This window comes from Hevea brasiliensis, chromosome 5, assembly GCF_030052815.1.
Source record: "Hevea brasiliensis isolate MT/VB/25A 57/8 chromosome 5, ASM3005281v1, whole genome shotgun sequence".
In the NCBI taxonomy this organism is placed as follows: domain Eukaryota; kingdom Viridiplantae; phylum Streptophyta; class Magnoliopsida; order Malpighiales; family Euphorbiaceae; genus Hevea; species Hevea brasiliensis.
Window position 1 is genome coordinate 111,147,628 of NC_079497.1, and position 144,179 is coordinate 111,291,806.

The 144,179-nt window shown below is 34.4% G+C and overlaps 8 protein-coding genes and 1 non-coding gene across 13 annotated transcripts; 5 read left to right on the plus strand and 4 right to left on the minus strand.

Moving 5' to 3' along the window:
- The first annotated feature begins 19,484 nt into the window (after nt 1-19,484).
- Nucleotides 19,485-22,576, plus strand: LOC110634375 (iron-sulfur assembly protein IscA-like 2, mitochondrial). The gene is made up of 4 exons (XM_021783346.2): nt 19,485-19,818; nt 20,535-20,665; nt 20,799-20,907; nt 22,310-22,576. The coding sequence occupies exons 1-4, from the start codon at nt 19,657-19,659 to the stop codon at nt 22,373-22,375; spliced, it is 468 nt and encodes a 155-aa protein (XP_021639038.2). The 5' UTR covers nt 19,485-19,656; the 3' UTR covers nt 22,376-22,576.
- A 15,494-nt stretch (nt 22,577-38,070) lies between these two features.
- Nucleotides 38,071-40,955, minus strand: LOC110634358 (cytochrome b-c1 complex subunit 9, mitochondrial). Of its 2 annotated transcripts, XM_058147423.1 has the most exons (4): nt 40,626-40,955; nt 39,982-40,029; nt 38,442-38,531; nt 38,071-38,372 (listed from the first exon to the last, which is right to left on the minus strand). In XM_058147423.1, the coding sequence occupies exons 1-3, from the start codon at nt 40,743-40,745 to the stop codon at nt 38,454-38,456; spliced, it is 246 nt and encodes an 81-aa protein (XP_058003406.1). In that variant the 5' UTR covers nt 40,746-40,955; the 3' UTR covers nt 38,071-38,372; nt 38,442-38,453. The 2 variants fall into 2 exon arrangements, with proteins under 2 accessions (XP_058003406.1, XP_058003407.1); XM_058147424.1 differs by lacking the exon at nt 38,442-38,531 and having other exon boundaries at nt 40,626-40,938.
- A 627-nt stretch (nt 40,956-41,582) lies between these two features.
- Nucleotides 41,583-48,047, plus strand: LOC110634350 (protein CIA1). Its single transcript, XM_058147426.1, has 10 exons — nt 41,583-41,991; nt 42,856-43,002; nt 43,259-43,477; nt 43,575-43,636; nt 43,926-43,991; nt 44,116-44,187; nt 45,275-45,337; nt 46,051-46,120; nt 46,647-46,724; nt 47,702-48,047. The coding sequence occupies exons 1-10, from the start codon at nt 41,797-41,799 to the stop codon at nt 47,771-47,773; spliced, it is 1,044 nt and encodes a 347-aa protein (XP_058003409.1). The 5' UTR covers nt 41,583-41,796; the 3' UTR covers nt 47,774-48,047.
- A 757-nt stretch (nt 48,048-48,804) lies between these two features.
- On the minus strand, nt 48,805-49,610 carry LOC110634351 (uncharacterized). The gene has a single exon (XM_021783310.2). It carries the CDS (start codon nt 49,462-49,464, stop codon nt 48,937-48,939), a length of 528 nt encoding a protein of 175 aa, XP_021639002.2. The 5' UTR covers nt 49,465-49,610; the 3' UTR covers nt 48,805-48,936.
- A 4,443-nt stretch (nt 49,611-54,053) lies between these two features.
- LOC110634339 (cell division protein FtsZ homolog 2-2, chloroplastic) lies at nt 54,054-60,128 on the minus strand. Of its 2 annotated transcripts, XM_021783292.2 has the most exons (8): nt 59,969-60,127; nt 58,792-59,531; nt 57,353-57,652; nt 56,796-56,886; nt 55,513-55,637; nt 54,983-55,075; nt 54,515-54,580; nt 54,054-54,421 (listed from the first exon to the last, which is right to left on the minus strand). In XM_021783292.2, exons 2-8 carry the CDS (start codon nt 59,437-59,439, stop codon nt 54,293-54,295), a joined length of 1,452 nt encoding a protein of 483 aa, XP_021638984.2. In that variant the 5' UTR covers nt 59,440-59,531; nt 59,969-60,127; the 3' UTR covers nt 54,054-54,292. The 2 variants fall into 2 exon arrangements, with proteins under 2 accessions (XP_021638984.2, XP_021638985.2); XM_021783293.2 differs by lacking the exon at nt 54,054-54,421 and having other exon boundaries at nt 54,511-54,769; nt 59,969-60,128.
- Nucleotides 60,129-61,255: 1,127 nt separating this feature from the next.
- On the plus strand, nt 61,256-64,159 carry LOC110634313 (iron-sulfur assembly protein IscA-like 1, mitochondrial). Of its 3 annotated transcripts, XR_009148985.1 has the most exons (4): nt 61,273-61,616; nt 62,817-62,934; nt 63,488-63,703; nt 64,041-64,159. XR_009148985.1 is itself a non-coding variant. In XM_021783252.2 (3 exons), exons 1-3 carry the CDS (start codon nt 61,427-61,429, stop codon nt 63,188-63,190), a joined length of 330 nt encoding a protein of 109 aa, XP_021638944.1. In that variant the 5' UTR covers nt 61,256-61,426; the 3' UTR covers nt 63,191-63,456. The 3 variants fall into 3 exon arrangements, 2 of the variants coding, with proteins under 2 accessions (XP_021638944.1, XP_021638942.1); XM_021783252.2 differs by lacking the exons at nt 63,488-63,703; nt 64,041-64,159 and adding an exon at nt 63,169-63,456 and having other exon boundaries at nt 61,256-61,616; XM_021783250.2 differs by lacking the exon at nt 64,041-64,159 and having other exon boundaries at nt 63,488-63,705.
- On the plus strand, nt 62,172-62,285 carry LOC131180520 (small nucleolar RNA U19). Its single transcript, XR_009149287.1, has one exon. It is a non-coding gene; the product is annotated as a small nucleolar RNA U19 (small nucleolar RNA).
- Nucleotides 64,160-66,913: 2,754 nt separating the features above from the next.
- LOC110634322 (protein ABSCISIC ACID-INSENSITIVE 5) lies at nt 66,914-107,704 on the minus strand. The gene is made up of 6 exons (XM_058147427.1): nt 107,460-107,704; nt 68,193-69,352; nt 67,945-68,016; nt 67,792-67,821; nt 67,574-67,684; nt 66,914-67,220 (listed from the first exon to the last, which is right to left on the minus strand). Exons 2-5 carry the CDS (start codon nt 69,276-69,278, stop codon nt 67,589-67,591), a joined length of 1,284 nt encoding a protein of 427 aa, XP_058003410.1. The 5' UTR covers nt 69,279-69,352; nt 107,460-107,704; the 3' UTR covers nt 66,914-67,220; nt 67,574-67,588.
- LOC131180162 (uncharacterized) lies at nt 78,974-79,708 on the plus strand. The gene has a single exon (XM_058147787.1). It carries the CDS (start codon nt 78,974-78,976, stop codon nt 79,706-79,708), a length of 735 nt encoding a protein of 244 aa, XP_058003770.1.
- Nucleotides 107,705-144,179: the final 36,475 nt, after the last annotated feature.

The window sequence follows — 144,179 nt, forward strand, 5'->3', positions numbered from 1 at the left end:
GATCCCTTAGATTGACTTTTATTCAACTTACTACTTACTAACTTCTTTTTCTCTGCCTAATTAGATAGTCCGCAATACCATCGCACACCTTCTAGCTTTTGCTCATTATTATTGTATTTCTCGTCTAATCTTCTTGATACTGTTAACAAGTTAAAAGAATCTTGCCCTATTGCTATCCACTTCACTTTAGGAATAAGGAATAGATAGAGTATGATCCAATCATGCAACTCCAAGCACTATATTTTAGCCCTTGGCACTACCTCAACTACATCATGCTATGAGTATCACATTACTAGATTCCATACCTCCATCACTATTCTCACTAATGTGGTCCCATTTTGGGTTCTCCATCCTTGTCATTTACCTTGCCAAGAATAACACTTAGCCTACCCTATATCTTAACTTTGTTCCTTTTATTATGCGCCCTTCAGGTTGTCCTTTCATTTATTTCCTTTGTCTTACCCAAAATAGAACTTGACTATTCTATCCCTGGTTCCATTTTCTTCCTAACATGACAGCTATACTTGCTAACTATATCTTTCAGAGTCTCTACCGTGTTATCACATATCTGTGCTACTCAGATTTGGTACTTTGACCATTCTAGCTAGTACTTCCACTGGCATTTAGATTATATTGCATCTGCAATCAATTGTCCAAACTTTCATTCTGCACTTTCTCTATCCATTGGCCTTCTGTGATTTATCTTCGTTAATTTATTACTCTTAATACTATTATGATTAGATTATACTATTGTTTTGAACAATATGAAGTTAGAAAGGAACTCAGGAAATTACAGTCACACTTTTATTGTATGATCTTTATTCTTATCCTTTAGCTTACATAATACCCTTGTTACCTCGAGAACTGATTCTGCAGTAATTTTATTTATTATTATTAATTTTTTTTCCATGTTTACTCAATTAGCCAAAACTTAAGATACCAGGCACCCAAACCCGTCATCCAATTCAAAGGATTTACATCCATCATTGTCGCAAGGGATTTTGCGGTCGCCTGGACGATCACTCACCGAAGTGGGAAAGAGTGAGGAGTCGCCACCTTAGTTTTGAGGGTAACTAAAGAAAACCATTTGTGAAGATAAATTGAAATAAAACCACTTCAAAACAGAGATTCTAGGTTCGGGGTCCGTAAACGGGTGGGGAAGGTGTTAGGCACCCCACCTCGTCCCTTAATAAGGGTAAGTAGATTTAACTTTGCATTAGTTAGAAAGGCTTGAATGGACATGTTGATCCTTTTGACTAAAGGAACACTTGATTTTTCACTAAATTTGGATCACCCAGATACATAAGTAAATGAGACAACCTTAGTGACTTGACGTCGTGAATCATTTTTGGTTTTGGGATTATCTTGCGTACAGGTTAAGATTTGGTGTGAGAATCGGATAAGAACTCTCCTCCGATCTCTTTTAAGTATAAAAATTTTAGCTTAGGGATCGGATAAGAATTTTCCTTCGATCTCTATTTAATGTTTTATTAAAATTTTGAGTTGAGACCGGATAAGAACTCTCCTCCGATCTTTATTTAATGTTTATTAAAATTTTGATTTGAGACTGGATAAGAACTCTCCTCCGATCTCTATTTAATGGTTATTAAAATTTTGATTTGAGACCGGATAAGAACTCTCCTCCGATCTCTATTAAGTATTTATTTAAAATTTTGATTTGAGACCGGATAAGAACTCTCCTCCGATCTCTATTAAGTATTTGTTTAAAATTTTGATTAGAGACCGGATAAGAACTCTCCTCCGATCTCTATTTAATTAACAGGAACCTTAATGGGATCTTTTCGATCTCCCAAATTTTAATTTCAGCTACATGTCATAAGGTCCTAAAGCTAAAGATTCTGACGTTCTAAGGTGTTTGGGGGAGGGTAAGGCTTCTAATTGATATTTTGTGACTAAATAAGAAAAGCTGGAATAAATTTTGCTGACCTCCCCTAAGGTCACTTTACCAGTACCTATGAATGTCCGATCTATTATGTTTCTTTTACTTTGGTTTCATCCCACTTTATGGCATCTTGCCGAATTACCGTTTACGTCAGCCTAATATTGTGGCTATTTTCCTGAAGTGTTATTCAGGCTCTCTCTCTTAAAAAGAGACCCGTAAGTTGCAATTATCTACATTTTACCCTACCACTTACACGCTACTAGGAACTAGAAAATTTGCATTCAGAAACGACGAAGGTTAATAAAACGATAGACTGATCACTAAAGAAATAAACTCGAGAGTAACATTCTTTAAGGTTCTTTGGCACTAAATGAACTTGGAGAAAATCACATGCATAAAAAGGCAAAGAAAATGCGAAAAATAAACGTAAACACTTAACAAAATGGCAATATGAGCTCTTACCTGTAAGGAGCTAAATCTATTGAAATGACTACGGGGTGACAAATAGTAATAAGACAGCAGACTGATTAGCTTGAGGGCTGATGTTCGTTGTGAACTGAGGGGTGCTTAGCTAAAATGCAATCAGATTAAGATAAAAATCGAGTGAAATGAAATTGAGCTTGGATAACGGGGATGAAGACAGAGATGATAAAGGGCTGAAAGTGAGAGTGTGACCAGATAATGAACAAACTGAAAATGTGGAGTTCCAGTATTCAGAATCCTTTTCAAGAAAACACTTCAGAAAACTAGTTTCAAAAGTCTTTCTAATCGAAACTTCAAAGTAGCAGAGTAACAAACTGAATCAAGGTTTCAGAGTTCTTCGGCTATAATAACTACCTTTCTTTTTGCCCGTCCCTTGAACAGTTTTTCATGCAGGTATTTATAGGAATCGGGTGCTCCCCATGAAGGGTCAGGATTTATTTTGAGGGAGATGGAGGGTCAAGATTTCGAAGGACATGATCGGATGTTCAGGAATTAAAGAGAATCAAAATGAATGGCTGAGATCACTCTTCAGAATTTTTGTCCTTTTCTTCTTTCAATCTGACGGTCCCAAATCTTCTCGTCCGGAACGATCTGAGGGCTAAGAGCGAAAGACGCTGGTATTGTCGTCTTCTCTCTTGATCCAAGGGTTCCGGGTTTGTCCTTACCAGTGAGATCAATGGTGGAGATTAGGATGTACAGGATCACATGACATACCTCGCACTGTCAAGATGCGGCGATTCTTAGGCGTGCGGTGGAGATCTCGTCTGCAACGCTTTAACTACCTCGGCTCTGATTCTGACGACGGTTATTGGGATTTGTCTTATTCTTTTTGCCTTCTGATCTTCCCTCTTTCTGATCTCTTTTACATGCTCTTTTCCGATCTTTCATGCTAGTCTCCCATCTTCCGATCTATTATTCCGATCTTTCCCTTTCTCTGGTCTGGTCTGGTCAAAGCATTAATTTACCCTCGATTCCCGAGGCGTTAACCGCTTTCGCTCAAAGAATAAATGCCCGTTTTCCCCTATATATACCCCTGACGACAGAGACATTTCCTTCATCTGATTTTTCTCTCTTCCTTCTTTCTCTTCCAGTTCCAGCTGCTCCGGCGGTTGTTCCGACCATGATTGTGGTTTTTGATCCCTCTCCGATGGACTTCCTTATTCCTAGACTGAAAATTTACAACCCCGGTGATCGCATAACCTTGTCTGATGCTCCGCTGACCCTTGGCGGTTGCTTCCTCAAGTTCATTCGGCTTCTCTCCACATTGAGTGTTCCGACAGCGGTTTCCTCCCACATTGGGTGTTCCGACAGCGGATTAAGCTCCGATCGGCGACACCCTTGGGATCAGTTATAAACCTGGGACTCTTTAGATAGGATGTCCCACCGGTCTCTAGAGATCGCCCAAATGACGTAATCCTTCAATGTAATCAGATCTCTAGAGATCGCCCAAATGATGTAGTTAGACCTTTATTGTAATCCGATCCCTAGAGATCGCCCAAATGATGTAATCCGATCTTTTGGAAATAAAAATCTTGTTTCTTCAATTATTATCTTATTGATTATTTTCCGATCTCTGATATATTTGTCCGATCTGGTTCCTAACAAAACGACTCTTAACTAATCCTTCATTCAAGATATTCAACTTATTATGCCGATCTCCATTTACCCGATCTCCTTGGAATGTTCGAATATTTGAGAGAAGTGTCAGAACAGCTGGCGAGTCCCACCAATCGATGCGTTGCCTAGAGCCTCGTGAGCATTAAATGCTCGGACTAGTATAAATAGGGGTGGGGGGGTTAGCCAGTTGTTCTCTCATTCCATTTTCAGTCCCCTGCTCACAACTTCGAAGTTCTCTCGTTTTCTCAAGTCCTTCCGACGCCGATCAGACTCCGGTAAGGGCTTTGATCTTCTTTTAGTTTAAGTTCTTTATTTCTTTTGAAAATGAGCAGTGCCGAAGATCAAAGAGCGGCGAGTCCTCTTTCCATTCAGTTCTCGTGGTCGTCTGACGAAGAAGAGGTGGTCGGGCTAAACGCGCAAACAGAACCTCCTAGGGCCTCTGTTCCAGCTCGGGGGCGGATCGGGCCATCAAGGCACGTACCTTCTTCAGGGAGGGAGAATCTCCCTATGGATGAGCTGCCATCGATCTTACAAGAGTCCGATCTACAATCGTTTAGCCAGGAGTACAATATTCACCCTGATTCGTACGAACTTATCCGGTGCCACGGCGATCACCGAGCCGATCACTTCTTTGAAGAGAATGACCTGGTTATGGTATACGAGGAACAGTTAAAGGCCGGTCTTCGGTTCCCTCTGGATGACTTCTTCAAGGAGGTCCTAAAACTCCACCGGGTGTGCATTGCTCAAGTTCATCCTAACTCGTGGCGGATCTTAGTAGCCTTCTGAGGTCTGTGCCGAGCTAAGAGAATCAGACCTACGGCTAAGGTGTTCGCCGAACTGCACAGGCTAACTCACCGAAAGGACGACGAGCACTGGTTCTTTCAGGCGAAGCCTCATTGTGGGCTCTTCACCGATCTGCCCTCTTCCCTTAAAAATTGGAAGAACCGCTTCTTCATTCTGAGGAGCAAAAATCCGACCTGCTTTGAGGACTTCCCCCGTAGCTGGTGGCACCAGGGGCCCCTGCTTCCGAAGCGCATTAACCTGAACCAGGAGGAAAGCTTAATAGTGATGGATCTGAAGAATCAGGCTGCCACTCAAAAGTATTCCTGTTTAGATGCGGTGACCGCCGAGCTGCACCATTGGAACATACACCGCCACCGCCAAGATCGCGAACTTCCGCTCGACCTAAGATCAGTATTTTCTACATCTCAGATCTCAGGACCTTAGCGATCTCACTGACCTCTTCTTTGTGCAGGTATGGCGGGTGATGAGGGTTCTAGGAAGCGGAAGAAAGAAAAAGAGATCTCCCGGAAAGTAAAGGAGATGAAGCGTTCGGAAAAGCTTCGAACTCCCGGCCGTGAACCAGGGGAGACGCAAGGAGGCCCGTCCCGACCTTCGGGTCCGCCGATCACTGAAGCTGTCCGATCTCCTCCTCAACAGGAAGAGCCGGCTCCACCCCCTCCAGTTGCTCCAAGCACAGAAAGGGGTCCTTCTCAATCTTCTGTGAAATCCTCTTCTCGTGGCGCTCAAACGTTGATGGAGTCCCTGAAGAATAACCGGACTGTTCGGGAGAACCCCGGTTTTGCCAAAGTCTTGGGGTCTTCCATCTGCCTTCGGGAGGATCGGGAAAGGCTATCCCCGGACAGCCTTGACGATATCTTGACTCGCTCCATGAGCCTGAACGTGGAGTGCCTGGTGAACCAGACCATAGTTCGGGAAAAGGCTCATCGCCTGGGCAAGGAGATCGAGAAGAAGAATCAGGAAATGGCTTCCCTCCGATCCCAACTCGCATCCGCTCAGGATTACATATCTCAAGTTGAGGGGCGAGCGGTTCTATGAAGACAGTGGCCGAACGTAATCATGTTCGCCGAAAGGGATCGTGCTCTCGTGGAAGTCGAGGCGCCCGCCAACGGCTTCTCAGTCGCCCAACTTATCGAGGAGCTTAAGGCGAAAGACGAAGAAATGGTGACAGGGATAGCTGGTGCCTATGTGAATGCTCACAAGGACCTCTTGGCCGAACTCCAGAAGCGTTACCCAGAAGAGGACTTCTCTTGGATGGCCGACCTGGCTCCCGGGGGCGAGGGTGAGGATAGTGAAGAGGAAGGAGAGGATGAGCAAAATGTAGATCAGGCTGGGGGTGATCCCCCAGCCGAATAACTTGTACAAATTTTACAATGAAATGAAATAGAATGCCTTTTGTTTGGTGAATGGTTGTGATCGGAAAATTTCTAAACACTTGATTGTCTGAGTATATTGAAACAACTGAAAACTATTATTATCCTAAGTGTGAGAGATCGGAAAATACAACATGCATGAGATTGCTAAACGGAACTTAATTGAAAATTTTGGCTTGAACATCTAAGATCGGGATCTTCATTAAACCGGATTAGAACCTTGGCTTGGTTATTTCTAAACTTTTAAAAGAGAGGTCGATTATAAATATTGGCAGCAAGTTTCTGGTGTTAATCCAATCTTGTCTGACAAGAGAGATCGGGGATACAGTTAACTGGTCAGGATATTCGACAATTGGCTTGAGAGATCGGTGAATGATTTGAGAGACCGGCAAGGCTTTAACGGATATGAGAGCTCAGCATTGACTCAACTCTCTGTGAAGAGAGATCAGAATTGTGATTAGATGGCAAGAAGAGATTTAGTGCTAGGGATCGGTTTCGAAGTTTATTGATTCTGGGGATCGGCCAAAATATGGTGTCGACAATCATGATCTGATTATATATGATTCCTATAATGGAACTTGTATCCTCTCCAGGATACCCCAGCCAACTACCCTCTACCACACTCTACAGTTCCATCTGGGGCACTATTTTGTTGGTCACCATTATTAGTAATAAACCCCTATCCCTCTTGAAGGAATAAGACCACTTTACATCATAATTAACTGCGAAAAAGGTACTATATCTTCCACCTTGCCACAACCATGTCAGGCTATCTACTCTCTTATCATACTGCAAACCCCTTAAAGCGTTTTTTTCACTGGCTATGAACATCATCCATAGCATCCTGTCTCCCTTAGGGGAGAAAAATCATACCCTGCGCCCCACTGCTACACAAGAAAGATACTGTATTTCACTAAACTTTAGGCAAAAGGCCCATTATAATGCCAAAACCCTCTAAGACCCCATATCAAAGACCAAATGGCCTCACCCTAAAGGTGTTACCTTTAATTTATGACTATACTGAAACTGCTAGTCTTTCAGCAATTCCTAATGTAATTGTAGCTCATGTTAGGGTAACTGAGTCACTGACTCTGGCTACCTTGCAACTGTGACCCTTTAATATTCTAACTATAGGGTTTTAAATCTCTACCTAGGATTTCCAAACTCTTTTGCAGTAATAGAACCCTATTCTGGCATAACTTTACCAAAACAGAGACTGCCTGCAAACATCCTCATCATAAGCACTACAGGGAAGTACGCAGCTCTACAAAATAATCCCATGTCTGTACTGTAATTTGCAGCTTACAGAGCAGACATTGAGAACATTGTATAGTTACTACGATACGTCCTGACAGACTAAGTCTCCTAATCTCTTATCTCTCTTAAATATACTATTATCATAAACTTACTCTGACTGGGTCATCCATTGACGACTGTGAGCAGTGGTATTCTCATCCTTATCTAGGGCAACTGTACTTTCAAGACTCACCTTTATGTACTCGTACCTTGCACGAAATGGGCACATCATTTAAACCCATACTGACAAAAATATAGTATTTATTGGAGTACGTGTCCTCATGATAGACCTCAACATGTTTGCTAATTCTATTTCACATTTCTATGTACTCCACGAAAATCAAGACACTAACTGAGGCACTTTTATATTTCCCGATGTATAACGCAGAATCTAGAAACAAAGAATTACAGAAAAAGACAAAACAGAATCCTATACTCCGCATGTAACATCCTAGCAAGTCTCCTTTTACACTCCTAAGTATATTCTTTCCCATGAATCTGGAGCTTAAGCTCTGATACCAACTTTGTCATGACCCAACCTATGGGCTGGATTAACATTAGGACTTGGGCTGGCATAAAGCCCCCAAGGCCCGTAGTAAGCCTTACTATTCTCAAACCCATGACGAGGCCCACAATTTAGGCCCAATATGCATATAAAATAATTGAAGTTAAACTGTTATAATTTTATTTTGGGTCAACTTAGCCCAGTAATTATCAGAAACTAAAATTAGGGGAGCCCAGGTCAATCCTATTACATCATTTATAAACTATTTAAAACTCATAAAAATTTTGCATTTATTAATACAAAAACTTAAATTCATGTAGTCCCTGACAGGATTAATGCTACTACTAGTACATGTTGAGTTCTAAATTACAAATTTAGATAATAATAATACAGTTAAGAAAATTTTTATTTTCGTAATCTGCAAGGAAAGGAACAAGTTATTCTGAAAAAGGTCTTCTTCTGTAGCCTGGAAAAATATGGTGAACAGGAGTGAGCGTTCGACTCAGAGAGTAAAATATTAATTTTAACTATAATCTCCATAACTATCTAAAGCTAATGCACCCTGTAGAATGAAATGCAACATCGTCAATATTTTCACATCATAACAGCAAAAAGGTAATCTGGAGTACTCACACACCCGATAAGGTCAAACAATACATATATGGGAGCTAATCCCCTATACAGCCCTCTTAATCCAACCCATGCCAGCGAAGAACTCAAGCCGGACTTTTGCTTAATAAACCAAATCGAGGTCCTAGTGAAGAACTCAAGCCGTGTCTACCCAGAAGGACCGAGTCCCAGCGAAGATCTCAAGCCGTGTCTACCCGTCCTGTCCATAGCCAACACCATACCACACGCACGCCAACTCACGCACACTACTCCAAATTACCACAACAACATCTATGGCACTTTAACAATTATGAATGCAATATAAAATGTGCCTAGTGTTTAACTATATAAATACATATTTATAAGTGATGTATGGGCATGCTTGAACATATAATAATATTGAAATTATAATTAAAATTAATATTTTACTCACAGTACACCGATGACTATTGTGGCTGCTAGATGGAGGAGAATAGCTCACATCGATCACCTAAATAATTATATTATAAATTTATTAATACTAAATCAAAATAAAACTCTAAGAGACAACAGACAACCTAATTCATGCCGAAAATTCGGCAGAGTTTCTCCTATACCTAAGACCTACCCAATCTGTAAAAAGGCTCGAATAACACTTCTAAATTCAACTCATATCTCATCATCATTATATGGCCCCTCCTGAGCCCTCCAAATCAAGTAATACTCAAAACCTTAAAAATTACGTTTTAGTCCCTATAATTGACATTTTGTAAAAATCCACTCAAACAAGCTCTAAAAATTCTAAAATTTTGCCCCAATGTCCTTAATAATATTATAAAGCTATTGCAAAAGGAATTGAAATTTTCTAACCACCCATGAATATTTTATTCAAGAATATTACTCAATTTTATAAGTTTTCAACAGTTAACATATTCTTAATTCAACCCAATTCAATATTCACATATTTAAACCTCCATCCTCAAGCTTCAACCAATCATATAAAATTTAAATATCTTAATTTTAAATGATCTTATATGTCCATATGCTAAATAATCTAACTAAAATCCACCTATATTTTTCAAAAATATTATATAATCACTAAAAAATTTAACAAACACCATAGAATATCTCCAAATAATTTTACTTTCATCATATATTTTTCTTAGAATTTTTCCTAAATTTTTTCTGTTTAAGGGACACTGCATTTATGCTTCACAAACAGAGAAATAATGAAAATAATCTTACCCAAAGCTTATCTGTGTCTCAAAAATTTCAAAAATTTATGAGGAAGCATCTGGAAGTTGAATCATCGCCAAATCTCACCAGAGCCACCTCCAGAACCATTGCGCACGGTGGCTGGCCATCGGTCGCCGACGATATCTGCGGGAACTGGTTACACCAAAATATTCCTCTCCTCCTCCTGAGTCCATAGGTGGTCTTAGATCGTCATTCCATCGGTCGGATTGTCGGAAATCTCGTCGGAAAATTAAAAAAAAAGTTAATTTTCTCTCTCCTCACCGGCGCCGGAAACGGCCACCAAATCCGGCAAGGCTGGTCTCATCTGAAAGGGCTCGCTCTTAGGAGTCCATAACCGCTGGAATCACTCTAATCGGACGTCGGGATTGCCGGATATGAGCATTCAAAGTTTGTGACCTTTTTTTTTTTCTCTCTCTCTCTCTCTCTCTCTCTCTCCACTGTTGGCCGGATTCCTGCCGCCACGCTTGGGAGGTCGCCACGGTGGGGAGTCGCTAGAGGTCGCTACTGGTCACCGGAGAAGGAAAGAAGAAGAAGAGAGGGGAGGAGAGGAGAGAAATTGGGAGGGGGGGCCTCCTCCCGATTTTTGTTTTGAAAAAAATTATTATTATTATTATTTTTTTACTGGCAGTGACAGTGGAATCCACTGTCACACGCCAAGTCCAATCCCCCTTTCCCCCTTTTTTTTTTAGGTTGTTACAATAATAGCTATATATGTATAATTATAAGTGAATGCATGAGCATACTTTATATGCATAATAATATTGAAATTATAAATAAAATCAATATCTACTTACAGATTTATCGGAGATCATTGAGACGATTGGGCAGAGGAGAATAGTTAACTCGAATCATCTAAATAATTATATCTACGAATTTATTAATATTAAAACAAAACAAGAAAGTTAAAGAGTCAAAGACATCATAAATTTATATCGAAAAATCGGCAGAATTTTTCCTCTACTTAGGATAGCCAACTTACAAGGCAACTCAAATAACATTTCTATATCCAATAGCCTTAGGCCCACATTACAACAACATCATATTACCTCTCCTAGGCCCGCCAAACTAGTTAAAAATCATATAATTAAGCATAAAATAATTATTTAAAAATTTAAGGTGTTACATTCTTCCCCCCTTATAAAAAATTCATTCTCGAATTTTATACAAGGCAGAACAATGACACAGAGTTATATATCAAATAAATATGGGTGCTTGCTATGCATATCCCGCTCTGACTCTCAAGTGCATTCCTCTACAAATTGACTCATCCATAGGACTTTAACCATAGGGATTTGTCTTGACTGATGCTGTCTCATTTGATAGTCTACTATGACTACTAGTTGCTCCTCAAAGGTCAAATTCTCATTTAACTCCACTGTGTCTGGTTGCAGCACATGAGAATGATCGGGAATATATTTCCTAAGTATAAAAATGTGGAACACTAGGTGGACATGAGAAATATTTAGTGGCAACTCCTATTAACAGACAATTGCTCCAACTGATAAATAATTGCTCCCACTCTGTCCGTGATCTCAAAAGATCCTATGTAACTGGGTGCCAACTTGCTTTTCTTTCAAAATCTCATAACCCCTTTCATAGAAGAAACCTTTAAGAATACATAATCACCCATTACAAATTTTACATTTTTTCGCCTTAGATCTGTATAATTTTTTTGCCTATTGAAAGCTATCTTTAAACGTTCCCTGATCAAAAGAACCATCTCTAAAGTGTACTAGACCAGATCTAAATCATGTACTCTCGCCTCTCCAACTTTTGTCCAACACAGAGGAGATCTACACTTCCTGCCATATAATATCTCATGAAGCGTCCTTTTGAAATAACTACCTTTGCATACACCTCATCGGAAATCATTGCTGATCCTATTTAGCCATTGAAGTGTTACCAAGACCTTTCTCTAGGGGTGAGCATTCGGTTCAAACAGAATCAAACCGAAAGGAACCGAATTAAATTATAAAAATCAAATTACATATTTTAGAAATCGAACCAAACCGAAAATGGATGAAAAATCACATTGAACCGAACCGCTCTATTTCGATTCAGTTCTGTTCAAATCGATTGATTTTGATTTTTGATTTTTTTCAATTTAGACTTGATTTTTAAGTTATTTGATCTAATTTTGATTTTGGTTTAAACCTAATAACCATTAATCAATGAAATTAAACAATTTATATATATATAATTAAATATAATTCATAAATTTCACAAAAAAAAAAATCAATTCAAAAATCGATTCGATTCGATTTGAATATATAAAATTACTATTAAGTTTGGTTCGATTTAATCGATTTTTTTATCTTCAAAATCGAACCGAACCCAAATAATTAAAATTTTTATAATATAAAATCGAACCAAACTGATTTTTAAAATCGAACTGATTGAACTGAATTGATTCAGTTCAATTTAGTTTTTCAGTTTGAACGAAATCTGCTCACCCCTACCTTTCTCTATGATAAAAGCACCTGTACTTCTTAGTTTCATGATATTATGAGCTTCTAGTATACTTTTTGCCATGATATCATTGTACCAACTCTTGCCTGTCTTTAGGGAAGAACAGATTTTGGTTTAAACAGAACAGAACTGAGTTAATTCGGTTCAATTGATTCGGTTTTAAAATTCAATCAATTCGGTTCGGTTTATAAATTTTGATAATTTCGGTTAATCTGTTCGGTTCTATTATTTTCATAAAAAATAAAAAAAATCGAACCGAACTGAAATTACTAATATATATATATATAAAGGAAACCCTAAGATTTTTTAGTTTTGATTTCTAAGTTTTTTTTTTATGTTTTTGTTATTGAGATTTAATATTGAAAATATGAAATTTTACAAAATTAGGTTTGATCGATTTAAAACCAAACCGAACCAATATTTATCGGTTTAGTTTGGTTCGGTTTTCTCTTAATAATCGGTTTAGTTCGGTTTTAAAATTTTTTATTTTTAATTTTTGGTTTTATCGATTCGGTTCAGTTTAGAACCGAATCGACCGTTTGCACACCCCTACCTATCTTATGTAACTAGCTGTGTAGAACTCTATGCATATCCTCTGCCTCAAATTTAAATCATTTTGTTAAAAAAATATTATTTAAGTTTTTATGATCGGTGTATATTTTGCACATTTTACTATATAGGTAATGCCTCTAAATTTTTAGTGCAATGACTATAACTGCTATTTCCATATCATGAGTAGTGTAGTTCTGCTCGTGCTTCTTTAACTGCCTTGAAGCATAAGCCACTACTTTACCATGCTGCATCAAGGCACACCCCAACCCAACTCTAGAAGCATCGCAGTATACTTATACCCTTCTCCACTCACCAGCAAAGTCAACACAAGAGCTGTAGTTAAACAGTCCTTGAGCTTCTGAAAGCTTTCCTCACATTCATCTGACCAGAAGAACGGGACATTCTTTCGAGTCAACCGTGTTAGAGGAGCTGCTATTCTGGAAAAATTCTGCACAAAACGCCTGTAGTAACCTGTCAGGCTTATGCTCTTCCTCAATTCGAGAATACACCATCTATGAATACAATGATAAAGTGATCCAAGAACGGCCTAAATACCCTATTCATTAAATCCATAAAGGCCGCTGGTGCATTAGTGAGTCCAAAAGACATTACCAGGAACTCATAATGATCATACCTAATCCCGAACACTGTCTTTGGCATATCCTCACTTCTGATCCTCAACAGGTGATAACTTGACCCCAAGTCTATTTTTGAAAAGGACATTGCTCCTTGTAGCTGATCAAACAGGTCATCAATTCGAGAAATTGGATATTTGTTCTTAATAGTCACTTTGTTCAACTGTCTATAATCAATACACAACTTCAAATTTCCATCCTTTTTCCTCACAAATAGAACAAGAGTACCCCAAGGTAAAATGCTTGGCTTGATGAAACCCTTATCCAGCAGCTCTTGTAGTTGCTCCTTTAGTTCCTTTAGCTTTGTTGGTGCCATCTTGTAAGGTGGCATAGAAATGGGATTTGTATATGGCATAATATCTATACAGAACTCTATCTCTCTATCTGGTGATAATCCTGAAAACTCATCAGAAAACACATTTACATATTCTTTGACAACAGGTACATTCTCCACATTAGTACCTTTAATAAATGTGTCCCTCACTAGTACTAAATACCCCTGATATCCATGCCTCAACATTTTTCTGGAGCTAATAACTGACACTAAGTTGTATGGAGCTACACTCCTATTACAATCAAAGCTAAACTCTTCCACTTTAGGAATATAAAAATGCACCTTTTTATTATTTTTTAATCTTAACTCTGCGACTGGTTTTCACTAGCACATCCACTCTATAGTATCATACTACACTACTAACCTACTAATTTTATGAAACACAAGCCATTCACCATAGATGATTCTTCTTGTTTCTCCTTCCTAACATGACCATCAAAACATTATTGTCCCCTACTATCCTTTGTAGGGAATTGCCCTTTATGATTAGATAGGTATCTTTGAACCTGTAAGTTCCACCTAAACTGTCGTAGCAGTGAAAAATGTGTTTTGTACCATAATCCTGGACAAGATACTTTACATATTCATTCTTCTTGATATAGCTATATCTATTGCCTACAGCTTTTTAGACTTCATCCTCGAATCTACCCATCAGCAAAAGTTTCATCCATCGAATCTCATCCACAGATAACACTCCCTCCAACTTATAGTTCAGAAGGGCTACAAGCCCTAGTAATTAACTTGATCTAATTCCTGTCATTACCCTAATCGTCTATCCATCCTTGACATTAGGTATGCACTTACCATCATTCTTATATCAGGAGATTGTGTATGAACTGGTGGCTACTAAACTTTTAAAAAATTCGGTTAACTTGACCCAGTCTCCATTCCTTACATAACCCTCTAAAGCCAAAAGCACGAGTTAAGCTTGAAGAGAAGGAGAAGTATCCTCCTACAGTCAACTACATATGATTTCATATAATAAAGTTTAACCTATGTCTCTTGGTTTTTTTTTTTTCCTTCAAATTTTATCATTTCCTTACAAAAGTTATGCTCTAACTATAAGATATCAGCCTCACTAACCCTCTATTATACCACTGTCCAATCGTGATATACTATCTTTATCTTATCCCTTACCATCTGCTGTATTTTGAAAGACACTTCTTATTAACAGATTCTTCCAGAGCTAACTTTAATCATACCTATTGTCATTCGTATTGTGCCCCTAACTTTTTATTGTATTCTGAAAGACATCTCTCACTAATAGATTCTTCCAGTATTAACTCCATGCTTACCTATAACCATTATTTTGATCCTTAAACTTCCTAGTGACTTATGACTATCTATACCCGTCGTTTCTTGTTCTACCCCTACTGTTGTTCTGCCACTATTTGTTTACTGCAAAGTGACTCTATTGATCACACTAAAGACATTCACCTAACATTCATAACAAATCTTTAACTACCTTTTCATTAACTCAATAGTCTAACCTAAAGCTTATGTGTCATTATCCCTTATTCTTTTCTCATCAAGCATAATTGAATCCATTAGCTTGACTTTTGTTCAACTTACTATCTACTAACTTTGCTTCTCTGCCTAATAAGACAGTTCAAGCTACCACTACACACCCTATAACTATTACCTACTTTGGTTGCATACTTTACTTAACTTTTTTCATCCTGTCAACAATATAAAGGGTTCTTATCCCATTACCCCTTATTCTACCTTTGGAACAGAAAACAGATGAAGTCTAAGCCAAATCCTACAATTTTGAGCTCTAGGTTCAAGCTTGTAATACTACGTTAATTATGACATGCTCTGAGTTTTGCACTTCTGGGTTCCATACCTTAATAAAGGTTTTCCCTAATGTTGTCCTTTTCTAAGCTCTCTATTCTTACTTTTCTATTTACCTCGTTTACCTTTCCTAGAACTACATTTTTCCTCATTTGTATCTTAAATCTACTCTTCTTAATCTTATCATAATTTGAATATTTTAGTTTGTTTTTTAGCCAACTCCTTTTTATCTTACCCAAATCTGAACTTTGACCATTTTACTTTTTAGCTCTATTCTCCTTCTTAACCTCACTGTCACATTAGAAACTTGTATCTTTTTATTGTCTCTACCAAGTCATCTATAACTCGATGTTACTCAGAATTGGTCTTTTGACCACTCTAGCTAGTACTTCTACTGGCATTTAGGTTATCTCTCTTGCTACATTTGGACTGACTATTTTAACCTTCCTTTTTACACTTTTTCTATCTACTAATATTCTATGATTTATCTTTGCTGACCTACTGCCCTTACCCTTTTCTCTGCTTAGAGTATACTCTTATCTTGAGTAGTAAGAAGCTGAGAAGGAACTCAGGGATTAGCAGTCGCACATTCACTGCACAATCTTTGTTCCTGTCTATTAGACTACAGGCTACCCCGTACTACCTTGAAGAGAAGATCTATAAGGATACTATTTTCCCATTTCCACTCAATTTGCTAAAACTTAAGATACTGGGTACCCAAACCCATTATTAAATTCAAAGACTTTACGTCCATCATGATTTAATCATTTATGTTTCCTACAGTGAAACTTGTGCCCCTCTAGGACACTTGAGCCAACAACTCTCTATCACATATTATAGTCCCACCTGGGATGCCATTTGGTAGGTCACTAACACTGGTAGCAATCTACTGTCTCTCTTAAAGGACATTACCATACTTTATAGCACAACTGACAGTAAAAGAGGTACCATATCTACAACATTGCCACAACTACATAAGGCTATCAGCTCTCTTATCGTACTACAAACTTTTCTAAAATATCTTTTCATAGGCTATAACATTATTCGTAACCTTCGATCTACTTTAGGAAGTAGAACCACACTCTACATTTTACCGTCACACAAAGAGTGCTATCTTTATCAAACTCTAAGCCAAAAGTACACTGTAATGACAAAACTAAGATCCCATACCTGAGACCAAATGGTCCCACTCTCTTAATGCTATTTTTACTTTATGACTATATTGAAAGCTCTAATCTTATGGAAATTCTTGATATAACTCTAGCTCATGCTAGGGTAACCGAGTCACTGACTCTAGTTACCACCCAATTGTGATCATCGATATTCTAGCTCAAGAGTTTTAAACCCTTAACTAGGAGTTCCAAAATCTGCTACAGAAATAAAACTCTGTTCTGGCATAACTGTACCAAAACAGAGGCCGTCTACGAACTCCCTCATCATGGAATACCACGGGGAAGCACGCAACTCTACATAATAATTCCATGTCGGTACTATAATCTATAGCTTATAGCATAAACATCGAGAACATTACATAGTTACTACAGTACATCCCAACAAACCATGTTTTCCTATATTTTATCTCTCTCAAACCCACTAATACCATAACTTTCTCTGATTAGGCTATCCACTGACAACTGTCAGCAGTGATACCTTCACCCCTAGCTACCCTGTCATAAATCACTTTTATGTACTCATGCCTTGCATTAGATAGCCACACCATTTAGCCCTACGATGATAGAAATACAATATTTTTTTGAGTACGTATTCCTAAGGCAAACCTCAATACGTTTTCTAACTTTAACTCACATCACCATGTACTCCAAAAAAATTAAATCACTAAACTGAAGCATTCTTACACTACCTAAGGAATAACGCAGAATCTAGAAACAAGGAATTACAAAAAAAGACGAAACAAGATTTTATATTCCGCATGTGATAACTCTAGGTACATACTTCCCCATGAATCTAAAGCCTAAGCTCTAATACCAATTTTGTCACGATCCAAATTATGGGCCAGGCCGGCACTAGGACTTGATCAGTGTAAGGCCCCAAAAGTCCATAGTAAGCCTATCTATTCTAAGTCCAAACCTAAAGCCCATCACTATAATCTAATTTTAAGAAGACAAATGGATAGAGTTTGGTCATAAATTGGACTATTAAACAGAGAGTTTTTAGCTCGTTCGACTTGTAATCACAAAATATATCAATTTGGGGAGTTCAGCTCACCCTCACAATCCTCAACATAGCAATTTAATCAAATGGGGGCTCAGCTCCCTCATTCAAGATACATACCCATCCCATAGATCCACACATACATAAATAATAGGTTTACAATTTCAAAATAAATAAACTACTACAGTCTCAAGCTAAATAAAATGCTTCTAGCACATATGGAGCTTTAGATTTTTAATTAATACTATGAAATCCTGATATTGGTGCTAAGAGACCTGCGAGGAAGGAAACAGGTTAATCACAAGAAAGAGTGAGCATTTGACTCATACAGTAAGATATTGATTTTAAATATAATTTCTATAATTACCTAAGACTAATGCATCCCTAAGGATGAAATGCAATAAATACCAACATATTTAATCAAATTCAAATAATATTCGCACAAAGAATAATTTGGAGTACTCACACACCGTGTATCACATCACATCAATCATATATATATATATATATATATATATATATATATATATATATGTGGAAGTTGATCCCCTACACAGCTCTCTTAATTGCAACCTCTACTAGCGAGATCAATTCGAGCTAGACTTCTCTTAATAATCCAAATGCGAAAGTCAGCGAGATCAACTCAAAGTCGTACCCACCCTGACTTATCACAAAAAGGACTGAGTCTCAAGTGAGACTAGCTCAAGCCAATTTATATGTCCTATCCATATTCAGTACCACATCTCACACACACCGACATGTGCACACAGCTCCAAATTACTCTAAGACAACACCCACATCAATTTCATCAAATAATAATGCAACACAAAGCATGCCTAAAATAGCTATATAGATATAATTATAAGTGAATGCATGAGCATGCCTTATATGCATAATAATATTGAAATTATAAATAAAATCAATATCTACTCATAGATTAACTGGAGATCACTAAGGCGGCTGGGTGAAGGAGAAGAGTTAACCTGGATCACCTAAACAGTTATATTCATGAATTTATTAATATTAAAATAAAACAAGAAAGTTAAAGAGTCAAAGATATCCTAAATTTATACTGAAAAATCGATAAAATTTTTCCTCTACCTAGGACCTACCCAACCTGTAAGGTAACTTAAACAACACTTTTACATCTAATGGCCTCATGCCCACATTATAGCAACATCATATTACCTCTTATAGTCCCACCAAACCAATAAAAAATCATATAATTATACATAAAATAATTATTTAAAAATTTTAGATATTACACCCCTCAAGCATACCTAGCTTGTATAGTAGGGTAATGTTTTATTAATTGAATGAATGAATCTTAAATAAAATCTTAATTTAAAAATTTATCTAATTTTATATAGGATTCAATTCAACTTAAAGACATCCCTTATCCAGCATAATTTAAGTCACGAAAATGAATATCAATAAATACTAAATGGGCATTTAAACAAGGGGAATTTGGTCCTTGTTTTAAAAATTTGCTAATTACAGTTAAACATAAGTCAAAACTTTTTTAACAAATAATTAAAGATGAATTTAGACAAAAAAAATTATTAACTTTCTTATTGTCAAAGATATTCATAATTTGATGAATTTCAATTTTATTTTTGACAAATATTTACCTTAAAAAAAAGTCATATTTGAAAAGGGTTGCGTAACATATTCTTATTTAATTTCCCACAAACAAAGGGCAAAATGTGTCCAAGAGGGTGGGAAGCAAGTGAGGCGGATGTGGTGTACAAGCTTCCTTTCTCAGCAGTCCCAGATTCCTGGTCTAACAGAACCCAGAGACCAAGCATAGCTATTTCTACGCAAGAATGGTACTTTATTAGGAACAAGAAAAAGCTGAAATAAACCCAACAAAGGCCATGTCGAGATCATCGTTAATCCATCGCGTAACACCCTTCTTCACCTCTCGGATTAGCCAAAATCAAAGGCTGCTGAACTCCTCTTCTGCCCTTTGCGAAACTTCTCCATCCCCTTCCCCTTCGCTCGATGAAGCTATTCACTTGACTGACAATTGCGTCCGGGTAATTGTGTTTAATCATTGAATTTATGATTCCTTTTACTGTTTTGCCATTCGGGTTTTTGTGGGTATTCCTTGTTTTGACCTCTGGTGTTGATGTTTCGATTTGGTGCCATTTTGGGTCTGGACAGGAAACAGGAAAGAGAATAGGAATTTTCTTTACCTTCCTGGGTTTATTAAGAACTATTTGGCTTATTCAGTCATATACAAAACGGAAATGAATTCTAGAACTCTATGGCCGCATTAATTTCTTGCTTTTTTTCTCGATCGGTTCACTTTTTTTAATTTTTTTTTTTTATCTTATTGGAGCCATTCGACTGCTGGATTCAAATTTAGATGTAGAACAGATTTTTAATTTCTGACTCTGAACTGCCATTAAATGTTTATGTTGGTTTCATCCTGGAAAATTCATTTTGTAGCTGTAAGGGAATATTTCATGAATTTATGCTTTGATATTATTCTTTTCTATTTTTCGGTGCTCATAGGAGCTGCAATCTATGGAAACTATCCATTTATTTCTTTTATTTTTTTTTCAAGACTTGTTTTATTACCTTATTTCCTTTCTAGCATTAGCTTTAGTTGTTATTTTATTTCCTTTAATAAAATTACATAGAGGGTTTCAGGGGATTTAAATTTTATTATGTATGCAAACTTGTGAAGCTTGTATTTGTATATCATTGTATATCTAGATTTTCCATTAAGTTGAGGGATGCCTTGCAGAGGTTGAAGGAACTGCAAGCCTGTGAAGGGTTGACTGAGGAAAAAATGCTTCGCTTGGGTGTGGAAACTGGTGGATGTTCTGGTTTCCAGTATGCATTCGACTTGGACAGTAAAATCAACCCAGATGACAGGTTGGTATTTTTTTTTTTTCATTTTTTTTTTTTGTCTGTGCACTCTGCTGCTTTTCAGTTTCTGCTCTTTAAAAGGGAATATGTTGATACCTAGTTTTCATATGGTTTTATCTGGAATTTCCTATTGTTGCAGAGTGTTTGAGAGTGGAGGAGTCAAATTGGTAGTTGATAATATTTCATATGATTTTGTGAAAGGGGCAACTGTTGACTATGTTGAGGAGCTGATTCGTTCTGCTTTCGTAGTAAGTTGTTTTGTCTTATCTGCTGTGCACTTGCATGCGCACGCACTCAGACACGTATTTCTGTATGTATGATCTATAAAGGTAAATCTACACCATATAGCGAAGTTCTCTTAGTTATTTTCCATTTTCAATTTGAGGAAGATGAATTCAGTGATTTAGGGAAAAAATAGCTGGCCAAAGCTTTATTTCTTTCAATTTGCAATTCAAGAGAAAGTATCGGATGCTTTTCTATCTCATTTCAGTTGGTTTGAAACAGAAATATTCTGCTTTATCTGAAGTTGCTAGGGAAGTTCAGGGGAAATAATCATTCACGCCTATGTTTCTAGACTTGTGTTTCCTAAGAAATTTGCATGAGCTTCTAATGAAGTTGCATAAAAATGAAATGCCATCTCATAAATGAAACATTTTCGAAGGAAGCTATCATTAAATGCCCCATGGCTACCTACGTGAGGGCAGAAATCTAAATGGTGCAGAGTGCCTGTGCAACCAAGGCATGTTAGAACTGGTGTCAATGTATACCATGCAAATTTGTGTTTTGCAACAAATAATCTGTCTGGTCTCATGAGGGATAGGTAGGTGGTAGTATTTGATGAGAGCTTTTTCCTTTTGGGCTTGGACTATTAGGCACCGAAATCAGAGAGAATTTCTCAGATGAGAATATGGAGTTCTCTAGGTAGATGCAGTTAATTGTTTCTGGTGTATTTCTATTTCTACTAATACCAAGAAGCTCCATGTCATATTTTCAGTGTTTTGAATACTTGCACTTTTAGTTACTGTTTGGAATTGAGGTTGGGAGAGGCTAGAAAACTGGTTAGAAATTGCTTTTGAAAAAGTATTCTTTTAGATGTTAAAGAAAAAAGATTGAAAAAGGTAAAATATGTCAAATTAAATTAAAATCAAAATTTAATGGTTCTTAATAAAATTTTTTGAAATTGTGTTTTTTTCCACAGCAACTCAAACAAAAATGCCAAACAAACACTTTGTCAACCATATTTCCTGGCTCTCAAATGAGAATAAAGATTATATTGAAACTAAGCTGGTCATTACTTGTAGCGTTGTAACAAGCACTTTTTTTTTTTGGCTGACATGGAGTAGCTGCAGAAAGATGTGATGTTGTATTACAAACCTAGGATGATAATGCGGCTATAGTAACTTGGCAAGTGCAAGGTCCATAGCCATGACAAGTGTTTTCAACTCTCATATGTTTAAATACACAGTTAGTAGCTCAAGGCATCTTGTAGTGGTTAGCTTGGATGCCCTGTGAATATCTTTGGTAACAAATAATGCTTATTTGACACAAGCTACTTCCTTGTTGATAATTTCGAACAATTCAACGATTCTTCTAGATTTCTCTTATGTACCAACCAATGTGGCAGGAACTAAATTCTAGTTCCATGTGTAGGTGACTACAAATCCAAGTGCAGTGGGTGGATGCAGTTGTAAGAGTTCATTCATGGTAAAACAGTAGTACTAGCAAAGCTCCATACACTTTCAACACAGATCAGAATTCATCAATATTGATTTTTCATTAGTGCTTATTAAATCTATTTTTAACTTTATTTTTTCCCCCAACTATCATTTGAGTCTAATTATTTGTGCCTACTCCTTGTGTAACAATAATTTAATGAGGGTTTATTTTTATTCTATCATTGATAAACTTCTATGGACATCTGTTATTTAATTGGTTATACATTTTTTCATGATTAAAAACATAGTATAATTAATATAATTTTTGCAACGTGGAAGTTATTTTGGTGGTTTTCTTGTCCTAGCGTAGGATTGTGTTTTCAGATGATACATTTATATTAGAAGTAAATGGAGTCATCCTTTCTGGTGTTCTAGCTAGGGTTGGCAATGGGATGGGTTAAACCCTAAACAGGGTGGGCAATGAGGGCTAATAAGGGGGTGATGAGGCGGGTATGGAGGAAACATAAAAGACCTTATTCAGATTTGGGTTGGGGATGGTTTTGAGTATAAAACTTGCCTATGATTATATATGCATTAATATAGTTTTTCCTACTAGTTTCATTTTTTGCACAAATGCTATCATACATCATGTTATCCTTGTCCCTGATTTCTTTCTCAAAGAGGTTCGACTTCAGTTTACTCACCATCAAGTTTAGTTCCATACATGAAAGGTTTCTCATCCCAACGACTTTCATCTCCTATATTTCATCAGGTTCCATATTTTCCGATGGGTTTTTGTCTATCTTGCATGCTAATCTTGGGATGTTCATCAAGTTTGCTGCATTTTCCTTGGCCTGCACTGTTTTTATCATCTCTGACTCTGATGGAATTTCAGTTTGATAGGTCTCTGTTTGTATGCTATCCTGGTTGTTATAAGTTGTAGGATGTTTTCTTCTCGAGTCTACTGCAACTGCAGCTTTTGCTTTTGTTCATGCCCTTTGATTTCGCTTTTCTGAGAGTGGGTGGGTGTGCTGTTGTTCTCTAGTCATTGGGGCAGGTAACAGGTGGGAACGCCATACCCTTGATTAGGTGGTGTATTTCTCCACCCCCGCCCTCACCTTGTCTGCCCCGTTGCCGTTCCTACGACTAGGAATACGTTGTCTTTCTTGCTTTGGCCTCAGGTTAAGACAAGTATTATAAAAACAAGAGACTCCGCATAATTCTAGCTACACGTAAGGTACTGCTCTGTATCAGGTTTCGACAAACATTTGTTCTTCAGAGCATTAAGGCCCTTATGTTCAAGTAACATTTTAGAATAAACTGTGTTTATACAGTTTTGGTTACATGACTATCAACGTTGTATATAGGCTTTTAGCAGCAGAACATAGCTACAAATGTGTCAATTGGAGCTTGTGAAATGAAATACATAAGAGGAAGTGCGCCTAAGACGACAGAAATTCCAAGATTTCACAAGTTATGATATATTGTTAGTCCAATGAAGGATTCAGAAGTTCATTCCACAAAACCTGCTTTGCAACCTCTTAATGAATTTGTTTTGAAATTTCTAGCTATTTTTTTTTTCTTTTCTCTTTTTTCTTTCTAGTCTTCCAGTTCTTAAAAGCATCCTAAGTCCTAAGTTGAAAATTCAAAATTGCTTACCTAGTAACATTGCTATTACTAGTTGTTTGGCATTATCACTGTAGAGAAAATTACTTTTTAAAATATATTAATTAGAAAGTATTAAAAAATAATTTAAAATTAAATTTAATAAATTTTTAATTATGAGAATATTAAAATAATAAAATATTTTTTTAATTATTTTTTTAATAATATTTAAAATGATACTTTTATTTTAATAATACGAAATAGGCATAAATACTTTTTGGATAGCTATCACCTTATCTTGATAAATGATAGAGGTATAAAGTTCAAATTTGCTCTTAAACTTATTGAATTCCTTTGAAATAAATCATTTAAAAAAAATAATGAATTTCACATGATTATTCTTGATTTCTTTTTTTTAATATTTTTTTAAATTAAAAAAATAAATATTTTTTTATTTCAAATATGAAAATTGATAAAAAAAAAATCAATTGAATTAATTTTTTGTAAAATTTTAATTTTATAAGAAATTCAAATAAAGTAATTTTGAACTTTTTATCTTAATTAACTCACAATTTTTTTTATTATGCTTAATTAGACTTAACTTTTTGCTATAATATTTTTCTTTTAGATTTTTAATAATAAAATATTATTTTTTATATTTCTACAATAGTTAAAATTATTTCTATTTTTGGGAAAACAAAATGAATTATTTATCATTATTCTTTTATATCATTATATGTTCTTAATTATTTTATTCATATTTTTACAAAACAAAATATTATTTATATATCTTCATACAATTAATTAAAAATTAAAAAAAAAAAGAACTTAACGATGATATAAAAAATAATGATAAATAATTTATTTATTTTTCTAAAAAATATAAATCTTTTTAAGTATTTAAAATATAAAAATTAATATTTTATTATTGAAAAATCTAGGAAATATTTATTTTTCTAATAATTGGACCAATTTGAACATAATAAAAAAATTTTAGATTAATTTAAAAAAAAATTAAATAATTTATTTGAACTTTCTTAAAAAAAGTTGAAGGGCAAATTTAAAATTTGGTCATAAATAATTGCATCAGGACAGAGGGAGAGAAGAAAAAGGAAACCTCTTTCTAGTTTCTGCTACAATATTTTTTCTTCTCCATATAAAAGACCTTTTCAAGTTCGTTTGCATATTCTCTTGAAAAAAAAAAAATAATAAAATAAAAAAAATAATAAAAAAATTGTTTGTATATTTCAAGCCTACCCTATTAAAGAGGCGTTTGCGACCACATGTGACTCCAACGTAGACAGGCCTGAAAAATCAAAGATGGGCGAAGGAGAGGGAGAGGCGATTTCGGCTTTGTTTTGTTGGGCTATTAAGTTTTTAAGAAGTGTAAAAAATGGACTTATTTAATGGTTAATAAGTGTTTACTTTCATGTTTACTTTTATTTTTCTTTACTTACTAAAAAATAAGTTAGTTCTTGTCCACCGAAAAAAAAAAGTTAGTTCTTAATAATTAGAATTATCAGAAAGTAATTTATTTAAATCAAACAAAGTTTTGCTTCTTCTCATTGAGTTTTAAGAACTCCAGAAGCAGAATTTACTTTATTACACTTTTAAGAGTTTATTTGATATTACTATTAAAATTATTATTAAATTTTTTTTAAATATATTAATTAAAAAATATTAAAAAATTAAAATTAAAGTTGGTAAATTTTAGTTTTAAATTTTAACTCTGTCACAGTTTTAATCTATTATGTCACGACCCAAATTCTGAGCCGAATCAGTACTAAGACCTAGGTCAGTATAAAGCCCCTGAGGTCCGTAGTAAGCCTTATTATTCTTAAATCTATAACCAGGGCCAAAAACTAAGGCCCAAAAATAAAAAAAAATTATATTTTTATTCGAGTCAACCCAACCCGATAACTATAAAAAAACTAAAGTTAGGGGAGCTCAACTCAATCCTGTTGCCATTATTTACAAACTATTTAAATATCATAAAAAATTTTTCATTTATTAATACCAAATACTTAAATTAACACAGCCCTAATAAGATCAATACTATTACTAGCACATGCGGAGTTTTAAATTACAAATTAAGTAAATAATAATGCATATAAGTAGCCGCTGATAAACCTGCGAGAGAGGAAACAGGTTATTCTGAAAAGAAATCCTCTTGTAGCCTAAAAAAATAGGGTGAACAAGAGTGAGTGTTCGACTTATAGAATAAGATATTGATTTTAAATATAATTTTTGTAACTATCTAGGACTAATGCATCCCTAAAGATGAAATGCAACATATATCAACACATTCAACTAAATTCAAATAATATTCGCTCCAAGAATAATTTGGAGTACTCACACACACCCATATGTCACATCAATCAAATATATATATATATATGGAAGCTGATCCCCTACACAGCTCTCTTAATTTCAATATCTGCTAGCGAGATCAACTCGAGCTAGACTTTCTCTTAATAATCCAAATGCGGGGAGTCAGCGAGATTAACTCAAAATCGTACTCGCCCCAACTTATCACAAAAAGGATTGGGCCCTAAGCGAGACTAGTTCAAGCTGATTTGCTCGTCCTACCCATATCCAGTACCACACCTCATGCACGCCGACACACGCACACAGCTCCAAATTACCCTAAGGTGACACTTATATCAATTTCATCAAATAATAATACAACACAAAGCGTGCCTATGATAGCTATATATATATAATTATAAGTGAATGTATAAGTATGCCTTGTATGTATAATAATATTGAAATTCTAATTAAAATCAATATCTACTCACAGATCACCGGAGACTAATGTGGCTGCTGGGTGGAGAAAGATGGCTGACCCTAATCACCTAAACAATTATATTATGAATTTATTAGTACTAACTCAAATCAATAATTTAAAGAGGCAAAGACACTCTAATTTATGTTAGAAATCTAACAGAGTTTTTCCTGTACCTAGGACCTACCCAACTTGTAAAGTGGCTCAAATAACACTTCTAATATTACAAGCCTCAAGTCCCCACATTTTAATAACACCACATGGCCCCTCTTAAGCCCTCTAAACCAAACCAAACCAAACTCAAGCATTCAGATAATTCAGCTACAATCCTTAAAACCAACATTCTGTAAAAATCATCCAAATTAGCTCTTAAAATTCTAAAATTATATTCCGCAGTTTTTAACAATATTATAAGGGTATTACAAAAGAATCACAATTTTCTTTCTATCCACAAATATTTTATGAATTTTATTTTAAACCCGGTATTAAACAAAATAAACAACTTGAAGTTAGGGTTTACCTACGCCAAATCTAACACTTGAAATGCTTCCGGAATGTTTGAAAACTCTAGGATCAAATGTAATATTGACTATGTTCCAGGACAGGCCATCGAACAGTTGGATCTGGCCGAAAATATGGTTCTGGGCTCCGGTGAGCTATCATGATTCGATCGCACCTAAATAAAGCCAAAAAATTATCAATAATTATGATAAAATTATTTTTAATTTTTCAAAATTGAAAAAGCCGGAAAATCTCATTAAGCAATCTGGACCGTCCGATGATCGCCTTTTTCAAACAGTGTCCGATCGGAGCGTGGTCATTCCCATCTTGAAGGTTTTGTCGCTCTGAGTCCATCTGTGGTCTCGGATTTCAGATTAGACTATCGGACCGCTAGAAAAGTGGCCGAAAAGCTTGAAAAAACCTATTTTCTCTCTCCTCCATTTGCGTGATTTTGGTGGCTGTCGGTAGTGAAGCTAGTTAAAAAATAAAGTTGGTTTCGTGGGAAGTCAGTTGGAGCTGGTGGGGTCACCGGGCATTGGCCGGAACGATAGGATTTTGGCCAGGAAATTCCTCTTTCTCTCTCTCTCTCTCTCTCTCTCTCTGCCGCCTACTACCATGTGCTATCACTGTCTGCTGGTCATCCTGACGTGAGGGAAACCCTTTGGTGTCTCGCCGGCGTTGATGTTGGTTGGTCGGAGAGAGAATGAGAGGGAGAAAGTGAGGGGGAGAGTGGGATCGGGGAGAGAGAAAGGGGGGGGGGGGCAGCAGCTGCGTCTTGAATCTTTTTTTTTTTTTTTACTTTTAATTACCCTATTGATCTCTAAACTTTTAGATATTTACAATTAGGTCCAAAATTCTTTTATTATATTTAAATTTAATAGAACTTTAGTAATAATAAAAATATTAATACTCTAAAGAAATTTAATTATTATTATTTTAATTTAATCTTAATTAACTTTAATTTATTTTTGATAATAACAATATTACAAATAGCGATTTAAAATAATGGTAATAATAATATATGTAACAATAGCATTCATAAAGTAAAAAATATCATTATCATGAAAATAATAATTTAATACCATGAATAAAATAGTAATAAATTAATAGTCTAATTTTTTAAATATTTTCTATATATATTTATCTTAAAAAATCAGGTTGTTACATATTACACCTCTAACTAAATTTACAAAGTAAAAATATGTAACGCCCTCACTTTAAGTAGTCAGTACATTCTACTGTTTCGACGACTAATGTCTGTTCGGACAGCTAGGATATCTGGAACTACACTTGAACTGGAGTGAGGAGGCATAAATTAACTGAATAAAGACCAAGAAAAATTAAGGAAAAATAAAAGAAATGAATTGTAAATGAGTTAAACGAGTCGGAGTCACGGCGATAGGTGACCGTACCGGGAAGCGACTGTGAAGACAGTTACTGACCCCAAACCAGCGAAGAACTCTAGAAAATAATTTTTAGGACTTAATTAAAGGTTTACTAAGGTACAAATGATATTAAAAATATCAATTAAAATGAGAGAGAATAAAATATTAAAAATAAATTTAAATCATGAATTATGGAATAGAAAAAGAAATATAAATAGAAGTTAAAGGAATTATGAGGCAAGCATGATGTGTAATGACATAATTAAAAATTGGTGACCAATTAAAATTTAAAAAAATAATTATAAAGGGATAAGAAGGAAGCAAAATGAGATAAAAATCAATTAAAAGTGGTCATCTTCTTTCTTTACCTCCCATGGCCGAACCTCTCATCCCAAAGCCTCCTCCATTTTTTCTTCTTGCAAGCTAAATTCTCCCTAAGCTTTCCACCATAAAACCCTAAATGATCTTCATTAAAAATCATCCCCATACCTTGGAGAAGCTAGTAGTAGTAGTAAGAAGGGAAGAAATTGGAGTTTGGCAACTTGAAGAAGTTGATCAAAGAGGTTAGTGCCTTTTCTCATTTTCTTCTTCTTTTAATCTTTGAATTTGACTTGAGATAAGTAGCAATTGTAAGAAATCAAAAGAAATTCATGAACATATGGGGTCACTAATTTTCGGCAGCCTTAGGAAGTGAGTGAATTTGATGGTTTTGATTTGGTTAGTGAAGTTGATTAATGAAGTTTAATGTATTAGAAATTGAATTGCATGGAAGTATACTTGACATTGAAACTTTCAGTTAGGGTTTGACCTAACTATTAGGGTTTTTGTGAAATTGCTTGTAATTGACATTATTGAGATTGATTGTGGTTTATTAGAAGTGCAATGTATGCCAAATTGTAGTTTGGGAGATTGGAGGAAATGAATTGGGAGTGTACTCTTTGTGCAGGTTGTGGGACTCTTTGAGTCCAGTGTGATTTTTGACCTATAACTGAATTTGTGTTGTTCCAATTGGTATGAAGCTAATTGAAGATGAAATTAGGGCTAAAATACTCCATTTTTCATGAAGAAATCATGTTCAAATTTCGTCCACAAATTGACCTAAATCCTGCTTGAATTCGGCTGTTCATACCCTAAACCCAGAAAAATGATCAAATGAACAGTACTCATAACTTCCTCTAGAAAGGTCAGAATGATCTGATTTTTATACCATTGGAAATCTTAGACATAGCATCACATTTTTTATAAAGATCACAGAACCCAGATGTCACACCCTACCCCTCCGTAAGGCATAACATGATCCCGTAGTACAGTTAATGAATTACCGTACTTCGCCTACCGATAACTCATTAAATATACTATAAGGGATTTTAAAATAATTTTCGTTCATTTTGAAAGTGGTGGATAAATTTTTCATAAATATTAAAAACCTTTATTTGACACTAAGTCATAAATCAAATTTTCAGGTAATTAAAATTTTTGCAATTTTTACAAAAATTTCGGCAAAGTGCCAGTTGTATTTTTGAAAAAACAGTTCTTTAAAACCTGCAAAGAAACATACTTCCAATATTTTTGCTCAACCATAAATCCATTTCAAATCATTTCTCAACACAATTCAATATAAAAAATGTATAAATCATTTGCATCAACTATCTCAATTCATTTTAAACTCAAACTCATCATAAAGGAAACCATACATAAATTCAAATTCAAGAAGAAATTAAATAGTACATTCATTAAAGTACTAAAATTAATATTATAAATAATTTTCATTTCAATGATACACTAAAATAACATTACAAAAGTTTTTGTACAACTGCTTAAATAATTTACATATATATAATTACATGCATACATCAAAATCTATAGACAAGGGTATACCTATGATATACCCGGAGCTAGTCCCAATGTGTCTTCAAGGAAGCTTACTCAATTGCTCTATGCTCTTTTCACCTGCGACAGCATACAAAGCTATCGCTGAGTGGTGAACTCAGTGGTGCACAACTATAACTTAAAACATAGTACAATATACCTTAGCAAAATTACAGCAAATAATTTGGAAATCTGGATACTCTTCAAATTTCAAAAATCAAAATATTCATTGCCAATAATATAAATCATTTGTATAAAATGACTTTGATCACGAAATTCAATTTATCAAATCACAATTAAACATTTAAGGTAAATTACAACAATTTATGGAAATAAAGATTAATTCCAATAAAATCAATTATGCAAAAATCCCATTTGAAATCGAAATTCTTTACTATTCAAAAACCATTCTTTATCTCACTAATTATGCAAGACTAATCCGCAAGGACCATCTTCAGGGTGATTCTAACTCCCTATGGTCGAGGAGGTCGAATCTGGATTCTAACTCCCTATGGTCGGAGAGGTCGAATCATCGTGCACAGTACACACCACAATAATGAAACTTCCGAAAGAGCCATGAAAAACTTAAATCTAACCTCTAATAAAAGGAGAATATAAGCCTGTGCACGTACCATGGTAATCAAAACAAAGCTAACTCCATTGTCTTCTCAACAAATGAGAGAGACGAGTAATAACCTAGTCAAGCATCTATAATGAGATATAAAACAATATCATAAATCTCTTTGTCCTTTTTGTGAGCATAAATCACAACACAATTCAATTCAATGTCAATTTCAATATCCAATAATTTTATGCTCATCACAATTCAAAACATATTTTATCACAATTTTTCCAAAACTAATTTATTTAATCCACAACAATGCTCAATAATTGTTGAAATACCATTTCACAAAGCTAAATTCATACATACTATAACAATTTCAATAATCATTGAATTAAATCCAATACTTGATAAACATAATACATAAGGAAAATAACGTCATTTAATCATATGAAATATTCACAACAAAATCAATTAAAAACTAGTTGTGCACAAACCTCTTATTTACTTCAATTCTTGTTTTTCCTTTGAAGATCCCTTTCCAGTCTCTTTTTCAAATGAAACACACAATTTACAGTGTTTCAATACCATATCTCATAATTAATCCAATGATTTATTTCATGCCTACTTAATTGTAGCATTAAATTTGCTTAAAATTGTATCATTTGAATTTTGCATTTTGGGTCACTGTATTCTACTGTGCCATTGGTCTAATTATTGTGGGAATTTTGCTAAATATTCTTCATCAAAGTTGTTCCTTATTATCTTAGCTTTAATTCCCTTTTTGAATCACTCCATTTGGAGTTGTATAACTCAAGTTATCGTCAATTAACCATAACTAGGTCAAATCTAAATTTTGACTTCCTTATTAGGCATTTTTAGTTCTGACTTTACTAATTTATTTGGGCTGTTTGTAATAACATTGAGATCTAGCATTCTTCATAAGTATTGCTGCCCTATGTCTTAGGGTCAATAAGAAATTTTACTTATAATTTGTCAAGTTTTATAGAATTATTTATAGTCAAATTGTTGATTTGGACTCAAAGGTCCTATATTGGCATGGTCCTCAATTAGGTCACTGGCTTTAACCTTAAATTCTGGCCTTATACATTTATAATTTGAGTAAGTTGCCTAAAACAAAGTTTTAGGTATCTTTCTTAACTTTCCAGATTGGTATAACTCAATACATTTGGAAACTTCTTGTGGGAGATATGCCTATTTGAATTTTCTGGACTTAATGGTCAATTGTACCAATTACAGATTTAGTGTGTCAACTTAATTAACCTAGTTCCCTTGATTTCTGGGTTCTGGTCAAAATTTCAATATTGTAGGTCTATGTCTTATTGAACTTTTGGCACTGATTTTAGGTCATTTGGAGTTGTGTAGACCAATGTATGGTCATTTTACTATGGCTGGTCAAGTTGAACTTATATTGCACAATTAGGTCATTTTTAAGTCAAAGTCAATTCGGCCAGTTTTTGTAACCCAACTTGAGCAATCAATTTGACTTGCTTAATGGCATTTCTGGGCTTGGTGGTCTTAACCAAAGTTGTAGCCCTATGTCTAAACTTTCCAATGATATAAATTTTAGTTCATTTGGATCTTTTTTGAGTGAGTTATGGCCAAAATACCGGCTACTGTTCATATAGTAAAAAATTCTGGGTTTACATGTTAAGCAATTCCGGATTTGGTCTTTCTTTTAGGTCACTTCTAGGCAGAATTTTGGCATGACCTATACATGAGAATTGGTCTATTATAAGTCCTATTTCACCTCCAATTGGCCTCATACCAATTGTGGTCACACATTTCCATTTATAACCTAAAATGCATACTGCCCTAATTAACCATACTTTGCATTGCAATTGTGCATTTCTAATGAAGACCATACACATTGCATCTTGGTCAATTATCCAACAATAGTTCAATAGAATCAATATTCAGCCACAATATATTTGATCAAGTATCCAACAATTCAATCAATGCCCAAATACAATTTAACTTAAGTAATTATCCATCAATTCAAACAAATCAATCAATTGTCCCATAACCAATTCAATTGTTCAAACCTAATCAATATCAATATTATACAATCCATTATTCTTAATTTACCATAAAAAAACAAATGAAATCAAAGTCTTCCTAAGCACATCAAGGCTGCCCAAATTGCTCATATACATCAAGCTTCCCAATTTCAATACATAATCTCACTTTACATTCATAATTCACACATATACATAGAAATCAAGCTCTTACACATTTAATCACTCTAATTAACCTCATTACCCATCAAATTCAAGTGAAAACACATCAAGTTTCTTCAACAATCATGGCTGCAAAAAATAATACCTTGTCCATACTCATCAAATCCCTCAATTTCCTTCATTTTTTTTCACCATTTAACACTTCTCAAACTCAACACAAATTTTAGTTAAACAAGGGAAGAAAATGGGCACTTACCTCAAGTTGAGCTTGTCAAAACTTCTCCAAATCTCTCTTTCAGCTGCCAATATCCTTCCCCAAGTGTGGTGATCAACTTTAATGAAGACAAGTAGAAGAAATTTGGCTTGATCATTGAGAACTTGAGCTCCTTGCATGGTGCGGCCATGGAGAATTTTGGGGAAGCTTCTTCGGCCATGGATGGTTTCTTGAAAAAATGGGATAAGTTTAGTGGATAAATCTGTCCACATGCAACCTTAAATACCTCCACTAAATTAAGTTTAATTATTATTATAATCTAAGTCTCCATAATTGCAATAATGCCCTCACATTTCTTCAAATTACATTTTATATTTAATTTCTTATTTTCATGAAATTTCAATATTTAATGCTACTCATTTTTAATGGACATTTAGGTCAAAAGTCAACTCTAGGTGTCAAATAACCAAAATGCCCCTCTTCGAGTTATATTTCCACTTTTGCGGTACTATCGATTAATTCCTTAACCCGCCGATTTCTTTAATTTTTGTTTTCGTTTGTACTGACTTACTAATTTTTCTTTGACATTTTCACTGTCAATTTTACCTTCGTAGACCTTTAATTAGGTCCCGAAAATATTTCTCAGGGTTCCTCGCTGTCCAGGGCTAGTCAACGATCCTCGCCGTAACTTCCCAGTGCGGTCACCCATCGCTACGGTTTCGATACATTTAATCTCATTGCACTTCATCTCTTTTATTTTCTCTTAATTTTTCTTGTATTTTCTTACCTTATTTTTCATCATTTTATATCTTCTCAATATCATTTAAGTGTAGTTCCAAATATTTTGACTGTTCGGACCGATATTAGTCACCGGAACAGTTGAATGTTCGGACTACGTAAAGTGAGGGCGTTACACTAGATCTGCCTCTAACCAAATCAAATTGTTAGCATAAATTAGGTCAATAAAACTGTCTAGAACCAAACTGCCCAGAAATTCTGAACTTAGGCATACCCAACCAGTTTTAGCAAAAATGCCATAACTTAGTCCACAAAATTGCAAATACAATGAAACTAGTGCCAAAATTTTTATAAGACATAGATCTACAATATTGGTGTTTTGACCAGAACCCAGAACCCAAGGGAACTAAGTCAAATTTTTAGAATAAGTTAGTACACCAAATCCTAGAATTTGCCTCAATCACCACTTTACCCCAGAACAATTTTTATACTATAACTTTGGCTAGGAAATCCCAAATGGGATGAGCCAAACTGTTCTAGAAACCTAAGAGATAGGGTTACAACTTTGATTTAAAAACTTGCCTCAAATTTAGAGTGTAAGAACCCTAAAATGGGAGTCAAAACCACTTACTTGAACCTAAAATCTTGTAGATATAAGGTACCTGAGTCCAAGCCAGTTAATTGGCTATAACTAATTCTACAAAAATTGAAAAATTGTAATTCAAATTTCTGATTTATCATAAGACATAGGGTAACAACCTCTATGAAGAACATTAGGCCTAAAAGTAGCTGTAACATGTCCAAATAATTAGGGAAAGATTGACTCTAAGATCTGCCTGGTTCTGGAACTAGAGTGAGTTAAGGAATCAGTTATGGTAATTTGACCATAACTTGAGTTCTAAAACTTCAAATGACATGAATCAAAAAGAAAACAAAGACAAGACATAGAGGAACAACTTCCATGAAGGAAGTGTGGCCAAACAGTGGCCACATCTTGACCAATTTATTAGATGAACTTAAGACATCAAATCTGGACCTTGAGAAAGGTTCATAAAATGACTTGTTGTATGATATGAAGTTAATCAAAATGAGTTGCTAAACACATAAGTCATATGAAAATACGCTTGGGACCTATGTCCCCATTATAATGACATAAAAATGATATAAAGTATAGATAGTACATGAAGTGAAATAATAACATGTAAGAACCCTTAATAGTACATAACATAAAATACTATTTTGCCCAAAGTATACCTGGACTTATTTATATAGTATTGATCGATTGATATACCAATTAGGGACTACAGATTACAGTACTGCCCACAGAAATAATCATTGATAGACAATATATGTCTAAGATGATTATTCTACTGGCTTTATGCCTGCCCGTTGGCCATTGTGTCTGATTTTATTTTTGACTTCATGCCTGCTCGCTGGCCTTGTGCCTGACATGACAAATGTATACATGTTAAACATACGGATGTTTAACTAGTATACTCCGTTGTATCCAGTCTTTATAGTTTGTTATTGATTACTTGGGCACAGATATGAGTAATAAGTCTTAAATTTAAATAATTACAAGAAGAGATTACAAATATGAACAATAAGATTAAAAATGACATAAATGAACAAAGAAGATCCTAATAATTTACTTGCTCCCAAAATTTCATAAAATATGTAAATGACTTAGAAGTTTATGAAATTATACATAGAATAATTATTTTAATTATTTAGTTATTTTTCCTTTATTTTATGCACCATTAAGCATTATGCTTAGCGCGTTGATTTTTCCATCACGTAGGTACATGAGACCACCAATAGTCATGAGAGCTTAGATGTAACTTTGATCGATCTCACATAAGATAGATTGTCACTGACGATCCATTTTGGTAGGGCTCATGTATAGTTAAATTTTGCATTTTGGTTATTATATGTAAGTAAACGATGTAAATCATTTTGTGATTGTAAATAAAATTGTAAATATTGTACTTTATTTTATATGAATAAAATGAAGTATTTTATTTACTTGAAATGATTATGAGTATTATGATGACATGACATGTTTTATGAAAAATGATATGGATATGGGATTTTAACAGGTAAATAATAGAACTCGCTATGCACTAATAAAAAAAAAACAGAGGAGACTTCGTTCAGATCTCCACAAAAATAATATGTGATAAAAAAAAAATTTCCCCATACATGGAATAATATAAGTAAATGGAATTTAAATTAATATGGTATAAGACAGGATAAAATAGGGTGCTCCGGCACCGAATGTAATACGTCTTACTTGACTATACTGTAGATCGGGTAAGGGATGTTACAAAATAGGTATCATTTATCGCCCCAATTGAATTATCAAAACTATAATTCTTAAAGGGGTAAAGTCTAAAAATACCTTAAACTTTAAGATTTTTAATAATTCTGTTCTAAATTTGTTTTTCATAAAAATATATTAAATTTTAAATTTTTTACAATTGTACCTTGTTATCTATTCTGCTATTAAGATCATGAATTTTGTTACGTTAGCATAGAAAATGTTTAAAAAATTTATAAATTTTACTTTTTTTCACAATTGTACCATAAAATTATTTTTTTAAATAAAAATATCCTGAACTTTGAATTTCACTATAATTGAGCCACTTTGTTAGTTGCCTTTACAATACTAACAAAGGTGTCAGATCAACGTTTCTAATCCCCATATTGATACTAATTAAACTTAATTTACAATAAATGAAAAATAAAATTCATTCCTAGGAAAATTGACACTACTTTTACTACTTAATCATCTCGACAAGCCATCACCTTTCTGATACACACCTCTGTTCAATCTAACTCTGTCCCTAAGAAGATTCAACCTCACTCTTCATCAATATTCTCTCTCAACAACTCAATCAGACTCACTTTTGTTTTGTCAAAATTAGACCCACCTTAACAACATCAAAATAGAATCCATTAATTCATTAATTATAATTTATTTTATTGTAAATTGAGTTAATTAGTTTTAATTTGGGGGATTAGAAGGACTAACTTAACACCTCTGTTAACATTTAATAAGACAATTAATAGTGAGATTCAACTGTAGTAAAATTTAAAGTTCAAGATATATTTATTAAAAAAATAATTTAAAATATAATTATAAAAAAGGTAAAATTTTAGGATTTTTTTAGACATTTATACCGTTATCTTTAACGGTATAATAAACTGCTAAAATTTAAAATATTTTTATTAAAAAATGTAAAATAAAATTATTAAAAATTTCAAAATTCAAATTATGTTTATTAAAAAAAATTTGAAATAGAATCATTAAAAATCTCAAAGTTCATAATTCTTTTTACCATCATCCCATTCTTAAATGCCTTGTGAGGTATCATAATTCTTAAATTTGAATGCTTTGTGAGATAATGATAATTCCTCAACACAAGAACAGAGCGGCTAATACCGAACATAAAACAAACTACATTTATTTAAAATAACAGAGCAATTTACATCAAGCATGAAGTGTACTTTCAAATTCATTTAGAAAGATGGGTATCCCTCTCTTGGTTGCTTGCTGTTTTTATTTGCTTCAAATGCCTATTTGAATTTTCCCAAGTTGGAATTCTAATGCCAGTTCCACCAACGCCCATTGAGATTTCTCAAGGGAGGTGGGAGTGTAGGGGAAGATGAAACAATATCGGAAGTTGAGGGATTTAATTTGTATCAATTTTAGGATCGTTGGTTAATTTAAAATGATGACTTAATTGTTGTTGTAATAAATTCTCTACGTGATTTTTTAAGAAACTCCAGTTGGTTCATGTTACAATAATATGATAATGGTAAGACCTCGCATTAACCAAAAGTAACCTATGAAGGCTACACATAAGGGGAGGGGGCTTGGAGGCCAAAACACAAACGAGGAAGAGATCTAATTAGAAATTCAAAATGAAGAACACAGTGTTATCAGCCAAATCATTGTTATCCATACAGAGTTTATGCTTGTTTAATAATTCCAGAAGGCACAGTTGAAGGAAACCATGGTTTAGAAACAAGCCTGGTGCATCCAAACAAATTACACTTTATTGCAAAACTTGCTACACTACATAAATGCTTGCTCCGAATCTTCAATATGAAACTTCAAAATGGCAAGAAAAAGGAGTTCAACTCACTCCTCTGATTGCCTTTGCCCTAAAACTGGAATGTCTTCATAACGTTTCTGTAACAGAGAATAAAAGGATCAAAATTCATATCAGAGGTAACAAAAGTAATGAGATGGAGCAGCAACCAGGTAATGCAGTCAAGGTTCATAAGTTGAGGGGTTCATGAGTTGAGTTTCCTTCGGCCTAATAGTTGCCTCCAGTGGTTGGAAAGTTGTCTAACGTGATTGATAATAAATTGGATAAAAACAGTGCAAGTGCATCAGTATATACACAAAACAAATCAAAGTCACGATTGCAATACAAATTGAGTACATATCATCTGTGTATGTGTGTAGATGTGAACATCACCAATTGAGTACGATATTTAAAACAAATAGATTTTGCAGTGCACAAAGCACCGTTTAGGCACTCTTGAAAATGTTGTATCCAAACTCACAATGATGAGTGGCGGAAAATAACAGATAACAGGACTTCTAGTTTGAATTTCTTAATGGCAAAAGAAGACAGTGATGACGTGTATAACTGATTTTCAAGAAAATTTTGGAATGATATTAATACAAGAGGCACCCACAAAATAAAACTACATTTTAAAGTGAAGTTTATTGGGGGAATTCAATTGGAATATAACCACTTCTCTAAATTTTAAATTTAAATTGCAACTGGAATGAAGCAGCAACATCCTATTTTTGGTTCTTCATGTAAATACACTCTACTAAGCAATGTAACCAAAATTTTAAATTTTTTAAATTAGAAAATTTGTTTCATCCGAAACAAGAAATGAGTTAGTAATGACCTACAAAATTGGACAATTTAAAGGGCCATTCAACATTTCTGAAACAACTTCATGAAGATCCTTTCCCAAAAAGGCCCTCATGCACCAAAATTCAAAAGAGCGATAAGTTAGAGATCGGGGAAATTTGTTTACTTGTTTCTACAATCAAGGCCTTAAAATTGCAACCTAGAAAGTCTGAAACCATTATGGCAGTTAAAATAAATTAGTTCCAAAACAACAGCAGGGAGGCAGGGACATTACAAATTAGTCATAACCAATGTATCCTATTATTGTGCCTTATTTTCAAAGTGATCCCCCACCGTAACGGCATGCACTCAAAAGTTATTATGAAGTTTATAAGTCAAAAGTCCTGTAAAGTTAATACACTAGGAATCAGAAGTCCTATAGTGCTACTACACTGCTCCAGCTAACAAAAACCATAGTCTAACTCTTGATGAGTGTTATGAACCAAGCGAGTGAGAATGCCCAACACTCACTGAAAACTAAAGCTGATAATGACAAGAAAGTGAGGAAGTCTCTGATATCTACTTGACAGGTAAACAAGATTAGGAAGTCTCCTGCAAAAAATTGATGGCGATGCATAACATGGTCCTACATTTGTACCGTAGAAGAAAAAAAAATTGCCCAATTAGATTGCTGTTACTAGATGAACTCCGCATTTTATCATCATTCCATCAGAGGATATTTCCTTGGCTAATGAGCAACGTATAGAAGTGTGGATAACTGTGGAAAATATTATATATCATTTATATAATTATATCAATATATTGTTAAGGTTCTTATCTGTTAAATACAAAGCTTAGATGGTTCACACATTCGCATCAAATCAGGAAAACTTAACATAAACAAGGAATATAGGAGAGCAGAAATACCCCAACATTGTTGTGTTCCCAAATCTTACGAACTCCATAATCCACAGCCTACAACCAGCAAATCAATTGCGACATAAGTTGGACATATCATAAGAAACTAAAGATGCATAATGTGACTGCCACAAATATTTAGCTAAATCAAATACTGAACAAGGCTCCCTTTATACCTTTTACAAAGAAGCACACAGTATTCAGCATCAATATCATTCAATTTCTCTTCTTGATTTTGAATCCCATATAAAATACTCAAGAAATTTAACCCCACAGCTAAGAAACAGAGAACAACTAGAAGAAAATCTCTGTAAACAGAATTTCCATACCAATCAATAAAAAAAGAAAAAAAGAAAAAAAGTCTACTATGTGATTTTGGGTACAGCGAAACAACGATAATATCCAACATTTCTGATTCCAGATTTCAAATCAACAAAACACATGGCCGAACTAAGAGACATAAAATAAATATAATGAAATCCAAGTACCATAATTAACAGAATAAACACAGCAGCGCCCAACTCCCTTTAGAAATCAAGATCAAACCAAGTCCAATTTTAAACCAAGCATTTGAGAATAATAACAACAAGGCTAGACTGGGTGATCAAATATAGCGAAACGAGTTATTCAGATTAAAAACTCCACATTCTTACCCGTTCACCGGCGAAAGCTCCGGCGATGACGAAGGTGACGTAGATGGAGTTGCGGCGCATAATCAGCCTGTATAGACCTTCAAAGAGGCCGCCTTGACTTCTTCGAGTGGTATGCTCCATGGCGATCGGCTTCGATATCGTGCGTCGGATCTGAGCTCTAGGGCTTGCAGAGGGCAACAAAAAAAATGGAGATGCTGCTTGTGAATCGTAACGATGATGGTATATTGGTATTGGATGCCGATAGATGAAACCGGGTCATTCAACGGGTCGACCCGATTACTCGGGACTACATACGATTAGTCAACAAAAGCCCTAGAGTATTGTTTGATTGGTGATAAAATTTTGTAATTAGCAATTTATAAAATTTCTAATTCCATAAAAATGTAATTAACTTAAAAGTTTTTTTTTTAAAAAAAAATATGTAACTAATTTAATGCAGATAAATAGATATTCTATAAATCATTATATTAATTAATATATTGTGTTACATTAATATCATATTATATATGCTTGCTACATATAAATTTATTTGATTAAAATAGGAGAAAAAATGTCTTTTTTTTAAGAGGAAAAAATTATATCCTAATTTAATTGAAAAAGTAATTTAAAAAAATTAAAGATTAATGATTCACATAACTCTAAATTTTACTAAGAACGTGGATTTTTATTTCTTATATTTTAATTAATTTTTATAATATTTAATGGTTATTATTATTGTTTTATTCTCGTTAAATATTCAAATAAGAAAACATATCATATTTATCCAAATAAAGTGCAAAAATATATTAGAATATATTTATTTACATTAATTTTCTTTTAAATTTTATTTAACTGCTTGTTATTATATGTTGAATATGAACAGTAATTGGTTGATTAAAAAATCAAATTTTCTTCATTTACATACAGACGACAAGCCGTCGAACCAAGTGATCCAACACAAGTTGGCCACGCTCCTTGTCCATTATTTAATTTTGGCATTCCAGGCGGCGCGCGTGTGAAACTTGACTGCAGTGATCGTTATTCTACTGTACGCGAACGAAAGAGTTGAAGCAAACTCTTCACTTCACTTTTCCCTTATCACTCTTCACCTCGCTTCATAAACTCTGCTGTTCGATCACTATCCAATTTTCTCCGATCACACTTCGCTATTTATTTCTATGCAATTGGCACCATGGATTTAGTCGACGGCAACTTTGAGCTCAGGGAGATCCAGAAACTTCATGGCCACACCGATAGGGTTTGGAGCCTCGCTTGGAATCCAGCTACCGGAACCGGTGACATTCCTCCGGTCTTCGCTTCTTGTAGCGGCGATAAGACTGTTCGAATCTGGGAGCAGAGCCCTTCCTCTCGCTCTTGGGACTGCAAGGTTTGTGTTTTCCTATTTCCTTTGTTTATGTTGTCCTGTTTGGTTGCCGAGCAAATGAAAGTGTGGAAGCGCAAATGGAAGTCGAATTCTGCTGTTTTGGATTTTGATCGAGTAAGAGTTGAACTTAATGAAGTTAAATAATTGGATTAGACTTGGTTCTGTAGATGCTTTGGTTTTCTAGTTCTTATAGAATAATATAATAATCTTTAAATCACTTTACAACGAGCATTTGGTTTATGATAAAAACGGTAGAGGACGGAATTTTGGCTTGTAGATTTTTAACATGCAGAGCATTGGAAGTATTTATGTAAAGGGGTTTATCACTATATTTCCATTTTTAAAATGTTAGGAATACTGGTTTTCTAGGATTTAAAAGCTAGAGGATATACAATGAGTATTCCTTCAATTAAAATTTTCGCCTAAATGGTGTTAATTACTTTTATATACTGGGTGATCAGAGTTGCACAATTAATATCTTTGACCAGAAAGGTAGAAACTTTATCTCTTTCCTTTGTTTGCTGTCTGTATGCATCTGTGAAACCGTAATAACTCTTCATTTCAAATATGAAATAAGTGCTGCCTAGTGCAAGTGAGTCTGTGAGCTTACTGTTCTTTAATTATTTATTCAGCTGGGCCAATGAAACAAGTGCTTACTAGTGCATGTAATTGTCTAAGCTTACCATTCACTTAGCCTATCCTTGAAGTCTTGATCTCAGTGCCTGGAATTTTATCCCACCCTGTTTTTCTTTCAACCTGCATTTCACTTTGCTTTGTGATTGATGGTATATTAAAGGAGATGCTATTTGTGATAAGAGTTTATCGATTTTATCTGGGAATTCATAATGATATCATGTGACTATGCAGGCAGTTTTGGAAGAAACACACACGAGAACTGTGCGATCTTGTGCCTGGTCAACATCTGGGAAATTATTGGCCACTGCAAGCTTTGATGCCACTACTGCCATTTGGGAAAACATTGGGGGTGATTTTGAATGTGTTTCTACTTTGGAGGTATGTCTATAATTTAATTGTGCTCTCTATTCATGCTCGTGGAATGGAATCTCTTGTTGGTTGTCACTTCTTTATCTGTTATAAATACATAAGATGTGTATAAGAATTTCTTTCACACTTGTTATGGTCACTAGAAATGATGGTAAGATATCGAATGACAACCCCACCCCACCCCCCACACCCCAAACACACAAAATTCCACCTTTTTGTAATTTTATTTCTGATATTCTTTTTACTTTTTTTGTCTGGAAAGTAGGGTCATGAAAATGAAGTCAAAAGTGTGTCTTGGAATGCTTCTGGGTCTCTGCTTGCAACATGCAGTCGAGATAAATCTGTGTGGATTTGGGAAGTAATGCCAGGGAATGAGTTTGAGTGTGCTTCAGTACTGCAAGGACATACACAAGATGTTAAAATGGTTAAGTGGCATCCAACTGTGGACATTTTATTTTCTTGTAGCTATGATAACACCATTAAGGTACTGTATTGGTTAAATTGCTTTCCTACTTCAATTTTCTCTATAATATCCTTATATAGACAATTGATTGCTGTTCCCTTCTAAATGTTATTTACAGGTCTGGGCTGAGGATGGTGATGGTGATTGGTGCTGTGTTCAAACCTTGAGTGAATCCAACAAGTACTACCCTTACCTCTTACTCGGTCTCTCATTCTCCCCTCCTTCCTTCCTTACTTTTTTTTCCCTCCTCATTTGCTTTTTAGTTCTTCATATGGACACATTCTTGTTATTCTTTTTTTTTTTTTTTAATTTTTCTTTGTCTTGCACTGTTATGTAATTGATATAACTTGGTCAATTAGGTCTTGCATGAACTTGATTTCCTTTGCATGGGCATATTGTAGGCCTAATGGCAATTTATTTTTGTGATGTGTTAATTGGCCTACTTAGATCTAGTTTGTTTTCTTTTCAGTGGTCACACTTCTACTGTTTGGGCACTTTCTTTTAATGCTGAAGGAGACAAAATGGTTACCTGTAGGTATGTGAAACCTTTTCCTTGTTTAGATAGATATTTGATTGGGATAATTTTATCTTAATACTAAGGAATTCTATCACGATAATTCCTGTAAAGGGATCTAAAAGAAACTGGATTGATTTTGCAGTGATGATCTTACTCTAAAGATATGGGAAACAGATGTTGAAAGAATGGTATCTGGTGATGACCGCACAACTTGGTGAGAAACATGCACTTACTGAATCTTCTACCTATGACAGGATGTGTAATGCTGTTTGAGATGTTCTATTTTGGAATAAACAAACGGGTCAAGAAATTTTCTATATTTTAAAGATTATACTATGACTCTAATATAAAGAAAGCAAAAGGTTCTTTCATTAATTATGTATCCTTATTGCTGAAACATTTGATGGAAAGCATTTTAATGCCAAGCAGTAGATTGCATGCTTACAAGAATCAGTTATATTGCAAATACTTTCAAATTTATCATTGAGCATTTCTGGTCGTGAATAAGGAATTGCAGATTTGGTCATGACATAATACAATCTGATTTTCTGAGCCAAGTGTTATGGTGTTTATTTGGCATTATAAATTTATATTACAAACCTAATCCCAAATTACCCATCCACCTTCATTTTCAACCAAAAGAAATTTGTCCTTGTTGATAATTATGGACCCGGGAGTGTGAATATCAAACTGGCAGGCTACAAGCTAAATTGGGCTCCCCATCACCAAAATAGTCCAAGCCATTTTGGTTTGGTTTGCCCGCATTTATATGCCCCGTAATTTTCTTGTACACTACCAATGTGGGACTTGTTCCGACAAGTGATATTCCAACAGTCCTATAGTTCTTGAATTATAATAGTTACAAAGAGGGAAACAGGGATAGTTTTGAGATTCCATAGTTACTTCCCCTGCTTCCACTGAGTGTCAATAGTTTAAATGCATTTTTCTTAAAAGGCTGGAGAACCACATAATTGCGGAAAAATTGGAATGTTGTGAGTTATGTGGAACATCACATTTTGCCTGATTTAAATATATAGTGTTCTCTCAGTAATTTTACTATTTCAAAATTCTTTTCACAGAATTAAAGTTCCTTTTTTCCTCCAAATTTATGAAAATTATGCTTATCATATGTTAGGGATGGATCATTTGTTTATTTTATGCTTTTATAAGTTATTTATTTATTTATTTTTATTATCTAATTTTGGCATGTGCATGCCTATTGCAAACTGGAAATTGTTGATAATATGTGTGTGTGTGCGTGTGTGTGTGTGTGTGTTTTTTTTTTTTCTTTTTTTTTTCAGGAGTCACGTATGCACTCTATCAGGTTATCATGATCGAACAATTTTTTCAGTTGACTGGTCAAGGTAACAAAACTTCAATTAATTGCAATAATGATTTCTGTTCATGGTTTTACAAATCTGGCCCCCAACCAAAACCCAAAAAGAAATCTCTTTCTCATGAAATTATTAGTAATAGAAAAGTAATAAATATTTGGTCATTCAGTTTTTTGAATTTTATGTTGATTACCATGTTAACCTTTGAACGGTTGTTATAATCTTCTAAGGCTTAAATGCATAATGACTTAAATGTTAGTCATCTCCTTGAACTTCTACAGAAGTGATTTTGTTCTGAATGTTATCTCAATTGCTGCAGAACATCATATATTCATCATATATTGTGTAGCTTATGAACCATGTAGGATTGAGAAACCAAAACAGCCATGGACTATGGAGTTTGAATGAAATTTTTTGCTAGACAGGCTGATTTTATTCTACATTCTTTCATTTCAAAATTAGATATGAACGATTTGGGATTTGCTGTTTAGTTGGATATTGATGCTCATCTCATTTCATTCAGCTGGAAAAGGGAAAGAAAGTAAAAAAAAGTTTATGATGACAAGCCTGTCATGTGATCAAGACTTCAGCCTGTTTATATGGGGATATCAAAAAATCTCCAAGTACATATGGAAATTTGTCTTTTTCTGAACACTTCAACCATAACTTTTATCTGCATAACTAAGATATTTCTTGTACCTTCTGATCCTGAATTTATTATATTTCTTATGTGAATGTGACAGGGAAGGTATCATAGCCAGTGGAGCGGCTGATGATGCTATTCGATTTTTTGTGGAGAGCAAAGATGGCTTGGTATCTTATCATTTCTCCCTCACATTTGTTGTATCTATTGATTCATCACCATGGGGTAGCATTGCCTTTAAATTGCTTGTGATGCATTTGAAACTACTAGCATGCATATAAATTTTTTATAAAAAGATGCATATGTGTATATATATGAGAAAAGCCGTCTAATTCATTTATCCTATTTATGCCATTTGAATTCATTTGTTCATTTTTCAGGTAGAGGATCCTATATTCATCTTTCTAAAGCTAAATCCTGTGTAGCAAAGCCTTTGAGTCTTGTATTTGTTGATAAGGAATTGCATTCATTATCAAGGCATAGGATGTGTAATGTCTAACCAAATGAAACAATTATCTGAGTTATGAATGTGAAGGATTATAATTGAACATCATGAAGGAAATCATATATGATGAACTTCACGATTATGGGTCCTTGAATGTTTATAAGCCTTACCTTTTCTTGGTACCAATTTTTTCTTATTGAGTTTGGAAAGAATTGACTTGAATTGAAAAAACTTGCTTATGCTTCTTACAGGTTCCTTCATATGGACTCCTGCTGAAAAGTGAAAAGGCTCATGATATGGACATAAATTCAGTACAATGGGGCCCTGGGGTAAGATTTCTTCTATAAATCATTGAGATTTTATATAAAAGTATTCAAGTAATATAATGCATAAAATTTTTTATAAATGTATAATTTTTCTTAATATTTATGAAATATTAAGTATATATTGAAAAATAAATATGTTAAAATAAAAAAAAAAAAAAACATATCTATTAAGCTAACTCAATTGATTTTGATTTTAAAGATTTTTTTATGAGGTTTTAAGTTTAATTTTCTATAAAAAAAAATAAAAAAAAAAGAGATTTAATTGAATAATTGAACCATCTGGGTCAATCGGGTCATACCAATTTATCGATTCAAACGTCGGGTCAACTTGGTCACGTTGAGTTGCTTTCTTGTCTAATTCAATTATAAACCCAAACCAGTTTGAGGGCTGGTTTACCAACTTAATGGTTCAACTGGCCGGTTCAGTCTGAATTTAGTAACTATGATATAAATGACTAATATTTGTACTGAACTGAGTGCTGTTATCAATCTGAAATGATGGGTGGATGGATCATGGGGTGCTCTTCTGATAGAGAAATGTTTCTTTTAATCTTTTTGTGAACTGAAGAAAGTTACAGTTCTCTTCTAATGATTGGCTATTAAACCACTTCTGCTATACACTCTCGTTCCGGTTCCCCACTCTTGTTTTACTGAGATTTTTCAGTTACTTCCCAACAGCCATAGGTGATTAGGACTTTAGAGTTCAGACCACTCCTTTTCCACAAGAGACTAATGGCTATGTCTTTTGAGGCCAAAGTTTCCTTTTTTTTTTAATAATCTTTTTCGGTAAATAACTTAAACCGGTTCTTGTAAGTAGAGAAATTGAGAGATGCGGGCTGGAGGCGAAGTGATAACCAACTCATCTAATTTGTTATTAAAGTTTTGCTGTTATTGTTACTGTTATCTCATAACTGGTCTTTATTAGTGGTGAAGTGGCACTTAGTACCATTTTTCTGTATATTGTTGTTAAAACCTGACAGGAGAATCGGCTTATTGCTTCCGCAAGTGATGATGGAAGTATAAAGATGTGGGAGCTCGCAACTCTTGCGTGATTCATCCTTTTGCTGACTTCCATTTTGCCCTTCATTTTTTCAAGGTTTATGATGTGTATGGTCTGATAAAGTTGTAAAACGCTCCTCCTCCATGGCCTCAGCCCCAACCCCATTTTTTGTGAAATTAAGAAATTTGATATATTCATATTTAAAAAAAATTGATATATTTATTAGGGAATTATCAGTTATTATTTTAGCAGAATCATTGATTATCACAGTAGATAGGGTACAATTTCGTATTCTATTTTGCCAATAAATTTGTCAGTTTTGGACCTTTCGATGTCTTCTCTTCCCCTAGCCTGGCGTTAGAAACTCGGATACGATATGACTCATTTGCCCTGTAATTTAAACTAGGATTGGGTTTCAAATAACAAGGGTTGATCCATTCCTCTTATTTATTAATATTTTTACAGCGTTTACCACTGATCAGAAATCAATATCATTTTCTTAATAAGAACCAAGTACGTCTGCTAGGATTTAATTGTATAGTTAATTTTTAGGATAGAATTAGATTTGGTTTATTTTTTCTATAATTTTACAAATCTAACGAGGTATAATTAAATGAAAATTCAAAATTAAAATTTTATGTCATTATGACAATCAATTATATCATATTAAACATACAACATCGTAGCAGACATAGATTAACAAATAAAGCGGGTGAATTGTTTCTAGTAATATAGAAGAAGCAACATCGTTTGTAAAATTATAAAATTTCAAATTAAAAAAAAAAAAAAAAAAAAAAAAAAAAAAAAAAAAACAGCTATGGTACATCATGGAGGCTGCGTTTGTGGTTCCCCGTCAATATTTAATTTGATCCAAAGAAAAAAACAAACTGGACGACCACCACAAATGACAGGGTTCACAACTCCAATCCAGAGTCTGGTGGGGTGGACACAAGTCATCCACAGTATTAATCTCACCTCAAATAACGATTCTGGTGCACAAAATCCTCTGTGCCATAGAATTCAGTCTAGAAAATCCCTCGTATTCATGCATTTTAATTACTAATTAGAAACAGAAACAAGAAGGAAGTAATCCGATTTCATAACCAGGGAATTAATTGCACTTTATCGATATTTTTATGTACTTAATTTTCTCTAATTAATATCAAAACAATGGAAAAGAAGTGGGAATGGAAAACAATTTGATATTCATCATCATCAACACCTGTTTTCTATTCTTAATCTTCCAGAACAGCTGGTGGCTCTTCTTCCTTGTTCAACCAAAGCTGCACGAGCAGACATAATCCTGTTAGGCACTAAAGAAGCATCGAATGCAGAACAATCGATCCAGTCCTTCAAAAGCTCCTCCTGACCCCATATATCAGGGATCCAAACACTACCTGCAGCATCAATCCTATGTCTCTTGAGTCTTTCACGTCCACAACAATCATCCTGCAACGCCTTGGAGGAGGCACAATCACTACTGGGCTCTTGAATATGATCTCTAACCACCTTTATTGCATCATCTCCTGCTGGCACCGGCAGCTGCTGCCCATTATTAGACTGCAGGAGGGTCGTAGTCGTCTTTGAGGTTATGCATTTTAAATCATTCTTCTTTCCATCACCTTGGTGATGGTGCAGATCGTAGGAAGTTTTTGAAGGAAAGAAGCTCTGTGTTTCAATGTGATTATGTAGAAACTGGCCATGGGTTTTGCTTGGTTCTAGTGGAAAACTACAAGACTTCATGCTGGTAGCTAGGATTTTCTTTCTTGGTGGAGGGAGCTATATCTTTCCCTAATCTCTTGCAGCTCTGTGTGTTCTTGGCGAAAGGGAAGAAGATTACGTGAGATTATTACATGGGTGGTGGTTCTGAGGATGTGGGAATAAAGCAGAGAATGAGTGGGGTGTTATATTACACGTCACCATTAGTTGGTTCTAAGGTAAGTGACAAGTGTATGTGTCTTGTTCTTGGATTTATTGGATTCCATTTTGTGTGGTTTAGTTGGCTGAATTTTCTAACACAAAAAGAAAACAGGAGAAAAAAAAAATTCAAGGGGCTAGTTCAGGTTTTCAATCGGATTAGGATCGATTTGGATCAAATTTAAAATTGATTTAGGTCAACAATTTTAGGAGTTTAAATTAGAATTGAATCAGTTATACGGCTTGATTCGATCTTTCCTCCTCAAGCCGTAAATTGAAATCATATTAAAATTGGTTATTCGAATCACTGATTCTAACTCGAGTTAAATTAGATTTTCTGAAAACAAGAAATAGGTAGTAATTTTAAAGGAAACTTTCAGATCGAAATCAAAACCATGAAAAAAATTGAAATCAGAATAGGAGTTAAACAGGACTAGAATCAAAATGGACCAAAAACCATAATTGACTATGGAACCGTAATCAACCTTTGATTCATTTCAATTCTTTTTGAAATTGAATTTGAAACTAGATTAATCTAATTTGAAATCGGAGCTAGTTAAATCTAAATTAATTGAAATCAAATATAAATAAGAGTAAAATCAATTGGTTCAATTTAGTTTGATTTTAAGCTAAAAATGAATTTTTTTTGTTAAAAAGAAAAATTTTTAAAATATTTTATTGTTATATTTAATCAAAATCAATCCAAACTAAAATTAAAATCGAGATTAGATTCAAAATCAAACTGAAACCATAATTAAAACCAGAAAATTCTTAAATTCGGTTTAGCCTTAAAACCAAAACTGCAGATTTCAATTCTTGACCGAAACCAAAACTATGCAAGTGTGAGGATCACTTTGATAGTTGGATTGATTTTTGGAGGATTGTGAGGCTGTTGCTGATTTCGGAGTCTCTGATTTTTGCGGGCAATCAAGTTGTAGATTTTGATTTCAAAACGTCATTTATTATTATTATTATTATTATTATTATTATTATTATTAAAGAAAATTCAATAATATATAGACTTCCAATTTTTATTTAATGAAAGATTGTGACTATTTTTTCTTTTTTATTTATTTTTTTTAAGGGTATAGTTCTGGCGGCGGAGTTTTTTTAGGCATATTTATGATGCCTTTTGTTTGGTATTTCTCTTTAATTTTATTATTTGTATTTAATGTTTTTTATTCAAAATTTTACATTTAATCTTAATAACTTTCTTTTCCTAATATTACTTTCATCTTTTTTTTTTTTTTTTTACCGTGGTTGAAGATTTTTACAAAATGATTAAAAAAATAAATAAATTATTTAAATTATAATTAAATAATTTTTAATTTAATTAAATTATTTTTTATCTCAATTAATTAAAAAAATATTAAAATTTTATTCGATAATAATTTTTAAGTTAGTATTTAATATTTTAATTATAATTAAAATAATATTTATAGTAATATTTAAAAATTAAAAAAATTATTTATAAAAAATTATTTTTTTTTAATTTTTAATAATTAAAAAATTATTTTTACTAGAATAAATTAGATGATGCAATTATATTTATATTTAATAATTAATTTAATAATTATAATTATTTAATATTTTTATTTTAAATTATTATATAAATAATTAATTATTAATAATTAATAATTAATAATTAATTTAATAATTATAATTACTTCCTCTGGTACAACCATGCATGATGTTTTCACCTGTCTCTTATGAAGCAGATTTTTCTCTATTAGCACAACAGACAGACCAACAGATTAAAATATTTAAAATAATTAATAATTATTAAAAAAATTAATATTATCAAATAAATCTAATATTAATTTTAAAAAATTTAATTCAATTTAATAAAATAATTCAATTCGTTTTAAAAACATTTTTTAAGAAATAAAAAAGATTTATTAAATTTAATTAAACTTAAAATTAAATCAAACAAATAAAAGTTAATCTCTTTAAATTATAAATTAAACCTGTCAAAACTATCAATTCTACTCCAAGCTAGCTGGGGGGTGAGGGCTCTGACAATCTTAATAACAACGACAATAATAATAATAATTTGTCTAAAGTGCAACGGGGAAGGGATATTCAGGGCAAGTTGTTGACGACTTGACGTATGGTAGGACAAGCGCACCACGTGGGTGTGTCTAGTATAGGCCCCTACTCCTGCGAAATCGACTAACATCAAGTCATGCCTTGTAAATCTTCACTCACTTCTCTTTCATAACCTAATCCAATATTCTAAGTTTCTAATATTATGGACGAATATATTACATTTAAAAAAAATAAATAAATATCAATAAAAATTAAATAATCAATAGTATTTTACAAATATCATTAAAAAAAAAACATTTAATGCATCTACAGTGATATTAAATAGCCAAATAACTACATTATTTACTAGTGATTTTTATAATTTATTTCTAAATTTTATTTTATATTTTATTTTCTTTTCTTAATTTTAATTTATTATTTAAAAAATCCTTAAAATTTTTTAACTTGTAATAGTTAATTTCTAAATTAAAAAATTTATTTAAATTATCGTATGACTTTTATAAATGTAACTTTAATATTTTTCAATAAAGGGTCAATTCTATTCTTTTTTAGAAAGTAAATTATTGTGATTAAGTTGATATTTTATAATAGATCTAAATAATGATTGGATCAACTAATATTTTTTAAGTGTAAGAAAAAATGAGATAAGAAAATAATTTATTATTTTTTTATCCTCAAAACTTATTATAGTAGGTTAAAGTGATTTTTATAAAATAATAATTTCAAAAATTTTTAAATAATAAATTAAAATTATGAAACAAAAGTGAAATACAAAGTAAAATTTAAAAATGGTCTATGAAAATTATTCTTAATTTACCATTACCTCATGTTTTAATAATGCAACATTAATATATGTCTTATAATTGAAAGGTTAATTAGCTTATGGGATAGCCAGATAAATTTGGGAGGAAATTACAAAGTAACTTAATTTAGGGATGTGTAATAATAAAATATCTAAATTTTAATTTATAATATTAAATTATTGATCTTAATTTAAGTAATATAAAATTTTCTATGAATTTTAGTAGCTGTGTACTTGGATGCTGATGAATCAATTTTTCACTTGTTGGTTTTATGTCCGTTTGCAAGGGAATGATGGGGTCTTTCTTCTGTTTGTTTTTTTGGCTCTAGGTCTACGTTTTTTGACTAGATGGGCATGGTTTTGTTTTGTTTGCCCACTGATAAATCAAATTTATTATGGGTAATTTGTTGGGCTCTCTGGTTGGAGAGGAATAATGTGACATGGAAGGGGCAATGACAATCTCCCTATCAATTGGTTCAGTTTGCCCCTAATTTTTACAGAGAATGGGTAGAAGCCAGGTATCAATTTGTGTAATCATCAACTCCGTCCTTCACAGGGGCGCTGGAGAAATGGCAGTAGCCAATTGCTGGTTTTATTAAAATTAATGTGGATGCAGCCACGAATGTTGGTCTGAATTATTCTGGGATTGGTGTGGTTGCTAGATACGAGTATGGCGTTCTGCTAGCCGTGAGGTCTGTGCGTTCGTTAGGTCAATTTTCCCCTAAACTAGCAGAGATCATGGGCACAAGGGAAGCTTTGAGTTGAGTCAAGGCAAATGGTTCGCCTGCAATTTTATTAGAGTCTAATGCATTGTCCTCTGTTTACTGCTCTTAATCATTCTTTTGGTTCTATTTCTTATTTTGATGTAATCGCTTTTGATTGTATCTCTTTAGCTTTGGAGATAGGTTCTGTTTCCTTTAAGTGTGTTCGTCGGTCTGCGATTGTTGTTGACTGGTTGCTCACCTCCTTTAAGTGTGCTATCTCCTTTTATTGTTGACAATCCGGTTCATGATCTTTATTTGAATTGAAGTTTACTTGATAACAAAAAAAAAAAAAAGAAAAAAAGCTTAACATATTGCGCTTTCAATATATTAAAAAAGACCCGGAAATCATTTTAAATGTGGGGCTTATATTCATAAAATTAAATGATATTAGAATATGATTGAAATATATCTTTTATAATATTATAATAATAAAATATTGAGTTATTATAATTTATTATTTAAAAAAATAATTTAATATTTTTTTAATTATTTTAATAATAAATAAATTTATAAATTTTTTTTTTCTTATCAATCACTTTAATCAAATACATAACCGCTTAGAATTTTAAATGCTTATAAATTAAAATTAACTTATAAGCATCGAGTACTTATAAGCTAAGTAAAAGTGCTTGAATTGAGTATTGTTAGGTGTAAGCCTATATGACACATTATATATATATATATATATATATATATATATATATGGTTTTTAAAAGTTGTTTTGTCTCCACTTTAGAACACACTGTACGAGCATTGTAACCTGAGAAAAATTCCTGAAATTATTGAAATATTTGGTAAGGTAAATAAAAAGGGTATTTTCTTCTGCTTAGCAATTTGGGAACAAAACATCTACAACTTATTAGTGAATACTACCTTCTAACAATCATACAATCTTTAACATCTCAAAGCTAGAAATCACCAAGGGATGCTGTATGGAACTATTACGTACACATATGCTGTATTGTAGATCCATAGAATGGTCATCTTTGCAAAGCAGAATAGCAGATATGTGTAGGATAGGACAAACTGAGGATATAATTTAAGCTCTTGGATAGCGAGAGCGGCCTTTCTTCTTGAGAAACTCAGGAATCTCCACGGAACCACCTTCGGCAAAAGAGGAGGGTCGCCGATTGATTCCTAAGGTTACGTCTTGGGATAGTTGGCTTGCCTGAATTTTAATCATTACTAAGCACAATGTTGCAAAGCGCACCTGCATGTGTGTGTGTGTGTGTGAGAGAGAGAGAGAGAGAGAGAGAGTTACCTGGAGAGGCCTGCCTTCATTTTCTTCTTGCCGTTTGAATCCAGTTGCAATTAGAGTTATGCTGACCTGGGTGAAAAACCAATATAAATTAACGTCCATCATGCGGATCCTATTCAAAGAGTTCATGTCTAACTGATGTGGCAGTCTAAAGATCCCCTGTACAAATGTCATTTGAAATCCACAAGTACTTGGTCAAGCACTCCAAACCGACTACAGCTTTTTACCTGTCCGAGCAGAAACATTTGCATTGTTTCACTGAGAAAGGGGAAAGGAAGAGAGGGCGAGGGGAGGGGAGGGGAGGGAAATTGATCTTGGAATATCAGAAAAATTCTGGACTAATTATAATTGTTCTCTGCAAAGGTTTTTCAATGCTAATATCCATTTCAATATGGTCCATAAAACAGTGGAAATGATTGAGATCTGATTAAAAAGTTTGCATAAAGTCCCGCAAGAGTAAACATCACTTACTTGACCGCTTATTGAAGGATCTATCACTGCTCCAAATATTAAATTTGCAGTTGGATCTACAAGGTCATAGATAACCTCTGCTGCAGCATTCACCTGCAATAATTATCAGGTTTGTCAAAAGATATGGAAAAACACAAATTATTATGTCAACAACAATAGACACAGTTCTCTGAATTCAGTTCAGAATCTGCAATATGATTCCCAAAGGCAGTATATAGGTGCACAACTAAAACAGTTTCAAGGCCACGTACAAACAAACATCATAATCCACACTTGTAACATCTTCCTAATTCTGGGTGAGATTACAGAAATGAGGACCAGACATGGCAATGAAGCGGAGTAGATTGAACATAGCAAGACAGTTTGGAAAATATGTACTGTCCCAAAAAGGACATATTACCTAAAACTACAATGGATGAACTTTCAGGCAACTCATAATCGCAAATGACCATGTTCAAAAGACACATAAGGTTAAGGCAACAAACAAGATGTAGAATCCACCAGGATAACCAGAGAGAGAGAGGAGGTACCTCAAATAAAGTCAAATCACTACCACCTGTTATGTTCCATACAATTCCAGTTGCCCTCTCTATACCAATATCCAATAAAGGTGATTGGATTGCATTTAATGCAGCATCCCTTGCCCTCGTTTTCCCTGCACAGAAACAAGAATGAAAGGAGATAACTTTCAAATGCCTTACAAATGCTCAATTAAAATGCAACCTTGAACTCCAGGCCATTACAGCATGGAAATAAAGAGGCCTCTTTGGGTAATCAAGGCACAGAAAACAAGATTACCTGGGCATCATTATAGTGAATCATTACATACCATTAAGTGACATTAACTGAAAATTATTATTAAAAAAAAATAAACAACAACATACAGAGCCAATGGGCATGCAGAAGAACAATGATAAATTTTCTTGATAATCAAGAAACATAGTTTTGTGGGAGATGGAAAGAAAAAACAACATACAGAGCCAATGGGCAAGCAGAAGAACAATAACAAATTTTCTTGATAATAAAGAAACATAGTTTTGGGGGAGATGGATTTGTTCTGTAGTACGTCTGAATTGGTGACTCATACAAGTAGGCATCAGCAGCTGTATGACAGTTGCTGCCTTCTATTCTCACAGTTTCACTCTGTAATTCATGCATTTTTCTACCTTTCACTTCTAGAAACCCTAACCCCAAATGTTTTTTTTCCTCTTAGTTTCAGCAAATTAACTCAGGAAAAGTTATGCCTTTTTTTTTTCAATTTTAAACTTGACAGAGAATTCCATTAATACATTTATTTTGTTTACTTCCTTATGTCAAATCAGTACTCAATGTCTCCAAATCAAAACTTAAAAGAGTCTAATGGCAAAAAAGTTAAGTTACAAGGTTCAATAGACAAAACTTGAAAAGCGCAAGGGCTAAAAAAATGGGTCTTCAATAATTTCATAAGATGAGTTATGACTTATGAATATTTACAAGACTAGTAGCAGTTATTCAGTGTGATATTTAACATCCACAACAAGCATGGAAAGGACAATAAGCTGATGCTATGGACACCAAGAACCCCACAAATCTCTCTCTTCAAACAGTGATTGAATAGATAAGCCACTAAGCAACAGGCATCATGTAGCATGCTACATGAGGATTGCCATCATTAATCTGTTTGTTTTCCTTGAAAAGGAAGGGCCAACATATCTCACAGTTAACATAGGATAGCTACAAATTTTGAATAAGCCCAAGGGGCCAAATGTTTAATTTCTTGCACAAATCAATGCAAGAAACCTAAACATTATTGTGATAAATAGCTAAAAATTACCAGTTGCAGTTCCTATCCCCATTAATGAAGATCCTGCATTTGCCATTATAGCTCTTACATCAGCAAAATCCACATTTACCAATCCTGGAATCTGCAAGTCAAGAAACCTACCACTGGTTAGAGTAAAAAGGATAGATTCCCCAAAGCTACACATGATATCTAACAGGACAGGACAACTGCCATCTAAATTTGTCTAACCAATGGATGATAATCAGAAATATCTTTTGACAGCAGAGTGCTCATAAAATTTTAATGTATATGCACTGCAATGTTATCATGAAAAGTCCCAAAGTATTTATGCAGATGAACCATATATATATATATATATATATATATATATATATATATATAGGGCCAAGAGGGACACTCCCCCTCCCATCCGAGGCAAAATTTCCAAGAAAATTAAGGGTATAATAATACTTTTAAGTCCCAATATTTTTTTAAAAAATTCCTCTCTTAGATAAATGGGACAGGCCAAAAAGTCCCAATTTACCCGGTGTATATATATAAAAATGCAGAAAGTTTAATATTGTATTCTTCTTTATTTAATTACGCACCGTAATGATATCAGAGATACCACGAACACCCTGACGCAGAATATCATCAGCCAAGTTAAATGCTTCAGTTACTGGGGTTGATTGGGAAACAGCAGTCAATAACTTGTCATTTGGAATGATAATCAATGTGTCAACATCATCTCTCAAAGCTGCAATTCCTTCCTGGGCCTGAACTGCTCTTCTTCGTCCCTCAAAAGAAAAAGGGGTAGTGACTATACCAACTGTCAATATACCCATTGACTTTGCGACACCTGCAATCACAGGAGCCCCGCCTGTGCCAGTTCCCCCACCCATTCCAGCCTGCACACGGAAACTTAAAGTTCCAAATAAGAAAAAAAAAAAAAAGGAAAAAAAAAAGTATCCTTCCTAGTAAGAAAAGAGCAAACAGAATGTTAAGGAAAAATAAAAAGAGATTCAACCACTGGAAAGTAACGTACTTTAGACAGGCAAATATCAGTAGTGGCCTCGGCATTTTAAGAGCAAGAGCATAAATGTAAGACAAGTTCATTGGTACATTACACACCAGGCAACTATAAATAAAGAAAATAGTAACATGTTCAAAGTTCATTTCGAAATCTTGCTAATTCCATAAATAAGAGAACCAAGTTGATTTCTCAACTCAACTATGCCTTAGGGCTAAACTAATTTGGGTCAGCTATATGGACATCCCCAAGTTGTTTAAGCCCTTTATTTGAATTCTTCTCTCGCAATATTTTGCGACTTATGTAAAAACCTCGGAAATCTTACTTAATATCAGCATTACTAATTTACTATATCCAACTACATGAAGTATTTTGCCTATAACAAATAGATAACATTGCAAAAAACTTGATAATATATTTTGTAACAGTGACATGAAATCAGGCAAGAATAAGATGATAATTCAGAGGGTCGTAGCGTCAAGAGACAAACAATCTGCTACTCATAGCTGGTTAAAAGTATGAAAAAGAAGGAAAACTATAGGCCATGAGAAACTATCACTGAGAGATCAACTATATAACTGCTGAACATTCTGGAGACAGTAACACAAAATGAAGAAACATATACATAGGTCTATTGATTAAAACAAACCAGTAATAATTAAGCCCACATACTACTCACATTGCAGACCAACTTATGGACCAGAAAGATGCAATTGGTGCTTAAAGAATTCTATCACATGACAGGTTCTGCATTTATTATTACAGAAGATTGAAACACACTATTGGGCATAGTTTTTCTCTTTAATTTGAGACAAGCAAATAATCTTTAATCTCCTCTTTCATTGATGATGTTGCTTTGAAATGTTAGAGAAAAGAACTACCAGGGAACAACGTATAAAATGCACAAGTTTTTGACACAACTTTTAACCTTAAAAAGCAGCACTTGTTTAGTGAGAGTGTATCAGAGTAATATAATTATCACTAGAAAACCCTGATGTTTACAGATGCTGAACTTACTGTGACAAAGACCATATCAGAACCATAAAGTGCCTCTTCTATTGCCTCTTTGCTTTCTTTGGCCGCATTCATTCCAATCTCAGGGTTACCTCCTGCTCCAAGTCCTCTAGTCAGCTCCTGACCAATTTGCAAACGATTCTCAGGAAATACAGGAGACATTTTCATGGCTTGGACATCTGTGTTGACAATCCAAAACTCCACACCCTTCATCGCACTCTCTATCATGCGATTGACTGCATTTGACCCGCCACCTCCAACACCAATAACTTTGATCTTAGCTTCATTATAATTACTTGGATTGGATTCCCGTCCTAAGCTGTCAGTAATAATTCCACTTGAATTATCCTTCCTTGGGGTGTTTGGTGAGTTGTTCCCCTCACCCCTGAGCATTGAAATTTCGGGATGCAGATCCAGAAAAGAGTCTTTGTTGTGATATGGACTAACACTATTAGACTTCGCTGAGCATTTAAAATAAGAAATGTTTGACTTTTGGGCACCCAGATACCTATTCTTATCATCAGACATTTTAAGAGAGTCAACTCTCCCCAGGTGATTCTCCACTGAAACTCTCCCTCCAAGAACAGTTAACGTCCCCATTGGGTTTCTAGTATCAGAAGGGGTACAATAAGGTGACAGACAAGCTGCCATCTTAATCTTAAATAGCGTTGATGAAATGGCACTAGGTATAAACACCAGAGTGGCTTAAATGGATAACTATATTAAGAAATCACTTCCAACACCTGTTTGTCAAAAACCAAACCATCAAAAGGTACCCATCAATATTTAGCACACATATAACACACTAGAATAAACTAATATTCATATATCATAACTACATAGAAAACCACACAGAAGGGAAATGGCCTTCATGAAAATTGAGTAAAATTGAAGAATCATTATAAATGAAAGACTTGCAATGGTAACATCCAAATGCTTTAGAAATTTAGCGATAGAGCTCAGAATAAGTTCCCCCAAGGAATAATCTAGATTACTAAAGCCAACCCAACAACAATTACCAGAAAATGCTGAGAATAAAAAACAACTAAATGCCATAACAAATGAAATGTGCCACTGACAGACAAAAAAAGTTGAGCAGCAAAGCAACTCTTAGATCAAGAAAAAAAGGTTTCAAATAGAGCAAGAAGAGAAAATGACATCTAGGAAGAGAGAAATTGACCTGAAAGAGTTGCAGAGTAACAGATAGCGAATTCCCTTCGAGCATTTGGCTACTGCTGAGGTATGGAGTAGAAATGGGTTTTTTTTTTTTTTGGGGATAAAAATAAATAAGAAAGGAAATTTGAGTTCAGCGTTTCTCTGCCTTAAAACTCGGTAAACGTGGGTTAGCCCGGAACTATAAATTTGTTTTTGTTTTTTTTGTTTTTTTTTTCCTTCCCCTTTCTGAAATGGAAAACTCCAACAAAAATCTAAAAAGAAGAAAATAAGCAATTTTTTCACTAGTAGGATGGTGGTAAGCAGGTTTGTTGGGTTTAGTTCATGTTAGAGTTTATTTAGAAATTAAAATTGAATTGAAATTTGGGTATAATTTCAATTAGAATTCTCATTATTTTGATTTTAATTTAATAAAGTTCTTAATTTTTCAATTTTAATTTATTTTAATATGATTTTAGTTTTATTCTAGAGTTTTTAAAATAATTTTATATAATTATTTTTTTAAAATTATATTTAATTAATATTTAAATTTTAAATTAAATTATTAATATATAATATAATATATCTTTTAATTATTTTTAAATTATATAATTTTTAATTACATGATAATATATAATTTAAAATTAAATATATTATATAATATAATAATATAAATATATCATATAATATATATTTTAATAATTTATTAATTATATAATATTTTATTATAAAATATAAATATAATTAAAAATTAATATACATATAAAATATAATATTATATTTATAATTAAAAATATTAAAAAATATAAAAAAATAAAATATAATATTAAATTATATTTATTTTATATATATATTAAAAATTTATAATACATTTAAAAAAGTTAAAAATATATATATATATATATATAAATTTAATTTTTAATTTAATTTTCATTTAATATAATTTTAGTTTGATTTTAATATAATTTTAATTTAATTTTTAATGAAAAATTAAAACTGTATTAAACTATTAAAATAATTTTAATTTGATACAACTATTACTGATTTGATTCTTCAACTTGGCTCGATTCTCTAAAACTGTGTGGTGAGTAACAAAATTTCCGGATAGGTAAGCCGCGGGGCTCTCCCAGAGCACCGTGCGAAACAAGAACTCTTGTCCTTTTTGGTCTCGTTTGGGTCAAAAAAGAAGGAAAAAGAAAACCTGATAGAGTTTAGTGATTTTGCAGACTTTTTCCAGCCCTTCAACCCACCATTTTTGTGGGCTCAAAATTGCAAGACCTTGCCAAGTTTATGAGAACTTGGGCTGGGCCTAACCTGTTTTGAACAAGTCTTGCCAGAAAACTCAACTCCAACTGTTCACGTGAATTGGAAATGTGGTCGGACTGGCTCCAGCATATTCTTTTTTCCCAACGAATGAGGCGTCGTCCAAATAAAATGAGAAGCTGAAGCTGAATCCAAGTTTTTATTTTTGATATTCGATCAATCTATGGCTTCGCAATTGCTGGCAGCAGCGGCGGAGAAAATCGGACCTGCCGTGAGGCGGCAAGCCCTAAACTTAACCGACGCGGCAGCTTCTAGAATACGCCATCTATTGCAGCATCGCCAACGGCCTTACCTCAAGCTCGGCGTCAAGGCTCGCGGCTGCAATGGCTTATCCTACACTCTCAATTACGCTGGTGAGCTTCCATGCCTCCCTTCTCATCTTTCTTTCAATCTCCTCCATTCTGATCTTATGTTACATTTCTGAAGATTTCTTTTTGTTAATTTGTTTGTGGATTTGGCTGCTGAGTTCTTGGTGTTTATCACTGCTGTTGGAAACTAAAAATTTACAAGAATTCTTTTTTTTTTTTTTTGTCAATTCTCATATTTGGAAAGACAATAATTCTTTCAACTTAAAAAAGGATTTCATTTTAAAAGAATACAAATCAGACCAAAAGTTGTATATGTGGAAATTCAATTGAGTTCTTTTCTTGCATACTATTTATTCCAAAGGAAGCCTATGGGTTAGTTGAGATTGAATTTTTTATTTTGGTGGATATTAATTCAATGGATTTCATGGATTTGTTGAAAAATCTTATGTGAAGATGATTAGTCTTTTGGTCGTTGGTTTCGGCTATTACATATCCTGCAGATAAGAATGAGCTCCCAATTTTTAATATATTTTGTTTTCTCTGTTTCTTTGAATTGCTTCGTTGCCTCTTTGAGTAGCCATATGAGTTAACCATATATCAGATTGGTCCAGTTAGGAAGCAAAGATTAATTGGATTTTTATGCGTCTTCTCAGGCCTTTTGAGGGGACAACCGGATTCTTTATTTTGTTGTCCCCCAAGCAGCCTAAGACATTTCTTTTATGTTGATGTCTTGTTAGAAAGTTAGATTTCTCTTGAGCCCATTCAAGGTCACTTAGGGTTTGAAATTAGAAGCACCTGTGGTAACTCTTTTCTTGTTTATTATCGTTGTGAACCAATCAGTTCAGGTGTAACCCTTCTCAGGTGATAGACAGCAGGTTTCGATTAGAGTGCTTTTTTGTTCAGATAGCAAAAGACATTTCAGATTAATGCTTTCTGTAACATTGAACAGAAAAGAGCTGTCTTTTTGTTTGTTTTCATATGATACCTGCAAAGGTTGAGTTGTTAGTGCTTGCTAGTGGGTGCTTTATGTGTATTTGTTAGAAAATGATGGCATACTAATTAGACAGGAAAATAAATGATGATACGAATAATTCTCACAAAAAAGGGATAAATCTGCATTTTGTTGATATGTTTGTCATGGAACTCTCTTGTACAGATTATCATGCTTCCATTTGTGATGTCTGGAAACCTGTATATGAAATTTGTTGAGCTCAGCTTTGTTTTGTTGTACTTCATATTTAACAGATGAGAAAGGAAAGTTTGATGAATTGGTTGAGGAAAAGGGTGTAAAGATACTTATTGAACCAAAAGCTCTCATGCACGTTATTGGAACTAAGATGGATTTTGTTGATGACAAACTGAGGTATGCTAATTTTAATATTTGTTTTTTCTTGCTTGATTGGGCACTTACATCTATCATTTGGTGGCACTGCATGCATATTATATATGCATAATTGCGATCCATTGTCGCTACAATCAACATTGCATGATTGTTTAATCACCATCACTAATGCGAGCACCCATGCCACAGTGCTATACCTTTTTTTAGTGCATGCATCTTGACATCTATCATGTTGCTTTCACACCATCATTGCAGCAAAACATCACTGGTCAGTTAATGGTGGTCAATAATCCATACACCTGACATTGGGGAAACATAAATGTTATCCTACTATGTTTTCTGAACTTTACGCCAAGTTCACGTTGAGGCAAGAAGGAGAATAATCATGGTCTTATCTTTTGACTTGGTTTTTAAGCTTATGAATGAATGCTTCTGTTATGAATATATTTGTTAATACTTGCTCATTGTGCTTTATACTGCTTGGGCATGTGCGCTGTATTTGCATAATATTTTAGGTTTCAACTATAAAGCTTTTGCTGCTCATTTAAATTTGCATCCTGCCTCTTCATGGCAGGTCTGAGTTCATATTTATAAATCCAAACTCTAAAGGCCAATGTGGTTGTGGCGAATCTTTCATGACAACAACTAGCGCTGGAGCTGCTAAGCAGGTTGGCAGCACATAAGACTTTTGATGGCTTGAGATATCTTAACTGACCCATTGTTTCATACTCACCATGCACTGATGGTATCTAGCAAAACACTTGTATGAGAGCACACCTAGTTTCCTTAGCAGATGCTACTACCGCGGCCTTTCAAATTTATATCCTTTACTAATAAGCCAATTGTATCTTCAGTCAGGTTGCATCAATGTGACAACGCAAATTACCCATGTAATCATGATTTATTTCCCCTGAATGTTTATAATCAGAAATATCATTGTACTGTTAATATATAGAAATGATAAAATGATTAGGCTTGTATCTATTGTATTCGCTTTTATCTAGCAAAGCTTTACAAAATATTTAACGAGAGACAATAAGAGAAAAAAAAAAAAAAACATATAATCCATTGCCTAAATTTTTAAGTAATTAATTAAAAAAAAGAGAAAAAAACAATGTGGGCACCCTCAAAAGAAAGCAAAAGCACTTCTATTATATGAGATCTAATCCATATGGATTTTATATGTTATGTCCTAATCTTTTATTTTATATTGTATTTCACTTAATTAATAAAATCTCGTTAAAAATTCTAGCTAGTTAATTAAGAGAAATTAAAATTTTAAATCTATATAAACTCTAAAATAATTTTCAATAATAAAAATAATATAATTATTAATAATATAAATAGTGAAAGGTATTTATATTTATGGTTTGTATGTATGTCATGTAATAAAATTGGATTTAACAGTATATAATAAGTTAATCGTGTCAAACATTTAAACATGAACACTATTTATTTTATAAATAAATAATATAATATCATATGATAACATTTTCAGCATGTGCTATAATATGACTTTTTTAATTCAATATTATATAATAGCACATTGACACTATCAGTTTAACACATTATGAATTAATTCAATATATTTATACTTATTCATATGTTAATATAAAAAAGACAAATTTTAAATTATAAGTATAATATAAATAACTATATAAACTAATAATGAAATTAATACTGTTTAAAAAAATTATATAAATTAATTACTAAATATAATTATTATTTTAATAAGTTACTTATCAATATAAGTAAACTGCATTAAAATTATATTGAAGATTCTAAATATTTATAATAGTACTAATTAAACAAATAACATTATGAATAAGTTACTTATCTTGATGATTATATAACACATTTTTAGCATAAATCAATATAATAAATTATTTTTTCTAATTTTAAAGGATAATTTTAATTTTAATAGTTAATTTTTTAATTTATATATTTTATAAAATATAATTAACTATAATATTGCAAAAAAAGTTAAATTTATATTTCTATATGTACGTACAAAAATTATAAATATATTTTAGCATTGGAAATTCCCTCTGATTTTCTGAATCCCTGTAGGAACCTAAACTTTGGATAAGGGCCAACTTTTAGCCGATTTATCCATGTTCTTTTGGTATATAACCAGCGATTTTGAAAGGGGCTGATTTTTTTTTTTAATTTTTTATTTTTAAAGAATGGATTTAATTATGGTCATAAACAGGTATAGAAAAGATTACAATGTTTATTACATTAAGAGATTATATATAAAACAGTAACTTGGAAACTAAAATTTTATAAGGATTATATATAACAGATCCACTTTGACACAGAAATAACGAACTAAAAAAATCTCAAGATATTTGGATGAAAAAAATTTAATTATATTATAGCAAATATGTAAATTTAAAATACACACAATATAAAAAAAAAATTATAGGTTCAATCGTAAGGTTTATGTCTGAAGGTAAGATAAGAGAAAAAAATTTCACTAGGGGTGGCCACGGTTCAAGAAACACCGGTTACGATTCCTGAACTGTTAATTTAAGTTCAATGAAATCATGAACCTAAATCAAATTGCTATGGGACGGTTTGAAAAAATGGTTCTTGAATAGTTATTCCGGTTCGAGCCCCGATTTAAAACGGTTTGAAAAGCTATTGGACAAAAAATAGTTCAACACAATTTGAATGACGGTTTGAAAGCGGTTTATGGGCGGTTTAAAAATGACTTAAACGAAAAAATTAGAGGAAAATTTTATTAATTTAGAATTTAAGTTATATTTATAAAAATATTTTAATTTTTCTTTAAAATTTTTCAATCAAAATAAAATAAGAAAAAAAAAGAATGAAAATAACTTATCTTTAAGAAAATTTAATGAGTAAAAACTTCAACTTGATTAAAAAATTAGAGATGAAATTAATTTTTTTAAAGAAATTAAAAAAATGTGTATGAACTTAATTTTGCCTATATATCCCATTAGGATTTAAAAGAATCAAAAATTTCAATTATATTGCTTGCCTTTTTTAAAAATTATATAATAATTGATAATTAAAAAAGTATAAAGGAGAAAAAAAAATAAAATAGAGAGTATTGAAAATTTTATTGAGGATATAAAATAATAATAGAGTAATTGAGATAGTATTAAAATTTTCAGTGAGCGTATAAAATAATAAAGTATAGAAATTGTGAGAGTACTGGGAATTAAAATGAATGTAGAAAATAATTGTTTAAAAAATTTGAGAGAAATTGAAAAAGTATTAAGAATTAAAGAGAATATAAATGATAATTGTGTAGAGAATTAATGATATATATATAAATGAATTAGGAGTGGGATGAGATATTTATTAAATTTTTTTATATTTAAATCATCAATTTAGTCCAGTTCGGAACCATTGATTCAATCCGGTTCGAAATCGCCAGTTTATTATTCCTGAAAAATATAAAACTGAACCAAACCGCAAAAGGGCAGTTTTCATTCGATTTGAAGTCAGTTTCGATTTTGATCGATTTCAGTTTGATTTTGATCAAACTAATTTTGGTTCGATTTCGGTTCGAAATCAGATCGTGGCCACCCCTAAAATTCACTGGGATAAAAAAAAAGATACAATCACTCAAAACTCTTAAACTCACCCCAATTTATTTCCCGAATATCTTGCAAATCTACCCCAAAAGCAGATATTATTATGCTATTAAATAATAATAATAATAATAAAAAAACCTAAATCATACTATTTTTATAATTTTAGCATCCGAAACTAGTGATAATAGTACAATTGTATCTTACCATTACTCAAACCATTAAAAAATTAAACTGTTACCTCAACTATTAATACTGTTTAATAATTACATATTGACAATCATGTTAATTTCCCATAAAGTATAACTACACCAATATAAATAATTTGATTAAAAAAAATCCAAAGGGCAAATGTAAAAATAAGTAATTTTTGACATTTTCTCAATAATAATAATAATAATATCTAAAAATTCTTTAAAATTATAAATCTCAAGTTTTATAATATTAAGTTATTTTGGCATTATCCCATTCCAAGGAACATTTGATTCATACTATGTCACAGGAATTACATTAAAGAAAATCTAGCTAGCTTCTGTAACTAAGTTTGTGAATGGACATAACTGGACTTTTAGAAATCCAACTACTCATAAATTATAGTTTATATAGAAAGAGCCATCCATTGCATTCATTCATCACTCTTCAGTTCCAAATGCATGCTTTCCCTTAATCATCTTGTTTTGCCCTTATTTCCCCTATTGTGTATTCTGGATTTTGTTATGTGCAGCTTCCACCATCAAATTTCTGCATTAAACATATTGTATAAGATTTTTATATGAAAAATTAAATCAATAAATAAGTTTTTCACCCATATAAACTAAATCCCATGTGATGCTCCACTATAATTACACTGGAAAAGATTATTCTATTCATATAATTAAAAAATAGTGTATTTTCGCTTATAATATTCGTATAAAATCCATTTTCACATCTCTATTTTTATTTAAAATATATTATTTTTAATAGTATTCAATAATTTTTTTTAAAAATAAATAAAAAATACAAAGCAAAATTGGACTGGACCAAAAAAGTTATGAGTCCACTTCACAGTAAAACTGGTCTAGCTTTCAAATGGGTGAAGTAAAAATGCAGCTTACCATTGCTTAGGATTGCTATAGATGACAGCTAAAATTCCTTCTCATCATCCTCAATTTCTCTTCAGTCTTTTGGGCCTTAGTCTGGGCTTTCATTCTCAATTCTTCAAGATACTGTCCAATAAGTTTCAGAATATCAGGAAGAAGTTTATGTATACAAAAGACCTGCCAAAAGAACAAAACTTGCATGATGAAGCAAAGACAGAATCACAGGAAGTTACCTGCTGTTTTCTTTTCCTCTCAAGCTCTGCCTGTTTCAAGAATAATAAGCACAACACAAGATCTTATCAATAATTGTCAGCAAATCTCACCAAAGAGATTTCATTTCTAACTGTAAGCATAACTCTCAATAGTTAATTCATGTACATATGTACCAGAGCATGCCTAAGCTGGTTGTTCTCTTCTTTTAGTTGGTTCAGCTCTGCTTCTAATTCAAATGTATACGCCTGTAGAACCCAAAGAAAGAAACTCATAACTAAAGATTCAATTTGGTTTAGCTCTGCTTGTAATTCAACTGTAGTAGTAAAAAGATCATTAGATTATGTACAATTTAAAGTGCAGATCATAACCATTTTAAGGCCTTTTTACAGGTACAATTACAGAAGAAAGTAGAAAAGAGTACCTGTTTTCTAGCTCTGGACCTTGCAGCCGACTCTCTATTCTTGATCATCCTCCGTTGCCTCCTCTCAACCACCTTCTCCACAGGCCCATCAACAATCCTCTTCCTTCCCCTTAGCTCGCCCATATCTATTCCAAATTGATTTGCATTATCAATGTTGCTGCAAACCATTGCATCTGATGAAACTGGGCTCACTTGTGCCATAACCCCCATTGCCTGACTTGGCGCATATCCACCACCATTCCCCATTCTTCCCCCATAAACTGAACCTGCTGCTGCCGCTGCCGCTGCCGCTGCCGCCTGCGGAGGGAACCCGCCATTCCTCCCTGATGTCTCACCCATAGGCCCAGCGTCTTGTGGCATTGTCTGGTAACTAACAGCACCGCCACCGCCACGTCTGCCGCCAATTCCTTGAATCGGCCTGGAAACAAAACCTGTCCCCATGGCAGGAGTATTGTTATTGCTTTGGTACAACCCGCACTGTTGTTGCTGAGGTGGTAGTGAAGGTGCAGGACATTGCTCTCTTACCACCCCTGCCTTGATCAGGAAATCCTCTAAAGTCATCTCCCCAAAAGTCGGCCGACGAGCAGCAGCAGACTTAGGATTCTGCATATTATTACCATTACTTCGTCCCTGTCCTTGGTGGTGGTGGTTCTGCTGCTGCTCTCTGTGTATCTCAGACCAAACTTCATCCACAGTTTTCCTACACAAGGGCGCAGGCAAGCTAAGCGATCCTTGTCTCGGCAAACTGGGCTGCTTAGATATTGCTTTATCACCAGACACATCATTGAATCCCTGATTTCCCCTATTATTACAGTTACTATTGTTGATCTGATCATTGTTGGTAATGGCAGCAGTAGCTTGATGTTCCTCCGCATTCCAGATGCTGGCAAGGAACTCGTCCATGTTCATGGACCCAAAATTCTTGCCACTTTCGCAAAGGGTATGCTGAAACTCGTCGAGTGTAAGAGAATAAATGGAGGATTGCCTGCCAACAGACAAGAAAGGGTGGTTTCTAAGATGGTGGTCAGACTGCAATGGCGACTCCACCTCATCTTGGGAGATCTCTTCAGACTCTCTAACCACCATTGCTCTTTTTCTTGGGTTTGTCTTTATTTCTTTGGAAGGTGCAAAGGATTAGAAATAGCGTTTCTCAAGTGGACCTGCAACGCATATGCAAGAAAGAGAGTGTCAAGCGGCAGAAAGAAATAGACAACGTTGGCCTAACCGACTCAAAACGCAGACATATAGACCTCATTATTCATAATATGTGTCAAATTTATCGGATATTTATAAGCTATTATCAACTTAATTATTAATATGATGTATAATATATTTTTTAATTATATAATCTTTTAATTCTATAGACTCTTATTTTGTAATTTATTATGAGTATGTGTATTGAGACTGTGAGAAACCTGATGATAAAAATTTATATGACTGTAAGATATAATTGGAGGTATGAAACTGAATTATTAATTCCATGTCATGATCTTAAAAAAATAATAGTAATATATATTTTTTGAAAATTAATTTAATTAAATTTAAATAAAATTTTGTTTTGTTTAAATTTAATATATATAGTTCTTAAATAGATCTAATTAAGTTTAATTAGACTCCATAGACTTAAGAAAACCTACTTAGGAATTTTAAATAGAACCCCCTCTCTCTCTCTCTCTCTCTCTCTCTCTCTCTTTCACTCGACTCTGCTCTTTTCTTTACTCCCTATTAGTGCTACCCCCTCTCCCTCTCTTCCTATTAGTTGAAACACCTCAACCACATCTCAGTCTCACCCAAATTCCCCAATCCTAGTTATTTAAGTTATCTAAATCTTATCACCCTACGACTTCAAACCCTATTACACTTCTTTCCCTCTCTCATACAAACTCTCTTTCTCTCACTCGGCCCCACTCTCTTCCTCACTCCTTATTAGTGCCGCCCCCTCTCTCTCTCGTCCTATTGGTTAAAACACCTCGCTCATATCCCAGTCTTACCTAAATTTTCTCATCCTAATTGTTTAAGTTATTTGAATCTTATCACCCTATGAGTCCAAGCCCTACCACATCTCTCTCCCAAAACCCTATAAATACCCTGCTGGGGTAGAGAGAAAAATGGGGAAGAAAAAAGAAAGAGAAAAAAAAAAAGAGATTCAGAAATATTAAAAAAATTTAGAGATATTTTAGAGCAATAGAAAATTTAGAGATATTCAAAAGTCTTTTAGTTAGTTCTTGTTTCTTTTTTTTTTTTCTTTTCTTCAAAAAGATTTTTTGGTAAGATTCTAGAAGATTGGATTTTGTTATTTTCTTTTCAAGATTCATGCCACGTAATATTTAATTCTATATTCTTTATTTTTTGATTTATCATACATGTTCATGTAGATTATGTAATCATGTTTAATTTGAGAGGATACACAATTCTGCACATATTCAGTTTTTTATCTCTTAAGTTTTTATTACTTTTTGTCATTTTATGAATTTTAAAAATTTTAATAAAATTATATTCATATTCGCAATTTTATTAATTTTAGGCTTAAAAATCACCGAAAAAGCTTTTGTATTTTAAAAGTTACAGCTATTTGAAATTAGGGTTTCTACAAAATTTGATTTGCAGCATACCCGAATTGTGAAGCCCATATCTCCCTTATTTCTCAACATTTTTATGTGAATCTAGTGTTGAAAATTAAGTTCAGAATCTTATAAATCATTCCAATTGGTTTTGCATTCATATCTATTGTAGTTGATGAGTTATAAAATTTATAAAAAAGTAGTGTGATTCTGTCAATGAAAAAAGTTACGATTTGTGTACATCATTCGTCTAGGGTGTTGACCCCGTGTAGCTCAAAATGAGCATTGATTTTGATGATAACAAAACTCAAACAGAATCTATCTAACCCAACTTTAAAGTGATGTGTAGATTCTTTGTCTTATTCATAAAGAATTCTTGAAGTTGCATCTAAGGAGAAAGGATACTTAAAGCCATTTCAAGACAAATCCAAAATGAGAAAAGAACAAGACTATGAAAGTCAAGACTCAAAGAAAAGGTATGAAAGGCATAGTATTAGAGATTGAGTCTTAGGTCTTTTGTGAAAAGAATAGATGAGAATTTAGTTGAATGGAGCTCAAAAAATGAAAATTTATTTTCTGATTACTTTTTCTCATCATGACCTTGGACACTACTATTGAAACATTTTTTTAAGGTCTAAATCATTTTTACATTGCAAGTTGAGACATGCAGCTGTTGACTTAGTTTGCTAACTGGTTTGCTAAAATTTTTAGTTTACTAATGTGTTTGCTAAAAACATTAGTTTACTAACCAGTTTACTGACTGCTACCAAAACTTCATTAGTTTGATAATTGATCAGAGCTGCCCAACTTCGCACAAAAGGACAAAATAACGGCCATTTTGTCTTGGGCAGTGTGTATAACGTTCCAAAAGGGTTTCAAATGGTCTAAAATGATTTGGAACTATAAATACACTTTCTTTACTTCATTTACACTTGATGAAAGCTTACATTTGAACTCCAATCTTGAATTTTTCATTTATTGCTTTCATTCAAGAGCTTTAAAGTCTTTGAGCTACCATTGGCAAATCAACTCATCTCTTCTTTATAGTTTGATTTGTATTGAGTAAGAGTGAGTGTTGAAACATTAAATTGCATTTAAGAGAGGTTGTACAAGCACCTATTGAAGCTTGAGAGAGTAAGTGCTTGTGATAGCACTTGTGAAGGTTTCAAGCTACCTTGATAAAAGCTTGGTGTTGAAAAGTTGTAAAGGGCTTTTGGTCTCTTGCCTTCAAAAGAGCAAATAGTGGAGAGAAGACTCAAAGAGGGTTCTTTGAGAGAGTGGATGTAGGCTAGTTAAGTCGAACCACTATAAAAATCGTTGTGTTTGATCTCTCTAACCTTGACCTCCTTATTTTTGTGCAATTTAAATTTTACTTCTTATACATGATATTGAATGTTGGTTGAATAGAGTGAATTGATAAACTTGTGGACATATTGAGTGACTTGAGAAATTAGTTGTAAATTGTATAATGCATGCTTTGTTAGATATTGCCATATACATTGATTGAGGCTTGAATTGCAATTTAGGAACACATTGTTAAAGTACATATTACTTTCATTTTATATAGAAAAGCACCTAGTTGAACAAAGCCATAATTTTTCATTAGGCTAAAAGCAAGAGCCGAAAAATTGTTAAAGTCCAATTCACCCCCCCCTCTTGGACTATTTTGGGACAACAAATTGGTATCAGAGCTTGTCTCTCTTGCTTAGGGTGTTACAACCTTAGAGTGATCCATAATGGCTGGTTCATCTAGCAATACTGCCGGTATACCTGCACCATTGGCTGAAGGCTACTCAATCACTAGACCACCACTCTTCAATGGCACTAATTATTCATTTTGGAAAGTAAGAATGAGAAATTTCATACAATCTGTAGATATTGATGCATGGAGAATTATTAAAAATGGTCCATATATTCCTCAAAAGAATGGTCTGGGAACTACAAAAGTTCCAAAACATGAAGATGAATATGATGACAATGATTGGAAGAAAATTTCTATAAATGCTAAAGCTATCAATATTTTACATTGCTCACTTGACCTTAATGAATACAATCGTGTTTTTAGGATGTCAATCTGCTAAGGAAATTTGGGATAAGCTTGAAGTCACTTATAAAGGAACTGATGTCGTCAAAGAGTCCAAAGCAAACCTTCTTATTCGAGATTATGAGCTATTTGAAATGAGGCCAGGAGAATCAATTGCGGATATGAGTACAAGGTTTACTGATCTTGTAAATCTTCTCAAAGCGCTTAGTAAAAGATTTGAGGAAGCTGAACTTGTGAAGAAAATTCTTAGATCACTTCCAAAATCTTGGGAAGCAAAGACTACAGTTATCCAAGATACCAAGGATTTTAAAACATTCACTTATGATGAACTCATTGGATCTCTCATTGCACATGAGATGGTATACAAGAAAGATGAAGTTGAAAATGAGCAAAAGAAGAAGAAAAGCATTGCTCTCAAGTCAAACAAGGATGAAGATAAAAAGAAAGGAGTTGCATTCAAAGTTGACTCAAGTGACAACTCAAGTGCTTCAAGTGATGATGATGATGAAATGGTTATGCTTGCAAGAAAATTTAAAAGAGCTTTCAAGAAGGGAGGAAGCAAATACAAGAAATTCTTGAAAAAGTATACTCCCAAGGATAAACATTTCAGAGATTCAAAAGAAGAAATTGTATGTTATGAGTGTCACAAACCTGGACATATCAAGCTCAAATGTCCATTGCTCAAACAGAAGAAAGGAAAAAATAATAGGAGCAAGAAATCTATGAAAGTAGTATGGAGCAACAGTGAAGAATCTTCAAATGATGAATCAAGTGACAAAGAGACTGCTCTTCTTTGTATGATGGCACTTGAAGAGAAAGTCGAAAGTTCACAAAAGGAAGAAGAAAGTGACAATGAGGTAAATTCTTATGAATCTCCTAATGTAGAAGAACTTGAGCTGGCATTTGCTAGAGTATATGATGAGTATAGAAATTACAAGAGAAAGTGCTCTAAAATGAATTTAGAGATTGAATCATTGAGATCACAAAATATTGCCATGTCCAATGTGCATAAAGAAAATGAATTTTACAAAGGACAAATTGCTTTGTTTAAAGAACTAGACTTAGAGTTGAAAACCTCAAATGAAACTTGTGAAATGCTTATTGAGAAAAATAAAGTTCTTGAGGCTAAAGTAGAATCTTTGACAAATGATTTAGCAAAATTTACAAAAGGAAAAGAAACTCTAGATGTACTTCTTGGAAACCAAAGAATTTCAAATGAAAAATATGGAATTGGTTTTGATGGTTTCATGAACTATGACAAGTACAAGAATTACTTCATTAAAGCATCTACATCCTCTTTGCCTAATGTTACATGTTATTATTGCAACAAAAGAGGTCATATGATTAGTTCTTGTACATTTAGGAAAGGTCTTTTTAAGGTAAAGAAGTTATGGGTACCGAAGGGAACCTTACCTAAGGTCACTAACCCCCAAGGACCCAAAGTTGCTTGGGTACCTAAAGCTTAATGATTAAATTTCAGGTATGTTTCAAAGGGATGAAGGAAAGTGAAAAATGGTACATAGATAGTGGTTGTTCAAAGCACATGACTGGTGAAAAGGATAAGTTTTCAAAAATCACAATGAAAGATGGAGGATATGTAAAATTTGGAGATAAAGGGAAAGGAAAAATAATTGGAAATGGCACAATTGGAACCAAACCTTGTATTGAAGATGTATCGCTTGTTGAAGGTTTGAAATACAACTTGCTAAGTGTAAGCCAACTTTGTGATAAAGGTTTTGAGGTAAAGTTTACTTCTTCTCTATGTACAATCAATAACTTAGATAATGATACATTGTTCATTGCCAATAGATCTAATAATGTTTACTTGCTTGACATGAATAATTTTGAAACTAATCATGGTACATGTCTAATATCTCTTGATAACTCTAGTTATTTGTAGCATAGAAGACTAGGTCATACAAGCATGCATACACTCTCAAAATTATCTAAGAAAGAACTTGTTAATGGTCTTCCTAAGATTAATTATGAAAATGAATTTCAATGTAGAGCATGTGCACTAGGAAAGCATACTAGAGCATCTTTTAAATCTAAAAATATTGTGTCTACCACTAGGCCACTAGAGTTGCTCCATCTCGATTTATTTGGACCTGTAACTCCTACTAATCTTGGTGGAAAGTCATATGCTTTAGTTATTGTTGATGACTATTCAAGATATACATGGACATTTTTCCTTGCTCACAAAGATGAAACTTTTGAAAAATTCACCTCTTTTAGTAAAATGGTTCAAAATGAAAAAGGCTTTTGCATCTCATCTATAAGAAGTGATCATGGAACTGAATTTGAAAATCATTTATTTGAGAAGTATTGTGATAAATATGGAATCAACCATAATTTTTCAGCTTCTAGAACACTACAACAAAATGGGGTAGTAGAGAGGAAAAATAGGACTTTGCAAGAAATGACTAGAACTATGTTGAGTGAAAATAATTTGCCAAAGTACTTTTGGGCTGAAGCTGTTAATACATCTTGCTATGTGTTGAATAGAGTTTTGATTAGACCAATTTTGAAAAAGACTCCCTATGAGCTATGGAAAGGAAGGAAACCAAATATCTCATATTTTAAAGCATTTGGTTGTAAGTGCTATATTTTAAATAACAAAAAGGATAACTTAAAGAAATTTGATGCTAAATCCGATGAAGGAATCTTTCTTGGGTATTCAACAAAGAGTAAAGCCTATAGAGTGTTTAATAGAAGAACTTTGATTATTGAGGAAACTATTCATGTTTTGTTTGATGAGACTAACCCTTCTATCAGAAGGAAAAATGTTTATAATGATAATAATGAGCAGATTTTTGGAAAAGAAAATATAATATCAAGTCAAGAAATGGAACAAATTGATGACAAAGATGAAGAAACTCAAGGAGAAACTACAGTAGATGTCCATGATGCCAATGAAGATCAAATCAATGAAGAAATGCCAAATTTGGAAGAATTACAAGTAAATGAGCCCCAACATGATGATTTACCTAAAGAATGAAGATTCCATAGAAACCATCCTCAAGAAGACATTATTGATGACCCATCTCAGAGGATGATGACTAGAGCACAATTGAGAAGATATTTTGGTAATGTTGCTTTTGTTTCACAAATTGAACCTAAATGTTTTGAAGATGCTCAAAATGATGAAAGTTGGATTCTTGCCATGCAAGAAGAACTAAATCAATTTGAGAGAAATAAAGTTTGGAATTTAGTGCCTAAACCAAAGAATCATTCAATTATTGGTACTAAATGGGTTTTTAGAAACAAAATGGATGAAAAAGGCAATGTTGTTAGAAACAAAGCTAGACTAGTGGCTCAAGGCTACAACCAAGAGGAAGGGATTGATTTTGATGAAACCTTTGCTCCGGTTGCTAGAATTGAAGCTATTAGAATGTTGTGTGCCTTTGCATGTTACAAGGACTTTATGCTTTATCAAATGGATGTCAAGAGTGCATTTTTAAATGGTTATATTGATGAGGAAGTGTATGTTGCACAACCTCCAGGCTTTGAAAATCATGAGCATCCAAATCATGTTTATAAACTTACTAAAGCCTTATATGGTTTAAAACAAGCTCCTAGAGCATGGTATGAAAGGCTTAGTAAATTCCTTTTACAAAATGATTTTCAAAGAGGCAAAGTGGATACAACACTTTTTGTTAAGAAGCATCATAATGATATGCTTATTGTGCAAATTTATGTTGATGATATAATTTTTGGTGCTACTAATGAGTCTCTTTGCAAGATATTTTCTAAGATTATGCAGAATGAATTTGAAATGAGCATGATGGGTGAGCTCACATTCTTCCTTGGACTTCAAATTAAGCAAATGAAAGATGGCATCTTCATAAATCAATCAAAGTACATCAAGGATATGCTAAAGAAATTTAAGATGGAAGATTTGAAGAGCATGGGCACTCCTATGAGTTCAACAATTAAAATGGACAGTGATGAAAAAGGTAAAGAATTAGATACCAAACTTTATAGAGGTATGATTGGCTCTCTTTTGTATCTTATTGCATCTAGACCAGACATACACTTTAGTGTTTGCTTGTGTGCAAGATTTCAATCATGTCCAAAAGAATCCCATCTAAGTGCAGTTAAAAGGATCTTTAGATATCTCATTGGCACATACTCAATTGGCTTATGGTATCCAAAATGTGAATCATTTAATCTTGTTGGTTATAGTGATTCTGATTTTTCTTTGAAGTAGATCGATAGAAAAAGTACTTCAGGTACTTGTCAATTTCTTGGTCTTGTACTAGTTTCTTGGCACAGTAAGAAACAAACTTCAGTAGCTTTATCTACAGCTGAGGCGGAATATATAGCTGCTGGTAGTTGTGTTGCTCAAATTTTATGGATGAAACAACAATTGGAAGATTTTGGTTTAAAATATAATCTTGTTCCAATTAGGTGTGACAACACAAGTGCCATAAACTTGATCAAAAATCCAGTCCAATATTCAAGAACTAAACACATTGAGATCAGACATAATTTTATTAGAGATCATGTTCAAAATGGAAATATCAAAATAGAGTTTGTTGCCTCTGAAAATCAACTTGCTGACATTTTTACAAAACCTCTTAATAAAGAAACCTTTTGTAGAATTAGAAGGGAAATTGGTATGTGTGAACCATTTGCTTGAAATTTAATTCATAATAATTTCATTTTGTCCAATGTGTGAGTGATCTGCTGTGATATAGGTTTGCTCAGAAATCTTTAAAGAATATTAGCTAACTTGTTTGTGTACTCGTGAAATTAGTTTACTAAGTTGTATGCTAATATTGCGTGACTAAAATTAGTTTGCTATATCATGTACTGTTCTAATTTCAAACCAAAAGGTGATTGTGCTTGAAATTTTCTGCGTGTCCAGCAATGTATTTATCTTTTCACATTTGATATCACATTTTCAGTGCTGTGTTAGACATGTAGAAATATATATTTGTGCATATAAAGATAGATAGACTTGTTTGAAATAATAATAAAAAAAACGGAAAACAGGTTCAGAGAAAGTACACTGAAATAGAAAAGTGCGGGACTCAAGATAACTTAAAAACCTCTGCCACACGAAACCGTCACTCTTTCTCTCCTCTGCTTCGGTTCACGACACCTCCAAAATAGACCCATTTTCTTTCCAGCAAAATTTATCCAACCCATCAGACCTCTTGTCTCTCCTTTCCTCTCCACTCCTTACACACCGAAAAACCAGTGTTCAAATTCACCATTGTTTTTGTGTCAATGGCTCGTGCTAAACGGAAGTCTCCTATTGCTGCGGCTGCTTCGTCTTCCTCGTCAGCCTCCGACGACATCCTTGTCACCACATTATGAAAGAAATTGAAAGGGAAGAAGAACTTACCTGAATCGAAATCAACCAGTGCCTCTTCCGACCCATCTAAGGCTGTCGAACACACTGCATCAGCGCCAGAAAAGAAAAAGAAGTGACAGAAGTTAGGGATTGATACCCAACGAAAAATGCGCGCCGTAAAATCTTCGGGCTTAGTGGATAAAGCACTGTTAGATTGCAAATTTATCAAATGGGAGTACTTTAATCAGGTAAACTTTCAATTTAAAGAGCTTTTTGAGTTTCAAGGATGGATGGATGTGTGCGAATGTACAAATGGGTATTACCCTAGGCTTGTTCAAGAGTTTTATAGGACTTTAAAAACAGTTGATGATGAGGACAAATTTGAGGTAGTTTTGAATGACAGTGTATATGGTGTCTCTGTTGAATTGATAGCTACGGCTTTAAACTTGCCTAATGATGGAAATAAAATTTCCACACATAAGGATGTTGCTAGGGTGGCAGGCTTCAATTTGGTTGAATTTGAAAACGAAGTGTTCCCTGCTAACACTGCCACAAAATGAAAAGTCCACTAGCACCAAAGCTTTTCAACATATCAAAATCATTCACAGTATGGTGAACTATATTTTCTGTCCTAAATCTGGTAGCTATGGTTATTTGAGTCACCTGGACATGTGTATTATGTGGCACATTGTTAACAAAGTAAGGATGAATTTGGCTTATTTAATTTTCAAGAACATGTGCAAAGCTTATGGGATTGGAAAACAGCCTTATGCACATCTTTTGACTGCTGTGTTTAAAGAGCTGAATGTGAATGTCTCTAAGGAAAGCTCTAGGACTGATTTGATTGTGCTCAGAGAAATTCACTCTGACACTGATGGGAGAAAGAAAAGGTTTAAAAAGGGTGGTTCTTCCTCTGCTAAGGTTGGTTCTGATTCTGCTAGTGATTTTTTTGAATGAGATTCAAGGGCTAAAAGCTGCTGTTAATGATCAATTTAGTTCAACCCATCAGTCCATTGAACTTTTGCAAAAATTTGTGGATGTGGTTGACTACAAAGTGAGTCACCTGCTTACTCAAAATGAGGAATTAAAAAGGCTAATTGTGGATCTTCAGCAGGCCAAGGAAACTGGTTTTCCAACTAAAGTTGAGGCTGCTACTCAAGTCTCTGCTCATAGTACTGGTAAGGGTGAAAGTAATAAGGTTGGTGAGTCTCCAGCTACTGTGGCACATGAAAGTGACCAAGTAGTTGAACCTGAACTTGAACCTGCAATAGAAGCTCCTGTTGAGCATGCTAGTGACCAGGTCATTGAACCTGAAAGTGGTCCTGCAATTGGTGTACCTACTGAGCATGATGGTGAAAAGGTTGTAAAACCTGAAGGTGAGCTACCTGTTGAACCTCCAAGTGCACCACCTGTTGAAACTGCTGCTACCCCTACGCAACAGAAGGAAGCCTTTCTCAAGGATCACCAAGAGAGTGCTCCAACTCAGCTATCTGCAGTTGCTGCTCCTGCAGCCAAGAAAGGGAGAAAAAGGACTAAATCCACTGTGTCAAATCCATACCAGACCCTAGCTACTGCTCTTCAACCACCATCTGATGAAGATGAGCCATAGAAGGATGCTCTTCAACCTCCTGCTGCTAAACCAACCAGGAAGAAGTTGGTGCCTTCCAAGTCCACTCGCAGGAGCAAAAGACTTAAATGATTCCCATCTAATCTGGATTTTTAGTTTCCTATCTGCGTTTTTAGTTTACTAGTCTGTTTGCTACTATTGGTTTTTAGTTTGCTACTGTTCCCCTTACTGCGCTTACATTTGGGCTAACATGATTCTTTTTGGTTCTTTTCTCCTGTTTCCTTTTTGATTGATGACAAAAAGGGGGAGAATAGGATGGATAGGTTATGTGAATATGTGTTTATACTTGTGTTGATGGACATGGATATGTGTTGATACTTGTGTTGATGGATATGGATATACTTGTGTTAATGGATATGGATATTATGTGAATAGGTGTTTAAAGGATGGATGTGTTAATACTTGTGTTGATGAATATGTGTTTATACTTGTCACAAATGGAAATGCTTTTTGAGAATATTATGAACATGCTTTATAGCATAAACTCAGGGGGAGCTTACTTGGAAATTATGTGCATATATTTAGGGGGAGCATTTTCGGCATACTATACTTGGTTTTACATACTCACATAAACTTTCACACACTTTTATTTTTTATTGTTGATTCAATTGAGTTTTGTCATCATCAAAAAGGGGGAGATTGTTGACCCCGTGTAGCTCAAAATGAGCATTGATTTTGATGATAACAAAACTCAAACAGAATCTATTTAACCCAACTTTAAAGTGATGTGCAGATTCTTTGTCTTATTCATAAAGAATTCTTGAAGTTGCATCTAAGGAGAAAGGATACTCAAAGCCATTTCAAGACAAATCCAAAATAAGAAAAGAACAAGACTATGAAAGTCAAGACTCAAAGAAAAGGTATGAAAGGCATAGTATTAGAGATTGAGTCTTAGGTCTTTTGTGAAAAGAATAGATGAGAATTTAGTTGAATGGAGCTCAAAAAATGAAATTTTATTTTCTGATTACTTTTTCTCATCATGACCTTGGACACTACTATTGAAACATTTTTTTAAGGTCTAAATCATTTTTACATTGCAAGTTGAGACATGCAACTGTTGACTTAGTTTGCTAACTGGTTTGCTAAAATTTTTAGTTTACTAATGTGTTTGCTAAAAATGTTAGTTTACTAACCAGTTTACTGATTGCTACCAAAACTTCATTAGTTTGCTAATTGATCAGAGCTGCCCAACTTCGCACAAAAGGATAAAATAACGGCCATTTTGTCTTGGGCAGTGTGTATAACATTCCAAAAGGGTTTCAAACGGTCTAAAATGATTTGGAACTATAAATACACTTTCTTTACTTCATTTACACTTGATGAAAGCTTACATTTGAACTCCAATCTTGAATTTTTCATTTATTGCTTTCATTCAAGAGCTTTAAAGTCTTTGAGCTACCATTGGCAAATCAACTCATCTCTTCTTTATAGTTTGATTTGTATTGAGTAAGAGTGAGTGTTGAAACATTAAATTGCATTTAAGAGAGGTTGTACAAGCACCTATTGAAGCTTGAGAGAGTAAGTGCTTGTGATAGCACTTGTGAAGGTTTCAAGCTACCTTGGTAAAAGCTTGGTGTTGAAAAGTTGTAAAGGGCTTTTGGTCTCTTGCCTTCAAAAGAGCAAATAGTGGAGAGAAGACTCAAAGAGGGTTCTTTGAGAGAGTGGATGTAGGCTAGTTAAGCCGAACCACTATAAAAATCGTCGTGTTTGATCTCTCTAATGTTGACCTCCTTATTTTTGTGCAATTTAAATTTTACTTCTTATACATGATATTGAATGTTGGTTGAATAGAGTGAATTGATAAACTTGTGGACATATTGAGTGACTTGAGAAATTAGTTGTAAATTGTATAATGCATGCTTTGTTAGATATTGCCATATACATTGATTGAGGCTTGAATTGCAATTTAGGAACACATTGTTAAAGTACATATTACTTTCATTTTATATAGAAAAGCACCTAGTTGAACAAAGCCATAATTTTTCATTAGGCTAAAAGACCAAATAGTCAAATGAATAGAAACCATAACATACCACATACAAAGAATTCAACTTTGAAGGGAAATTGTGAGAGAAATTTAGTATGCATGCATTTAAGTGTTGGATTAATTATGGAAATGAGTTGAATGAATATTGAAACGCCTTAAATTGTGTATTTCAGTGGAGAAAGAAACTGGGAAAGATAAAGAAAAAGTGAGTCAAGGCCAAGAGGCGACTCATTTGAGATTTGTACACAACGACTAGTTCTTGTTGATTTTCAATTGACTTTTTAATTTGATTTAATGATGAAAATTAATTTATGACTTTAATTGCTATCGAAAGTTTTGAATAACACTAATTGTTTATTGTTGGCCTAAATGTTGAGAAATTTATTTGAATGTAATTTGATGAATGTTTTGATGCTTGGAAATTGTAAAATAGTTTGAAACCATAGCAATCATGATTGTGTGATTGAATTCCTCACTAGCTTGCCTAGTAGGACGAATTGGTTTTGAATTCCCTCTCTAGCTGAAGTGTTAAGGTGTGCGCCAGTTGAGGACGAATTGGATGAGTACTCATATATTTTGCTAGCTAGCTATATTATTCCTCATTAGTCGTTGGCTATTGGGACGAATTGGACATTGGTATCAGGATTAAGCTGTGTGTGACTTGTTAGAATTATTATTTGGTGAATTATGAAATGAAATTTAATTTCTTTAAGAAATTTAATTTCTTTAAGAAATTTTCTGTCTTTTGAAATTAAGCATGATTTTATGTGTCCACACATCAAGTGATTTACTTATGATTTATTTATTGTTTAAAATTATCATTTTCTTAACGTTGTGCACCACTGAGACATTGGCTGAGATGGCTTTTCATTATTGTCGCAGATAGAGATACAGATAAAGCAGCAGAGTAGGCTGCTTGTGGCTAGAAGTGACTGCACTTTTAGATTTTGTCAGGTGTATATATTATACCCCTTGTAAACTTTTTATTTTAATGTATATGAACTGTATGTATGTACTGCAATTGGTCTTGAGCAGTTGTATAATAAAGTTTGTAAACTATTTTGATCTGTAAAAATGTTGTAATATAAACATGTTATTTCAATTTATGAAATGCTCATTTATTTGAGATCTATTTTTTATAAATTGCTGGGAATGGTATTGAATTGAATCTGAATTGTGTTGTTGAAATTGAGTTGAATTGAACTATATTGGAGTTTGGGGTTGAGATAAATATATTGGAAGTGCTTTTATAGGTTTTTGGAAGAACTGTTTTTCCAAATTATAAACGGCACTATGCCGAAATTTTTACAAAAATTGTGGAGATTTTAAATTAATCAATAATTTTGATTTTGAGATAAATTCCAATTTGAGGATTTTAATAATTAAGAAATATGACCCACCATTTTAAATTAAAAGGTAAAGGGTTTAAAATCCCTTGTAGTGTATTTAATGGTTTAACAATAGGCGAAGTTCAGTAATCCATTAGGTATACTACAGGATCATGTTGTGCCTTACGTAGGGATAAGGTGTGACATATTTAAGTGGTATTAGAGTAAGTTTTTAAGTATGTTTTGAATGGTGAATTTGAATATTTTTCTTTGATAGTACAACTGCTCAATGTCATTGTTTAATACGTACAGTGCATTACATTATAAATATGAACTAATGGAGGGAAATCTCCCTATTTTGTTTGTTCAGGAGGTAGAATACCCTCCAATTGACTATGGAAGAAGGGGATCGCTCAGTCGAGCAATCAGTTGAAGCTGAGGCACAAGAGGAAGCCCCAGCTCTTTAGAATGTGAGTGGGTCAGTCGCTTCAGCTCCTCAAATGCCGCAGTTTCCTACTCAGTTTGCTTAGCAGATGGCTGCACTATTTCAGCAAATGGCTAGAGGTATACCCACCCAAGCCCCAATTCAAACCCCAACAGCACAACCACAGCCTCCAGCCAGGCAGTATGACAAGCTGATCAAATAAGGTGCTACAGAATTTAAGGGTACGGTGGACTCATTAGAAGCAGAGCAGTGGTTGGAAAGAATGGAAAGAGTTTTTAAGAAGCTGCACTGCATCGAAGAGTTGAAGTTTGAGTACTCAATTTCACTTCTACAGGGGGATGCGTATGATTGATGGAAAACCATCCCCCATAGTCTGGTGGAACCCCCAGTATTGACATGGGACGACTTCCTTAGAAAGTTCAGACAAAAATACATCCCGGATGCTTATGTTGATATGAAGCTATAGGAATTCTTAAGTCTGAAACAAAGGAATAGAACTATGGTAGAGTATGAAAGGGAATTTTTCCACCCGAGTCACTATGCCGGGAGTCTACTTACTACTAGTAGAGAAAGATGCAAAAGGTTTGAAGTCGGTTTGAAGCCCAGTTTGAGAATGCAAGTGGTTGGATTCCGGCATGATAACTTCTCTAAACTCATATCTCAAGCACTGGAGCTAGAAAGGATTGAATCAGAAGGGGCACCAGAGAAAGAGAAGACAGAAAAAATGAAAAGTGGGAAGCCCATGGATCAGAGTTCTAGTGGCAATACTAGAAAGAGAAAGAACTTTGGGGGACAAAGCAGTAAAAAGTCAGGGAGGGGGAGATTTTTAGGACAGAGACCCCCTCGATCTGGTCAGCAGATAATCAGAAGTTCCTTCCTTCCCCATCTCTGTGAGACTTGTGGAAGGAATCATGGTGGGGTATGCTACAAGGCTATCGGTGCTTATTATAACTGCGATGGTATGGGACATTTTGAAAAGGATTGCACCAGTCCTCGCAGATCTGGGCCACCCACTACCACAGTAGAGGGATCTGTTCAGAGTTCTGCCACTAGAGGTTCGCAGCCAGCTAGCAGAGGTAGGGGCAGTACCTTAGTTAGCCAGGGCACAGTGAATCAGTCAGAGCAAGGTAGTGCTCCAGCCAAAGTCTACATTATGAGACAGAGAGAAGAGTCTAAAGCATTTGATATTATGGCTGGTACATTCTCTATCTTTGGTCAAGATGTGTTTGTGTTGTTTGATCCGAGTTCTACTCACTCTTATGTTAGTGCTAGCATCATTGGTTATCTTACTGTTCCTTGTGTAAAAAAGGATTTTGAGGTACTAATAACTAGTCCGTTAGGACAAGAAGTTAAGGTTAATAGAATGTATAAGGATTGTCCTTTGGTGATCCAAGGATATACTTTTCTGTCCGATTTGATAGAAATACCCTTCATGGATTATAACATTATCTTAGGCATGGATTGGTTAGCTAGACATCATGCCATGATTGACTGTAGACTGAAGATAGTCACTTTTGGTCTCCCTCAGTACGGTGAGGTGGTAATACATGGGGAGAGGCAGTTCTTGCCATCAAACCTTATTTCTACTGCACTTGCTAGAAAAATGATCCAAAAAGGGTATGAAGCATATTTGGCCCATGTGATAGACACCCGAGTAGGGAGTCCAGCATTGAGGGATATTCTTACAGTATGCGACTTTCCGGATGTGTTTCCTGAAGAGTTGTCAGGATTACCTCCAGAAAGAGAGGTGCAGTTCGAAATAGAGGTCATGCCTAGTGTGGACCCAATCTCTATTACCCCGTATAGAATGGCACCTATTGAACTAAAGGAGTTGAAGGTGCAGTTGTAAGAGGTCATGCCTAGTGTGGACCTAATCTCTATTACCCCATACAGAATGGCACCTGCTGAACTAAAGGAGTTGAAGGTGTAGTTGTAAGAGTTGCTTGATAAGGGCTTCATCCGCCCTAGTGTGTCACCTTGTTAAAAAGAAAGATGGCACTCTCCATTTCTGTATCGACTACCGACAGTTGAATAAGGTGATAGTAAAGAACAGAAATCTGTTGCCCTGCATAGATGATTTGTTTGATTAGTTGAAGGGTGCAGCTGTGTTCTCTAAAATTGATTTGAGATCGGGCTATTACCAGTTGAGGGTGTAAGAGTAGAGCATTCCTAAAACTACTTTTAGAACTCAATATGGTCACTATGAGTTTTTGGTTATGCCATTTGGGTTAACCAATGCTCCAGCAGCATTTATAGATTTGATGAACACTATTTTTAGACCATACCTCGACTAATTTGTGGTTGTGTTTATTGATGATATTTTGGTATATTCGAGGAATGCAGAAGAGCATGATAGACACTTGAGGATTGTGCTTCAGACCTTAAGAGAGAAACAGCTGTATGCCAAATTGTCGAAATGCAAATTTTGGCTGAAAGAGATTTCTTTCTTGGGGCACATTGTATCAGCTGAAGGCATTAAGGTAGATCCTAGCAAGGTAAAAGCTATCCTTAATTGGAAGCCACCCAGGAATATTACAGAAGTTCACAGTTTTCTGGGTTTAGCTATATACTATCGCCATTTTGTTAAGGGATTTTCTATGTTAGCATCTTCACTAACCAAGCTGCTCCTAAAGAATGTAAAATTTTAGTGGACTGACAAATGTCAGTAAAGTTTTGAGGAATTGAAGAGATATTTGACTGAAGCTCCAGTCCTAACTTTACCTACTCTGGGTAAAGAATATACTATTTATAGTGATGCATCTCACAAATGGATTAGGCTGTGTACTAATGCAAGACCCAAACATCATTACTTATGCATCTCGTCAGCTGAAACCTCATGAGAGAAATTATCCTAAACATGACTTGGAACTTGCAGCTATTGTATTTGCTCTTAAGATCCGGAGACATTATCTATATGGGGAAAAGTATTACATCTACACAGATCACAAGAGCCTGAAGTATCTGGGTACCCAGAAAAAGTTGAATTTGAGGCAAAGGAGTTGGTTAAAACTGATTAAGGACTATGATTGTCTGATAGACAACCAACTAGGGAAGGCAAATGTGATCGCTGATGCTCCGAGCCGTAAAACCATGGCCAATTTAAAAGTTTCTCCTTTTTCTATGGTGCATGAATTAAAAGCACTGCATGCTAGTTTGGAGGTTGATGATGAGAGGCAAATGACAGTTGCATGACAAGTAAAACCAGTACTAACTGATCAGATAAAAATGGCTACACAAATGGATGAGAAATATTAGAAATTAATGAAAGAAGCTCGGGATGGCAAGAAATTTGAATTTTCAGTAAATAATGATGGCTTACTGTTACACCAGGGCAGAATGTGTATTCCTAATGATGTGGAATTGAGACAAATCATTATGAAGGAAGTATATGACTCTCCTTTTGCTATGCACCCTAGTGGCACTAAGAAGTACAAAGGGGTAAAAGAACATTATTGGTGGAATGGGATGAAGAAGGATATAGCTGATTTTGTATCTAAATGCCTGACTTGTCAGCAAGTAAAGGCAAAACACCAAGTGTCAGCTGGTCTGTTACATCCATTGCCAGTGCCTGAGTGGAAATGGGAAAAAATAACGATGGATTTTGTGATGGGACTTCCAAGAACCAAATAGAATCATGATGCAGTGTGGGTTATAGTGGACAGATTGACCAAGTCTGTTCACTTTCTGCCAGTGAGAATGGACTATAGTCTGGACAGATTGGCTAGACTGTACATTGATGAAATTGTGAGATTACATGGGGTGCCAGTGTCAATTGTGTCAGATAGAGATCCAAGGTTCACTTCTAGATTCTGGGGTAGTTTACAGAAAGCCCTAGGGGCTGGATTGAACTTCAGTATGGCATTCCACCCACAGACAGATGGCCAGTCTGAGAGGGTGATTCAAATATTGGAGGATATACTACGGGCTTGTATGATTGAAATTGAAGGTAGTTGAAATATACACTTGCTTTTGATTGAGTTCACTTATAGCAATAACTACCAATCAAGCATTGGGATGCCTCCATATAAAGCTCTGTATGGCAGGAAGTGCAGAACTCCTTTGTGTTGGGATGAAGTGGGTGAAAGAAAACTGATTGGCCCAAAAATTGTTCAGCAGACCGAAGAGAAGATTAAGCTTATTAGAGATCGACTCAAGGCTACATCAGACCGTTAAAAGTCTTACATCGATCTAAAAAGGAGAGACATTAAATATACAGTGGGTGATAAAGTATTCTTAAAGGTTTCCCCTTGGAAGAAAATTATGAGATTTGACAGAAAGAGGAAACTAAATCCTCACTTTATTAGACCATATGAGGTTCTGGAGAGAGTGGGTCCTTTGGCATATCCATTGGCATTACCTCCAGAGCTAGAAAGGATACATCATATCTTCCACGTGTCCATGTTGAGGGGGTATAGATCCAACCTATCTCATATTCTACTTGTTGAAGAGATTGAAGAAAATCTAGAGCTCACATATGAGGAAGAACCTATAGAAATTCTGGCATATGAGGTGAAACAGCTAAGGAATAAGCAGATACCACTGGTGAAAGTGCTGTGGAACCATCACTCAGGCCAGAAAGCTACTTGGGAATGAGAAGAGGATACGAGGCGACAACACCCATAACTGCTCAAAAACTAACACCAGGTAAAAGTTTCGAGACGAAGTATCTTTCAGGGGGGGGGGGGAGAATTGTAACACCCCTATGTTCATTAGTTCTATACATTTCACTGTTCCGGTGACCAGTGCCGGTCCGGACAGTCAAGAGGCTTGGAACCATATTTAAGTCACCTAGATAAGCTATAAATAAAAATTAATAGAAATTATATGAAGGAAAATTTGAAATGAGAAAAACAAAGTATAAAGGGTTAAATGAGCCAAGGTCACAGCGATGGGTGACCTAACTGGGAAGTGACTGCGAGGTCAGTCAAAACTCTAATTTCATAAGGGAAGTCGTGACACCGCAGGCCTAGGAAATTTTGCGAAGTTAAGGGTATTATGAAAACCCCAGAAAAGAATCAAAAACCAGATCAAAAAATTGAACCAGAGTTTCGAGAGCAATCTAGCACTACTGGTAAAACGAATCAGACCGGTAAGGGGCAATTTGGTCAATTCACCATTAGAGGTAACTCTCGACCTAAATGTCCCTTAAAATGTAAGAAATTATGATTATGGAAAATTGAATTAAAGTGAAGAGATTATGGAATGAACAGAAAAGAAAAGAAAAATAAATAAGACTTTATGACATCATCATGCTTACTTAAGCATGATACAATTAATGAGTTTAATTTCTAAATTTTTGTTTTTGTATGGGATAATTACTAATATAAAAGACAAAAAAAAATAATAATAAATTTCCCATTTTCCTTCTTCTTGTCGTCACTCTCTTCTCTCTCTCTTCTCTTATCCAAGTCCTCTATTAAAGCTCACTTTGGAGCTTCCCTAACCCTAAATTCAACTAAAATTTTTATAGTTTCTTTGATTAAAACTTGGTTGTGAGTATTGGTAAGAAGCTTGGAATAAGAAAGAAAGGGAGAAATTGAAAGAAATAGAAGATTGGAAATTTAAGGAAAAAGGTTAGTGATAGTTCTTCAAATCTCACTTTATATTCATGATTAAGTACTTCAACTAAGTTATGGGAAGGGAAGAAATTTCGGCAGCCATGAAATTTGGATGGAAATGATGTATTTCATGTCAATTAATTATGTATTTAAGTTCAATTGAGTATATATATATATATATATATATATATATGAATAGTACACTTTGATTTCATTAATTGTGCTAACTAGTGAAATTAGGGTTTATGGCAATTAGAAATTAGGAGAAAAATTAGAGATTTGGGGAATTGTTGTCAATTAACCTAATTGAGGTCTAAAATGGTCAATTGGTATGAAATGAAGTGTGGTTGAATGGTTAGAATTGGGTTGAAATGGTGAATGTGGTGCTGCCCAATCTGGACAGCATGACCATGGTCCACTTAAAGGACCAAAATTGAAATTCTATTAACCCAATTGGTGTGAGGCCAATTGAAGATGAAATTTAAGACATAATACAACAATTTTTATGTAGAAACATTGCCCTGAAAATGACTATAAGTTAGTGTAAAATTAGGTTAAATCCGAATTAGGCACACTGCCCCTGTACAAAACTGACCATATGAATAGTACTTGTTCAAATGGTCATAACTTGGAGTAGACAGGTACAAATAAACTGATTTTTATATCATTGGAAAGCTATGACAGAGTAGAACAACTTTCATGAAGAACAGAATCTCAAATTTTGACCATAACCAAATCAATTTGCCACCCAAACTTGAGTCACCAAAACTGCCAGAATCCAGAATTTTGCCCAGAATTCTTGAATTGGTCAATCCGGCCAGTTATGATTAAATGGCCATAACTTGAGTTACAAAACTCCAAGTGGAGCGGCTCAAAAAGAGAATTAAATTTAAGACATTAAGGAACAATTTTGATGAAGGAAAGTTGGCCAAATTTTTACTGTAACATAGGCTAATAGAATAGTAAACCCAATAGACAAAAACTGAAATTTTGAAATTTCACTTAGAGAACTTAGAAATTCAATTGGCAATCAATGCCAATATAATTGTGACCCAAAATATGGTATGTGGGGATAATTAAAATTAACATATCTATTTAGTATGAAAAAATCAATATTTTGACCAAATGGTCAAATGAATAGTAACCATAATGTACCACATACAAAGAATTCAACTTTGAAGGGAAATTGTGAGAGAAATTTAGTATGCATGCATTTAAGTGTTGGATTAATTATGGAAATGAGTCGAATGAATATTGAAACTCCTTAAATTGTGTATTTTAGTGGAGAAAGAAACTGGGAAAGATAAAGAAAAAGTGAGTCAAGGCCAAGAGGTGACTCATTTGAGGTTTGTGCACAATGAATGGTTCTTGTTGATTTTCAATTGACTTTTTAATTTGATTTAATGATGAAAATTAATTTATGACTTTAATTGCTATCGAAAGTTTTGAATAACACTAATTGTTTATTGTTGGCCTAAATGTTGAGAAATTTATTTGAATGTAATTTGATGAATGTTTTGATGCTTGGAAATTGAAAAATAGTTTGAAACCACAACGATCATGATTATGTGATTAAATTCCTCACTAGCTTGCCTAGTAGGACGAATTAGTTTTAAATTCCCTCTCTGGCTGAAGTGTTGAGGTGTGTGCCAGTTGAGGACGAATTGGATGAGTATTCATATATTTTGCTAGCTAGCTATGTTATTCCTCATTAGCCGTTGGCTATTGGGACGAATTGGACATTGGTATCAGGTTTAAGATGTGTGTGACTTGTTAGAATTATTATTTGGTGAATTATGAAATGAAATTTAATTTATTTAAGAAATTTTCTGTCTTTCGAAATTAAGCATGATTTTATGTGTCCACACATTAAGTGATTTACTTGTGATTTATTTATTGTTTAAAATTATCATTCTCTTAATGTTGTGTACCACTGAGACATTGGCTCAGAGATAGCTTTTCATTACTGTCGCAGGTAGAGATATAGATAAAGCAATAGAGTAGGCTGCTTGTGGCTAGAAGTGACTGCACTTTTGGATTTTGCCGGGTATATAGATTATACCTCTTGTAAACTTTTTATTTTAATGTATATGAACTGTATGTATGTACTGTAATTGGTCTTGAGCAGTTGTATAATAAAGTTTGTAAACTATTTTGATCTGTAAAAATGTTGTAATATAAATCTGTTATTTCAATTTATGAAATGCTCAGTTATTTGAGATTTATTTTTATAAATTGCTGGGAATGGTATTGAATTGAATTTGAATTGTGTTGTTGAAATTGAGTTGAATTGAACTATATTGAAGTTTGGGGTTGAGATAAATATATTGAAAATGCTTTTACAAGTTTTTAGAAGAACTGTTTTTCCAAATTATAGACGGCACTTTGTTGAAATTTTTACAAAAATTGCAAAGATTTTAAATTAATCAATAATTTTGATTTTGAGATAAATTCCAATTTGAGGATTTTAATAATTAAGAAATATGACCCACCATTTTAAATTAAAAGGGAAAGGGTTTAAAATCACTTGTAGTGTATTTAATGGGTTAATGGTAGGCGAAGTTCGGTAATCCATTAGGTATACTACGGGATCATGTTATGCCTTACGTAGGGGTAAGGTGTGACAATAACTGTTGGCATGAAATTGTAGTAATAATAGGATTTTTATTTGGTAAATTAAAATTAATTTTTTTTTAATTTAACTGACTTTTTTATGTAATTAATTTAAATAAATATTTAGTAAATTAAAATTAATCTTGTTTGTAAATTAAACTAACCTTGGCACATAAAATAGATTTAATTTAATACTTGGTAATTGTAAAATAAATTAGCATGTTAGAAATCTTAATTAGGTTGTGATTGTTTGGGCCTTATGTGATATTAAAATAAATTATACATGTACATAATTAATTTAGTTTAATTATCCTTAGGGTAACTTGGTGAAAAATTAATTAATTAAGTTAAATAGAAACTTAGGGTTACTTGAAATTGTATTTGTTTGTAAATTAAATTCTGAATAATAAATTAATTTTAATCATTCGATAAGTATCATTTAAATAATTAGCAACCTCATAGATATGAATTACTTGTGCATGAAAACTGTTTGTAAACAATAACCCTTTTGTGAATTAGTTTCGTGTATAGGATTACAATTGAAAGCTGGATGGTTAAAGTGGAGACGTGCCACGGGAGTTTTATGTGATCGTAAGATTCCCAATAAATTGAAAGGAAAATTTTACTGTACAGCCATACGACCGGCTATGTTATATGGTAGTGAGTGTTGGGCACTGAAAGAGTCGTATGCATCTAAGATAAGAGTTGCAGAGATGAGAATGTTAAGGTGGATGAGTGGCCATACTAGACTAGATAAAGTCCGTAATGAGAGTATTAGAGAAAAGGTAGGAGTTGTGCTAATTGAAGATAAGTTGAGAGAAGGGAGATTGAGGTGGTTTGGTCATGTGAAGCGTAGACATACGGAGGCTCCAGTTAGACAAGTAGAGCACATTAGGTTAGAGGATAGAAAGAAAAAAAGGGGTAGACCTAAATTGACTTGGAGGAGAGTAGTACAACATGACCTAGAAGCATTACACATTTTTGAGGATTTAACCCAAAATCGTTCAGAGTGGAGAAAGCGAATCCATATAGCCGACCCCAAATTTTTGGGATAAAGGCTTAGTTGAGTTGAGTTGAGTTGAGTTATAGGATTACAATTGCATTTTTAGGATAAAGTTTACAGATGAATAATATCAAGACTTCTAGAAACATTAGTAGAGGATTGACACTCGAATTAACGATGTTAGACCAGGCTTAAGGGGTGCCTAACACCTTTCTCTTATATTCTCATTGTCCCGAATCTAGACATTGGTTTATGATAATGGCGATTGTGGAAACTCTGCAAGGAGTAAGTTGTCATCCATGACCCTCGAAGAAACACTGAATATGTCCCGGTTATTACCTAGGTGGAGACTCTTGTCTATCTATGCCTTCATGGCATAAATCCTTAGTACCGTGATAGAATTGTGGGAAGACAGTACATACCAGTGGTTTGATTCTAGTAGGATTGTATGAAGTGCATGTTTAAGAAATACTGTCTAAGGAGGTAGTACTTAAGTGAGACCATTGTGACTCCACTATCTTTCCTCGACGTTACCTGGTGCATTTTATATAATTCTAGTGGTTAATATTTTGCCTCACACCTTATTACGATACCCATTTATAGTTTGGCAACTCCACTGAGGATTAAATGTATAGTTACTCCAACAGGTTTTTATTAGTCTAATATTATTCCCTTGTTAAACTTTTACATTACACTACACTATCACCTGGATCACCCTTACCCTTTTAACCCCGCTAGTACTAGCCAAGGAGACATGTTTCACTCGGGCTATGACAAATTGGTGAATGCTAGCACTCCATACTCGTACCTTCGAGTATATAAAAGAGCCACAGCTTCAGCCGTTATACTTAATGGATAAGCTCTCGCATGGGTAACCTTTTTTCTACCTAATGAAGCCCATGAGCCATAGATTTCAGTCTTAGGTACCCCATAGATTTTTGTTGTGCTAGATTTATAACCTTACTATTCTAACTATAAGTTCTAGAGGTAGTTGAGATGAACCTAGGCCTATGCATAAACCCAATGTGTATATAGGCCCAAGTCTGTTTCAAAACTCATGTTAAGCAAGAGGGTGCTTACTTGTAGCCATTGCATTCATGTACATAGCATGTTTATGTTAACCTTTAAATCCTTTTTTTTTATAGCAAACATAGCCTCGAAACAGAGACTTTCGATCAAGTCACTTGGTTTAGGGAAGGGAAGAGACTAGTAAGAGCTTTACCTACACTACTTAAGATGGAATAAACTATGGTCATGCTTGATAAAACCTTGAATGCCAAAATGTTTGAGCTGGAAGAGAAAATTGTGGTAGACTTTGGAAAGAGGACTCGAGGTAGGCCAATTAAGTGAAATTAAAGTTATTGAGGTTCAAATTGTATCTTGCACCCCAAAGAGATTTTCCCAATTCAATTAACCCTTATCCATAGTTTTCGAGCATCTCAAAGCTCAAGACCTCTTGCAGCTCTTAGCACCGAGACTATCACCAAATCCACTCTCACGTAGCTATGATATCAATCAATATTGCTAGTTCTATTAAACCCACGATCATGGCACACACTAATGCTTCTAATTTAAGTATGATATCTAAGACCTAATTGATGCTAAAAAGATAACTGACCCAGAAAACTAACTAAATACCCATACTAGCCCTATGCCTAACCAAAATTTCCCACCTCCACTAGGTCTCTACATGATCTCCACCACCCTAAATAATCCTGACATAATTATTAACTTTATCCAACTCATCCAAAAGCCCAATGAACCTCAATTTATAATAGTTATTGACATTTGTGATCATTTTAGCTATGATGAGGGTCCTTTAGATGTCTAGACTGACTCTGATGAGGAGGTAGTTGCATTATAAGTAGATGGTTCAACTCCACCAATGTCTAGTTTCAAGTTGCTAGGATTTATAAAAACTTGATGGATTCAAAAGTGGCTACTGTGAAAAAAGGGATAAAGTTTTTTTCTGGCATGGGCCTAGAAAACATATAGATAGCATGGTAACTTTTCCTGAGATCAAAAGGCAAATCATAAGGTATGATTTAGGCTATGAGCTAACTGAAGAGGAAGAAAAGCTAAAGCCTTCTAAGTTCTTGAAAGAGGGGGTAATAACCTGGACAGATGATTAGGAGCAACAAAATGTGAAAGTGCTAGAGTAAAAAAATTAGCACCACTGATCTAAAGACTACATGGAAGCTAAGTAACTAAAGCTATACTCCTAAGTTTGAGTTTGTCTTTTGTAATGCTCACAGTCGTGATACTGATGCTTCCATTTTTGATATACTTGATGAAGATTTCAAGGTAAAAATTAAAAATATGACTAGTCCTTTTGCTTACTTATTTGATGTTTATTCTAACAAGCATATCCATGGCATTCATAATTATTTAGAATCTACTTCTGTTAATGCATCAAAATCGATCTCTATTAATTTGGGTACACCAGATAATCCTAAAGATATTATGTTAATTGAAGTTTTAACTCAAGAAGAAAGAGATAAATTTATAGCCTTATTAACAAAGTACCAAGAAGCATCTGCCTGATCTTATAAAGATATATCATAAATTGATCGAGACATGGTATAATACAAGATCCCCATAGATCTGAATATGAGGCCTGCATCTATGGCCTAGAAGCATTGATAGTTTTTAGGGCAAAGAAAGAAGAGATAATTGGAGATTCGATGCTAGTGGTCTCTTGTGTTAAAGTTGAATGGAAATTGAAGGAAGAAAAATTGAGATCATACTTGGAATATATAAAGAAACTATTAGCTGATAAGGTGACCATGAAGCACATGCCTCGGGCTTAGAATCAAATGACTGATTCCCAAGCGACACTGGTATCCCTATAGGAAAAGGGTGATCAAAAGTTGACTTAGTTATTCTAATGAGGAATAAAATTTCATGCTATGAAGTGTCGACACCATATTTTGGCCGATCACCGAAGTCAATGAACTTTGAAAATTGACCTCCAACTGACATTCTTCGATTACAAGTAACTTGATTAGGAAATAAATCGATCTCGCATCTAATCGAATGCTTTTCGATCTCTCAACAAAGGAGATCACGCCAATATTAGGTCACCATGCCATTCAATCTCATTTCTGATCTCTCGTCAAAGGAAATCAAACCAATATTAGGTCTCCATGCCATCCAGTCTTATTTCTGATCTCTCCTTTATAAATATTGTGGAAAATCATTTAATAAAGTCAAGGTTTCAGTCCGACTTAATGGTGTTTCCAATCTTAAGTGTTCAAATCAAGTTTCCAATTTTAATGATCTAAAGTTCTATCCAGTGTTTGGTCTCGACTTAGGCCGATCTCATGGTTATAATGTTCTTCTGACCTCTTATACCTAGATTAATAATCACTGTTAAGTTTGATGTCCTAATATGTTCAAACAATCAAGCACTCATACAATTTGGATACTTTCCGATCTCATCAAGGAATTGAACAAAAGGGATATCATTTCATATCAAAATAAAGGTTACAAGTCATTCGGCTGGAGGGTCACCCCTAGCCTGTTCTCCAGGTACATTAACATTTCGCTAAGTCTCCCTCTCTCTCTCGGTTTCCTCCTCGCTCTCCTCTTCGTCTTGAGGAGCCAGAAACACCATAAATAAAATAAAAGGAGATCGGCTGGCTAAGATCGTCGGATTAAGGCAGATGTTCAGAGTTACAGATCGGCTAAGGGTGATTTAGTTAGGAACCAGATCGGATATGCACATCAAAGATCAGAAAATAAATAATGCAATAATTAAATGACAACTGTCAAATAAAATTTTATTTCGTTTTCAAAAGGTCAGATTACATCATTTGGGCGATCTCAAGAGATTGGATTACATCATTAAGAACCTTTAAAGAACAAATTACATCATTTGGGCGATCTCTAAAGATCGGCATTACATCCTATCTAGTAGGGACCTATGTCAAAGCCTAGTCTTGTGGCTGAATCAAAAGATGTGTTTGATCAGAAAGCCAGCCATAGGCATTGGATAGATGTGCAGCTCAGATGGAGTGACTATGACTCTCATGATGATGAGAGGAGTCATCGTCGATGTCATCGACCAGAACCGAACCGCAGTCGGGACGCCCGATGTGGTGAGGAGCCAAATGAAATTCAAAAGGCGGTCACCAATATTTAGAGAGAAATTAGCAGTCCTCTCGCCCAAAATCAGTTCACCGATTATATCGGTAGATCAATTCGAGATCGGCAAGATTGACATTTTCGATCTGGATCATTAAATTAGTCCGGTTCTCTCACTGTCATCAGATGTGGTTCTCATGATTCTCCGATCACCGGGATCATAAATTTTCAGACGAGGAACAAAGAGAACAATCGGAAAAAGATCAAAAGCGGTCACTGTGGCCGGAACTGTTACCGGAGAAACTTGGATAGGAGAAGTGAAAAATGGGAAGAGGAGAAATGGAATGTGGGAGAAATTCCCTGCTGAGGCATATATATAGGGGGTCTGAGCATTCATTACTTGCGGAAACCGAAGCGAATGCATCAGTAACCGAAGAATTAAATGCTTTGACTGAGGCAGCTCGGATAGAGGGGAAGGTCCTATAATGGGAAAGATCGGGAGAAGGGCCCGATATGAGAGATCAGAAAAGGGTCATAAGAGATCGGAAGAAATAAGAGATCGAAATGCACGAAGAGGATAAGATAACTTCCAATAACTCTCCACACAATCAGAGCCGAGGTAGTTAAAGCATTGCAGGCGTGATCAAATCTTCACTGCGCGCCTCATTTATAGAATCGCCCACATTGCTGACAGACGCCAAAAATAGTTATGACAATCCTGTACATCACAATCCCCACCATTGATTATACTTGTAAGGATGAACTCGGAGCCCTTGGATAAAAAACAGACGATAGGTCCGGCGTCTTTTATTCCCAGCCCTCAGATCCATCTTGTAAGGCAGGATCCTGAGCCGTTGGATTGGGAAGAGAAAGGACGGATATTCTGGGTAGGATCCCAGCCGTCTGTTTTGATTCCCTTTAATTTTCAAACGTCGGATTATGTCCTTTTAAATCCAAACCTTCCGTCTCCCCAAAGGGAGATCTTGACCCTTCATTAGCAGCACCCATTCCCTATAAATACCTGCATGCAATACTATAGAGGGGACGGACAAAAAAAAGGTGGTGGTGATTATAGTGGAAAGGCTCTGAAATCTAATTCAGCCTTGCTGCTTTGCCATTCTAAGCTTGCATGAAAATTGAGAAACTTCAGAAACTAGTTTTCTCGAGTATCTCCATTGATAGAGAGTTTTCGAACCCTGAAATCCTTAATTTTCAGTTTGTTCATCACTCTGCTACACCATTTCTGTTCAGTCTTGTCTTCATTACCCTATCACTTACATATTCTTCTCTCAGATTGACCCCACTCTGACCAGGTAGCCGTAGCTTCGACTTAACTGCATTTCAGCCTAGTTCTCGCAATCTCAAAGTAAGCATTGGTCCCGAAACCATCAACCTTCAACGCAATGATATTTGTGATCTCCAAAGTCAGTTTGATAACTTCGACCTCACACAGGTAAGTATCTAGACTGTCACCTTTCCGAACGCTCTCGTTTTACATTCTCTGCCTTCGTTCTCAAAATTCTCTTTAAGTTCAGTTATACTAAAAATCTCCATGCGGATCCTTTAGGCCAATAATTACTCTCTTGAGTTTACTCTTTCTATTCTCCAGTTCACGTTATTTATATATTCTTAGTTTTTTATTCCCTTCGAATATAGGTGTTCCGGTTACAAGTAGCTTCTAGGTAATTTAGCAAAGTGTTGGTAACAATATCCTAACGTGATAGGGTCTTTTGAAATAAGTAAAATAATCAAAGAATGAATAGGGAATCAGGAAAAAGTCATGAGGTCGGGCAATTAAGCAAGTCTAGGAAATAGCATAATAAAGCGGGAATCGAAATAAGGTTGGACCTCAGATTAGTAACCAAGAGAGATCAGATATAGCTAGCCAAAGAGTTCGGACAAGGTAGTCATATACGAAATCGGTGAAAGACTCAGTCTTAAGCCGAATATTTTAAGAGGTCGGGGAAGAGTTCTTACCCGATCCTCATTCAAATAAGACACGGAGATCGGAGGAGAGTTCTTATCCGAGATCCTTCATTAAAAACCTTAAACCAAATATTTTAAGAGGTCGGGGGAGAGTTCTTACCCGATCCTCATTCAAACAAAACACGGAGATCGGAGGAGAGTTCTTATTTGAGATCCTTCATTAAAAACCTTAAACCAAATATTTTAAGAGGTCGGGAGAGAGTTCTTACCCGATCCTCATTCAAACAAAACACGGAGATTGGAGGAGAGTTCTTATCCGAGATCCTTTATTAAAAACCTTAAACTAAATATTTTAAGGGGTCGGGGGAGAGTTCTTACTCGATCCTCATTCAAACAAAAACACGGAGATCGGAGGAGAGTTCTTATCCGAGATCTTTTATTAAAAACCTTAAACCAAATATTTTAAGAGGTCGGGGGAGAGTTCTTACCCGATCCTCATTCAAATAAAAATGCGGAGATCAGAGGAGAGTTCTTATCCGAGATCCTTCATCAAATTTTAAACCAAAAGAGATCGGGGGAGAGTTCTTACTTGATTCTTGCTTAAATTAAAACAGGGAGATAGGAGGAGAGTTCTTATCCGAAATCTCCCAACTCTTAATAAATATATCTAGAGATCAGGAGAAGTTCTCCGTCCGAGCTCCCTTAACAAAATTCAAACTAAATGACATGACCCCAATACACAAGACGAATTCACTCAAATACTTATTCACTAAAGGGCCATCTCATGAACTTGTGTTCCTGGGCAACCCAAAATAGGTGAAATATCAAATATCCCTTTATTTTGCACAAAGGATTAACATTATCACTATCCCAACCCCCTAATTACCCTTTTGATTTATGAAAGAGCATAACATTAAATCTATTTACCTTCATTGAGGGACGAGGCGGGGTGCCTAACACCTTCCCCGCCCGTATATGGACCCCGAACCTAGAATCTCTGTTTTCGAAGTGGTTTCCTTTAAATTTATTTTCATGAATGGTTTTCTTTAATTTCCCTCAAAATTAAAGTGGCGACTCCTCACTCTTTCCCACTTCGGTGAAGAGCTTTCGTCCAGGCGACCGCAAAATACCTTGCGACATGAAGGATTATTAGTAGCACATGTGGACCTAGAGAGTGAAGAAAAATGGTATGTAGATATAAGGAGGTATCTGGAAGTGAGAGAATACCCGCAATTAGCCAATAAAAGAGATAAAGCAATAATTCATAGAGTAGCAACTTAATTTACTTTAGCTGGGAGGCAACTCTACAAACTCTTATGTATGATAGAAAAATAGGCTGAGCAAATAATGAAAGAAGTACATGCAGGAATGTGTGGTTCCCATATGAATGGAAAGTTCTAGTTGGGAAAATTCTAAAATTAGGTATTGCTAGTCTACTATAGAGACTAATTATGCCAAGTTTGAAAAGAAATGCTATGAATGTTAGATCCATGTACACTTGAACCATTTACAACTAAGTGAGCTCTACAGTATGACTTACTGTGGCCATTTTCTATTTGGGGCATAGACATCATTACAAAGATTTCTTCCACAGCTTCTAATGGCCATAGATTTATAATGGTGGGGACTACTTCACTAAATGGATAGATTTATAATGGTGGAGACTACTTTACTAAATGGGTTGAGATTGAATCCTACAAAGTAATGGTGCTAAGCAAATGAGTAAGTTTGTACAGAAAAATATAATCTGCCAATTTGAAGTACTCCATGAGATAGTCTCAAATAATGGCAGTCAGTTTAAGGATGATTTTCTGGAGTTCATTATAGAGTTCAAGATTAAGCATCATATGTCTTCACCATATAGGCCTCGGTTAATGGAGCAGTTGAAGTAGCCAATAAGAACGTGAAGATTATTTTGACAAAAATGTTCGAAACATATAAGGATTGGCCTGAAAAACTCCCTTATATTTTTTAAGGTTATCACACTGGTACATGAACATCCATAGGGGTAACCCCATTCTCTTTAGTGTATGAGACTAAAGTTGTGCTATCCATTGAGCTAGAGGTCAAATCCTTGAGAGTGATGCTAGAAGCTAAGATCCCAAAATATGACTGGGCCCAGAGATACGAAAAACTAGCTTTGATTGATGAAAAGAGGATGTGAGCCTTGTATCATATGCAAGTTTATCAGAGAAAGATAGTCAGGGCCTTTAATAAGAAGTTGAAGCTAAGAAAGATCAAAGAGGGAGACATTGTTTTGAAACAAGCTCGGCTCATCCCTTTTGATCCAAGAGAAAAGTTTAAGCCAAACTAGGATGGTCCATACATATTCGAAAGATCCTGCTAGGAGGTGTTGTAAGAATATCAAACTTAGATAGAAATGAATTTCAAGAACCAGTCAACTTAGATAGGCTCAAATAGTACTTTGTGTGAGATAGGCCCGCTAGGCTGAAAACCTACAAAAGGCAGTTTGGGCAAAGTAAGGGTCAAAGAAAAAAAAAATGCTAGATTGAAAACCTGTAAAAGGCTATCTAGGCAAAAGGAGAGATAAAAGAAGATCTAGATGGAAAACCTAAAAATAAGGGTGAGCATTATTCTGTTCAAACCGAATAAATCGAACCGAACTGTCTTAATTCGGTAATTTGATTCGATTTTTAAGATAATTTGATTCGGTTCAGTTTTATATTATAAAAATTTTGGTTATTTCAGTTCTATTCGGTTTTAAAGAGAAAAAAATATGTTAAACTGAATCGAACTAAATAGTTTTATTATTTTTGAATTGATTTATTTTTATGGGAAATTTATAAATTATATATAATTATATATAAAAATTGTTTAATTTCATTGATTAATGGTTATTAGGTTCAAATCAGATCAAAATCAAACCAAATAATTTGAAAATTAAGTCCAAATTAAAAAATAATCAAAAATCAAAACCGATCAGTTTGAACCAAACCAAACTGAAATAGAGCAGTTCAGTTCGATTCGATTTTTCATCAATTTCGGTTTAGTTTGGTTTCTAAAATATGTAATTCAGTTTTTTATGATTTGATTCAGTTATGTTTGGTTCGATTTGGTTTGAACTGAATGCTCACCCCTACCTAAAAAGGTCATTTGGTAGGTTATAAAACTTATTTCTAAATTTAAAAGGTTAGAAATTTGGAAAAATTAAATGTAAAAGAGTGTAATGGTATACATAAATAAATAAAGAAGTTTTTATTGTATTAACCAGGGATAGGTTTTATTTAATTATGATTATGAATGTTTATGTCTTGAGGGATATATCAAATGATTATGCAATTAATGGAACAGGTGCTTGATAGGTAATTGTCTAATTTCAAAAAAAAAAAAGAAAAAAGAGAGCTCGCTGGGTGGAAAACTCGAAAGGGCCACTTAGGCAAATGTTAGAGCAAGCCTACTGAGATGAAAACCCAAAAAGGTATTTTAGGAAAAAGTTAGGGCACAAAGAATGGAGTTCGTAGAAGAGAAAGGAATCAAGGCAGAACAAGGTTTTGAAATAGCTTTAGAATAATGAAGCATGGGGAGAGACAAGAAAAAGAAAAAGAAAAATCAGAGGGAAATTGTATTGTGACCTTAATGAAGTCTTTTTGGTGAACAATTTTTCTCAAAAATTTTGAGGCTAAAAAAAAGTTTTTGCAAAAAGAGATCCCTCAGAGGACTAAGTTTTTTTAGAATCTCCAGTAAAATTAGCATACTCATGCTAGAAAGTAGTATACCGGAAGCATAAAAATCACAGAGAGAGTTTTGAGACATAGTCGTCCCAGTTTTTTCAAATCATGAATTAGATATTTTTGGTAAGTCCTTAGACGTTGTTTAAGACACACGACATAATAGCGTAAGGCATAGAAGAACGTGCATCAACATATCATCTGTAGGTGTGTAAGGTATAGAAGAACATGTATCACTATAGTTTTAAGTGTCAAACTATGAGAGGGTCTGATTCTTCCTCAGGATAGTGAGGGGGATACGTAGGCAGTTTAGGACTGTGGTCCTAAATATGAACCCACAACATTTTAAGACAGATTTTTTTTTGCAAGTCCTTAGATATTGTTTAGGGCGCATGATATAATTGTGTAAGGCATAGAAGAATATGCATCAATATGTCACCTATAGGTGTGTAAGGCATAGCAGAACATGCATCACCACAGTTTTAAGTGTCAAACTACGAGGGGGTCTAATTCTTCCTCAGGATAGCGAGAAGGATACGTAGGCAATTTAAGATTGCGGTACTAAATATGAACCACTATATTTCAAGATAGATTTTTTTTAGTAAATCCTTAGAGGTTGTTTAGGGCGCACGACATAGTTGTGTAAGACATAGAAGAACATGCATTAACATGTCACCTGTAGGTGTGTAAGGCGTAGAAAAATATGCATCACCATAGTTTCAAGTGTTGAACTATGAGTGGGTCTAATTCTTCCTCAGGATAGGGAGGGGGATATGTAGGCAGTTTAGGACTATAGTCCTAAATACAAACTCACAACATTTCAAGATAGATATTTTTTGGTAAGTCCTTAGAGGTTGTTTAGGGCATATAGTATAGTTGTGTAAGGCGTAGAAGAATATGCATCAATATGTCACCTATAGGTGTGTAAGGAATAAAAGAACATGCATCACTACAGTTTTAAGTGTCAAACTATGAGGGGGTCTAATTCTTCCTCAGGATAGCGAGGAGGATATGTAGATAATTTAGGACCGTGGTCCTAAATACAAACCCACCACATTTCAAGACAAATATTTTTTTGTAAGTCCTTAGACGATGTTTAGGGCACATGGTATGGTTGTATAAGGCATAGAAGAATATGCATCAACATGTCACCTGTAGGTGTGTAATGCTTAGAAGAACATGCATCACCACAGTTTTAAGTGTCAAACTACAAGAGGGTCTAATTCTTCCTTAAGATAACGAGGGAGACACGTAGGCAGTTTAGGACCATGGTCTTAAATAAGAATTCACAACATTTTAAATCACACAGTTGCCATTGTCATAAGACCGTAGCTAGTCTCACAACGCAAAGTGCATTGATAGAGCAAGATATACTTGATTTTCACATGACATAGTTATCACTGTTATGAGATTGTATCTAGTCTCATAACATAGAGTATGTTGACCGAGTAAGATATACTTGATCCTCATAGCCAATGTTTCATAGTTATTAGGAGATTGAGTTTTACTTTGACAAAACTTGAGCAATACTTTCATATTGATTTCAACTTTTGCCAAAGTGGGGGGCAAACTGTAGACCCTTATTTTGTGATTTACTTTGAGTATGTGCATTGATATTGTGGGGAACCCAATGATGAAAAAATTATATTACTGTAAGATGTAATTGGAGGTATGAAGGTGAATTATTAATTCCGCGGCATGATCTTAAAAAAAACAATAATAATATATTTTTTTAGAAAATTAATTTAATTAAATTTAAATAAAATTTTGTTTTATTTAAATTTAATATGAGTAATTTTTAAATGGACTTAATTAAGTTTAATTGGGCTCCATGGGCTTAAGAAAGCCTACTTAGAAATTTTAAATGAAATCCATTTAATTTATTTTTTGAAAATTAAAATAAAAAAAATATATTTTTCTCTCTCTATCTCCCATACAAACTCTCTCTCCCTCTCTCACCCAACCTCTCTCTCTCTCTCTCTCTCTCTCCCACTTGGCCACGCTCTCTTTCTCACTCCCTATTGGTGCTGCCTCCTCTCCCTCTCTTTCTATTGGTTAAAATACCTCACCCATATCCCAGTCTCACCCAAATTTTCCAATGTCAGTTATTTAAGTTATCTAAACCTTATCACCCTATGACTCCAAACCCTACCACACCTCTCTCCCAAAACCCTATAAATATCCTGCTGGGGTAGAAAGAAAAAGAGGGAAGAAAAAAGAAAAAGAAAAAAAAAAGAGATTCAGAAATATTCAAAAAATTCAGAGTTATTTAGAGATATTTTAGAGCTATAAAAAATTTAGAGATATTCAAAACTTTTTCAGTTCTTTCTTGTTTCTTTTATTTTCTTCAGAAAGATTTTCTTGCAAGATTTCTAGAATGTTAGTTTTGTTATTTTTTTTTAAAGAGCTATGCCACGTAGTATTTAATTCTATATTTTTTGTTTTTTAATTTATCTTGCATGTTCATGTGGATCATGTAATCATGTTTAATTTGAGGGGATACACAATTTTGTACATATTCAGTTTTCTGTCTTTCAAGTTTTTATTAATTTTTATTATTTTATGAATCTTTAAAAATTTAGTAAAATTATATTCATATTCTACATGAAATTTTATTAATTTTAGGCTTAAAAATTACTAAAAAAGCTTTTGTATATTATAAATTATGACTATTTGAAATTAGGATTCCTACAAAATCTGATTTGTAACATACCCGAATTGTGAAGCCTATATCTTTCTTGTTTCTTAATGTTTTTGTGTGAATATTGTGTTTAAAAATAATTTCAGAATCTTATGAATCATTTCCAATTGGTTTTGCATTCATATCTATTGTAGTTGATGAGTTATGAATTTTACAAAAAAGTAGTACTATTCTATCATTGGAAAAAGTTACAATTTGTGTAGACTATTTGGCTAGGGTTTTATTTGGTCTGTAAATTTTATGATCTTGTGTGATATTTTGGTTGTCCTCTATAATTTTTCCATGATTTTTAGGCATGTCTAACTATTTTTCAAAAATTAAATTTTTTATTATAGTCAATTTGTCAGAATCTAGGAATTGAATGTTTATGCATGTTTTTATGTGCTCTTGGGTTCTAATTGATATTTGATTTTTCTTTTGTTCTTTTAATTTAATAAGTATTTGAAATGTGTCAGAAAACTTAGACCCTTAGATAGTTGTAACTAATTAGGAATCTTAACTCCTTAAGAGATTAGAGTTAGAATCCAATGTGAATTGTTTGTAGCATTTTTTTTATTTTCTTTACTTCCTTTATTTTCTTTAAGTTTTCTTTATTTTTTTTTTATTACAAACAAAATTGATAAGTAACCCTAAGGTAAATACCAAAGAGGATATTTACTTGGAGTTAAATGGGAGTAAGTCAGAGATATCATTGCCATACCAGAGAGAATGCCCTTTTTTAGGGGTAACTTACTCCAATGATAACTACAATTACCAATAAGTAAATAGCTCTAAATTCCTATAATAACTGTTGGCATGAAATTGTAGTGTTAATAGGATTTTTATTTGGTAAATTAAAATTAATTTTATTTTTATTTTAACTGATTTTTGCATTTAATTAATTTAAATAAAAACTTGGTAAATTAAAATTAATCTTGTTTGTAAATTAAACTAACCTTGGCATATAAAATAAATTTAATTTAATACTTGGTAATTATAAAATAAATTAGCATGTTAGAAATCTTTATTAGGTTATAATTGTTTGGGCCTTATGTGATATTAGAATAAATTACACATGTACATAATTAATTTAGTTTAATTATCCTTAGGGTAACTTGGTAAAAAATTAATTAATTAGGTTAAATAAAACTTAGGGTTGTTTGAAATTGAATTTATTTATAAATTAAATTCTCAATAATAAATTAATTTTAGTTATTCAGTAAATATCATTTAAATAATTAGCAACCACATAGATAGGAATTACTTGTGCATGGAAACTGTTTGTAAACAATAACCCTTTTGTAAATTAGTTGTGTGTGTCGGATTAGAATTGTATTTTTAGGATAAAGTTTAATAGAGGAATAATAAAAAAGACTTTTAGAAATATTAGTAGAGGACTGACACTCGAATTAATGAGATTAGACCAGGTGTAAGGGGTGCCTAACACTTCCCTTTACATACCCACTATCCAGAACCTAGATATTGGACTATGGTAATGGCGGTTGTGAAAACTCTACAAGGAGTAAGTTGCCATCCATGACTCTCAGAAGAAACACTGAATATGTCCCGGTTATTACTGGGATAGCAACTCCTATCTATCTATGCACGTGGCATAAATCCTTATAACCATGGTAGTGTTATGAGAATACGATACTTACCAGTGGTTCGATTCTATTAGAATTGTATGAAATGCATGTCTAAAAAATGCTATCTAAGGAGGTGGTACTTAAGTGAGACCATTATGACTCTACTATTTTTCCTAGGCATTACCTGGTGCATTTTATATAATTCTAATGGATGATATTTCACCTCACGCCTTATTACGACACCCCATCTACAAACTCTAATATATATATATATATGATTTTTTTTTATCAATTTGATGCCATTTCAAATCAATTTAATGAAAAATTAAAACTAAATTAAAAATAGAACAAATTTAATTTGATATAACTCTCAATTTGAGACCCAAAAATCATTCACACCCTAGCTAGTTTCAAGGATAAGTAGAAACTTAAAGCAAAAGAAGAGTCGTCTGCAACTATGTTTTTGCCGTTTTAATAAGTGAGAAGACACGTCTAATAATTCGCAATTAAAACTAAAATATTCCTAAATAGGAATATTTGGCACTTTGATGGGAGAAAAAACAAAAGAATATTTCCTCTTATAGAAGTAATTAATAAATAATTAAAGTATTTGTTATTTTCTCTGATCAAGTCATTCTTTTGTTTATCATCTTAAAGGCTTAAGACTAAGCTATGATTAAAACACTAATCCTAATACTAATACTAACGTGATTAGTTAATTTTACGTTAATCACACATGCAAGAAATGTTCCTTATTAAAAGAAAATCAAGACTAGTTAATTTTTAGATCTAAAGCTGTTAAAAGAAAAGAAAAGAAAATCAAGAAACTTGCCTGCTGCTTAGAGTGAGTATATATCCAAGAAACTTGAGCTGATCACTTCAGAAATGCCAAAAGCAGAGTCTTGAAACTTGAAGGGTAGCTGTGGATGGATCTTGAGATCCTTTCTGCAATATCTTGAAGGAAATTAACAAGGGAAGAATGCAAAGGGCAGAAGTTTGGCATCTACTGGGGAATTCTTGCTTTCTTGGTGGAGGTGGTGGCGGCTTTAATATAATCATATGCCTCCATATTTTAAGAGCATACCGTTTTATTTAGAAAAAATTGTTATTTGAGTCCCTTCATTTTATAAGAATTAACTATTTAGTTTCTATTTTAAAAAATATATTAATTTATTTATTTTTATTTTTATTTTATTTATTTTTTAAATGTCTTTATTCAATTTAAATAAATTTTTTTATAATATATTTAAAAAAGAAAAATTACTGTTATAAAGATTAAATAGTTTAAGATTTATATAATTATGTTTTTTAAATTATAAAAATAAATAAAATTTAAATTTCTTTAATAATCAAAGAATTAAAAGGGTAATAAAATAAAAATATAGAAATTAATTAATATATTTTTAAAATAAAAGAAAAAATAATTAATTTTATAAAAATAAAAAGTTTAGATAATAATTTTTTTAATTAATTACAATTTTTTATTGTTTACTGTTGGGAAGGGGGGCCAAAGAATAAATCCCATGTAAAAATGGTGGGCAGTTCGTCTCCAAATGGGGTGGACATGTAGCTCTTAACACGTATCTGACATGTGTCTTGCATATGCTGTCGATGAGTTTTTCTATTTACTTTGCACACTACACGTGTGTTTGCTTCTTTTGAGTGACCAAATGGTCTACGCTTCTAGCATGTTACTGTTTGCATCAGATTCACATTAGGGAAGCTTAAGGATCCAATAGGCTTTTGGCCCTAAAAACATTGCACAAATTGGGCCTTCTTTCTTTCATCTCTTTGTTCCTCTTGTTGGTCCTTTGGATGCCACAACTATTATTTACAGGGCTGATGAGTATTCGGTTCAACCTAATTTGAACCGTTAAAATCAAATTATCATAGGTTAGAAATTAAATTAAATTAAAATGTATAGAAAAATCAAACTCAATTACTTTAATTTGATTTGATTTAGTTTAAACTGATGGATTTTTAAAATTTAATAATTTTTTTATTTATATTTAATTTTTAAGTTATTTGATCTAATTTTGACCTTATTTAAATATAATAATTATTAATTAGTAAAATTAAAAAAATTATATATGTAAAAACATATATAATACATTAATTCTCTATAAAAATAAAATAATTTAAAAATTAATAAAGTAAGTTTGTTCAGTACGGTTCAGTTCGATTGATTTTTTCTTCAAAATCAAATTTAAACTAAAATAAGTGAAATTTTTAAAATTTAAAATCAAACCAAATTGATTTATCTTAAAAATTAAACTAAATTATTAAATTAAGATGATTCAATTTAATTTGTCTAGTTAAAACTAAATAATACTCAAGCCTAATTATTTATTTCCTACCTCTGTGGGCAAATGATTCCTGTTACATAAATGGTTTATTTGAAAGAAATCATTTATAAGAAAAAAAATTAATTAAATTTTATTTTTTTAAAATAAATTTTTTTATTTGAAATAAAAAAATTAATAAAAAAATTATAAAATTTTAAATTTCAAACAAAAAAGATTTTACAAGGCATATTTAGCATGCTGTTATAAAAAGTAGTTTAAAAAAATTATATTATTATTTTAATGTTTATATCTAATTTAAATTTAAAATTAATTTTAACATTTTACAATTAATATATTTAAAATTAAAAAGAAAGAGAAAAACTATTAATGAGTGTAAATTTTTTATTTTTTGTATTAGATAATTATTTTAATAAATTAATAAAATATTATAGGTTTAGATTTTGTCAATGTTAAAGTATAGTGATTATACATATTACTTTATCCTTTTAAAAGAAAATATTATTTTTCTGAGGGCATCTGATGCTGTTGTGACCTTCACTTTTGGAATTTTACGTAAAATGGGAACTTTATTCAGCAAACATCACAATCCTTATTTATCCAAAATTCCAAAGACTATTGACTTCCTTTTAAATAGAACCTAACAAGCTGTGATACCCGCGCGCTGCTGCTGTGGGTATAATTTCTTTTTTTATCAAAATTTTTACAATATTGTTAATAAATAAATTTTTTATATATATAGTCTAAAAAAACTTGTAGTGCTAACTAAAAAAACTTGTAGTGCTATAATTTTATAAATTAATAGATTAAAGTGAATAATTAGAGGTAATATTTCTAATAAAAAAGTTTCAATTCCCATGTTCATTATAATTATATTGTATTTGTAACACCCATATGTTCGGTAGTGCGTTCTATTGTTCCGGTGACCAGTGTTGCCCGGACAGCTAGGATGCCTATAACTACACTTCGATATGAGTGAGGAGACATAAAATAATGAAATACAAGAAAAGAAAATACAAGAAAAACAAAGGAAAAATAATAGCAAATAAATGTAACCAAGTTAAGCGAGCCGAGAACCATAGCGATGGGTGACCGCACCGGGAAGTCACGGCGTGGATCGTTGACTAGCCCTGGACCGCGGGGAACCCTGGAAAATATTTTTAGGACTTAAAGAGACATCAATTGAAGTTCAAATATCATTAGAAATATCAAAGAAAAATTAATTAATTAGTACAAAGAAAAGTGAGAAATCGAAAAACGGACAAAATCCGATATTACCGAAAAATCGGGAATGCAACCCGAACAGGGGCATTGTGGTCATTTGACATCTCGAGTTATCTTTTGACCTAAATGTCCATTAAAAATAAATGATATTACACTTGGAAAATGTCATAAAAAAATAAATTAGTGGTACCTAATGTAAATAGCAAAAATGGAGAGTTAAAGGTGGGAAAATAAAAGTTAAGATTAAATTAATATTAGATTAAGGTTAGTGCTCCACTCACCCATTAAAGTGGACCATTATCTCTTTATTTGGACAGCAGATCACCTTCTTCCTCACTTCTTAAAATTCTAGCCGAAATTCTCTTCCATGGAAGCATCTACGGTGTCCACCATGCAAGGGCAAAAACACCACCTTCAAGCCATGATCTTTACAAGTTGTCTTCATTAAAGTTGCTCTACATAGCTTGGGCAGTATATAGGCAGCAAGAAGTTTTGGAGAGATTTTGAAGAGTTTCCAAAGTGGTAAGTTTGAGTTTTTGGTTAGTGTTTCATTAAAGTTAGTAAGGAGGTTATGGGTACTTGAATTGTGAGAAGAATTTTGGAGTTTGATGTTCTAAGGGAGATGTTTATTTTTGGCAGCCATGAAAACTCTTTAAGGGCAGTTTATTTTTGCTTGTATATGGTGGATTAAAGGATTGATTAAATGTTTATGTGTGTAGGAAATTATTTGGGTGATGTATACTTAGTATATGTGAATGTGTATTGAAATTTGAATGCTTGGAAATTATGGGAATGTAATGCATGAATCGGCAGCCTGGTTAGGTGAACCATAAGGATGTTAAATCATGTTTGGATTATGAAATATTAATGTTGAATTGTGTTAGTTGTGATTGTGACACCCCTTACCCGTCTACAGTATATCCGAGTAAGTTATGTCACACGGTGTACCGGAACACTTTATTTTTTTTCTCAATTAATTTTTTTATCATAGTTTTGAATATAACTTGTGGAATATAATTTATTTAAGTCATTTATTGAAATCATAATTTATTTGAGGTTCCAAAAATTTTATAGAAAATCCAGCAGAGTACCGGCTAAAAATGGAGAAAACAGTTCTTCGGAACCTGTGAAAAACACTTCCAATAGCCATATTCAATCATTCTCAAACTCCAATATCATCAAAATCTCAATATTTTTCAACAACATTTCTCAATCATTCATTTCTCATGGTACTCATATATAAGCAATAAATAAATACTCAAATTTTTCCATTCATAACCACAATTTTCATTATTTACATGAACATCAAAATACATTACATAAGTTTCAATTATACAAAAGGGAATAAAAGTTAATTACAAAATACCAAAATGAAACCTAGTGTAATACCAATGTACTGCAGATGGTGAGGTGACACGGATACTATGCAGAGCTGCAGGAGGTCTCACCCAGTTTGTGGTCTACTGGGCTCTCGGTCAGTATCTCCAGAACCTACGCGTGGCAAAAGCAACGCGCTAAGCAATAATGCTTAGTGGTGCCAATAATAAAATAAAAGAAATAACAGGAAGTAATTATGCAGTGCATGCATTGATGTCTTACTTATTTTTGTACTTGTTATATTCATTATTTCGTTAAATTATCCACTTTCATTTTTGGTTGCCCAAGTAACCTACACTAGACGACTGGACTGGATAAACGGGTAAACTGGCACTGGGTATCAAGTACCTCGGGCCATCACACCATCGGTCACATATGTGTCTCCTGGTGTGCAACAAATCAGCTAATAAGCTGTAATAACATCAGGCACAAGGCCAAGTATCAACATAATGTCAGAATGGCTAAAAGCCATGAAATCACAGAATGGCATAATACCATGTGCAGTACTGCTAACTGAACCTTATTGGCATGCCAAACTATCCAAACCAATCTTGTTAGGTATACTAGGGCATTTGATACTTTTGAATTTTGTAATTTTTTATTTTCAAGCTTTGGTGTTACTATTCACCTCATTGGTCAACAAAAATGTTGACTTTCGCATAGAAAATAGGTACATTGGTTTTAACACTCCCAACATACCACATTTTGCATTCAAAACTTGTTGGCATTAATCACCAATACCATTTCTAAGTTTAAAACTAAGGGAGCAGAATTTTCAGCTTTTATACCCTAAATTTACTGTTCCATTAGTTACTGTTGCAGTGGGAATTTGAGGAAATGATAAACATGAAAGTTGTTCCTTATTTTGTCTAGTTGAATTTCTTTTTTTGAATCACTCCATTTGGAGTTTTGTAGCTTAAGTTATGGTCCAAAAACCACAATTGGCCGGATTGAAAAATTGCAGAACTGACCATATCTACAGTGCACTAAATAGTGATTGCAACTGCCTTGTTGGATAGGTTCTGGTCATAATTTGGGGTAGGTTTCTTCATGAAAGTTGTTGGTATATATCTTAACTTGTTGCTGTAAAAATTTCAGGTCAATTGAGCCATTCTACAATGAGTTATGGCTAAATGAACAATCACTGTTCATTTGGTCATTCTGCAGAATCTGGTTGCAGGACATCCGGATTGGGGCAAGTTTTTGGTCCACTTGCTTTGGTCTTTTGGGCATGGTTTCTTCACCAAAATTGTGCCATTATGTGTCTAGTTTCATGTCCAATTGGCCAAACACCAATTGAACCTACACAGCCAAAGTTATGGCTGTCCAAGCAGGCTGGACTCACAGCCACACCTGCTGCTCTCACTAGGCAGCATACCAAATCAATTTGTAATGCTATAATTCACTCCAAATTATGGTCAACTCACCTCAAATGGTCACTAATTGACCATTAAAATATTCATTCACCATTACATAAATAAAATCCTAATTTCTCTCAAAACCCTAATTCCTAATTTCTCCAATCTTACATTATACATACAACTAAGGTTTTTAATTCACTTATACACATCAAGGGACATCCCTAGATTTTAATTCCGTTCAAAGCCATCAAACTCAAGAAAGTTCATGGCTGTCAAAAATTTGAAGAAACTCTAACATGTATAATTTGCTTCAAATTTTACAATTCCTTAACTTAAATTGATGCTCTAACAAGAATTAAAAAGAGTGAGAGAGAAAAATATGGCACTAACCTCACTTGAGAGCTTTTCAAGAGCTCTAATTCTTCACCTTTTCTCTTTCTTTTTGCTGCCTAAGGGTTGTCCAAGGTGCAAGGATGAGTTTTAGTGAAAGGAGTAGGAGGGTTTATGGTAAAATGAAGAGGGAAATGGAGCTTTGGTTGAGAATCAATGGAGGGAGAGGGGAGAGGATTTTCGGCTGGTCTGGTTCAAAGGAAGAAGATGACTCTTTTTCTTTTATTTTCAGCCCCTTTTATTTGTTTTATGTGTATTTATTGCATGGTGATTGGTGGATAAATTTTAAATGACATCATTATGATGTCACAATTCTCATTAACTTACATTTCTTTTTACTTTTGTTTTCTTATTTTCATTTCTCATTTTTAATAAATTTTTCATCAATATTAATTCACATTTTATGTCATAAATTTCACTTACTTGACTGGACAAGTTGGTGAAAAATCATCTCTGAAGGTGAAATGACCAAAATGCCCTCCGTTTAGCTTAACGGGTCAAAATTGTCTGTACCGATTGAAAAATTTTTCTAGATATTTTCTTGGCATTCTAATGCCATAGGAACCTCAATGACCCTTCTCTGGAGTCCTAAAAATTATTTTATAATTTTTCCCCCGGGTCTAGGGCTCCTAGTTGCGAGAACCACAACTTCTCACTAGGTTACCCATCACTTGGGCACCGGCTCATTTAACTTGGTTGTATTTTATTTCTAAAATTTTTTCTAAATTTTTCTTATTAATATTTGAGTTAATTATGGTTCCTCACTTTAGTTTAAATATTTTTCCGGACGTTCTAGCTGTCCGGACAGACACTGGTCACCGGAACAGTAGAATGTACGGAGTTGCCACAGGGAGGGTGTTACAACTCTTCCCCTCTAATTTAAATTTCGTCCTCGAAATTTACCTGATACAAACAGTTGAGGGAACTGTTGCCTCATCGTCTCTTCACTTTCCCAAGTTGCCTCCTCGGTGTTGTGGTGCCTCCAAAGCACTTTTACCAGTGGAATCTGCTTATTCCTCAACTCTTTCACTTCCCGAGCCACGATCCGTATAGGTTCTTCTTCATATGTCAAATCCGGTTGTACTTCAATTTCTTCCATGGAGATGATATGTGAAGGATCTGAGCGGTATCTTCTTAGCATAGACACGTGGAACACATTGTGGATCTTGTCCAGCTCTGATGGTAAAGCTAGCCTATAGGCCACTGGACCCACACGTTCAATGACTTCATATGGGCCAATGAACCTAGGGCTTAACTTACCTTTTTTTCCAAACCTTAATACTTTCTTCCACGGTGACACCTTGAGGAATACTTTGTCACCAACCGCATATTCTATTTCTTTTCTTTTCAAGTCGGCATAGGATTTCTGTCTGTCTGAGGCAACCTTCAGATTGGCTTTGATTAGTTTTACTTTCTCCTCAGTCTGTTTTACAGTGTCCGCCCTACCGGTTGTCTTCGCCCAATTCAGTCCAGCACACTGGGGTTCTATATTTTCTCCCATACAGTGCTTCATATGGGGCCATTTGGATGCTAACTTGGTAGCTATTGTTGTATGCAAACACACGTTCAATGACTTCATATGGGCCAATGAACCTAGGGCTTAACTTACCTTTTTTCCAAACCTTAATACTTTCTTCCACGGTGACACCTTGAGGAATACTTTGTCGCCAACCGCATATTCTATTTCTTTTCTTTTCAAGTCGGCATAGGATTTCTGTCTGTCTGAGGCAACCTTCAGATTGGCTTTGATTAGTTTTACTTTCTCCTCAGTCTGTTTTACCAGGTCTGGCCCTACCAGTTTGTCTTCGCCCAATTCAGTCCAGCACACTGGGGTTCTATATTTTCTCTCATACAGTGCTTCATATGGGGCCATTTGGATGCTAACTTGGTAGCTATTGTTGTATGCAAATTCTGCCAGTGGGAGGTATCTATCCCAACTTCCCTCCAACTCAATGACACAACTCCTCAGCATATCCTCAAGGACCTGACATATATTTCATGTTATTATTATCATTTTAGTTCAATATTTGTATTAGTCCAATTGGTTCAATTGTTTACTTGGATTACTCTTTCTGATTGCCCATCCGTCTGAGGATGGAAAGCTGTGCTGAAGTGGAGTTGTGTACCCAAGGACTCATGCAACTTCTTCCAAAATCTCGATGTAAACCTTGGGTCTCGATCAGATATGATGGAAAGTGGAATTCCATGCAGTCTAACTATCTCACTGATATACAATTCTGCTAACTTCTCCAGTGAGTAGTCAGTCCTAACTGGCAGAAAGTGTGCTGACTTCGTCAATCTATCTACTATCACCCATACTGCATCATGTTTCTTCTGGGTGAGAGGTAGACCACTTACAAAATCCATGGTGACCCGATCCCATTTCCATTCAGGTATGCGTATAGGCTGTAGCAAACCTGATGGAACTGGATGTTCTGCCTTGACTTGCTGACATGTCAAGCATTTAGTCATATAGTCAGCTATGTCCTTCTTCATACCAGGCCACCAATACTGAAGCTTCAGATCATGATACATCTTTGTACTTCCTGAGTGCATAGCATAAACACTGGTATGTGCCTCTTTCAGAATACTGGCTTTCAATTCCCCATTATCTGATACACATACTCTTCCTTTGTAGTAGAGACACTGTAACACCCCCGTTGCATAGCCTGGTAGATTTCACTGTTCCGGTGACCGGTGTCGGTTCGGACAATTATTGGGATTAGGGCCACACCTAAGACAACTTGAGAAGCCATAAACATAAATAATTAGTAATGTTTAATTAGTTAACTATAAATAAGAAAAACAGAACATAAGAGGTTAAACGAGCCGAGAGTCACAGCGATGAGTGACCTCCTGAACGATCACAAGTCATTTTAAACTCAAATTTGAACCGTAAAAGTGACTGCGGTCCTTAGGACCCTTATGAACACAGTGGAAAAGAGAAAATCACGAAAAAGAACTGTTAAGTCAGTCAAATAATTAGGTCAGGGAGCCGGAAGAAATATTGGATTATTTGCAAACCGGGATGAACAGGCGAGGGGCAATTTGGTCAATTGACCCCGAGAGTTGACTCCTGACCTAACTGTGGAATAAAATCGGAGAAAAGAAAATTTCGAAATCGAGAATTAAATTAAAGAACTAATAGAAAAAAAAAAAAAAAGAAGATGGAAAAGTCAAAGTGATGACATCATGCATGATGTCATAAAGGCTTAATTGATTTATTTTATTAATTTGGGAATTTGGGTCTTCCTAAGACATAAAAGAAAAGAAAAGAAAAGAAAAAAAAATATAATAAAGTCATCTTCTTCATCAAAAACGTGACTCTCTCTCCCTCACCCTCTCCCTCACCCAAAACCTCCATTAAAGCTCATTTTGAGCTTGATCAAATCCCTAATTCCACCATAGAAAAATTAGCCACCATAGTTAAAGCTTATCTAGGCAACTTGAGAAGAGGATTGAGCAAGAAAGAAAGAAGGAAAATTGAAGGAAAGGAGGAAGAAAATTGCTACACAAAGGTTAGTATGCTAAACTCTTTATTTATCCATTCAAATGCATATGTGATGGTTGAAAGTGAGCTTAGAACTTGATTAAATGAAACAAACATGGGAGAATGACCATTGCTGAAATTTGGCCTGGTTGAAGGGAGTATGAATTGCATGAATTTAATGGGTTTGAATGAGTTTAGAAACCTTCCTTAGTTGAATGATTAGCATTAAAACCATTAAGTGTGATTAATTGCACAATTTGAGTGAATTAGGGTTTAAATGTTAGGGTTTTGAGGCAAAAATTTGGAGAAATGCATAAATGGAATGTTTGACCTATTGTGAAATGAAATAATGGTCAATTATGACCAAATAAGTTGTGTGGGAATTGTTGGAATAAAAATCAAATTCGTAGGTCAATGGTCATGCTGCTGGCAGCATGACCAAACCCACTTTGAAGGACCAAAACTCAAATTTTACAAGTCTAATTGATATGCCACCAATTGGGGATGAAAATAGACATAAAAGAGCACAATTTTCATTAAGGAACCATGGCCAAAAACTGACCAAAACTTGGTGAAACAATTGACCAAAGTGAGTTGATAGCAGGCTGCCACTGCACTAAACTGACCAAATGAATAGTAACTGCTCATTTGGTCATAACTCGAGTTAGACAAGTCAAATTGACCTGAAATTTGGCCAGGGGTTAGAGGGCATATAGATCTAAAACTTTCATGAAGAACATCACCCCAAATTATGCCATTAACCCATTCAGATTATTGAGCAAAGTTAGGCTACCAAACCTGCAACTCTGCAGAGTTTTCATTGAGTAGCAATGTTTGGATGGCTATAACTCCCTCTAGAAAACTCGGATTTAGGCAATTCTTGAACCGATGGAAACCTAAGACATAGTACAACATTTCATATGAAGAAAGTGAGACCAAATTATGAACTTAACTTGATCAAATTATTAACCAAATTGGACCAAAATCTACCAGAACCCAAAAGTGCAGCATGAACAGTGCACGTGAACAGTAAACTTATTTTGGCCATAACTTGAGCTAAAAAACTCCGATTGAGGTGATCCAAAAATGAGAATACACTTAAGACAATAAGGAACATTTTCTATGAAGGAAATTTTGTTAAATTCCAACAGTAGATCGACCAATGGAATAGTGCAACTTCGGAGAACCAAAACCGAAAATTGGCAATTTTGCCAAAATGACCTAAGCTTTAAACAAATGACCAAAACCAACAAGTTTGGTGACCAAAATGTGGTATGTGGGTGAAGTTGGAGTTCCCATACCTATTAAGCCTTAGAAAGTTAATAATTTGACTTGAATAGTGCAGTGAATAGTAACCCGAAACACAAAATTTCGAGAACGTCGAATTTAACACGTTAGAGCTAGGTAAATGTGAAGTTAAGTTTATTTTGGATTTATTTTAAGTTTTAGTAATGAAACATTGGAAAATTTCGTGTTTCAGTGGAAAAGAATACCGGGACAGAACCCGAGGAGTCGAGTCAAGGCCAACAGGCGACTCGTTTGAGGTTTGTGCACAACATATACTTTTATAATCATCTTTTGCATATCGTTTTGAATAATATGAAATATTGGATTATGGCATTCTTATGATGTTTGATCTAAATTGTTGAAAGTTATTATGTATATTTGAAAAGATAATGTTTAGCAAATTGTTAAGATAAGTTTTGAAACCACAGTATCATGACCATATATTTGAACACCTCACTAGCATGACTAGTGGGGGTAATTAGTTTCGAATTTTGATTCCTTCTCTGGAGAAGTGTTGAGGTGTGCCAGTAGAAGAGTATGTGAATGGATATCCATATATTTGAGCTAGCTAGCCTTGTGATATGATTTCTCTTTAGCCTCTGGCTATTGAGATTCATGTGATTTCTCTTTAGCCTCTGGCTATTGAGATTCTATTTATTTCGAATGGCGTGATCTAACTGTGGGTTTTATGAAATGTGTTTTGATACTTTGAAATGAACTTGGTTTACATGTAAAATCTTACAATGCATGATTGTATTTAATTTTCATGTTTAGCCAAATTTTTGAATGAATGTGCTTTAAGTTTTGCATAAAGATTATTTTAGTATATTGTGCACCACTGAGTCCTAGTACTCGTGATAGCTTTATTGTGCCGCAGATACAGAGACTAGAGGAGCAGATGAGCTGAGTCAAGTGTGTGAAGTCATCAGCTTAAAGCCTTCGGGTATAATTTATACCCTAACTGTAAATACTTCTTTTGATGTATATATTGCACATAAATGTATGGACATGTAAAAATGGGTCTTGAGCAGCTTGTACACAAATTCGTATGAAGTTTGTAATAAAGTTTAGTTTGTGTTTCTTTTGATATAAATTTGTAAGGTTGTGTATAAATTATTTTTTTTTTAATGAAATATGAATGATATTGATTGATAGTATTTTGAGAATTATTGAACTTGTGAATTTTGAGAAATTGATTGAGTTTGATTGTGAAACCGAAGTAGTGGTTGAGAAAAACTTTTAGAAGTGCTTTTTACAGGTATTCGAAGAACGGTTTTCTCAAAATACAGAGGAAACTCTGTCAAAATTTTTATAAAATTTGCGGAAAACTAAAATGGCCAAAAATATTAATTAGTTTTAATTTCAACTAAATGTTTTAAATTCTTATTAGAAATGCTCACCACTTGTCAAAAATAAGAAAATTGTTTTAAAATCCCTTGTAGGATACTTAATGAGTTATCGGTAGGTGAAGTGCGGTAGTTCATTAGATATTCTACGGGATCATGTTATGCCTTACAGAGGGGTAAGGTGTGACAGACACCCATCTGCTTTCACCTCATAGTCAGTTGCTTTTCCCTCTGGGATTTTGCTCATAATAGCCATTAGCTTCTCATCTACCCTCTGCTCATTTAAAATCTGCTGTAACAGGTTTGGCCTCACTTGCAAATCAGCCAAAATAGCTCCATCTCGAACCAAAGATAGATGGGCATTCAATGATCTCAAAGCTGTGATGGATTTTTTGCTCAAAGCATCAGCAACTACATTTGCCTTCCCAGGATGGTAGTCAATTACACAATCATAGTCCTTCAGGAACTCAATCCATCGTCTCTGTCTAAGGTTGAGCTCCTTCTGCGTTGGCAAGTATTTCAGGTTTTTGTGGTCTGTGTAAATGTAGCACCTTTCACCATACAAGTAATGCCTTCATATCTTCAGTGCGAAGATAATTGCTGCAAGCTCTAGATCATGGGTAGGGTAGTTTTGTTCATGTGGCCTTAGCTGCCTGGAAGCATAAGCGACCACCTTCCCCTCTTGCATCAATACACACCCTAACCCATTATGAGAGGCATCACTGTAGACCACAAAGTCCTTTCCTGACACTGGCTGTGTTAACACTGGTGCCTCTGTCAACATAGCCTTCAACTTCTTAAAACTGGTCTGACACTTGTCATTCCAGTCAAATTTGACATTCTTGTGTAACAACTTGGTCATTGGAGCAGCTATTAAGGAAAATCCCTTCACAAATCTCCTGTAATACCCAGCTAGCCCCAAGAAGCTTCTGACCTCAGTTGTATTTCTGGGAGGCTTCCATTCCATCACTGCTTCTATTTTCTTAGGATCCACCCTAATCCCATCAGCTGACACTATGTGTCCAAGGAATGCAATCTCATTCAACCAGAAGTCACACTTGGACAACTTAGCATACAGCTTCTTTTCTCTCAGGGTTTGCAGAACAATCCTCAAATACTCATCATGTTCTTCCCTGGTCTTGGAATACACTAGAATATCATCAATAAAGACCACTACAAACCGATCTAGGTATGGATGGAAGATACGGTTCATAAGGTCCATAAATACCGCAGGTGCATTTATTAGGCCAAAGGGCATCACCAGAAACTCATAATGCCCATACCGGGTCCTGAATGCAGTCTTTGGCACATCTACATCCTTCACCCTCAACTGATGATACCCTGATCTGAGATCAATCTTAGAAAATACTCCTGCTCCCTTCAACTGATCAAACAAATCATCAATTCTAGGCAACGGATATTTGTTCTTCACAGTCACTTTATTCAACTGCCGGTAATCGATGTATAACCTCAAAGTCCCATCCTTCTTTTTCACAAACAGCACTGAAGCTCCCCATGGTGACACACTGAGGCGTATAAACCCCTTATCAAGCAACTCTTGCAACTGAGTTTTCAACTCCCTCAATTCCGTGGGTGCCATCCTATAAGGAGCAATGGAAATGGGTGCTGTACTCGGCAGTGTCTCAATAGTAAATTCAACTTCCCTTTCTGGTGGCAAACCAGGCAACTCTTCAGGAAATACCTCTGGGAAGTCTCTTACTGTGGGTATATCACTCAGGTTTGGCTTAGCCTGCCTAGTATCCACCACATGTGCTAGGTAGGCTTCACAGCCTTTTCTCATCATTCTTCTTGCAACTGTGGCTGAGATGACATTGGACAAGAAATCTGTCCTTTCCCCCACAACTGTGATCTCATTACCCCCAGGAGTTTTCAAAGAAATCCTCTTCAGTTTACAATCAACCATTTCCTGATGACGTGACAACCAGTCCATTCCCAAAATCACGTCAAACTCATGGAAAGGCAACTCAATCAAGTCTGCCAAGAATTCATACCCCTGAATCCTTAACGGGCAACCCTTGTACACTTTGTTCACTACCACACTGTGGCCCAATGGATTAGTGACCAGAATGTCTTGGTCACTCTCCCCTACTAGTATCCCCCTTTTTACGGGTAAGTTGATGCAGATGTATGAATGAGTGGATCCTGGATCCACCAATGCATGCACAGATGTATTATAGAGGGAGAACGTACCCCTGATGACGTCCGGGGCATCTTGCTCCTCCTGAGCTCTCATGGCATAAGCTCTGGCAGGTGGTCTGTTATCAAGCCTCTCTGCTGGCTCAGATGCAGGCCTCTGTGATGGTCCCACTGTGTCAGATTTGCCAGATTTTCTACCCCTTTGTGGTGCAGGAGCAGTGCATGCGCTTGTGTTGGAGCACAGTAGTAGTTCTGCATGGGCGGTTCTGAACCGATGCTCTGTTGACCCACACCTTAGCGAGCACCAGTCACTCTCCAACACTCCCCTTATGCCATTTCAAACAATGTGGACATGCAAAGACGCTGGCTGGTCCCTCATCCCCTGGAGAGCTGCCCACCGATGGTGTGTGGACCGACCTCTCCTAGGGGTAAATCGTGGCTGGGCCCCGAGACGACCACGACCTTGTGGCTGACCTAAACTCTGTGCAGGTGGACCCTTGAACTTCTTCCCAGGTGCAGGAGATGAACTAGACTGACCTGGGCCCCTCTTCTGCTGTCTTTCCCTTCTAGTCTGCTCACTGATTCTTACTTTTTCAAATTTTATTGCAGCTTCCACTAACTTGGTGAAGTCTGTAATTCCCAAGGCAGTGATCATGATCTTTATATTATCATTTAATCCCTCTTCAAATCTCTTACACCTTTCAGCTTCATTAGGGACTATCTCCCTTCCATAGCGGCTCAATTTAATGAATTCCTTTTCATACTCGGCCACTGACAGCTGTCTCTGCCTCAGATTAATGAACTCTCTTCTTCTCTCTTCCAGGTATACACTACCCACATATTTCTTCTTGAATTCGGAGAGGAAGAAGTCCCAAGTTATTACTTCTGGCTGCACTTCACTGGACACCGTATCCCACCATTCATATGCATCATCTTGCAACAAAGATACAGCAGCTTCTAGATTTTGCTCTGGAGTGCAGTGGAGTTGTTTTAAAACCCTGCCTATTCTGTTCAACCAATTTTTGGCTGCAACAGAATCATCTTCTCTCTTGCCAAAGAAGTCCACTGCTCCAAATTTTCTTAGTCTTTCCAGGTGTGATTTCTGCTGTGGAGGTGGTGGTGGTGGTAGTGCTGGCATTACCCCAGCCATTTGTCTGAAGAATTGGCCATTTGCTGAAAAATGGCACATCGGAGGCCGAAAGGTGCTCGCTTGAGCTGGCGGAGCAGGTTCTCCCATAACCCCAGTCTCAGCTGCTGCAGGTGGAGCATGACTCTCCACTTCCTCCTCAACTGCCCTCTGAGATGTAGGGTCCATATCCTATTCAAAATAAGAAAGACAAACAGATCTGCATTAGTGTCACCTCGACTCTTACAAATGCAATGCATGGTATGGACTCAATCTAGGCCTAGAAACGCCTAAACCGTGCTTTGATACCACTAAATGTGACACCCCTTACCCGTCTACAGTATATCCGAGTAAGTTATGTCACACGGTGTATCCGAACACTCTATTTTTTTTTCTCAATTAATTTTTTTTATCATAGTTTTGAATATAACTTGTGGAATATAATTTATTTAAGTCATTTATTGAAATCATAATTTATTTAAGGTTCTGAAAATTTTATAGAAAATCCGGCAGAGTACTGGCTAAAAATGGAGAAAACAGTTCTTCGGAACCTGTGAAAAACACTTCCAATAGCCATATTCAATCATTCTCAAACTCCACTATCATCAAAATCTCAATATTTTTCAACAACATTTCTCAATCATTCATTTCTCATGGTACTCATATATAAGCAATAAATAAATACTCAAATTTTTCCATTCATAACCATAATTTTCATTATTTATATGAACATCAAAATACATTACATAAGTTTCAATTATACAAAAGGGAATAAAAGTTAATTACAAAATACCAAAATAAAACCTAGTGTCCTACCAATGCACTGCAGATGGTGAGGTGATGCAGACACTATGCAGAGCTGCAGGAGGTCTCACCCAGTCTGTGGTCTACTGGCTCTGGTCAAGATCTCTCGGAACCTACGCGTGGCAAAAGCAACGCGCTAAGCAATAATGCTTAGTGGTGCCAATAATAAAATAAAAGAAATAACAGGAAGTAATTATGCAGTGCATGCATTGATGCCTTACTTATTTTTGTACTTGTTATATTCATTATTTCGTTAAATTATCCACTTTCATTTTTGGTTGCCCAAGTAACCTACACTAGACGACTGGACTAGATAAACTGGCACTGGGTATCAAGTACCACGGGCCGTCACACCATCGGTCACATATGTGTCTCCCGGTGTGCAACAGATCAGCTAATAAGCTGTAATAACATCAGGCATAAGGCCAAGTATCAACATAATGTCAGAATGGCTAAAAGCCATGAAATCACAGAATGGCATAATACCATGTGCAGTACTGCTAACTGAACCCTATTGGCATGCCAAACTATCCAAACCAATCTTGTTAGGTATACTAGGGCATTTGATACTTTTGAATTTTGTAATTTTTGATTTTCAAGCTTTGGTGTTACTATTCACCTCATTGGTCAAAAAAATATTGACTTTTGCATAGAAAATAGGTACATTGGTTTTAACACTCCCAACATACCACATTTTGCATTCAAAACTTGTTGGCATTAATCACCAATACCATTTCTAAGTTTAAAACTAAGGGAGCAGAATTTTCAGCTTTTATACCCTAATTTTACTGTTCTATTAGTTACTGTTGCAGTGGGAATTTGAGGAAATGAAAAACATGAAAGTTGTTCCTTATTTTGTCTAGTTGAATTTCTTTTTTTGAATCTCTCCATTTGGAGTTTTGTAGCTCAAGTTATGGTCCAAAAACCACAACTGGTTGGATTGAAAAATTGCAGAACTGACCATATCTATAGTGCACTGAATAGTGACTGCAACTGCCTTGTTGGATAGGTTCTGGTCATAATTTGGGGTAGATTTCTTCATGAAAGTTGTTGGTCTATATCTTAACTTGTTTCTGTAAAAACTTCAGGTCAATTGAGCCATTCTACAATGAGTTATGGCTAAATGAACAATCACTGTTCATTTGGTCATTCTGCAGAATCTGGTTGCAGGACATCCGGATTGGGGCAAGTTTTTGGTCCACTTGCTTTGGTCTTTTGGGCATGGTTTCTTCACCAAAATTGTGCCATTATGTGTCTAGTTTCATGTCCAATTGGCCAAACACCAATTGAACCTACACAGCCAAAGTTATGGCTGTCCAAGCAGGCTGGACTCACAGCCACACCTGCTGCTCTCACTAGGCAGCATACCAAATCAGTTTGTAATGCTATAATTCACTCCAAATTATGGTCAACTCACCTCAAATGGTCACTAATTGACCATTAAAATGTTCATTCACCATTACATAAATAAAACCCTAATTTCTCTCAAAACCCTAATTCCTAATTTCTCCAATCTTACATTATACATACAACTAAGGTTTTTAATTCACTTATACACATCAAGGGACATCCCTAGATTTTAATTCCGTTCAAAGCCATCAAACTCAAGAAAGTTCATGGCTATCGAAAATTTGAAGAAACTCTAACATGTATAATTTGCTTCAAATTTTACAATTCCTTAACTTAAATTGATGCTCTAACAAGAATTAAAAAGAGTGAGAGAGAAAAATATGGCACTAACCTCACTTGAGAGCTTTTCAAGAGCTCTAATTCTTCACCTTTTCTCTTTCTTTTTGCTGCCTAAGGGTTGTCCAAGGTGCAAGGATGAGTTTTAGTGAAAGGAGTAGGAGGGTTTATGGTGAAATAAAGAGGGAAATGGAGCTTTGGTTGAGAATCAATGGAGGGAGAGGGGAGAGGATTTTCGGCTGGTCTGGTTCAAAGGAAGAAGATGACTCTTTTTCTTTTATTTTCAGCCCCTTTTATTTGTTTTATGTGTATTTATTGCATGGTGATTGGTGGATAAATTTTAAATGACATCATTATGATGTCACAATTCTCATTAACTTACATTTCTTTTTACTTTTGTTTTCTTATTTTTATTTCTCATTTTTAATAAATTTTTCATCAATATTAATTCACATTTTATGTCATAAATTTCACTTACTTGACTGGATAAGTTGGTGAAAAATCATCTTTGAAGGTGAAATGACCAAAATGCCCTCCGTTTAGCTTAACGGGTCAAAATTGTCTGTACTAATTGAAAAATTTTTCTAGATATTTTCTTGGCATTCTAATGCCATAGGAACCTCAATGACCCTTCTCTGGAGTCCTAAAAATTATTTTATAATTTTTCTCTCGGGTCTAGGGCTCCTAGTTGCGAGAACCGCAACTTCTCACTAGGTTACCCATCACTTGGGCACCGGCTCATTTAACTTGGTTGTATTTTATTTCTAAAATTTTTTCTAAATTTTTCTTATTAATATTTGAGTTAATTATGGTTCCTCACTTTAATTTAAATATTTTTCCGGACGTTCTAGCTGTCCGGACCGACACTGGTCACCGGAACAGTAGAATGTACGGAGTTGCCACAGGGAGGGTGTTACAGTGATGGCAGTTTGGGTATATGTGTGATGGTGTGAAGTTGGACATGTAAATGAGTATGAATATGTGACTAAATTGTTGTACTTGATTTTGACAAATTCTGCACTTAATGGTGTATGTTGAATGTGATTGTAAGCTGCCAAAATGACCAATAAAATGTTGTGAAATATGTTTAGGTTAGGGTACAAACCAGAAATGGCATAAAGGTGAAGTTGGGTAAGGGTTAAAGGTGATCTTTGATGAGTATGAATAAAATGTAATAGGGCAGTTTGTGTTTTGGGCCTAGAACCTTAATTGTGTAGCTCCAATTGGCATGAGACCAATTGGAGGTGAAACTAGGCACAAAATGTGCCAACTTTCATGAAGGAAGCTTGCCAAAATTCTGCTTGCAAGGTAGCTTGAAAAATGACCAAATCCGGATTAAGTGCAAATAAGGCCTGAAAATTGACCATTTGGGCAGCAGTTAGTGTTTAGGCCATAACTCACTCAAAATAGGTCCAATTGACCTGAAATTTTGACCATGAATAGTTAAGACCCATATCTACAAGTCTTATGAAGACACCAAAGCCCAAAATTGACCATAAGCAAGTCAAACAGCTTGCACAAGTTCAGGTCCAAAAACTGACCGAACCAAAATTGACCTAAAGTGACCAATTTTGATGCATTTTGATCAGCAATAGTAAAATGACCATAACTTGGTCTACATAACTCAGAATGACCTAAAATTTTGCCTCGCATGCAATAAGACATAGATCTACAAGTTTATAGTTTTGACCGAAACCCAAAAACCGAGAAAACTAGGCGTCCAGCTAGGTCAAACTAGTATCCCGAAATCCAACAAATTGCAAGAAAATGCAAGATACATGGAAATAAATTTGGTAACATGTACCAACCCTAAAAGACTATCGAATATGACATATTAGTAACATTAAAACCTAATATACCTAGAATGCATCGAGGGTCGACATATTAGGTTGACTAAGCAAATAATAGAATTCAGTGAATTAATTATCAAGTATTATCGTTAGAGACAGTTTAAATAAGTACTGAAACACTTCAAATTGTGTTTCTCAGTTAGCAAAGACTCAGGGAAAGGGAAGGAAACACTGAGTCAAGGCCAGGAGACAGTTATCAGAGGTTTGTGCACAATATTTATTTCTTTTGAATTTTTCAATTGAAATAAATTATGATTATTTGTACGTTATTGTTTTAAATTGTGTTTGTGCACAATAAGTATTTCTTTTGAATTTTTCAATTGAAATAAATTATGATTATTTGTGTGTTATTATTTTAAATTGTGTTTGTGCACAATATTTATTTCTTTTGAATTTTTCAATTGAAATAAATTATGATTATTTGTACGTTATTGTTTTAAATTGTGTTTGTGCACAATATTTATTTCTTTTGAATTTTTCAATTGAATTAAATTATGATTATTTGTACGTTATTGTTTTAAATTGTGTTTGTGCACAATAGTTATTTCTTTTGAATTTTTCAATTGAAATAAATTATGATTATTTGTATGTCATTGTTTTAAATTGTGTTTGTGCACAATAGTTATTTCTTTTGAATTTTTCAATTGAAATAAATTATGATTGTTTGTGCACAATAATTTTGACTTCTCATTTTTTACTTAAAAATTTAATTGAACATTATAGTTTTAAATTGTGTCCGTGCACAATACTTTTATATTCACTGCTTTTACTAGCAAATTTATTTGGAGAAATGAGTTATGAATAATTTTTTATTGCTTTGGTTTTGGGAATATTATTTAGAAATTATTGTGTTGCCAACTTTGCAAATGGAAATTTTGAGATAAAATGTGATTTATGGTTTGTATGAAATATTATAATTTGAAATTGTTTTGATTCACACTTGGCATGACACTATTACTATGTTCCTCCTCCATTTATGGGGTGAGTGTGATATATTCCTCCCTCTTTGACTTATCAGTCTGGGGTGAGTGTGATTATGTTCCTCCCTCTTTGACTTTCCAGTCTGAGGTGAGTGTGAATGAGTACTCATTATATAGCTAGCTTCCTCCCTCATTGATTTCGATTATTGGGGTGAGTGCGTCTTGTCGTGGTGTACAACACGGCATGTGCGAAAAAAAATTGTGTCATGGACTAAATTATGATATTGATTGGCAACATTGTATTCTTCAGTTATTTGATCAAATGGTGTTATTGATTGGCAAAACTGTATTATTCAGTTATTTGATCAAAATGGTGTTATTGATTGGCAAAACTGTATTATTCAGTTATTTGATCAAATTGTGTTATGGATTGGCAAAACCGTGTTATTTAGTTATTTGATCAAATTGTGTTATTGATTGGCAAAACTGTGTTACTCAGTTATTTGATCAAATTTATGTTATATGAACTTTGTAAATTGTGAAATGGAATTGTAAACTATTTGATTTGTGAATTGTCAATAAAAGATTTATGTATCGCATTTCAAATTGTTATTGTGCACCACTGAGTAAATTTTACTCAGCGATAGCTTTTCATTGCTGTCGCAGGTAGACAGACTGACAAGGCAGCAGACTAGGCTGCTAGTACTACACTGAGAGATCATCGGGTATATTGAGTATACCACATTTTGCATTTTGTACTGTAATGTATGTTCACTGTATGTATATATTATTCTTGATTTTGAGCAGTTGTAAATTAAAATTGTATATTGAAGTTGTAAAGTAAATGATGAGTTATTTTGGCTTGTCAAATTTGTACTGTAATTCTTTAATCTCAGTCTTTGAAAAATTATTGTGGATTTGAGTTGAAAAATGTATTGTGTTGAATTATGTTGGAGTTTGAGATTGAGAAAAATATTGAAGTGCTTTTTACAGGTTTTTGAAGAACTGTTTTGTCCAAAATACAGATGGCACTCTGCCAAAATTTTTACAGAAATTATTAATAATTCAAATGTATTAGCTCTTTCACTTAAGTTCAAAAAATTTTTTAACACCTGTAAATAGTGCTCACCGCTGTAAAAAGAAGTAAGAAAAGTTTTAAAATTCCTTGTAGTGTATTTAATGGGTTATCAGTAGACGAAGTTGGTAATTCATTAGGTATACTACGGGATCATGTTATGCCTTACAGAGGGGTAGGGTGTGACAGTATTTCTTCTTTTTTTTTTTTTAGATACTCTGTGTTGATTGAGATAAACATAATTAAAAATAATTAAAATAGTAAAATTTTAAAATTAAATATTGTAAAAAAAAATCAGTAGAGTTCAACCAATTTAAATAAGAAAGAAAAGGAAAAAAAAACATAATAAAAGTTATTCTTTGAAAGGTAACTCAAAATTGAATTTTGATATATATAAGTAAGATTGATTGTGTGTGTGTGAAATTAATTTTTTAAGACTATAATTTATATTTTTTTAATGATAACAGTATAAATTATTTTTAGTTTATTATCAATTAAGAAATTGAATTTAATAAATTCATGATATTCTTAAAGAATTTTATGAAAAAAAAAAGGTAAAAATGTTTTTTCTACATTCAATTTATAATTTAATAAAATTTTATTTAAATTATATGAAAATATTTAAATAATATATTATTTTTATGTAAATATTGAATAAGTTTAATGATATGAAAAAAATAAAAAAAAGAAAGAAATTAAAAAAAAAAGCAAAAGAAATAAAAAGTAAGACAAAAAGGTCAAAGAATAAAGCAACACTTTGTCTTTTTAATTTATAATTTAATTAAATTTTATTTAAATTATATGAAAATATTTAAATATTTCTTTTTTGAAAACAAAGGCATAATGAAAGAAATTATAAAAAAAAAAGTAAAAGAAAAATAAACAAAAGAGTAAGAAACAAATCTAAAGAGTTTATGTAACACGCTGAATTTTTAATACAATTATTTCATATGTAAATATTAATATTTTATTTTATTAAATATTGTGAAAATTTATTGAAAATTTTTTGAATTTTAAAAATTGGGTTTGATTTTCCTAAAATAATAAATTTCATTAGTTTTTAGAAATTAATTTAAAGAACAAGTGGCAAAACTAAAAATATATTTGGACTTCACAAATTTTTCTAAGTTTTTTAGAATTTTTTCGAAATTTTTGGGCATCATTTTTTGTCTCATGGCAGAGTAAAAATTCAATTTTAGGTATTCTGAATTGAATTGGCCAAATCGAACTGAGTCAAATTAGACTGATCGAATCGAACCGGCCCAACCCCTTTTTCTTTCCTCCTCCCCGCGTGCCCGACACCCTTTCTCTCTTTCACGTTTTCTCTCTCCTCTCTCCTCCCCTCGTTGGTCAGTCATCACCCCACCCTTCCCCAATCGCTAGCGCTCCCTCAGGTAGCTTCCTCACCGCCGACTACTGCTCCAGTAGCTGGAAAAACCCGCTAGAAATTCCCTCCTCGAGCGCGCGTCGTTTTGTCTTCCTGGCCAAAATCTGGCCGATCTGGCTACTAATTGGATCGGGAATTATCCCAAATACCTTCTACTCTTCGAGAGCTTTTCATAGACACAAAGATCACAAATTTTCATCAAGCAGTTTGTCCAATTTTAACCTGAAAAGTTTTAACTCATTTTGATTTTTGGGCCAAATTTCTCTTAAATCGGGAACTCCACGAAAATTTTGAGAGTACTGGCATGCTCCACTCGACGACAGTTTTATGGCAATATAAATTTCAAAATTTTTTGATACCGAAAATTTAATGGATCCCACAGACTTCGCAGTGATTTTTCAAGCTTTAAATGAGCTTAATTAATTTCGTAAATATTTTATTCTAACTCCTGGTGTTGTGGACTTCGAGTAGATACTTTCATTTTGTGGAAATTCGATCGTTACCCGGATTTGTAATTTCGGGCTGAGCAAACAGTTCAGAATCGGGTCAAATTTATAGTCTGCCCCATCATTGTCAAACACCCCAAATGCATTTCAAGCATCAGAATTAGCGTAGATAAACCTGAACTCCAAGTTTCTTCAATTTCATAATGTCGAGTTTAGAACAAAAATCCATAAAATATCTGTAGGTAGCTACAAAATTATAATTCCTTTTGTATTAGCTTTATAATATTGCTAAGGACCACGGGGCAAAATTTTAGAATTTTGGAGCTAGTTTGAATAACTTTTGCAAAATATCCATTTTAAGCCTTGTAATTAAATTATTAGATTGTGTGAGATTTGCTTGAGTTGGAGGGCTCAAGAGGGGCCATGTGTTGTTGTTGAGATAATGTGTGGCCTTAGAAGTGTTATTTGAATCTCTTTACAGGTTGGGTAGGTCCTAGGTACAAGGGAAACTTTGTCGAATTTTCGGTATAAATTAAGGCGTATTTTGCCTCTTTAAAGCTTTGTTTTGAATCTAATACTGCTGAAGTTGTAATATAATTATTTAGGTGAGCCGGGTCAACCTTCCTCCTCTGCCCATCCTCCGCAGTGACTTTCGGTTAATTTATTAGTACATATTGATTTTATTTATAATTTCAATATTATAATATATTCAAGGCAAGCTCATACATCACTTATAAACATATGTACATAGTTAATTATTAAGCACGCCCTGTGTTGCATATGTAATTGATAACTTGTTGTATATGTTGCATTATGGCGATCTGGAGTTGAGTGTGTGAGTTGGTATGCATGTGGTGTGTATATAGATATGGGCAGGACGAGTAGACGCTGCTGGAGCTTGACTCACTAGGACCCTATCCTTATTATGGATAAGTCGGGGTAGGCACGGCTCGAGTTAATCTCGCTAGCCCCTGCATTTGGATACTAAGAGAAAGTCTGGCTTTGAGTTGATCTCGTTGACATATATTGAAAGTAAGAGAGCTATATAGGGGGTCAGCTCCCATATATATATCACACACAAGTGTGTGAGTGCCCCAGATTGCCTTTGATGTGATTGTGACTTGACTTGTTGAAATTGTGTGAAGATATTGCATTTCATTTGTAGGGATGCACTAGACTTAAATAATTATAGAAATTATATGTAAAATCAATATCTTACTCTATGAGTTGAACGCTCACTCTTGTTCACCCATCTTTCTAGGCTACAGGAGGACTCTTTCTTATGTTTAACCTGCTTCCTACCTCACAGATCTATTAGTTATCCTATCTATGTTTTGTGTTGTAAATTTAAAAAATTCTATAGCTTCTCATGTATTAGAAGATATTTTATTTGACTTGGGACTGTAATAGATTATTATTTTGAATATGTAACTTATTGATTCTGTATATGTGGATTTGTGGATTGAATGGGTTATGTGGATGAGGGAGCTAAGCTCCTTGTGATCATATTGACTTATTGATGATTGTAAGGGTGAGCTGAGCTCCCCAAGTATTTTTATTTTGTGATCATAAGTCAGGTGAGCTAAAAACTCTCCGTTGGGTAATTTAGTTTATAGTCAGACTCTGTCCAGTTAATTTCTTGAAAATGGCCTTTAAGGTTGGATTAGAGAATAGTTAGGCTTACTATGGGTTTTGGGGGTCTTATGCCGACCCAAGTCCTAGTACAAGTTCGACTCGGAATTTAGGTCATAACAAAGTTGGTATCAGAGTTTAGGCTCCAGATTCATGGGAAACACATGTCTAAGGCCTTAAGAAGAGTCTAGTTAGGAGGTCATATGTGGAGTATAGGATCCATGTTTATCCTTGCACTGTCATCCTTGCATCTAATTTCTGCTTCATACACCTATGTGTGATTATGAGTTTGTAGAGATGCTTAGCATGCTATTTTGGATTTTATGGGCTAATACTGCTGAATTTAAGGAAAATGAGTAGAAGTAAAAGGGCTGGCATAGCACTAGAATGGGAAGTGCCTGATGAAGTATTGACACAAGATGAGGCGCCTATCCCAAGGAGATGGGGCAGGAGACCTAGAGCTGCTCAAGTAGAAGAGCAGCAGCCGCCAGTTTAAGAACAAGCTTTCATGGCCCAGGGTCCTATGAATCCAATGGCAGCTACTTTAGCTGGTCTACTGAGGACCATTGATATGATGGCATAGTATATGGTTCGCCCTCCACAACAGTAGTAGCCCATAGTACAAAGAGTGGAACAGTATAAGCAGATTGTAAATTTTAAGAAATTGATATCGAGTACTTATGACACTACAGATGATGCCTACCAGTTTTTAGACTCCTGCAGACAGGGAGGGATGGAGCTGTAATTAACTGATAGGAGATTAATAGAATGTGTGCAGCATGTATTAAGGCCCATGCCTAGATAGTGGATGTTAGATTATGTGCTTCCTCGCATTGAGTGGCTATCATGGACACAGTTTGTTGAGCTGTTCATCAACAGATTTATACCAGAGAGTTTCAGAGATCAAAAGCAGTGGGCCTTTGAGGCCTTAAGATAGAATGGTAGGTCTGTAGATGAGTATGCTTTTAAATTCCTAGAGTTGAGCAGGTATTGTAACACCCCTATATGCACAGCCTAGTGTATTTCACTGTTCCGGTGACCGGTGTCGGTTCTGACAATTAAGGAGATTAGAATCACATCTAATACACCTAGATAAGCCCTGAATACAAATAATTAGTAATTGCAGATAGTTAAGTATAAATAAGAAAAACAGAACACAAAAAGTTAAATGAGCCAGGAGTCACAGCGATGGGTGACCTTTCCGGGAAGTGACTGCGAGGTCAGTCTTAACCCGAATTTTAAACCAGAAAATGTGACTCCGCGGTCCTTAAGACTATTGCGAACACATTGGAAAAGAGAAAATCATAGGAAAGAGTTGATAAGCAGGTCAAATAATTAGATCAGGGATTTGGAAGAAATATTGATTTACTTGTAAATCGAATCAGACCGGTGAGGGAAAAATTGGTCAATTCACCCCTAGAGGTGACTCCTGACTTAATTGTCCAATAAAATAGAAGAAACGAAAATTTTAGAATCGAGAATTAAATTAAAGAAACAAGAAAAAATAAAGGAAAAAGAAAAAGAATTAAAAGTTTAATTGTTACATCACACACATGACATTACATATGATGTCAAAAGTAATTTTAACTTTCCCCAATAATTGACCAAGTTAAATAGCCAATTAATTACATAAAAATAAAACAAAAAGAAAAAGAAAAAAATCATTATCTTCCTCCCTCACCACTTTGGCCGACCAAGCACCCACCTCTCACCTCCATTAAAATACCTCCATTAAAGCTTGAACTCAAGCTTGATTTGCCTCACTTAACCCTAATTTCCCCCACAATTATTTCATAAAACCTTGTTATCCCAACTTAAGAAGGAATTTGAAGAAGGAAAGAAAGGAGAAAAGAGAGAGAATTGAAGATTTGGGCATCAAAGTTTGAGGTTAGTTCTTTCAATTAAAATTTTAGTTTAATACTTGTGTTTTTAGTTCACTTAACCTAGAAATTACTTTAAATCCAAAGAAAACTATCATTAGGGGACTGAATGGGATTTTCAGCCAGCCTATAAGGGTATTGAAATTTCATGATTTTGATGGAATTGAAGTATTAGTTAAGTTGAATTGAGTGTATAGAGGTTGATTATAAACTTTAATTGCATTAGATTTCAAAATTGTGTAATTAGGGCTCTTAACCTCTTGAAAATTGGTGGGGGGGGGGAATTTGGGAAATGGTCAATTAATGCAAATTACCCTAATTGAAGTAAGAAATGGTCAATTGGGACCATTTGTGATATGTTTGAATTGGTAGAAACCAAGTGCAATCCGGATTCGTTAGGGTCACTATTCTGGCAGCTTGACCTAGGTCTCTTTCAGGGACTAAAACTGAAAATTTACCAACCCAATTGGTATGAGTCCAATTAGGAATGAAAATAAACACATAATGGTACATTTTTCATTCAGAAACTATGCCCATAAAATGACATTAACATAGTGAACAATTAGGTCAAACCCGAGTGTAGTGCACTGCCACTGTACCAAAATGACCAAATAAACAGTGTTTGTTCATTTGGCCATAACTTGGGCTATACAGGTCCAAATGACCTGATTTTTATGGCATTGGAAAGGTATGACATAGCACTATAACTTTTATGAGGAACACCAATCTAAATTCTGCCCATAACTAAGTCATTTTGCCACCCAAATTTAATGGTCCAAAATTGCTAGAGCCAATTAGGTGCCCAGAAAATCCGGGTTAAACAAATCCGGCCAGCCATGTTCAAATGGTCATATCTTGGGATAAAAAACTCCAAATGGAGTGATTAAATAAGGGAATTAAAGATAAGACAATAAGGAACAACTTTGATGAGTAACACTTAGCTAAATTACCACAACAACATGACTAATGGAACAGTGCAAAAAAGGACATCAAATCTGAAAATTTGAAAATGTGCCTAGGAGACTTAAAAATTGAAGGGGCAACCAAAATCAACAAATTAAACAACCAAAATGTGGTATGTAGGTGAAATTGAAATTTCCAAACCTATTAAGCATAAGAAAGTCAACAATTTAACTTGAATAATGTTGTGAATAGTAATCCCGAAACGCAAAATTCAAAGAATGTTAAATTAAGCATATTAGAGCTAGACATAAGTAATTGTAAATTTATTATTGAATTTATTATACATTATGATACTGAAACACTATAAAATTGTGTGTTTTAGTTGAAAAGAATACCATAAAAGAATCCGAGACATCGAGTCAAGGCCTAGAGGCGACTCGCACAAGGTTTGTACACAACATAAAATTTTTCTGTAAATTCTCTTGACAATTTATTTTGATGAATAAATTGTGATTTATTTTTATTGCAAATTTGTGAATAAAATGAATATTATGCTTTTGACTTAAATTGTTAGAAATTTAATTATATGTGTTTGATTTGTCAATAAATATTTAGTAAAATGTTACGATAGTTTTGAAACCACAGTGTCATGATCATATATCTGAATGCCTCACTAGCATGCCTAGTGGGAGGAATTAGTTTTGAATTTTGAATTTCCTCTCTGGCTGAAGTGTTGAGGTGTGTGCCAGTAGAGGAAGAAATTGAAAATTGAATGGGTACCCATAGTTTGAGCTAGCTAGCTTTGAGATTCCTCATAAGCCTCCAGCTATTGAGATGAACATTGTACTGATGGCATGATATAACTGTGTTTTTATGAAATTTATTTTGGGACTTCCGAAATGAGACTGTTTTGACTAAAATTATAAATTGTGTTTTGTATTTGTTTTCATTTTCAGTACTATATTGGAATAAACGTGATTTGATTTATGCATAAGATTTTATTTTAGTATGTTGTGCACCACTGAGTCATAGTACTCAGTGATGGCCGTTTATTGCTGTCGCAAATAGAGAGACTAGTAGACCTGCAGAGTGAGCTGCTGAGGATTTCAGTGCTACTTTTGGACCTTTTGACAAGTATAATTTTATACTCTGATTGTACTTATTTATTTTGATATGTGTAACTGTATGTACATTTGTAAATTGATCATGAGCAGTTGTACAGATTCTGTAATAATATTATTTTAGGTTTTTTGATGTAATTTAGACTGATAAACATAAATAAACTTTTCTTCAATGAATTGCAAATGAGATGAATTATTATTATTTTTTAGAATAATTGAATTGAGAATTATGAACTATGGAAATTGATTTAAATTGTGGAGTTTGGGGAAAATTGTGTTGACTTAAGTTGTAATGGTGGTTGAGATTGATTGAAGTGATATATTTGGAAGTGTTTTCTGCAGGTAAAATTTTTTGTTTTTCTCAAATACTACTGGCACTCTGTCGAAATTTTTCCAAAATTTGTAGAAAAATAAAAATGGACAAAAATTTTAAATAGTTTTTAAACTTCAATTAAATATTTTTAATACCTGCTAGAAAAGCTCACCACTTTCAAAAAGTAAGAATATTGTATTAAAATCCCATGTAGTATGTTTAATGGGTTATCAATAGACGGAGTCGGTAATTCATTAGGTATACTATGTGATCATGTTATGCCTTACAGAGGGGTAAGGTGTGACATGTTTTACTGGTATCAGAGCAAATTTTTAAAGTATATTTTGACTTGTGAATTTGTCTATTTCTTTGATAAGTACAACTGCTCAATGTCCTTATTTGTTACATACAGTGCATTATATTATAAATATGAACTAACGGAGGGAAATCTCCTCGTGTTATTTGTTCTGGAGATATCATACCCCCGATTTGAAATGGAAGAAAGGGACCGCTCAATTGAGCAATCCGTAGAGGCTGAGGCACAAGGAGAAGCCCCAGCTCTTTAAAATGTCAGTGGTTTAGTGGCACCGGCCCCATAAATGCTGTAATTTTCTACACAATTTGCCTAGCAGATGGCTGCTATGTTCCAACAGATGGCTGAAAGTATGCCTGCTCAAGCTCCACTTCAGTCACCTGTGATGCAACCTTAGGCTCCAGCCAGACAATACAAAAGTTATTGAAATATGGGGCTACAGAATTCAAGGGTACAATAGACCCTTTAGAGGCAGAGCAGTGGCTGGAGAGAATGGACAGAGTATTCAAGAAACTGCACTACCCGGATGAATTGAAGTTTGAATATTTAGTGTCTTTACTGCAAGGGGATGCGTATGACTGGTTGAAGACTATCCCCCACAGCTTGGTGAAACCTCCAGTATTGACCTGAGATGACTTCATCAGAGAGTTCAGACAGAAATATGTCCTAGATGCATATGTGGATCAGAAATTGCAAGATTTTTAAGTCTGAAGCAAGGCAATAGATCAGTGGCAGAGTATGAAAGGGAGTTCTCCTGCCTGAACCACTATGCTGGAAGTCTTCTTTCTAGCAGCAGAGAAAGATGTAAGAGGTTTGAGACCGGTTTGAAGCCTAGCTTGAGGATGCAAGTGGTTGGATTCAGACATAATAACTTCTCTAAGCTCATCTCTCAAGCACATGAGTTAGAAAGAATTGAGTCAAAAGGGCCACCAGTGAAAGAGAAAACAGAGAAGACAGAGAAATCAAAAAAAGAGAAAAGTGGAAAAGCAGTGGATCAAAGTTCTAGTGGCAATACTAGAAAAAGAAAGAAATTTGGGAGATCAGGCAGAGGTGGAAGGTCTGGTAGGGGTAGATTTTCTGAGCAGAGACCCTCTTGGTCTGGTCAGCAGACGTCTAGGAGTTCTCACCCTCCACGCCCTTGTGAGACATGTGGCAAGGCCCATGGTGGGATATGTTACTGGGCTACAGGAGCCTGTTTTAACTATGGAGGCACGGGCCATCTTGCCAAGGACTGCACCAGCGCCCGTAGATTTGGGCCAGCTCCTACTACTGCAGAAGGATCCTTTTAGAGTTCTGCTATCAGAGGTTCACAACCAGTTAGCAGAGGAAGAGGCAGAGGTAGAGGCAATGCTTTTGGCAGTCAGGATACCGTTAACCAGTCAGAACAAGGGAGTGCTCCAACCAGAGTCTACACTATAAGACAGTGGGAAGAGGCTAAGACTTCTGATATTGTGGCCGGTACTTTTTCTATCTCTGATTAAGATGTATTTGTCTTGTTTGATCTGGGTTCTACCCACTCATATGTTAGTGCTAGCATAATCAGCTCATTTGCTATTCCGTGAGTTAAAATGGGGTTTGAGATGCTAGTAACTAGTTCGTTAAGACAAGAGGTCCGAGTTAATAGAATCTATAGAGATTGTCCTTTGGTGATCCAAGGACATGTTTTTCTGTCATATCTTATTGAAATGCCCTTTAGAGATTATGATATCATCTTGGGCATGGATTGGTTAGCCAAGCATCATGCCATAATTGACTGTAGACTGAAGACAGTCACTTTTGGTCTCCCTCTGTATGGTGATATGGTAATACACGGGGAGAGACAGTTATTGCCATCAAACATTATTTCGACTGCACTAGCTAGGAAGATGATCAGAAAAGGGTGTGAAGTATGCTTGGCACATGTGATAGACACCCAAGTGGGGAGTCCAGTATTGAGAGACATCCCTACAGTATGCGACTTTCCGGATGTATTCCCTGATGAGTTGCCAGGATTACCTCCAAAAAGAGAGATGCAGTTTGAGTATGTTAGTCCTGGTGTGGACCCAATCTCTATAACACCATACAGAATGGCACCAGTAGAACTGAAAGAATTGAAAGTGCAGTTGCAAGAGCTGCTTGACAAGGGCTTTATCCGCCCCTAGTGTGTCACCTTGGGGAGTGCCAGTGTTGTTTGTTAAGAAAAAAGATGACACTTTTCAGTTATGAATTGACTATCGCTAGTTGAATAAGGTAACAATAAAGAATAGATACCCATTGTCCTGCATTGATGACTTGTTTGATCAGTTGAGGGTTGCAGTTCTCCAAAATTGACCTGAGATCGGGTTATTATCAGCTAAAAGCGCAAGAGCAGAGTATCCCAAAAATTGCCTTTAATACTCGATATGGCCATTATGAATTCCTGGTCATACTATTCGGGTTAACCAATGCTCCGACTGCTTTTATGGATCTGATGAACACTATCTTCATACCATACTTAGATCAGTCTGTAGTGGTTTATTGATGACATCTTGGTGTATTCAAGAAGTGCAGAGAGCATGATAGACATCTGCGGATTGTACTACAGACTTTGAGGAAGAAACAGCTATACGCCAAATTGTCGAAGTGTGAATTTTGGCTGAAGAAAATATCCTTCTTGGGGCACATAATATCGGCAGAAGGCATCAAGGTAGATCCAAATAAGATAGAAGCTGTCCTTAATTGAAAGCCACCCAGAATTGTCACAGAGATTTGCAGTTTTCTGGGTCTAGCTGAATACTATCGCCGTTTTGTGAAAGGGTTCTCCATGTTGGCATCTCCATTGACCAAGCTACTTCGAAAAGATGTGAAATTTCAGTGGACGGATAAATGCTAGTAAAGCTTTGATGAGTTGAAGGGATATTTGACTGAAGCTCCACTCCCTACTTTACCTACCTCGGGTAAAGAATATATAGTTTACAGTGATGCTTCTCATAATGGGTTAGGCTGTGTACTGATGCAAGATTGGAATGTCATTGCATATGCATCACACCAGCTGAAACTGCATGAGAGGAATTATCCGACACATGACTTGGAGCTTACAGCTATTGTGTTTGCTTTTAAGATCTGGAGACACTACTTATATGGGAAAAAGTGTTACATCTACACAGATCATAAGAGTTTGAAGTATTTGAATACTCGGAAGGAGTTGAATTTGAGACAGAGGAGATGGTTAGAGTTGATAAAAGACTATGATTATCTGATAGACTATTAGCCAGGGAAAGCTAATATTGTGGCTGATGCCTTAAGGCACAAGACTATGGCAAGTCTAAGATTTTCTCCTTTATCTATGGTACATGAGTTGAAAGCATTGCAAGCCATCTTAGTGATTAATGATGAGGGGCAAACCACAATTGCATGGCATGTATAGCCAGTGTTGATTGATCAGATCAGAATGGCTGCTCAGAATGATCAAAAATATCAGAAGCTAGTGGAAGAAGTCCTGCAGGGCAAGAAACCTGAATTCTTAGTGCGAGAAGATGGCCTACTGCTACACCAGGGCAGAATGTACGTTCCTTATGACGTTGACTTGAGACAGATCATTATGAAGGAAGCACATGATTCTCCTTTTTCTATGCACCCTGGTGGTACTAAAATGTACAGAGGACTGAAAGAACATTACTGGTGGATGGGTATGAAAAGAGATGTAGCTGAATTTGTATCCAAATGCCTAACTTGTCAGCAAATGAAGGCAAAGCATCAAGTACTAATGTTACATCCATTACTAGTGCCTGAATGAAAATGGGAATGAATAACTATGGATTTTGTGATGGGACTTCCGAGGACACAGAAGATTCATGATTCAGTATGGGTCTTAGTGGATAGATTGACCAAGTCTGCTCACTTTCTACCAATTCAGATGGACTATAGCTTGGAGAGATTGGCCAAATTGTACATAGATGAGATTGTGAGAATGCACGGAGTGCTAGTATCAATTGTATCAGACAGAGACCCTAGGTTCACTTTTAGATTCTGGGGTAGTCTTCAGAGAGCCCTAAGAACTAGATTGAACTTTAGTATGGCATTCCACCCACAGACAGATGGCCAGTCTGAGAGGGCAATTCAGATCATGGAAGACATGCTACGGGCTTGTGTGATTAAGTTTGAGGGCAGTTGGGACACACACTTGCCTCTGATTGAGTTCGCTTACAACAACAGCTACCAATCAAGCATTGGGATGCCTCCATATGAAGCTTTGTATGCAAGAAAGTGTAGAACTCCTCTGTGTTGGGATGAAGTCAGCAAAAGAAAGATGATTGGCCTAGAAATTATTCAGCAGAATGAGGAGAAAATTAGATTGATCAGAGATCGACTCAAAGCTGCATCAGACCGTCAGAAGTCCTATATTAATCTGAAGAGAAGGGATATTGAATATACAGTGGGTGAGAAAGTATTCCTCAAGGTTTTCCCTTGGAAGAAAATTATGAGATTTGGCAGAAAGGGGAAACTGAGTCTTCGATTCATCGAGCCATATGAGGTTCTAGAAAGAGTGGGCCCTTTGGCATATCGTTTAGCATTACCTCCAGAGTTGGAGAAGATACATAACGTCTTCCATGTGTCTATGTTGAGGAGGTACAGATCTAACCCATCTCATGTGTTACCAATGGAAGAAATTGAAGTAAATACAGACCTCACATATGAAGAAGAACCCATAGAGATTCTGGCTTATGAGGTGAAGCAGCTACAGAATAAGCAAATACCGTTGGTAAAGGTGCTTTAGAACCATCATTCAGGCCAGGAGGCTACTTGGGAACGTGAGAAGGACATGAGGAGGTAGCACCCACAGCTGTTTAGAGACTAATACCAGGTAAAATTTAGAGACGAAATTTATTTTAAGGGGGGGAGAATTGTAACACCTCTATATGCATAGTCTGGTATATTTCACTGTTCCGGTGATCGGTGTTGGTCCGGACAATTAAGGAGATTAGAATTACATCTAAGACACCTAGATAAGCTCTGAATACAAATAATTAGTAATTGCATATAGTTAAGTATAAATAAGAAAACAGAACACAAAATGTTAAATGAGCCGGGAGTCACAGCGATGAGTGACCTTCCCGGAAAGTGACTGTGAGGTCAGTCTTAACCCAAATTTTGAACCAAAAAATGTGATGTCGCTGTTCTTAGGACTATTGCGAACACAGTGGAAAAGAGAAAATCACATAAAAGAGTTGATAAGCAGGCCAAATAATTAGGTCAGGGATCCAGAAGAAATATTAAATTACTTGTAAACCGGATCAGACCGATGAGGGGCAAATTGGTCAATTCAGCCCTAGAGGTGACTCCTGCCCTAATTGTCTAATAAAATCGGAGAAACAAAAATTTTAGAATCAAGAATTAAATTAAAGAAACAAGGAAAAATAAAGGAAAAAGAAAAAAAATTAAAAGTTGAATTGTTACATCACACACATGACATCACATATGATGTCAAAAGTAATTTTAATTTTTCCTAATAATTGACCAAGTCAAATAGCCAATTAATTACATAAAAACAAAAAGAAAAGGAAAAAAAATCATTATCTTCCTCCCTCACCACTTTGGCCTGCCAAGCACCCACCTCCCACCTCCATTAAAATACCTCCATTAAAGCTTGAACTCAAGCTTGATTTGCCTCACTTAACCCTAATTTCTCCCACAATTATGTCATAAAGCCTTGTTATCCCAACTTAAGAAGGAATTTGAAGAAGTAAAGAAAGGAGAAAAGAGAGAGAATTGAAGATTTGGGCATCAAAGTTTGAGGTTAGTTCTTTCAATTAAAATTTTAGTTTAATACTTGTGTTTTTAGTTCACTTAACCTAGAAATTACTTTAAATTAAAAGAAAACTATCATTGGGGGACTGAATGGGATTTTCGGCCAGCCTATAAGGGTATTGAAATTTCATATTTTGATAGAATTGAAGTATTAGTTAAGTTGAATTGAGTGTATAGAGTTTGATTATAAACTTTAATTGCATTAGATTTCAAAATTGTGTAATTAGGGTTCTTAACCTCTTGAAAATTGGGGCGAAAATTTTGGGAAATGTTCAATTGATGCAAATGACCCTAATTGAAGTGAGAAATGGTCAATTGGGACCATTTGTGGTATGTTTGAATTGGTAGAAACCAAGTACAATCCAGATTGGTTAGGGTCACTATTTTGGCAACTTGACATAGGTCTTTTTCAGGGATTAAAATTGAAAATTTCCTAACTCAATTGGTGTGAGGCCAATTGGGAATAGAAATAGACACATAATGGCACATTTTTCATTTAGGAACCATGCCCAGAAAATGACATTAACATAGTGAACAATTAGGTCAAACCCGAGTGTAGTGCACTGCCACTATACCAAAATGACTAAATGAACAGTGTTTGTTCATTTGGCCATAACTTAGGCTATACAGGTCCAAATGACTTGATTTTTATGGCATTGGAAAGGTATGACATAGTACTACAACTTTCATCAAGAACACCAATTTAAATTCTGCCCATAACTAAGTCATTTTGCCACCGAAAATTAATGGTCCAAAATTGCCAGAACCAATTAGGTGCTCAGAAAATCTGGGTTAAACCAATCCGGCCAGCCATGTTCAAATGGCCATATCTTATGCTAAAAAACTCCAAATGGAGTGATTCAAAAAGAGAATTAAAGATAAGACAATAAGAAACAACTTTGATGAAGAACACTTAGCCAAATTATCACAGCAATATGACCAATGGAACAGTACAAAACAAGACATCAAAACTGAAAATTTAAAATTGTGCCTAGCAGACATAAAAATTGAAGGGGCAACCAAAATTAACAAATTAAATAGTCAAAATGTGGTATGTGGGTGAAATTAAAATTTCCATACCTATTAAGCAAAAGAAAATCAACAATTTGACTTGAATAGTATCGTGAATAGTAACCCCGAAATGCAAAATTCAAAGAATATTAAATTAAACATATTAGAACTAGACATAAGTAATTGTGAATTTATTATACGTTATGATACTGAAACACTGTAAAATTGTGTGTTTCAGTTAAAAAGAATAACAGAAAAGAACCCGAAACATCGAGTTAAGGCCTAGAGGCAACTCGCGCAAGGTTAGTGCACAACATAAAATTTTTCTGTAAATTCTCTTGACAATTTGTTTTGATGAATAAATTGTGATTTATTTTTATTGCA

Coding starts and splice junctions, on each gene's coding strand:
- LOC110634375 (XM_021783346.2), top strand. CDS start 19,657: ATGTCGAGATCATCGTTAATCCATCGCGTAACACCCTTCTTCACCTCT. Junction 20,666..20,798: donor AAAATCAACCCAGATGACAG/GTTGGTATTTTT, acceptor CTATTGTTGCAG/AGTGTTTGAGAGTGGAGGAG. Junction 20,908..22,309: donor TGATTCGTTCTGCTTTCGTA/GTAAGTTGTTTT, acceptor TTCCATGTGTAG/GTGACTACAAATCCAAGTGC.
- LOC110634358 (XM_058147423.1), bottom strand. CDS start 40,745: ATGGAGCATACCACTCGAAGAAGTCAAGGCGGCCTCTTTGAAGGTCTA. Junction 40,030..40,625: donor GAGCTTTCGCCGGTGAACGG/GTAAGAATGTGG, acceptor TGCTGGTTGTAG/GCTGTGGATTATGGAGTTCG. Junction 38,532..39,981: donor GGGAACACAACAATGTTGGG/GTATTTCTGCTC, acceptor CAATCACGTTAG/ACAACTTTCCAACCACTGGA.
- LOC110634313 (XM_021783250.2), top strand. CDS start 61,427: ATGGCTTCGCAATTGCTGGCAGCAGCGGCGGAGAAAATCGGACCTGCC. Junction 61,617..62,816: donor CTACACTCTCAATTACGCTG/GTGAGCTTCCAT, acceptor CATATTTAACAG/ATGAGAAAGGAAAGTTTGAT. Junction 62,935..63,487: donor TTTGTTGATGACAAACTGAG/GTATGCTAATTT, acceptor TCTTCATGGCAG/GTCTGAGTTCATATTTATAA.
- LOC110634350 (XM_058147426.1), top strand. CDS start 41,797: ATGGATTTAGTCGACGGCAACTTTGAGCTCAGGGAGATCCAGAAACTT. Junction 43,478..43,574: donor GCTATGATAACACCATTAAG/GTACTGTATTGG, acceptor TGTTATTTACAG/GTCTGGGCTGAGGATGGTGA. Junction 46,725..47,701: donor CAGTACAATGGGGCCCTGGG/GTAAGATTTCTT, acceptor AAAACCTGACAG/GAGAATCGGCTTATTGCTTC.
- LOC110634339 (XM_021783292.2), bottom strand. CDS start 59,439: ATGGCAGCTTGTCTGTCACCTTATTGTACCCCTTCTGATACTAGAAAC. Junction 54,581..54,982: donor ATCCTTCAATAAGCGGTCAA/GTAAGTGATGTT, acceptor TTTTTCACCCAG/GTCAGCATAACTCTAATTGC. Junction 54,422..54,514: donor ATGAAGGCAGGCCTCTCCAG/GTAACTCTCTCT, acceptor ATTAAAATTCAG/GCAAGCCAACTATCCCAAGA.
- LOC131180162 (XM_058147787.1), top strand. CDS start 78,974: ATGGGAGAAAGAAAAGGTTTAAAAAGGGTGGTTCTTCCTCTGCTAAGG.
- LOC110634351 (XM_021783310.2), bottom strand. CDS start 49,464: ATGAAGTCTTGTAGTTTTCCACTAGAACCAAGCAAAACCCATGGCCAG.
- LOC110634322 (XM_058147427.1), bottom strand. CDS start 69,278: ATGGTGGTTAGAGAGTCTGAAGAGATCTCCCAAGATGAGGTGGAGTCG. Junction 68,017..68,192: donor GGTCCAGAGCTAGAAAACAG/GTACTCTTTTCT, acceptor TGGGTTCTACAG/GCGTATACATTTGAATTAGA. Junction 67,685..67,791: donor AGAGGAAAAGAAAACAGCAG/GTAACTTCCTGT, acceptor CTTATTGGACAG/TATCTTGAAGAATTGAGAAT.